The following is a 142,210-nucleotide window of genomic DNA, read 5'->3' on the forward strand; positions in this document are numbered from 1 at the left end:
CATGAACTGTACTGGAGCTCAAGAAGTTTGGATGCTCATTCCCATCTGCCACTAATCAGCTGAGCAACCTCAGCCATGTCTTCCTTCTTCACAAGTAGGACTAATTCCCATCACACTGAGTCTCATGCAACAAACTCCTGCTGCAGCCTGTGATACTGCTGCACCCATTAAAGGGAAAAATTGGACCTATCCCAGATGGCCAGAGGCTTGGCAAAGCAGTTGGTTTTGAACTATTCCACAGCCTATTTGATTCTACATTCTTGCTTAAGATCTTTTTGCAGATAAAGAAAAAAGTCCATTTCAGACCAAAAAAGCCTTTAAAAATTTCACAACATGTAATAAAAAGGTTTGCAATTGGTTTATTTGCTTAGTGATGAAACAACAGAGGATATAGCCACTGGAAGCATTTCAGCTAGGATCTGCTTTTTGATATCAGAGGAGATATGATAGCTGTTCAGATCTAGTAGGAGTCCCCGTGGACACTGTTTGAAGATCAAACATCTGTAATTTTCCCTCAGACAGGACATCCTGTCAACCACTGCAGGGACATGGTCACGCTAAAAAAAGTGCCAGATTTTCTGTTTGTCTGCAAGCACCAGAGAGGTTTTGAATCTTTGGCTGACCACAGAAACCCAAGAACAGTAAACTTCAGATAAGACTGATGCCAGGCAAAGGGCTGGTTGATGCACAACCCACACTCACTGACATATGAGGAACAAGGGGTTACTTAAGTGAAATGTCCTGACCAGGCACTGCCAGCACACAAACACCGGCTAAGGCTGACATCATCCAACCAAGATAACAGCTCAGGGACAGACCTCATCAAAGGTGGCCTCAGCCTCCAGCACCTCAGATGACACTTTGCAAGACTCTGACCCTCCACTTCATTATTTGTGAGGTCATCAGCTGAGAAATATTCCTGGCTTGGCCAAAGAGATCCCACAGCAGATCCCACAACAGATCCCACACCTGATCCCTTGGCCAAAGAGATCCCTGCTCTGGCGTTGGGAAGAGCCTTCAAATCAACTGTTAAGATGTTCAGAGACCTGAAAAACGAAGCTTTCCTATGCCTCTAGAAGAGGGCATAAAGGTACTTAAAATAGCAACTGTGTTCCCAGAACTAATTCATAAGATTTTAGATCCTGATGATATGCCAGCAATGAGCAGAAAAATGTCACATGGGAGGTCAGGCTGCCATGTCATCATCAGAAGAGAGACTTTCACAAGCCTTCATTACATGTAAGGCCATGGACAAGGGCATTGCTTTCCTCAACAGCAGGGGACTCTAAACTGTCAGAAACACAGGCTCTGGAGCCTCAGGGTTGCTTCAGGTTTCCAATATCACAGCCAAAATCTTGCCTTTACACTACCCAGAGCATACCTAATTACAGGAAAGTGACAGAAACAAGAGAGAAGTAAAAAAGATAAGTCTGTACTTGACAAAGTATGCTTTCCTCCCCAAGAGCAGGCCATGCACTGCTTTGCTCCCCATCTCCTACACAGTACAAGTTACAATAAGCAGTTTCCCTCTGCTTCCCCTTTTCTCTAGCAGCTGTTTTACCAGCCTTAAACAATGGCCTAAACCACAAGCAAAGTTTCTGAGGCTTAGTCTCTAAACCTGCACTACAGTTTTGCTGCAGCCCATCATTCCCCTAGCACATATCATCAACACCCTACATACTCAGATCCCCCAAATAACCTTTCAGAAGTTCTTGTCCCAGCAGGCTCCTTTTATAGGAAAGTCCCACTGTTCAGCTGCCCTCTACTCCCCATAAATCTCCTCACCTGGAAGGAGGAGCAGGTACAACTTTCCTTGGCAGAGAAGTTATTACTTTGTGCTAATTTCACTAAAAAGTCTCCAAAATGCATAGGCTGAAACCCTAACTATGCCTGAAAGAAATTTATACATACATTTGACTGAGCATAAGAGAATGATCCACCATCTTAGCCTTGCATAGAGGTCACCCAGACCAAGGTTTATATATACAGGTGATTTTGAAAATCCTGCCAAAGATACTGTGAGGAACACAGTTTTCAGAGGTCAGGGGCTCTGGTTTTTTTTTTTATTATTATTTGTTTTTGTTTTGGGTTTTTTGTGTGTGTTTTTTGGTTTTGGTTTTGTTTTTTTTTTTGTTTTGTTTTTTGTTTTTAGTTTTTTGGTTGTTTTGTTTGTTTGTTGTTTTTTCCAGAAAGCAGAGATTTAATGATCAGGGTTTTTTCCTTAGATGTTTTTGAGTTCTGCCCTTGGAAACTTGCTAGTAATTACTAGTTCTTTGGGAATTCTAGCTTCTGTCAAGATAAACCAGCAAAGTGGGAGGGAGAGCAACTACAAATTAGCATTTAGCTGATGGTACAAACAACATATTTGAGGTCACCTTCTCCCTGTCATTATAGGGCTTAGCACATTTTGAATGTGTGTGCTTTTACTCAGCACAGATGAAGACCCAACAGTATCTGCAGGTGGTCCAAACCAAAAGAGTCACTCAGTTCTTAATGAGAGGTTCCACATCTAGGACACGCTGGGGTTGAGGTCAAAAGAGGACATGGCAGTGGACACTGCAGAGGGCAGTGGACACTGCCATGTGTCCTTATTTGTTGGGACATCAAGGGCAGAAATCTCAGAAGACTGACTGTTTTTATTGGAGGACCTACAGTCTTCCTTGTGACACATAGGTCACTTGCTCCTTTGGTGTTTGGGTGGACATGACGAGATGCTGCTGAATTCTCCTCTGCTACATCATTAATGTAGCTGATTTGGGAGAGCAGGGGGAGAGACCCCCAGTTTGGTGGAAATACTGACAGAGTCCTGATATCCAGATCCTTCCTCTGAGAGGAGACTTTGCTACTGGAGTCAACTTAGCAAACAAGATGCCATTTGATTAGTTAGTTGTTTTCTGGCAGCAGGGCCAGAAACGATTGCAAACTGCACTGTCTTTGGCCAGACATTTGATAGATTGCCACATTATATATTTATTAAAGGAGTGAAGAAATACAAACTGGATAAAAATAGCAAGGCTTGGATTAGAAAGTGGTTGGCAAATGACTAACAGAGGTTCACTGTTGCTCCAGGATGCCTAGTGTTGCCAGAAAGATCCTGCACAGTGTGGATGTGGGTCTGCCAATATGGGGCAGAGAAGACATAAGACATAAATCTGGCCTGAAGAAGCAGTGAAAAACACCATGAGGTCAGACTGACAGATGTCTTGGTGAAGAGAAGTAGTATGCCAATGAAATAGGCTCTCTTTGGTAGAGGCTGCACACAGGTCTGCTCCTCGCAGCCCAGCAAAGCTGGAAGATGTACACTTGGAGGTGAGGTGCACAGTGGTGTCTGCTCTTCTGCCACCCAAGCTGGGAAGTTCACTCTCTTAGTGGCAGTCGAGCAGTATTAGTGGTCCTCATATTATTTGTGGTCAAAACCTCCTGTTTAAAATGTCCTTTTTAGAATTTTTAGTCAAAAGGGAGTTTTCGTTAAGAACTGATGCCTTCTACCTCCAGTGGTGTTTCCAGTGGATGGTTAAAAATGGAAAAGGAACTGGATTGTTGGAGGGTCCAGTCTCCTAAAGCCTTTGGCTTTTGCTCCCTCTTTGCCTGGGTCAAGAGGTAATGGAGGTACCAGTTGATTCTCTGGTGCCAGTGTGGTATCAGTCGAGCTCTTTAAGGAGTTGCTACTTGCAGAGCAACACTACAATTGCTAAAAATTTGCCCTTTGGGATCCCAGACCTGGAACTGACTTCTTTTTCCTACACAGAAGAAAGCTTCTATCAGGCTGTGGTGGTGGCACACACATCGTGTCTAAGGTGCAGTGCTGCCACTTGGAGGGCAGTCACCTCAGAACCCAGATGACCTTCAGTCATTCCAAAAACACAAAACGGTTTTATATACACACGCTTTCCTCCGTCACTTCTTGTCACACGTCTGATCTGGAGTCAGTATGGCAAAAGGATTGTTCAGGTAAACTATTTCATATGTAGACTCTGATGCTTCTATTAAGATAATGAGTGGAGGCTGCCATCAAGATCAAGGGCTCCATTGTTCTGGGTGCTGTACTGTATCTATACTACATTCTGTATCTGCACGCTAGGATACACCCACTGTCTCAGAAATCTTACAGTCTAAGTAGACACTTGAATGGGGAAGGAGACAGAGGCATGTGAAAGAGGAATAATTTATCCATGATCAAAGGCTAAACTGGAATGAGAAGAGCTGATGTCCTGGGTGGGATCTGTTATCTCCTCTTAGCATAACCACCTACCAATGACTGACACAGTCTGTAAATGCTCATAATAAAAAGCAGCCCAGAAACAAGCCACGCATAGTTTCTGAGGACATTCTGTGCTTTCTCTGGTTACAATTCATGGGCGGGTAAGGGTTGTTCAGAGCAGCTGCATGCAAGGCTTCAGACGTAGCAACAGCAAGTGGACCGTGGTTGTAAGAATGACTCCTGTCATATGCAATCATCTACCAGCACACCCTGTGGTGCTAATGAAAAAATCCCTTCACAGAGTGCACTGTGTGCATTATTAGATTAAGTAAGAGCTGAGGCAGCATCGCCATCCCTCAGTCGGACAGGGAACTGCAGGGACAATGGGTCAGAGGTTGGTGCCTGCACTACCACAGATTCCTCTTTGGTCACCCTGATGGCCTAAGATCTGACTCATGTTGCCATATTTCTGAAAAATGTGGAGAGGAAGGGTTGGACTCTGTCTCCAAACAGGTACTGCGACGTAATTGGACAACACAAAGCCTGGGAGTTAGCACATCTTTCACAGTGGCAATGGGTAAGGACAAAGCTATCCAAAGTACATCATTCCAGAAAATACCACCCAATTATGGATAAATATGAACATTAGATTCTTCTAATGTGGTGATGATTGGGTTTTTTTGCCCCCTTCTCTCCTGGTGCAGGAATACATGCTTTGTCCTCTAAACATAGGGCTCAATCCTACTTTGCATATGTTAATGTAAAACCAGTGCAAACTTTGCTATTGATTTTCATTCTGTCACCAGATGCAGGTCCCCATATAAACACCAGTGTTTGAGAAGAGATTAATTTATACAGGATCCTCTTTTGCTCCTGAGGTGGTTCCATTCCAGTGTATGCCATCTCAGTGCCCAGCAACCTCTGGCCAGAAACCAGAATGTTCTTGCACTTTATACTGTAGGGTACCCCCCTTCTCAGGGGTGATATATTGTATGGGTACTCTCAGCTCCCTCTTCCTCTCCCTAGTAGCAGGCTATTCTCTGGTCTGTTTTCAGCTCAGATGTACCATATGAGACAACATTTTGCTGCTTAGATCTGGGCAAGTCATTATCTGTGCCTTGCCTCAGTTACCAGCCTCTAGTCAACAGCTGACGCTCCGTAAGTGTACTGAGAGGTTGCAGTAGACCAAGCCCTGGGATGTTGCAGTGATGGAGGTGAGATAAGGAAGACTCTGTAAAGCATTCATACAAAGCAAACTTGACTGCTGTCAGTTATGGCAAATGAACGTAACTGGCCAGAACAAAGTTTGTCACCATACATTGACTCCCCTCAGCAGCACCTGACCAGCATGAAGCCATCTTTCTTACCTGTGAATCAGTGCTGGCACTCAGAAAAGGTTTTTTATTTCTAGCCACAATTCTCTTTCCTTCACTCTCTGGATCTGTTTTTTAAGACTCAGGGAAAATCTTGATTAGGACACAGGCCATGCTTTTAGCCTGTAACCAAAATATCTGGTCCATTTAGACTGGAAAACAAACATCTCCTTCAGAGAGTGTTATGCTTCAATAAAGAACCTCTTTGTGGTGGCCTTCATCAGTGATGAAACCTTGTCCTGGCTGGCAGTATGAAAGCCAAGGGGCTTGTCCCCAACAGGCCAACAAAAGTGATGCTTTATTATTTATGCTGGTTTCTTGGAACACTTATAAAAGAGGTCAGGGTTGGCCAACAACTGTGTGTCTGCAATATTTTTCCAGCAACCATCAATAAAATGCTTCATGCTTAAGATTTGACAGAAAGCTGGGTAGTGGCTCTGACAACAATGGCATTTACATGATAGATTTTGTGGTGCCAATTTATCTTGACCATCTTGGAGCTTTCTTCATCTTGGCCATCATTCAGCCTCCAAGCTCATCATCATCACCATTTATTGGGACTATCTGACTATTCTGGCAAAGGAGATGGTCCCACTCAGTGCATATGACACTGGGGAATGTTGGAGCTGGAGCCAGATCCTGCACCCTGGGTTTTATTGGGAAATGATTCAGGTTTCCTTACAGATCGCTGGGGGCCACCACACCCCATGGGCTGATCTGATGCTCACCACTAAAATGCAGCCACTCCCAAAGTGAAGAGTAGCAACAAGTATTACAGTGAAGGCCAAGAGAAGTTCTTGGCCAAGGACAGAGCAAAAAAGATCCAGTATTTTAATGTAGGAACACTGCACATCTGAGATCTCTCAGACAAACATCCAGGACCCACACTCAGCAAGTTTTAGTCAATGCAGGGAGGTTCTATGTGCCTGCTTGGCCTCACTACCTCCTGTAATTTCTGGCAAGCCTTTTGACAATTGGGTGTTCATTGGAAAACCCGGTTGTTCAGAACCCAAGACTGTGAGCTTGCCTTTTATGAGAGAGAACAGCATGTTCCCAGCCCTGCCATTTCCAGAGGAAACAAGCCCCAAGAGTACCTTAAAGGCTTGGACACAAATAGCTTGCGCTGTGTATTATTTTCAAGCCAGTCTCATGATTTTGCAGGTCTGACTCATTGCAGGTAAATGCAGAATGTTAGTCATGATAGCCATCTGTAGGCAAAGAGGAAGAGCCTCACTGGACTCAACGCAGAGCAGTTCTTATTGTAGGGCAAAGAGCTGAGACAGATTTGTGGGTCCCTGATCTTGGAGTCTGTCTGAGGATCTGTGAAAAAGTATGGATACAGACTGTGCACACTGCTGATGGCTTTACATCCATCTCCCTGCTGAGAGTTGACAAGCATCTGATCCTAAGGCCAGGTGCTGGTAGAAGCCTCATCAGCTGCATGGTAGCTGGTTTTGGGGAAGTGTGCACACGAGTGGCACTCTGCAGCAGAGAACCTACAGCAGGGTGCTGCTGTCCTCCGCCCGTGGGCACAGCCACCAGCAGCTCCACTGCTGTGAACACAGCCAGTCAGAATAATTTTTGGACTTTACCCATGCTGAGGCCTCAAGATACTTGGTCTTGAGAAGCAGGGAGAAGGAAAGGAGAATTTTTAAGCTTGGATCCCCTACAGATCCTGTTGTCTGTGCTGGACATGGCCATGTCCAGTACATAAGTATTTCACTGCACCCCTGCGATCCAAGGATGCTCTTCTGCAGCAGCACTGAGCCTCAGCCCGGCTGCAGGCCAAGCTGGGAGCACCATCTGCCGGCTTTGACACGGCAGACTGGCTCGTCAGAGGGACAATCACAGGGTAATGCAGGGCTCCGGGTGCCACTGCATGGTCATTGGACCGCATAGCAAATTAGAGATGAAAAAGATCACAGGGTTGCGTAAATCCCTCGGCTAAACCTCCTCCTGTCAGCCTCACAAAAGGGACTCCAAACCAGTTAGTCTCTCTGCACTAGAGCTGGGCAAACTGACTCGGGTGAAGGAGATGCATTTGTGAGTCGGCTGGAGCTATTTACAGCTCCTTCAGAGCTTGTGAACAATTTCAACTAAAGAAATTCAAAGCACGTCACTGGGAAGCCCTCTTAGTGCTTAATTCTTACAGTTTGAAATGCAGTTTTGTTTACAAATATTTCTGCTAATAATAATATTGAGGGGAGCGCTGGGAGCCTGAAAGGGAAACAAAATGTATGTCTCTGGTGCAACAGTGCAACATTTAAGCAGCTTCCGGGTAGATTTTTCTTGTGTTCCTCAGGTCTGCCAAAGACCCAAACTAGCAATTATTTACACCGCACTGCTTTACCTGCCTCATCCTCTGGTCCACAGAGCTCCACACAGCTCTTAAATCCATAGCCCTTCCCCCTTTTTTAAAAAAAGTTTTTGCCACGCCCCAAATATTCATGTGCAGTGGCCAAGGGCCAAGCACAGTTCCCTCTTGAGAGGTAGAGCCCTTGTGGGTGCTGAAGGGGGACTCCTTTTACAGAGCCACCTACACCGATGCCCGTGACACTTATACCCCTTGACTCTGATCTTGTCTGTGGTGGCCTGAGCAAAGCTCTTTGAAGGATGTTGTCCATGTCCAGGATGAGCAGTAGCACATGACCTGGGCTCCTGGTCCCCGTGCTGGGGAGTTCTGTGGGTGCCACTCCACATGGGAGTCAGGCTTTTCTGCAGGGTGCACGGGGACAGAAGCGAGGTATGGTTGGCAAGTGGCCAGGGTATGTTGCTAGACCTGGGAGCTCAGTACGGTCCCTTTCACCTCCAGGGGTTATCTCACCAACTGCCAGCCAGTCAGGAATGTGTTTTGACTTGCTCAGTCCTGCTCATCCTAATTACACCTTCCTGGAGTGCTATACATATATATACAAATATAATTTCCCTCCCACCGTCATTGTCCTTTTTCTCCAAGCTGATCCTGCTTGTCCTTTAATGGCAGACCACCTCCTCACTTTCCTCTGATTTTCATCCCCAGATATCCACCTCTCAGCACTCCTGTCCTTTTCCCTCTCACAGCTTTCAGTTGCCTGGTTTGTGGGTGCTGGACAAAGATGCCCTGGACCCATATTTGCTTTCCGAACTCTTAAAAGGAACACCTTTTTTTGGTCAACACAGCATGAGCCTGTGCAAGTCACTTCCACAGCAAGACCATTTCTCTAGTACTATAACTGAGAATATGTGATAAAGGAATCACTGTAGCCCATATTAAGGATTAATCAGAGCTTTTGAATTGTTCTAAGTTCACTTGTTCCAAGACACAGCCAACTTCTACCATGACTAAAGAGGATTTTTCCCTAAAGATCTTTGCCTTTCCCGTGAAACTGGCTGCCTTAAATATCAGACTAGTCAGATGGAGGCTGGGGCCAGCCTAGGATGCAGGATCTATCCCCAAACCACTGCCTAGCTCACTCCAAGCCTCAGTTTTACATGCTGTAAAATGAGAAAAGTGGGGGAGCTGTTTCACTAAGGCACTTAGAGAGCTAGAGGTGAAAAATGCTTTGTAGATGTTCATGCCTTGAACCCTGAACCAAACCTCTAAAGCCAGTGCAATATTTCTGACCCTTCTGATATGAAATAATTGTTTTGATTTCTTGTGCACACCTTCAGCTTTTCCTCTAGCAACTGAAGAACAGCCTAAACATCTGAACCTTCTGCCTTCCCCACAGCTGGGCAGAAGTCACTTTCTATGAGATGTGTGATGGATGTGTCCAGTCCCACAGTTCACTGCAGTGGACAAAGATCCTCTGAGCTGTCCCTGCATAAACTGTAAGGAGAACCTATGAATGTGAGGGTACATTCAATAATGGTAAAGCACAAGAAGACCTTGCAGGAGGCTGCTTAGTGTGCGTCACCCCTGCAGAGAGCAGCATTAGGGAACATAAGGATTACAAAATCAAGCTTACAAGCAAAGAGGTCACGCAGCCATTTGCATGTCCTGGTGTGTCAATACTGTCTTTACTGGTACAATCTCCGACTGATATAGCTAAGCACAAAGATAAACAGAGAGGCTTCTGGGCACATCAGCACCTTTCCTACCTTTTCAGAGACAAAATGCTAAAAACCCCTATGTTTGCTTTCATTGCATGTCAGTCGAACTCATGAACGCCTTTATTTGGCTTTGTTTCCGGAACCACTTGACTGTAGAAGCAGAATAGCAGAGCGCATGTTCAATGCAGGATTGCAAGCAACCCTTACACTTTTTTGGGGTGCTGTTGGATGTTTTGACAGGCTTTAGGCTCTATTGAAGCTGTATCTAGCTGGTGTAAAAGGCAAAGCTGCAATCAAGTCAGTTGAAATCTGCCTTCTGCACTGGAAGCTGGATCTTCCCAAGACTATTCCAGCTCTTTTGGGGTTGAATTCTGTGTGCTGCCTAGACAAGATTCATTCCTCTTCCTTTTGATTTCACACCTTTTACATATCTTTTAACATAGGTGACTTTGAATTCCTTCTTGACCTTTTTAATGGACATTTTGTTTCAAAAAATCTGTCCTTTGGGCACTTTGCATTGACACCACAAATCTTCTGAGATATCTGTGAGCCAGACTTGGAATTACTACTGCCACTTCTTAACCTCTTTTTTATATCTATCAGTTGTATTGGCACCAGGGTAGAAGGTAGCAAGAACATTAAAGGCCTTATTTTGTTTACTTTTTCTGTGATTACTTGTACAAGTTTTTTTAGGACAGTTCAGATTTTCTCTCTACTCTGGAAATTAAATGTAGACATATTATATTAAAATTGTAGTTTGTTATTTTTAGCAGGCTGGAAGCAATTAGCACAGGTGGTGGTAGGTTGTCTGTCTCCTGTTGTCCTCAAGCCCTGCCTGCTGTTCTGGGAGATGAGCAAATAGTCAAACACACATTACAGCACTTAGTGCAAAGGTCAGAAGAGATCTGTATAGGCCAGGAGGTCAGGTAGGGTAACGTACCAGTCCTCACCATAAAATGTATTTTAATGCTCTTCTGGGTCCATTTTAGTAAATTCACAGAGCTTTTGTCAGAAACAATAACAAAATTTGAAGAACATTATAAAACAATATTGCATACCATTTCTTTAGAGAGTGCTGCATATAGTCTTTTAAACAGCTTTTGAGAGCTGTAATTAAATGTTTTGAAACATGTTTGGGACGGTTTTGTTTCAGGCTTTGTCTCCCGCTTCTTTGGTTTGACAAACATGATTGTTTCCAGGAAAGTGACTGGTTGCATTTAATAGGAATTAGAAGTTGGCAGGGGAGGCTGCTATTTCCAAAGCTGCTGGTGCTTCTGTGAGCTTGGAAAAAGGCCTGGCTGTCTCTTGTAACAGTTAATAAAAAAAATGAATTCCACCTATTTATTTCAGATCACCTACAATTAATTTTTTCCTATTTTTTGCAATCTTCTTACTTCACTTGTCTCAGAGTAACAAAAACAGTCCACCCTAGTGAACCCAATGATGTCCTTCCTTTTCAGTTGGTCAAGACATGTCTGGACTGTTGCATGATTCCAAAATTCTGATGCTGCCAGACCTGAGAAATGTGAAAACTCAGATTCAAAGTCCTGAAACAAGCAGCAGGAGACTTATAAGAAACAACTGGAAATTCTTCTCCTTCCTACCGTTGGAAATAGATGCCAAGTGGAGTGTGGTGGCATCCCCTGCATCCCATCAGTACTGTCCCAGTGGGACTGAGCCCCTTGGCAGCCCCTCAGCTCCCCTGTGGCAGCATCAGCTTCTGCAGCTGCTCCCTTCACCAGGACAGCCTGGGAGGGAAAGCAGAGCCACTCCTTCTACTTGAATTAGACCACCAAAACCATTATACTCTGCTAAACATCACAGCATTGAAATTTTATTTCAATATAGTTAATAATAAAAATAATTTAAAAAAAATAAAGGGCATATGTCCTCCATCTTTCACTTTCTGGGGTTTTGTCTTCTACTAGATAAATTTTCAAGCTTTCTCTCGGCATACATAGCACCTTCAATCTTAAAACACCCGTGGCTCCAGGAGCTGCAGCTTTAATGAGTGCAAATACCATCAGCCTTGCTGTAATAGGACACAGCTGGGTGGCACAGCTGGCCCTGGGATCAATTTTTGGCAGCTGCATTTTCTCCTTTCCTAGGTACCCACAAACTGCCCAGCTGCTCCCTGGGCTGAGGTGCTGCCCTGCCTGGGTGGGCAGCACTACAGGCAAAGGCAGTGTTTTGCCAGCTGTGTTCTACGTGTTGTGCCCAGCTCATTCCTAGCCAAAGTTTCCTGACTTGGGCACATCTGAGCTTGCTGTGAAGTCCATCTGAGAGCAAACCTTAGCTGGGCATATTTGTTTCCCTGAAACTGTGTGTGACTTGGGAGGGATTTTCATGCTCAGCCACAGGGTCTCAGTCCTCTTCAAATTCTGCCTGAATCCAGCCCTTCTGCCTGGCAGCTGTGCTCCAGATGAAATGAATTTGACTGGTCTCAGACCATCTTTTAGCTGATCATGTCCACAGCATAAAATTTGGTTCAGCATTGTGGAGAAGATCCTCCTATGGCTTTGGGACACAGTGGTGCAGCTGATCAGGTTGATCTAGGGCTAGTCAAGGTGTCTGTGGTGGGTGGTGTGACAGTACTGGGATGTCACACATGGCCAGCAGGCACAGGTTAGATGCACTTCTAAGTAGTTCTAGCAGCTATTGGCTGCTAGACTGAGGGATAAGTGCTCAGGAAGAGACCACTAACCCTCCCATGGACTTTATAAGAAACCCCAAAAGTAAAAAATAAGGGGTAATGGGAAGGTTTAGTCAGAGGCCTTTCTCCTGGGGTGAGAACGGCATAATGCAAGCAAGAGGTGGGAAGAAGGAGCAGGTCACCAGGATGAAGGAGAAGCAGATGGAGGTAAGAACTGGCCCTGATCTCCCTTTAACTCCTTGGGGAGACTGAGGCAGAGACAAATGTTCATTTATCTGTGGCTCAAGCAGCAGACACAGACAGCCTGAACCCAAACCCCTATCCCAGAGCCCCCAGCGCACCCCAGGCTTGGCAGTGTCTCCAAGACAGGAGGAGGTGAGGGCACACCAAAATCAGCCCTTCCAGTTGCCTTTGCAGGGAATGGAGAGCCAGGACAGTGCTGGTGGAGATTGAATCTAGTGATTACTTTAGGGGATTTGCTGTCTCTTTCTTTATCCCTCTCTCTCTTTTTTTTCTTTTTTTTTTTTTTTCCTTTTTTTTTGTTTTCCCTTTTCCCTCCCTCTTATCCCTTTCGTGGTGCATTTGTCTTCGAGGAACCTGGGGTGTTCTTTTCATCAGCTCAATCTCTCTCTGGCACTTGAGTCCTGATTGGCTGAAGGACTTAGGGAAAAAAAAATCTTTAATTAAGTAGATAATCTCTTCTTAGGAAGTTCTGCGGCTCCATTTCACCAACCCCCTTTAGCTCTTACTTTAGGATTGGTTACCCTTTGCAGAAGTTGGGATTCAGGAGGCATACGCCTCTTCATCACACCAGGACTGCCGGGTGGAAAATAACTCCATCCCTTCCCTAACTTAGTTGTGCCTCTTTTCTTTTTTTCCTTCTCTGGTGGTGGTGGTATCCAAGTTGTGGGTTTTGGTTTTTTGTTGTTTTTTTTTTTTTTAGGATCTCCTTTTTCCCTCATTATTTGGATTTTATATTTCTCATGGACCCTTATCTGGCCATCTTCTTCCTCACTCCCTTCTTCCAATCCTGCTGTGCCTGGTGAGTATCGAGAGCATCTCAGTCTGTGTCCCAGGCAGGTGCTCTTCCCAGATACCCTAAGGAAATTCCTCTTCACCTTCCTAAATATCCCCTCCTTCCCATTTAGCTCAGTTCTGTCCTTAATGGAACCAGATATTTAACTAAGTCCCAACACACTCATTGGTAGAGTGTGAAGTCCCCCTTTTCCCCTGTGCCTCCCAAGAGTAACTGTGGGCCAGATCCTGAGCTGGGGTAAAATAGAGGAGAGCGGATGCTGAGGACCTAGCCCCTCACTTCCAACTGGGAAGTTAACCCAACAGAAGAGCAAAGGACTTGTTTTTCCAGAGGCTCACAGTCAACTTGTTTCTTGTCTTAATCAATCAAATGGGGCTTCTCTCACACTCCCTGAAGAAGAACGTCCCTGATTAAGAGCTCAGAGCCAGCAGGGGTGAGTTAGATCCACAGGATTGTCACTCTGCGTGAGTAGCCTGAGATCCAGGCTCCTTGGCAGACACAGGGTCAGAATTACATGTCTGAAATTCACGTATTAGGATTTCCTGGGGAGAAGTTTTTGGTACGGAGATTGCTACAGCTTGGTTTCCAACCACCTGAGTCCCGTCAGACCAGTTCCACTGTGCACAAATCTGTGGCCATCTCCTCTGGACTTGGTATGTCCTAAGGGCGGTTTTATATTTATTTCCAGAGAAGTTCTATAAGGATGAATAGAAAGAGACTATACTTGCATCAAGTCTCATATCATTCCTTGCAGAGTATACCAGTCCCATGTCCACCCAGGGCATGGGCTTCGTAGGTATTTTTTCCTATGTGATTTTTACTGAGAATCCAAACTTTATTATCAATTGTTGTGATGCCCTGGGGAATCTGCAAAATGGGTTATCTCTAATGGCAAAGAAAATCTTTTTCTATTGAATGACTAAAGTCCCCTGCCTTCCCCATAGCAGAATTCTAGGGTTATTACCATGGATGGACAAATCAAAATTATAGAAGGAGAAACTACAGAATAAATGGGAATTCATTCCTGCTATCTGAGAGTGAGATTTTCTACTTCCTTCATTAAAAGAATGTGCAACAATTTGTACATGTCTAAATACTATAAAGCAGCAAACTCAAGGTAAATCTGCCCTCTGAAACAAGGGGAATATACATGTTCTGCAGAAAGGCTAGGCGAGAGCTCATGCTGATTTTATTGTTATTTTTCTGCCCTACCTATGTATGTGTCTTGCTTTCCTCAATAAAAGCTGATTTAGAACATATTAAAGAAAAAAAATCAACATTTTGAAGAAACAGCTGCAAAGGAAAGAAATTTCAGTGCACAAAGTAGTCTTAAATATGGAAATCTGAGGCATTTTCAATCCAAAGTTGGATGTTTAAATTCCTTGTCTGCTTTTCAGAAGTTTTTATTTAAGAGAAAAGTTTATAGATCAAGTTAACCCTGCTTCTCTCTGCATATTGCTCATAGATCATGAGTTCCTGAGAGAAAGGAAAATTGCAACCTTTATTTCAAATTATCATTTTACAGACACTATCCCTTAACTATTGAGAAAAAAAAGCAAAATTTGTGGGAATGATAAAATAATTCTGCTTGAAATTTGTGCTGGTTTTCCTTATCTGATCCAACAGCTTAAAACACGAGTTAATTTTCTCCTGTGATTTAATGACAAGAATTGGGAGCAGGTGGGGGGGCAATATAGAACAACAGAAATTATTTTTTATATATATGTGGCCACTTCCCTTCTCTGAGCATGGATTAAATTCTACTATTTAACTGACCATCCAACCACTGTATTTCTAGATGATCGAAATGTCAGGGTTGCATTGAGGAACTAAAAACCCCCAAATAAAGATAACAAAATTAAGAGAAATGAAGAAAAAAAAAAAAGTAAAGTTCCAAATGTGATTGAGTTTCTGCCCAGTCTCCTATCCTGTGGGAATAATGTAACAAACTCTAATGCAGCAGTTTGTTTCTAAGTGTTTTTTTTGTACACTTCAGCTGTGGGACTTCCTCTAGTTTCCAGCCTCCCATGTTTTCTAAAAACCTTGGGGAGTTCATACATGAGCATGAAACTTAGATTCAAAGTGAAATTCTACCCATTTTCTGTATTTACAATAATGACAGTAAAGATCTAAACACAGCTTTATAATTTTCTAAAGAGCTGAACCAGCAGCACAGTAGCCTGAGTGGGTGATAAGGTATCAAACAAATATTTTAATGGGAGATTAGATAAAGCTCTTAGGGCATATTAGACTGAGGAGAGGAGTGCTGTCATTGGTTAAAGTTGTAACTGAGATGGAATTATCAGAGGCTTGTTATTATTTGATATGTGTAAAATATAGTGGGACAGCTGCTTGGCAGAGTTCTTTGCTTTCAGATTCAATAAAACCACGATAGAGAACTCCTGCTATAGATATTAATTGGCTTTGAGATAATTTCCTAATATTGGATGCAATGAAAATCTCTTGGTCCTAGATTTGCTTTTCACCTGGAAACAGAGAGTTGCAGTGAGGGAAGCAGTATACCCTGGCCAGGGCCCTGCACAGGCTGGGGAGGGGGCTGAGGAACTTGGTGGGTCTCCTCTCTCTACCTGCTGAGGTTTGATTCCGTGTGATACTGTCCTGGAGTTTGAAGATGGAGGGAAAGGGGTTTACGTAGCTAGAAACCTTGTGAGCTTTCTCAGAGAAGAGGAATGACTTCAAGTGTTTCTTTTCATATGTGTGATTTTAAGAAGTCACCAAAGTCTTGCAGATTGGGCTGGGTAACATCCACTGTGGATGCAGCTAGCTAATTATTTAGGATTACATTCTGCTTTCCTTTACAATGCTGTGTAAATTTAGTAGAAATAAATAAATATTTTTTGTAAAAAAATCACACTACAGAGAAAACAAATGAGAGATTCACTTTGTAGTGATTCCAGTTTGCAACACAGAGATGATTCTAGTGGCATGGTCAATATCGCACTTCATCTGTGAAACTTGTGGCTTAATTGCTCTGTATTGTCACTGGAGACTATACAGAATGGAATTAGCTAATTTTTCTTAGCTAAATCATAAGAGTAAAGATAAAGCACACAGATTCTGTCTCCATTATTATCTTTCCTTCCCTCTCAGCAGTAAATAAGAAAAATTTCAGCTAGCCTCCAGCCACAGGACAATCCCAGCTCCCTTCTCCTGAACTCTCTTGCAGCTGCAAGAGTTAAATGTTGGGGTGTCAAGTGCACCAAGTCCAAATGAATCCTTTACTTGTCTAAGCCCTACAAATCCGCCCAGCAGCATGCCTGCCTGTTGATCGGAGAGCGCAAGGGAAATGCCTTCTGTCTCTCTGACTGCTTAAAAATGTTTAGAATATCCTGCTGGGAAATTGCTACTGTATCATTTGCTCAGCTGCAGATGGTGAATTGGCATATCCTGAACTTGGCTTTTTTGTGAACTTGAGGTTTATCCTGGGAGGAACAGATCCTCTGCTTCAATGCAGTCATGTCAGTTGGCTCCTGATAACAGGCTGGTTTGCTGTAAACCCTGAATTTGTGGATTATTATCCTCCCCCTAAAGCCACCCTTGCAACTGCTCAGATGTTCCTAATCCAAGGTGACGCCAGCAAGGGTTTGAAGCAAATCCCTCTTGCACACAGTGTATTTGGGTTTTCCTACACACATAGGAAGCAATGCCGATGGGATGTATCTCTTGTTTTGGCCACAAAAGCAAGATAAGAAAGGACTTGCAATTTTCTAGTTCTTGCCTACAAAGGGGCATTTTACCAGAATTTTCTCACAGCTGCTACAAGGGGCTCAGATTCACACTGACACCATCCTGAGTGTGGTCCCCATAGTAAAGCACTTAAGGTCAAGGCAAAGGACAGGAGGGAAACCAGATGGAAAAATGACTTGTTCATGCTGCTACCCAGTTGCATTAGGATGGGGACCCATGGAGCTTGCACAGTCTGATTAGCCCCAGGTTCATGGCCCTGTGTGATTCAGGTCACCCGATGCTCTAATCACTCAGCTACAGATGCCGCCTCTCCAAGTCCCAGGAAATATTTAATTAGCTGTACAATGCAGAAGCAGCTTCCAAAGAAAAATTCCTCTGCAAAACAACCATCGACTTCGTGCTAAAGTACCCATGAGCTGGAGCACAGCCGGGTCTGATTCCCAAGCCTGGAACAAAGGGAAAGGATCTCCTGCTCTTGCACAGCCCACTCCCATTTTGAATCTTTCCCAAAGCAAGCTTTCATCATTATGGACACATTTTCACCAAAAACGCTGACAAAAAACAAACAACCAACCAAATTAAAAAAACACCAACAAACAAAAAAAACACAACAGAAAAAAAAAAACCAACCAACAAAAATAGTTAGACTTGCCAGAGTGAAGCATTGCAAACTCATTCTCTCAACTCTTTCTAAATTGTAACAGCAAAGATCAAGTTTCTTGTGATTTTGACCAAACTAAAGTAATGAGACCTCCTTCTCGTGGTGTACCTCGGAGACAATCTCTGTAAGGGCAGTTCTAGTGGAGGTAAAATGGACTCACTAACTCCAGGAGCAGTTTTCTGGGGCAGGGCAACATTCCCTCTCAATCTGTCATGTGACTGATGTCCGGGCACCAGTCCTGCCTCCCTGTTTGCCCCTGTGCCTATGGCAGGGCTGTGCTTGGTCCTGCAGCTTGGGACAGCAGTGCCTGCTTCAACCTGTGAATGCTTCCACACTGTCTCTGCTGCATTTGTAGCACAAAAGGAAGGTACCATTCTCCCCCTTACAGGAAGATACCTGTGGCTCATTTGAAGCAGAACATCACCTCGAGGAGAAGTTGAGAAGCCCAGTTTCTATCAGTGCATGCTCCATCATTTTCCCTGATCACTCACTCACCGCAAGGTCTCAATCCACTCATGCCACCTCTCTGGCCTCAGTGTCCTCCCCAGGGGATAACAGCACTCACCCATTTCTCTGGGGTGCCAGCAGGGGAGATGTTCCAGAGACAGTGATGAGAGTTATTTTGCAAAACTAGAGAGGCCAGAATTAGGTGTTTGTAGGAGAGATTTCTCTTTTCTCACTTCCTTTCTAACTAGGGATATTTGGAGTTGGCTCTTGGGCCTTTTCAAAGTGTTGATCCTTTCTGCCATGACATGGCTAAGCAGGATTGACCCAGACATTCTCCAGATGCCATATGGTGGTCACTGTACCACATGGAATCCTAATGCTGACTGACCATTTCAACTGGAAGTCTTTCCTGCTGGAAAAAGACTCAGACTGGACAGCACTGGTTCAGCAAGTTCCCAGGGACAGTGTTGGAGACCAGACACACTGCCTGGCCCTTGGAGATGATCCCTCCACACCTTCAGTGGGAACACTAGAAAGTTTAATTTTGGCTAAGCCCCCCCCCCATCCCAAACCCTCAGGGCTCCCTGCAGTGTCCAACAGGATGAGGAGGACACGTATATTTGTATTCAGCCATCACTATAACCTGATCCAGAGGAGAGTGTGGGCAGTCAGAGCTGTCACTGCAGGAGACAAGGGACTGTGATCTGGAGGGATGCAGCTGGGACACACTGCAAAGGAGCAGTGGTGTGACCTCCTCCTTCCCTCAGCATGGTCCAACAGGGAGAACGGTGCCGGCACTTGTTCCAGCTCCTGGGACTGGGGGACATGCTACTCTGAGTTAAGCTGAGCAGCAGTTCAGTGAGGTAAAAAGCAACGCTGGGGGAAAATAAAAATATTAAATAATGGGGGGATTGCTACAAAGGGTAGCTGAGCAGAGGAAAGCAAAAGGAGGGAGCAGTGAGAGGGCTGCAGCACAGTACAGCCTGGTTGAGGGGAGCAGGATGGGGGGAAGGAGATAGCACCATCCTGTCTCTCAGGGAGCAGCAAGGGGAGATGAAGCAAAGACCAAAGGTGCCTGCAGCCAGAAGACTTCAGGCAGACTTCGGGGGAGTGAGAGAAGAGCTCTGGGATGCCTGGCATTCCCCAGGCCCCTCCACCATCACCCCCTCCCTGCTGACACTGTCTCTGTCTTCCAGGTCAGTGAATAATTTCCTGATGACGGGCCCCAAGGTAAGAGAAATCCCTTTGATCTCTGTCCCTGATTCCACTAAACCCAGGGAGGGAGGGAGACAGAGAGACAGGGGCTCCCCTCCTTACCCCTTCTCTCCACCCAGCCTCGGCCAGAGCTCCTCTCACCCCTAGATTTCCAGCAACAAGGCAGAGAAAGGAAAGACTTGCTACAACTCCTTAAGCTACACCAACCCTAAGTAATACTGACCTGGGGTTCTTTTAAGCTAGTTGGGGCCAGTTTGTGGAGATTTATCTACTGACACCAGCTGAAGCTCTCAGCTGTCATCTATTGCTTCCTGATGATCAGGTTGGCATTAGGACCCACACTGATCCATCTGGAAAGTACTTTCTGTAGGTTCTGTAAAACATACTTCCTCAAGGAGCACCACTATAATTGACAGGACCTTATTCAATATTTTTGACCCCTTACATCCTTGCTCTCCTCTTTTAGAGGCTTTTTTTCCTAAACAGAACCAGTTGTAAAATTTACCCAGTTTTTGTTCTGACTCTTCTCCAGGAACACCTCCAGGTCCATCTAGCTCTTTCTATGACTCTCAGTGCACTGGTGGAGCAACCTTGCCCCAAAGCACTGACTGTCTCCTTAGGGCTGTGTTGAAGAAAGAGACAGGCTGAGGCAACCTGCTGGCCTGGAGCTTCCTGATCTCTGAGCAGAAGGTTTTGCCTCCTCTAATGCTGGAGAGATAAGGGGTTCCCCATGCCAGAGGTTGGCTGGCACAACTCCCAGTGTGGCTAACAGCCAGGAGCTCAGCCTTCTTCCCCTAGGAGGCTTAGGCTCCAACCCAGCACAGCAGGAAATACCTTTGCGGCTGCTGCTGGTGAGCTTCACTTCCCAGGGAAGCCAAGCCTGGGAGACCTCCTGAGCTCTGTGTGTCTCGTCTCTGTAAGATGGCATGCAGGTTATTTTCAGTTGAAAATACACATCGTCCCCGTGCTGACCCACTGCTCTTCTCCCAGGCCTATCTCATCTACTCCAGCAGCGTGGCAGCCGGGGCGCAGAGTGGCATCGAGGAGTGCAAGTTCCAGTTTGCCTGGGACCGCTGGAACTGCCCTGAGAGGGCATTGCAGCTCTCCAGCCACGGTGGGCTGCGCAGCGGTAAGGAAAGCATTGGATACCACTACTGGGACCCCCTTGCTACAGGTTAGAGCCCGTGGCCCCCTCCTCTCTTCCCAAGTGCCTCCTTTATTTCCCCATCCCCACCTGGGATGCACCTCTCCCAGGAATCCCTCAGAGGGATCTTTCCAGAAGACCCCTTCACCCATCAGCTCCCACACACACTGGGATCTAGCCTCAGCACAAGGCAGCCTCTCAATGCCAGCATCACCTCTGGACCTGCCAAACCCCAGCTTGCGCAGGACAACCTACACAATTGCCTTCCCACAAGGATGCACTGTCCTGACCTCCACATGGGCTGCTGGACATGCCATGCCTAGATGGTGTCCCAGGGTATCACAGGGAGGCTGAGAAGCAGCACAGGATAGTGGTGTGGCAAGCAGAGGGATATGGCTAAAGAGAGTAGGAAAGAGTTCATCAGTGGCTGTGCTCTGGCCAAGATACAGGAGAAAAGTCTTATCACAGCTTCCAGATATCAGCATCTCCCTGGGCAGAAATCTAGCATCCTTGACCTGGGCCATTGCAGGGCATGGGGCTGTGGTCATTGTCACTGTATCCCATTCCTTACCTGTTTGCAGGTCAAAGGAAATATTTCAGTGCATATCTGGCTCTCTAGATCCATGTATGATGCTGGGCTGAGCTCCTGTAGAGGCAGGACCTGGGTGTGGAGGGGAGCCTCAGGCCTCTGGTGGGACTGGCAGCAGGTAAGGGACCAGGGCCCCAGGCAGAGGTGGACAGAGGTTTCAAAGTGGGGCCTTGATGAGAGAATTGCAGCTCAAGTCCCACTCTGGGACCCAGGACAGATCCCTGAATCATTCTTGTCAAGTCTGTCTGCTCAGATCCACACCTTGCTGGTATTAAATGAAAGCCAAAGGCTTGGTGAAATCAGCTGATGATCCCCACACCGGTCCTGGTGGATAGGTATGGTCACTGCTCAGAGCCCTTCCAGCAGAAGGTAAGGCTTGAGAGGGCTGTGGGGAAGAAGCTCTTTGATCCTTGGAGAGGGCCCCTCCCCTCTGGTGTTAGTGAGAACTGGGGGACATTTGGCCATCTGTGCTATAATGCCATTGCTGAGCTCCCAAAGGACAGCCACGTGCTATCTCATCCACACCCTTTGAAATGGCATGAGTCAGCCTGGATCAAATTTGGGAGCTTCTGTCTTCATGCAGTTCAAGCCCAAACTAAGCTAATCTGACATGTAGGGCCCCATCTCCACCCCACAAAGCCCTCCCCACAGCAGATCTCTTCCAACGCACACTCCTGCATGGCAGGAGTAATTTCTAACAGTGGTCTTGCTGTGAAATCCATAGCACATCTACTGTCTTTGTGTTCCCACTTGACAGCAAACCGAGAAACCGCCTTTGTCCATGCCATCAGCTCTGCAGGTGTCATGTACACACTCACCCGGAACTGCAGCCTCGGGGATTTTGACAACTGTGGCTGTGACGACTCACGCAATGGACAACTGGGTAAGGAAAGATGAGCTGCTGCCCCTCACTCACGTCCCAGGGGGCAGGAGAAGCTCTTCTCTCCTCTGCTGAGGCATGCAGAAACACCTCCGCTTCCTGGTCCCCACACCTGGAAATAATGCCCAGAACAGAGCTTTGCCTGCTTAAAACCATAGTGATTCTGAGGAATTTGGAAGTAAGCAAACCAAAGTACCTCTGTGGAAGCTAATTGAGGCACCTCCAATTTACACCAGCTGAGGCTAAGCCCTTGATGCTTTCCATTCCTTTCTAAATGAGCAGGAAAGTAGAAGGGGTTGCAGTTTCCCTGGTTCAAATCAAGAACTCTATTCAAGCTGCTGGAAACAATGACAGTATCATATGGGCATAGGAGTGGATCTGATGTCATGCTTCTCAGTGGCAGTCTTGTTAGAGCAGTGCTGATCAGGGACCTCAGGGCTCCCAGACTCTGCAGGACCAGGGTGGCCCCAGAGCAGAATGACCAGGAGGGAAAGCAAGGTGGCACTCATAAGCCTCTAGAGCATTTCTCAGCATTGTAGGCACACAGGAGCACAACCAGGAGAACCACTGTGGCAGCACACAGCCTTCACACCATTCATGTCACAGTGGTACTCAGGTCCTCAGCCACTAAGCACCCCTGAATGTGGAACCCCTGGCTGTGCCGCTCTAGCTCTCCACTCAGCTTTCACAGAAAACACTGACATTTAGGTTTTTTGTTTTGAATGAAAAGAGGTCAAATTTCAAATTATCAAAATCTTTTAAAAGCCATGCCCTGCCCAGCCAGTCAGTATGTGCTAGTTTATGACAAACTCCTCTGGAGTACCCAGTAGTTAGTAATTCAGTTTACTGGCTAATACTTTTGAAAACAGTCACTGCTGCTTAGGTATCCAAGGTTTGGGAATGCCTACCTCTAGCAGAGAAAGACTTTTGGGCAATGACACACCAAATTTTATCTTCTCTGGAAAACCAAGGTAGTTATGCTACATTTCCTTTCCCACAAACATATCTGTTCTTCATGAAAATTTTCCATTGTGAATTAAAAGCTTGTAAGGCATAGGAAACTTTGGGGCTTGACCAAAAACAGTGTGATTCAATTCAGCCATTGCACTGAATCCAAGCTGGTGAAAGGTTTCCATTCTCCCTTCAGTCCCAGCTCTTGATTTGGACTTCATCATCCACTGCAATTACCTACCTCCCACGAGACACTCCTGCCTTTCCCTGGGAGAGGGGCTGCCCTGGGGAAGTCCGGGCAAGGGCCAGGCCTTTCAAGAGAGGCACAAGGCCATTAAACCACAACTCCCAAGATGTACTGCTAAGGCATGTTAGGGTCAGAATGTTCCAGATTTCAAATCTTCATAAATAACTTGGCATTTTTCTCTAGGAGTAAAAGAAGCAAACCGTGTGACGTTTTTCCAGTCAGCCGAGCTAAGTTACCAAGCTCCCACGCAGTTAGGGAAAGTACTCTCCACATATTTTTGTGCAGCTTCACAGTTTTGTACTGACTCCTTTGTTTCTTTATGATAACTGGAAAATTAGACCCTTCTAAGATGCCAAACATCATCCCAGAATTCTGGGTGTGCCAAAAAGAGGGCCTTCTCAATACATGTGTGCCAGGCTTAGGCTTTTTCAGACTGTTCCCTCTGACCAGGATGCCTCGACCAGTTTGCTAATCAAAGTTAGCAAGGTGCTGTCCCTGCGAGTCAGACTGAAGGAGCTCAAGTCAGGGTTTGAGAGAAGGTGATTAAAGACCCAAAGGCTTATCTGTATGGCTGCTAATGCATGATAATTGTCAGCTTCTGAATCCTGCTTTACAAAAAGCCTGGAAACCCCTGCATTTGTTGTACAAGACATACCCCTTCACTGCCTGCCTGAGCCACATGTTATGAGCTCCAGGGACAGGCATCTGGGAGTATCGTGAAGTCTGAATTTGCCCCACAGCCTCCACTCCCTCCCATCACTTCTGATACCCTAGAGCCAAAAGCGAGGCAGGCAAGGGACTGGTTCTCTGACAGCACACATCTCATCTCCTCTCTTAGGGGGGCAAGGCTGGCTGTGGGGAGGCTGCAGCGACAACGTGGGCTTTGGGGAAGCCATTTCCAAGCAGTTTGTGGATGCCCTGGAGACTGGACAAGATGCCAGAGCTGCTATGAACCTGCATAACAACGAGGCGGGTAGAAAGGTGAGCTCCTCTCTCCCTCCAGACCTGACAGTGCATACCAGATTGGCTCTGGCCATTCACCTTGAAGAATTACAGTTTGCTGTAGCTAAAAACATGTATCCAGAAGAAACAACTTCTGGGGGAATGGCAGCAGTACAATGTGATGTGTGGTGTTTGCTCTAAGGTAGCAAAGCTTTGTGATTACAGTGATAATGGTTTCCTGCAGTCCTCTTTCTCCAAGTTCAAGGAGGAGAGTACTGTGGAAAAGCAAATCTGTGAGCTTCAGGACTCTGGTGCAAAGAGGGTTGATGGCAAACTCCTCACAGGCCTGGAGCCATGATTCTGCATGCACTGCAGCAGAGAAACAACCCTCTGGGCTTTTCCTTGAATCCCCTCTCTCTGCTCACTCTGTAGGCAGTTAAAGGGACCATGAAGCGGACTTGCAAGTGCCATGGTGTGTCAGGGAGCTGCACCACCCAGACCTGCTGGCTGCAGTTGCCCGAGTTTCGGGAGGTGGGAACTTACCTCAAGGAGAGGTACCACAAAGCCCTGAAGGTGGACTTGCTGCAGGGGGCAGGGAACAGCGCTGCCAGCCGGGGTGCCATCGCTGAGACCTTCAGCTCCATCTCCAAGAAGGAACTGGTCCATTTAGAAGACTCTCCTGACTACTGTCTGGAGAACAAGACACTGGGGCTGCTGGGCACAGAGGGCAGGGAGTGCCTGAAGAGGGGCAAGGCGCTCAGCAAGTGGGAGAAGCGGAGCTGCCGGCGGCTGTGTGGGGACTGTGGGCTGGCAGTGGAGGAGAGGCGAGCCGAGATGGTGTCCAGCTGCAACTGCAAGTTCCACTGGTGCTGCGCCGTGCGATGCGAGCAGTGCCGCAAAAGGGTCACCAAGTACTTCTGTGTCCGCAAGGAGAAGCGGGAGCGGAGCGGAGGTGGCAGGGCCAGCCGCAAGCTCAAGAGAAAGCTCTGACTTGCTTCCATGGTCCTGCCTGCCCCTCTCCTCTCCTGCCCTACCCATCAGCCCCCGGCACCATTTCCGTTTGGCATAGTTTTGTCTCATTCCCATTGCTGCCTCACTGGGGATTGGGCAAGGAAAAAGAGCGTTGTATGAGTCCCCAGGTCTTGGCCACACAGGGCATTAGTGCAGTGGGTGATGACTTCTGGGGAGACCTTCAAGTGTTGAAAAAGCAAGGTGAGATTTGGTCCCTTCAACTCAAGAGTCACTATCCAGTGTTGCTAACCGGTTTTATCTCTGAAAACACAGGAGGTGCCTTGGTGGCTCCTCTGCTTTTGTTTGTTCCCAAACAACCGCCAACTCTGGGCTTTTGAGCAAGATCCACACTTAGGAAAGCACAAGGAAACTGAGATGACATCAACATAGTTGGGCAACTCAGAGCAGTAATCCCTAAATGAGAAGAGGCTTTTAGTACACTAAAAAAATAGAGGCACTAAAATAAAGTTGTTATTCCCTAAGCCCTACACCATGAGGGGAAAAGGCATGCAATTCCTTCCTGCAGAAAGCCAGCCTCCAGGAGACCCACTGCATCACTGTCCATCCTTTGACAGCTTTGGTCACCTCTCCAGTGCTTTACTTTGCATTTGAAATGGCAGCAGCAAGACTGAAGCTACTGCTTGACCTGCCCATTAAACAGCTGTCCAAAAAAGGGATCCCATCACTTGTTTTTTACATGCTTTCTCTGTGTCTTCCAAGCCTTCAGGTCTGGTCTCCCTTTTCACTCCAGCATTACTGCCAAAGCCCCTGACTGATGCCACAAAGATGCCCTCACACTTATTTCTGCTGTCCCTTTTTCCTCCCAAATCTCTCCTAGAGAGGAGCTGCCAGCTGAGCCCCTTCCCCACTTCCTGGTGTACTTGCCAAGTACTCCTACCCTGTCAGCTAACTAACTAAATACTTCCTCGTAGTCTGAGAAAATAATGTCAGTTACTATTTAATGGTGGTGTAAATAGGAAAGTGAAGCACTTTGAAGTTTAATTTATTGCACAGTTACTGTGATGTATACATAACAGTTTTTCTTCTACCGCTTATTGTATATATTCTATAGGCTAAGCAAGCAGCAGGAAGATTTGGTTGATGCATCTCTGTTCCCTTGCTGTGGCTGGGGTAGGGAGTTAAGAAGCTGCCAACTGCAGGACCTGGGGAATCTCACTGCACCATCACAGCCATCTTCCCTGGGGCTGTGATGTTATGTCTTCTTTGCTGCTTCAAGCGTCCTTTAGCCATATAAGCCAGCAGAGCTAAGTTACTGGCCATTAGACCTTGTAGCCAATATTTGTAAACCAATAGCCAATGCAATAAATCAGTAGCCAAGTGCTTGCAAAATGCTGTTGTGTCTAAGTAGTTGGGTGTTCTTTCTTCCCATTGCATCTGTGGGTGGTTGTAGTTTCAGTCCTGGAAAACTCCATCTGCATACCCATCTGTTGAGCCCAGGAAGACCTGACCAGTCCACTCCATGCAGCACAACCTTGGGTCCTACCAGGAGGGGAAAGGGTGTGCTCTCTTCTCAAAGTTTCTTGAGGGTGCATCCAACTGTAGTGCAGCTGCCAGGAGGAAATGGGACGGGGTGGGCAGGCAGGAGCCCAGTTGCCCACTTCATAGCTCATATATTAGAGACACTCAGTCTGTATGTGTCTCTGTTATCAAAATAGCCCCTTCGTTATCAAATGCTTTATCGGGAGTGGGAATTTAGACTTAGGGTCTCACCAGAGCAAGAGCATTCATGTCAAGCAAGAATTTGGCCCTTCAAAAATTGCAAGAAACAGTCTTGGCCCATTCTCAGGGAAAACTGAAACACTTCCACTTCACACACAAACCACCAGCTATTTCTGCAGAGGTTCTTATTAATACAGTGACCCAGCCCTAGGTCTCTCTTGCATCTCCGTCAGCAATTCCTCCATCTCCCCGTGGTGGAATTGCATCCTTGGGCAAGGGAGCAAAGAGGTGGCAAGAGTCTCTCACCCAGCAGGGAAAGCTCCAGCACCGGCTGGCTTGAGGACCATGGCAAGGCAGAGAGGACAATGACAAGCCAGAGGACAACTTCTACCCTCTTTTCCTTCTGTTCCTCCCTCCCCTCCATTCCACGGCCAGCTGGAAACACAGGAAAAGAAGATGTGGAAGCCGCTTCCCTTTTCCTCCCGCTCCTACCCTGTCGCTCCCCTGCTGACACTGCTGCCCCACACAGTTGTCCCTCGAGGGCCGTGGCACAGCCCAGGATGTGCCCGCTGGGCGCAGTGAGGGCTGTTGGCGAGGGCCCCGTGTGGGGCACCGCCAGTGCGAGCCCCATCCCCACACGCTGCTTCCGCTGGGGGAAAACGGCGACACCGCAGCTGCAAAATGTGCTGACCTCAGCAGCGGGTCCCCCCTCCCGGTGCAGGGAGCCCTCAGTGGTAAAGGCCCTGCTGCCATTGTGGGCAGGATTGGATGCTTCCATGTATTCATTTCGGTTTAATGAAGGCGCATTCCTCAGAGGAGAAATATTTACATTCAGCTTCCCAGGTGGTCACCTTCGCCCAGATGACACACAAACAGGCGGCCCCCCGCTCCCTTTTCCAATCCAAACCTCTTTAGAGGGCTCGGGAGGAGGGGAGAGAGGGGGGGGGCTGCTGGGGGAGCAGAATAGAGCAGGGAACAAAATGCTAATAAATCAGCCAGCCAGCCCTTTTCCCCTCCCCTCTGTGGAGTCAATGGAAAGTGTCATTTCACATGCTAATCCCCCTCCGATCTCTTTACAACACCTTTTCCGAAAAGTGTTTGGGAAAAGTCCTTGTGGCCCGTTTACAGCTCCCCGCCGCTTCAGATTCCTTCTTGTCTAAGGCCGCGGCCCCCGTGTGGGTCTCTCCCTCCAGCAGGGCTCCTTACAAAAAACATCTCAACAAAGACTTTGGAGTTCATCAGCCTCCCACTGAAATTCACAGCTGCTGAACAAACTAATCCCCTCTCTTGGCCTTTCTTCCTTTCAATGGGTTCTTGGCTTCAAAGACACTTTGGGAAAGGACTTTGTGGGGACTCACACTGCTCCCTCAATAGAAGTTAGTGCAAGCATTATCTTCAGAGCAAGTGGCTTTACAAACAAATACTGCCTAACAATCTCTGCCCCTCCAGCTCCCCCAAACACACACAAGCCTAGCCTGCAGACATGATGTTATCTGCGACAGGATTAGAGCTCTGTTCTCTGTGACCAGGGATTCTTTCCTACTGCCTCCCACCGACACCCCACCCCCCCACAAATTCTTTGCCAACCCAAATGCCTTCTCACCCAGCTGAAAATGGTTTCTCTAGTGCAGGGGTGCTGCGGTACCATGTACCCACATGGGAGGGGGCAATGCAGAGGGGCCACTGCCTACAGACCAAAAGCTGTTACCAGCCAGCAGAAATAGCGCTGTAATTAGGGGAGCACTTTCCAGAGGGGTTTGAAGGGTAACATACCACACCAGGGCCATAGAGACAGGGCTTCTGCCACAAGCCTGTCCAACACTTTCAAGTGGGTCACCTCACTTCCCCTGCCTGTTTTCCCTACCAAGAGCTTCAGCGATGGTGCTTGTAGTGGTAAACCTGAGCAAAAGTGAACAACAGTGGGACAAAGGGGCACGTGGGAAGAACTTGCAGCAAAGGCAGGATAAACAGCGAATCTCTGCACAAGTCTTGGGTAGCAGGAGCCGTGCATGCTGGAGGGAACTAAAATCAAATGCATCTGAGAAATACATGGAAAAATCCAGGCTTATTTCTCAGTGGTAGAAATGGCCTGAGTTAAAGAGAGCAAGGGGCTGGACTGCACAGGGTGCTATAACTGGATCGAGAAAGGCAGAATCTAAGAAATGCCAGGCTTGTTAAATGATCTCAGAAGGCTGGGATTTCCCTTATATACTCATTAAGCAAATGTATGCCACCTGGGCTACCTGTGTTATGACCCCTTCTGATGCTGCACAAGTGTAGCCTTTGAAAAAATCATCCTGCATCTCCCTGATGGGGGGCAGCTGTTAGGCTAGGCTGCTTGCTAACTGCTTCCAGAATAGGCTGCAAAAGCTCTTCAAGACTCCTTCACACTTGGCGTTGGCCTCTGCCAGCAGCAGAATTACAAAAGACTGGTTTTCCTTGGATGCTGTGTCCCTGACTCTCATAAATCCTGGTCCCTCCCCAGCAACAGCCCTTCAAATCTTTACCATTCAGTCTTTCTGAGCCTTTGCTTCCTCCCAAATCCTCCAACCTCAGGCCAGGTAATACAGTCCTGCATATTTCAGAGTTTCATGTGTGCTGTCTGGCAGGCCTGTATATATACTAGCTAGCTGACAGCAAAAAAAAAAAAAAAAAATTTGAGATTACATCAGAATTGCTTTCTTTTATCAGAAGCTAGTTTGATTCCCCTGACTTTATCTCAGTTCCGATGTATCTCTTCAGCCTTCTTACCTCCTTAAAAACTTAAATTAAATCAGCTAACAGATTTGTAAGTTATTAACAAATGTTAAGAACTGACAATTCAGTGGTGTAAATTTCTTCACAGGTCCAATACTCATCCTTGTTTAAGCTGCATGGCTTCAGTGGTGTAACATTTATTTCCAACAGGAGAAGATCTCATCAAGGGCTCTGTTTATTTACCGACATACTTCCAACTCTTGATGTCAACTACAAAATCCTCAACACTGCTGTGATTCCCCAAGAGAACATCAGCCAGTCTGGGGGCTTTCTTGTGTTTGATGCAGATGAACAGTCACGACTGAGGCAGGTGATCTGGAGAAGATCAGTTCTCTGACCTTGCAGTCTTAGGGAGCAGGTAAGGCCTGAGGTCTCACCACAACAGGATGGATGCTGCCCACATCAACAGAGCCCAGAATCTGGTTTGCCCCCACACAGTTCTCAACTACCCCTTCACCAAAGCTGAGAACTCAGCTCTCAGTGGGTGGCCATGCAGACCGAGGAAGTCCCCTGCAGCCAGAGGTGACAAGTCTAAGAAAAAAAGCATCACAAAACACAGCTTTTATTTCACTGTTCTGTAATCTCTCAGTGCATCAAACCGCAGCAATAGAAACAACACAGCAGCAACAAGGAGGCACTTTGACCTGGAAAGGAGAGAATGAGACACGTCCTCTTCCTCCTTTCTCTGATTCTCCTCCCTACTTAGAGTGGTAGAGTAGGCTGATTCATGTACTGATCCACAGGTCCATGATAGCATTATCACTCAAGCAGCAAGCAGAGGAAGCAGGGGCTGGCTGGATCCAAATGTTGGGAAGAAGCCTTGCTCCCAGCTAGGGCTCAACGATTATGCTGCCTGGTTAGTAAGAAGGAGGCTGAGAGAGAGGAAGGCAAGGAAGGAGGAAGAGAGGGAAATATACACACACAGAGATGTGCCCTGAAATCCCATCTTCCTTCCCAGACTTCTTCCTCAGGACAGATATGCTTCATTCATCTATTTTACCCCAGAGGAAATGCCACGGTGATGAAAAGTCTCAGCACAATCCATATCTTCAAGTCCTGCCAGCATCACCTCCTGCAGCATATTCCTACTACCACAGTGCCAAGGGGTCTTTGAGAACCACCTTTGCATGTATCTATTACTGAAGACAGAATGAATGTATCACACCTGAAACAATGAGCTGTCTCTCCCTGCTCAAGTCTGGGCTGGTCAGGGTGGCTCAAGGGAAAGCTTTATGAGACTTAAACAATCCCTGCTGCTCTTAAAGTCCCTAGGCCATCTGAAAAGCCTGAAGTAGGAAGCCTTTAGGTAACACCAGTGGGTAAAAGTCCAGCTGTGCTAACAGAAAAGAAGTGAAAAGGGCCAGGAGCCCCAAAACAGGATGTGACTGGTTCTGGGGAGAAGTGCACAGAGCAGTCCAACCTGCACACATTCCTGAATGGGAGAGTCCCAGAAATTGAAAGGGGGAATCATCCCTGGATCTGAAACATAATGGGCTTGAGCCTGCAGCTTATGGGGGAAAAAATATAATGGAGGGTGGACAGTGGGCAAACAGGAGGCTTGACTGAAAAAGAGAGGGCTGGGCAAAGAAAAGAGAGAACCAAAGCTGGCCAGAGCAAACTATTAGTTAGTCCCAGTTGTAGCAGGATATGGGTGCTGTGAAGTAAAAGGATGAATCAAGGATGAGAATGAAGAAAAAGAAGGAATGAGGAGAGATCTTTGCTGCAGCCCAACAGAGTGGGGACACCCCAGCTTAGGTCCCAAGGGAACCCAGCTATCACTCAGACAGGTTTACACTGCAGCAGGGAATAGAGCCTGAGGCTCTTCTGTGGTGGTGCTGCAGGTGCCAGCCCTGTTTGTCTCCTGAAAAAAAAAAGCAATGTCAGCCTGGGAGGGAAGGAGGTTCCACTTTGTGCCAATGATAGGAAAGAAGAAGGATCTCTCTGCAACCTGGACAGCCTGAAACTGAGATCCCTGGGCTTGAAAGCAGCCTCAGACTAGTAAGAAAGAAGAGAAAGAAAGAACAGTCTCCAGGAGTTGCAGGCACCAGTGGGCTGTCTGGAGAGTGGATGGGGCCAGGCGTGCCAGCCTAGAACAGTTACAGGCACTGGCACCGACCTGTTTCTCCAGAGTCAGAAGTAGAGTCCACAACCTGCACCACATCAATAGGTGAGGCAGTCCACCAGCTCTTGGTGTGTACTGTTCCAGCTGCTCCACTCTTTACACATTCAGCTTGCCTGCAATGGTCATGAGGACTTTCAGGATGGGCATAAAACCAGACACCTCACTGAAACTGCTGCTGCTCACCACTTGGGTGTGAACCAGGAGACCTTGTGGGTAGTTCTTAGCCTCAATGCATCGGGCAATTTCATGGAGACCCATGAGGATGGTTGGAGAAAGCTGTGGAAAGGGAGAAGAAATGAGTTTGCACGTTCAGCAGTGTAACACAGGCCTCTCTCCCTCCATACCCTTCCCTACTGTTCTCCACATCACCAAACAGCATCTACACAGTCAAGAACTGGCAGGAAGGATAGTCTGCTTCTTCCCTTGCTCTTCCAGACTACAATAACTACCAGCTGGCATGAGCAATTGGCATCAGCAGCTTCAGAGTTTTCTAAAACAGAGGTTACACTGTGTTCATATTTAACTACCCCCAATTGCTCCTTCCCATCTGGACTCTATGTGCCAGTACCCTTCTTGGGTGGTAAAAGCACTCTGCAAATACCTCCCCAGCTTTTCCTTACACTATGACTGGGCCAAAGTTAAGGAAGAAGACATATAAGGCTGGGTGAATCCATGGTCATTACAAGGTCTGGCACTCCCCTAGTTTTCCCAAGGGAATACATGCTGGTTACACTGGTACAGACACCAAGACCCACAACTCAGAGGCAAAGGTGGGATCAGGAACCCAGCTGGACCACAAGGAGTGGTGGCATTTACTTACTGCCTGCTCACGGAGTTTGTCATACAAACACTCCAGACGCTGCAGAGCATCCTCCAGCTTCCTTCGGGTTTTCTGAAGCGAAACAGGCATTACTAGCTCTGCCAGAGCTTCAAAGCCATCTCTCCAGAACCAAGGTGTTCTCACTCAGTGTCTCCCCTCCTCTGTTCTTTCCACAGCAACCTTACAATTCAGCTGCATCTCAGCCTCTGGCAGCCAGGGACTGTGATATAAGCCAGCCATGCCCTCTGTGCACGTGTACATGCACACATATAGGCACACATTTTCTGCCCAGGACAGGAAGTTGGATTGCCCCTTTTCCCAGCTCTGCAGGAACTATCTGCAGATCAAGCCAGTGAAACAATAAGCTGAATTAGCTGAGTAAATTCTTCTACTTTCCTTCAAAGAAAGAGCCAGGAGGACAGAACCATTGCTTCAGAAAGGCAATGAGAAACAGTGGATAAATGCTACAGAATTCATCTCAGTTCCCAAAGATGAACAAGCCTACAGGCCTAAAGGAAGGAGGCAGATGGAGATTAACTTGGTTATAGGGACAAGACTCTTCCTCTCTTTACCCAAACAAAAGACGGAAGCACCACTCAAACATGTATGAGGGAAAAAAGTCAAAAGACCAGAGAAGGGAGGACTTACTGGATCAGTGGCAACAGCAGAGCAGCGTTGCACCAACCCTTCAAATGTGGCCTTCAAAGCCTGGTGCTCAGGGGGCAGCTCCTTCTTCTCAACACTCTCCACAGGTAGCTGGTGATACTGACAGAGAGAAATGAACACAACAGAAGCATGAAAGGTTAGAGCAGGTAGATTCCCCTTCTGGAATTATACAACAGAAGGAATTTCACCTCTTCACAAACCCAGAGAATATATGGAAGCACAAGAGTTAGATTATCATCTTCAGACCGTAGTATAGCTTCAAGCCTCTGTGGATTTCCAACTCCCAGCAGGCTGACAGCCTGCCTGGCCTCCCTCCCTCTCTCATAGCCATACCCAGGTGTCATTTTTCTAACTTGGCAACTTCTCTAACATTCAGGCAGAGATGCCTTGTAAGGGCTAGGGAGCAACATAAGCCCTATGTAGCTGCCAAGTAATAAGAACCTCAAAAGCTGAATTGTTTTTCTACTTGACAAGGAGCTGGTGGCTGGAGAATGCCCCACTTTCCCTGGATACCTGCAGGTTGCCTTCCCTGGGTGCTCCTGGGGGTGACTGGCCAGATTCTTGCAACCTGGATAGCTGAGGGTGGATCGCCTGGGGCTCACCAGGCAGGCCCATTACTGGAGCTGTGATGGGGGCTGGAGGAGTAAATTTCTCAGGCAACTGTAAGCAAGAAGAAAGGGAAGGAAAAAAAAATCAAGAAAACCAAGTCCAGTGAAGAAAGGTTGGTTACAATCTCCACAGCCAAATTCAACTTCTTTTCTAACTTGAACAGTGTTCAGTTCTCAAGATGATGTGTAACACATCCCTGTTCTTTCAGCCCCCTGACTTAGAGAATAGGGCCCTTCCTCTTGCATCCGAGATGAACAGTCAAAGCGACAAGAAGAAAACTCCTCTGGAATTGTTCAATCAAACAGATCCGTTACCCCTGAAAGCACTGGTCCTCAGAAAGCTGCCTTGGCTCTGCAACGGCACGAGTCCTGAATGTAGAGATTAGCAGCAGTAAAGTGTCCAACTGAGCAAGTGTTGGGGAAAATCCCACGACATGGGGGGAGATTCCTCTTGCAAACACTTCATCCTGCCCCTGCTAAGCCAGAGAGTCATGACAGATTCACTCCAATGGGGCTAGATCAAAAGGAGATGGCTTTAACAAGAGGCTAATCCTGTTGTAGTGAGCACAGCCTGAAGCAGGTTCCCAGCTATGCTGCCAGAAAAAAGGGCGAGAAGTCTGTTCCAAGCTACAGAAGAGGAGTGGGGGCTGGGAATGGTGCCAAAGAAGCTTCTCACCACACCTGCCAGCAGGCAGCAGCAATAGAAACGGGGTACTGAGAGCATTTGTTGCAAAGGAGCTCAGCTCACAGGTCCTCCAGGGCAATCACAACAAGGCAGAGAGCTGTAAGACCAACACAGCAGGCAGCTCTCAGGTACAGTTGTCCCAGCTTCATTCAGCAGAAGTGCCCTATCAGTTGGTATCAGCATCTGAGGAAAAATCACTGTGGGTCTCACTATGCTGAGGGGAAATGCTGCCCCCAGCTGTCAGGTGTGAAGTGAGTGTGACCTCAGCTGCTATCAAAACAGTTGAGTAAGCAAGGGCATAAGATTAAATCTGTATTTCTAACAACAAACAACTGTAGACAGCACGGGAAGTACTGACAGAGGATGCAACATCAGAGCTGATAACCACGTTACAAAACAGCCACCCTGGAGAACAGCACGTGACTTCGGATGGCAAAGAGTCAAGATGACTTAAGACTCCAGTTCTAGCTATGCATGAAGTGCAGAACTAACCAGACCAACACACAGAGACCTGCGGAGTTTGTCAAGGAGCATTTATAGGAATGTATCTGTTACATGGCAGATACACTGGTGTACCTGACACATGGCAGATACATTGGCATATCTCTGGCTAAAAGAGAATGAACACACATTGTAGCTGAAAGCTTACCTTTTTCTTTTGAAGGCCTCCTCTTCCAGTAGAGGGATCACTCCAAGATTCCTGAGCTGTCAGAACAGAGAACAAAGGTCAGACTTTAAGAAGGTGGCCACAGCACAATTCATGGTTGCTTGCATGGTTTACAACTTCCTTCAGGAAAAGAGTCCTTGGCTCCAATTCCTCCCATCATTACACCTTTAGACTTTCAATCAAGGAATTTCAGACCCAGCTCACAGGCCCATGAACCAATCTTGCTTCCCTTTCTCTTTCTTAACTACATTCTTAGCATCTGAGAACATGCACAGCCTTCATGAGGTGATGTCTGATCAGACTGAACTGGCACACGCCCAGTCCCACACAGAAAACTTTTTTGCAACTACCTGAAGCCTTCCAGATTCTGCTCAAGCTGCAGAAGTCAGCCTCAGAGTCAGGCCTGAACCTTGGTCGGGACCTGCATGTGTGTTCAGAGGATTCCTGGAGTTCCCCAGATAATATAGCACTGTGGTACCATGCTACAGGTGATAGGGCTTCTCTCCACCACTCTCAGGAATGCCTCATGGTGGCAGCCCACAGCAACGCAGGCTGCTCTGATAAAGGGGGAAAGATCTGGGGTGGGTTGAAATTTTGCCCTTCCAAAATCCTCAGATCAGAACCAAAGCTTAGAAAAATTTGCTCATTGCCCAGCTACAAGGAAATAGACTTAACCAGTAAATGCTCTGGGAGCAGATGGGTGTCTCAGCAGATTCTTCTGTGGTACTTTGCCTCTAACCTCACTTCAGGTAATTAAAAATCCATCAGACAACATGACATGAAAAGACTTCCACATTTCATTCTGCAAAGGTCAAATTGCAACTACCTTGTCTGCTGCTGTCCTGTAAAGGTACCTGCATCTTTAGACAAAACCCCAGTATTAATAAACTCAAGCCCATGAGACAGGAATAATATGTGAGAAAACAGAATAATTCTAAGGGACAATATCAGAATTGCTGGAGCTCAGTGCCACACTTAATGAGCCACTGATCCTGAACTGAGCTTTAAAAATCACAGGGGAAAGATGCAAAAGGTGCTTCATTACTTTAATTACCTTTATTATTAAAATTCTGGCAGCCTCTTTTTGCCCTCCCTTTTCCCATGATTTCAAGACTTGCTCTCTGATGAGTTTGGATCAGTAGCCAACTTAATTAAGTTGGCACTTCTTTTTAGTTTGGGGATTCTGTGCCCTAGAACTCTGCTGGCCCCCACTGAGCCTGTGGCCCAGCAGCCCTTGGCACTATTCCAACCCAGTGGCACTCTGTATCCTCACAGGAAACAGCTATTTAAATTATAGTCTGTAAGCCAGGCACTTAATCATCAGCCATGAGACAACAGGACTCTGCTGCATTTTGCTGCGGTGAAATGCTATCTTGCCTATGCTACTTGTGAAATAGGATTTCTCACCATCCCTGAAAGACATGCTGCGTGGCAGCAATTTCCAGCAATGCTTGTCCTAGAAAAAACCAAGGCTGTCAAAAGCTGGAGTCAGGGATTATCCTCGCCAGAAAGGAGATGAGCCAACATGTTGCTGTACTTCACCCTGTCCCTGACACTCCCCAGGAGCGTGGGATTTCTGTAAGTGGAGATCTCTCTTCACTGCACTAGTAATAATGTTCATAGAGATCACAGACAGGAATTTCCAAAGTGAGCAATTTTGGCCAGTCAGATTGAGTGATTCTACAGTCCCTTTTCAGATTAAGAAAAGTACCAGTCAAAACCAGAACAATAATAGCAAGCAAGAAAGCATTGTCAAGGAAGCCAGTTTGCACTGCTGAACTGGGCATGCCATACATTTCCATTAAATCTGGGAGCAAGCACTGCCAAGGAGAAGGGAATTTTGCAGCAGTGAATTCCAAAAGGGTATCTTCAGCTTGAGGAAGTGCTTGAAATATTTGCCATGGAATCATCTGTCCTTGAATGAGTTAAAATTGAGGTATTTTGTTTCTCTGCTGAACAGACAACTCCCTTTCTAGAGTCTCACTCCACACAGACAGATTTGCTTGGTAGTGTTAGTGCCTATCAAGTACTTGGATCTCCTAAGTAAAGCTGAGAGTTTTGTGCCTGGCAGATGATCTCTGCGATGAGCACCAGTTGCTGTGCAGTGACAGGCCCCTAAGACACTGAGCCTTACCCCACTGACAATGTAGACTAGAAGATCACTACTCTTAACATCAGTGAATACCAAGGAGAGAAATAAGGACAAAGTCAGAAACCCACTACAGTCCAAATTCTCCCCAACAGATAAACTAAGATTCAAAGCCAAATGTCCTCCTTTAACTAAAGCCAAAAGAGCTTTCCAGTTCCCCTTGGAATAGAGCCCCCAGATTCTGCTTGACAAGCTCTATTCCATCACTGCTCCTGCTGGCATTCACCTCCTCCAAACCACATGGGGAAAGCACAAGTGCAAGTAAAGCCATGCACAAGGCTGAGAGTGTAATAGGGAGAAAGTGAGAGATGAGTTACAACTACTGGCCTGTTCCTTGCCTAGAGAACCAAGAAAGGAGAACTGGCTGCTTCCCCATCCTGCTGGCCCAGGAACTACTTGAAAAGACAGAGACTAAGAATGGCCTATTTCCTCTAGAACTGGAGGAAAGTAGAGAAGAAAGAAGATGGATACCCTGTTTTCTGTACCCAAACTCATGATTAAGAGCACGGAGCTTTCATTTCACTTCCAACATCCTCAGCTGTCACTTACTAGTCCTCAGAACAGGTATGTTCCCTACCCCAGCTGTAGTGGTCCCCAGGCATGCAAGGAAACAACAAATGGCAATAAGCATGCACGCATGCACACACATCAAAACGTGCACACACCCCCCTTGCCATGTTTCACTAGAAGCAGCAACACTGCCTCCCCCAAAGGTCTGGAGGCTTCTTTGGGTACTACCTGCATGATCCACGTGGGGATCTAGCCAAGGGAAGAAACCTGAAAATCAAGGCAGGGTGGAAAAATCATCATCACCAACAGCTTTTACTCAGTGAGTAATGTCTCTGGACTACTGTCCTAAATAGCTTTGCAGGAAGGAATTTGTCCAGCTGTAGTTCTGTCTTAAAAATGTAGTTGCCACAGGCTTCACACAGTGGGATTTGCTATCCTTGATTAAACACAGTTCAGCAAAGGATTCCAGGTGGAGGCAAACCTCAGCCTCAGTTCTTTCACTTTCAGAATATGCATGGCTTGCAGAAGCATCTGCTCAAAAATTTATGGATTGTCAGTGTTGTTGTTAGGGATCTCCACAGCCTGGCTAAACCTGTTCCCTGAGACAGCAAAGAATTAACAAACACCAGATGTGGTGATACTGTGGGAAATAGATAGAAGCAATGCCCATCAACTGGGAACTAGGCCCAACAACACCCCTTTTCTTCATAATGCTAGCAAAGACTTCACAGTACTTGCATGATGGGCTAGATTCAAACTACAGACCCAGAGGGGTCTAAAGCACTGCACAGAGGAATCCAGAAGTGATTCCCAGACAAGCACTTTACAACAACAGGAGAAAAATGGAAGAACCAGAGCACAGCAGACAGAGGAATTTAATCCTGAAGCTAAGCAAGGCGTATTTCATGGACAGACAAGCTGCTCTCCCAGCATTTCAAATGCACTTCTCGTCTAAGTTGCATAAGAAAGGGTGAGATCAGCATGCCTTGCACCACGCATTCCATGGGAACCTTCACCCCTTCTGTCAGAGCAAATGCCTTTGGAGTAGATGACTACTCAAGGTGCACTCAGGACGTGAAGAGACATCTTGCAAACACAACTTGGGAGACAGAACAACTGAACAGGTTGAATGAGACTGACATTATTGTTGTGTTTCACCACCACAGCAAGACTCAGGACCATGTGCCTGTAAGGTTTGCCTCAGCACAGCATCCAGCCTTTATGGTGACAGACCAGATCTCAGAAGATCCATGTCCATTCTGTACTTCAAACCCCACCTGGGCTTGTCCTGGACACACCAATCAAACACACTGTACTTACCTGTGGGAGGAGGAGGAGGAATGGCTGCCGGCAGGGGTTTAGTAGATGGAGCTCCAGGACCTCCCTGAGGGTAACCCATGTTCTGGGGGCTGTTGAAAGGTGCTGAAGAGAAACCTAGAGGAGATTGACTTGCCACAGGGAGAGGACAAGCTGCAGGAAGCTGAGATGATGGGACTGAAGCTGGAGTGAAGAGGGCAGGCCTGGGTGGTGGAACACCAGGAGATGTCATGGGCAAGGACTGTCCTGGCAGAGGAGGCTGGCTGGGAAAGGGAGCAGGACCAGCAGGTCTGACTCCCACTGGTCCAAATGCCTGAGACTGTGACACAGCTAGAGACAAGAAAGAGAGTGTATCAGCATCACTTGTTTCATGTGCCAACTACTCTTGGTGCTCTCTTCCATACTAATAAGTCTTCCCTTCTTCAAGCCATACCCTAGAATATTCGTGCCAGGTGTATCTCCCCACAACCCCGGTTACATCAATCAAACTGCCACTAAGTTAGCTGTGGCTTCTCCACCCCTACGTATGCTTAGTATCAGCAAATGTGCAGCAACAGTTACTAGAACTAGATGCGTCAGAAGCACTGAAAAGCCTCTCAGCTGACTTGTTCTTTGCCAGTACAATAGGCCTGTGACGAAGGAAGTAGAGCAGCCATCCATGTTGAAGACTTTAGTCTCAGAAAACTTGGGGAATGGACACAACTATCAGAAAATGCTCACCTGGCCCTGAGACAGTTGCTGGATTCAAGCCCAAGTTGTACTGTGGGTATGGGTGCCCTCTAGAATAGACACTTGTTTGTGGACCCGTGCTGGCCTGGGGAGGGGCAATGTGGTGAGGTGTCACAGACATGGCTGGCACTGGCTGAGGTGTGAAGAGGGAAGGCACTGAAGGCTGAGATGGTGCTGAAGGGGCAAATGATGACTGATAGTTGGGCTGCAATTAAAAAACAAAGAACTTGCAAATAGTCAACAGAGGCAAGTGCATACACACACAAGCAGATGTACTTTCTAGCCCTGTCACTTCTGAGGCAAGAGAAGGTGCTGCTGCTGCCAGTGCCCTGGATGAACAGGATCAAAGGCCTTTCCCACCACATAACTTGCTCAATAAGATGAGCACCCCACTCTTCAAAGTATTCTCTAGCTCTCAAAAGGATTAGCCCTCAGGAGTCCGTTCCCATAGAGTGACCTCCCAGAAGTACAACCAGAGGAAATAATGAAGTAACAATAATGAAGTAACAGAGGCCAGAAGCAAAACTTCCTGAATAATCTTCTTGTGCAGGAACTGAGATGAAGCCCTACTACACTAATTTTACTAAGACATGAGGGTAAGATGGACATAGGAGAGTGAACCACAGCCTCTTTACCCTCAGATTTGAGATCTCAGTGGATCACTACACTTGTAAAAGCCTCCTCCAGGGACTGCATGTAAAAAAGGGCTTTCTGAAAAGATGACAAACAGCCTACTTTTGGATTATCACAGCTTGTGTTTGTTCCAGTGAAGGACATCACTGACAAGTTCCTCAGTGTCTGCCATCTGTGTCATCTCCCATTACTTCATATGCCTTCCACAACCCAGCAGCCTTCCTCCTCCTCCCCAGGCCAGAAACACCTGAACTTAAGACCTACCTTCTCTGGATGTCTGGGACCTGTTTTGTGGGCTGCTCCTTCAAGGGCAGAAGCACCCTTGGCTGCTGGAGATGAGTGTTTGATGACCCCTACATTGACACGAGTGTAGGGAAAAGGGGGTGGCTGCTGATCACCCACATTCTCCCCTTGAGCATGATAAAGCCGGTCTCGGAGCTGTTCGATCAGGAGCTGAAACAAATGATGCTTTAGAAGAAGCACCTTGAGAGCCCCAGATGGGAAATGCTTGGGAGGCATTTAAAGCAGGCTCTGATCTAAAGCACTGTGAATCAACCTGCAAAACTGACCATTTCCCCAACAGCCACCATGAAAAAAACCCCAAAAATGGTAAATGACAATCTGGGAAATCACCTGCCATATTCCCAAGCAGATAAAGTCTCACTGATCCCCCAGTCTTTATAGTGTTCCCTCCCCACATTTGGGCACTAGAGAGATATGTTTCAAACTTCAAGGAGACCTCCCCTTCCTCTACCAGCTAGTTTCAGGAACAGAGGCAGTTTCCCCAGACAGCTGCTTCCCAGTGTTGTTCTCCATCAACCATTTTACAGTTCTATAGCTCCTTTCCTTTTCCCTGAATAGAAGGCACTACAAAGGCAAAGCAAATGAAGACAAAAGCCATATTCTGGAATGCCCCCACACACCTCTATTCTCAAGTTACCATAACTAAGGTGAAACCTTAAGTCCAGATATATGTCAACACCCAAGCTCTCTCTCATACAAAGTATCATTTTTTCCCATATACTACTCTTTTCCACAACAACCTGCTTCTCACTCACCTCTTTAGAAGTGCTGGGTAGGTAATTCATTGCAGCTGCCAAGCATCCTTGTGATGCCAGGAGATTGGCATATTGGGTGATTCGTTCCGCCAAGACAGGGCCTGGTGCTGGTCCTGCTGTGCCTCGGAGCATCTCAATGGACCTGCTCAGCACCATCACCTTCTCTATGAGATCCTGAATATGCCAGGGGGAGGGAAGAAAGAGAGCACTCAGAATGTGACTAGTTTTACTGGTCCATCTGATGCTGAGACAATACCAGATGGCTCTCCCCACTTTCAGCTGACATGGGGTCCAGTGTGAACAGAAGTTACTCCACTCTGTACCAAATACTGTCACTGATGATCATTTCCACAGGTACACTTGGAGAAACACAGGAACCAGGAAGCAAACACTGACACTGCTAATTTTACAGTAAGGGAAAAAAAGAAAATCAGAAGCCACAAGGACATTCCAATCAACTACAATCTTTTTGCTAGGAAGTTACTACTCACTCTAGGAGTGATAAGCTATCAGCTTGGAAGAGGAAGGATTAAAACCACACCAGGAGAAATCCATTAGAAAAAACTACTACTGCGGACAAATGGAGCAGAAGGTTTTTAGTTATACCAAACTCCTTCAACTCCTAGAAATTAACGTAACGTCTATAGCTGTAGAATTAAACATTCCCACTGGTAAGTGGGAGGAGGCCAGCTTCAAACATACTCAGGAGTGCTGAAGATGCCCTTTTTTGCTGTTACTTACTAATGGGATTGCGAAATCAGGGTACTCTATAGCAGAGGGCATTATGTGCAGATACATGAGTAGAAGACTTGTCTGGCTCATTCTGGTGTGTGACAGACATAAATGGAGTTAGTGATTTAGCCAGGACTCGTTTAAGTGTAACAGGTAGGTAATAACACTGACTTAAAAGCCCTGATTCATCTGCAAGATGTGACTTCCCATACATGACCATTCTACTTGCAGTGGGAATAGCGTAGTCTGGACTTAATTTTATTTTGCCAGAGGCTGTTCTGAAGGTACAGCCAGATAACTGGAGCATTAAGTTATACATGGTAATCACAGCAGATGTACTCCCAGGCTACTACCAGTAAGAAGATAGGTAGAGCTCAAACTTCCCTGACAAAAACAAAGCTCAGAGATGTCATCAGTATCTAAAGAGAGGTGGGTAGGCTATGACTCCGGTCTCTGGTTGGATTTATGTGCAATGTGGTCAGTACTGTCTAAACACACAAACCCTAAACATTTCAGAGTGCAAGCCTCCTTCTGATGTAAGCCTGTAATCCAGGCTAGAAGGGGATACTATGGTGAGCACAAACAGGTCTCCACTGTCTGCTGGAAGCCGGATGGGATAATGCAAACTGTTCAGGGCTACCAGAATGGCCTGAAGAGGAGTCAAATCAACATTACAGCATCTGTACCTGGAGGGCAAGTGGTGATGAAGTCTCATGGTTTTTTACCCAGCATTCCACCAACCTCTCCACATTGCCTGAGGAGATATAGCAGAGGCAGGCATCATTGGACAGGGCTCCATCTCCCTCCAACTCTAGGCGGGCACCCAGCATGTCTAGAACGAAAGAAGTGCAGCCAACATTTAACACGCTCCTTTTCTGAAGAGCTCATTAAACCCAATGCTAATGTCTCAGCAGTCTTACTTTGGTTTGGCATGAAAAGCTGTTGACAGCTTTGGATCTGCACCTAATTAGAATCATAGCATCATTTAAGTTGGAAAAGATCTTTAAGATCAAGTCTAACTATAAACCTTTCACTGCCAAGTCCCACTAAACCATGTTTCTAAGCGCCACATCTATATGTTTTTTAAATAACTTCAGGGATGGTGGCTCCACTGCTTCCATGGGCAGCCTACTCCAATGCTTGACAGTAGAGTGTAGAAGGTTTTCCTAATACCCAATTTAAGCATTCCCTGGTGCAACTTGAGACTAGTTTCTTCTTGTCCTGTCACTTGTTACTTGAGAGAAGTACCACCTCCTTTCAGGTAGTTGTAGAGAGCAGTAAGTATACCCTGAGCCTCCTTTTCTCCAGGCTAAACAATCCCATCTCCCTCAGCTGCTCCTCATAAGACTCGTGCTCCAGACCCTTCAATTATCCATTGCATAATTATTGGATAACACAGAGAAATGGGCATCCTGAGGGAATCTCAAAGCCAATTTGGTTGGGAAAAAAAAAAAAGTACTTTTTATACATCTGCCAATTTTTATATGTTTGACCAGATGATGGATTCACTGAAAAAATCCAACACTTTTTTTTCTTTTGTTTGTTTTTTCAAAAGAGGTGTGGGAATCTCTAGGCAATAGTAGGGTGCTCAAAGGGTAAACCTGTTTTAGATGAGTGAAGCCACCCACCTTCTACTGTCAAGGAAATACCTTTCTCCACAGAATAAAAGAATAAATATCACCTTATTCGCGTCTCAGCCTGTCCTTTTTTTTTTCCATGCTACTCCTAGAGGTGACAGGAACCTCTGCATACATAACTTTACACTATGATTCTCAGCTGCAGTGTGCATCTATCATTCTCCTAACTCAACAGTCCACAGTTATTAAATAAGTTCCAGATAGCTGTAAATGAGTTAAGCTTTCCTTCCTCAACTCTATCCACTTCTTTCTGTAAGCAGTCCGGAGGTGCCCTGCCAAAGGACATTGTATCAAACATAGTACACTGCATACCACAGAGCTGGGTATAGTCCTCATGCTTTGAGTACGTTAACAAGATGGCCAGTGCCTCCTTCCAGCTCTGCAGATCACATGTGCAAACAATATCTTGCCAGTTCTGCTGCACAATGGAGGAAAGCAGCTGTAAGGGAAGCAGAAGGCCTGTCAATCACTGAAGCCAAAGATAAGCTGACAGCCTAAGCAAGGGCACCCACAGCGACAGCTCACTTTCAAGCACGTTTCCTGCTGTGCAGCAACCACCTCACTGGACATCAATCTCAGCATCCCTATGTTAACAGCAATTGGAACCTGATGCCTCTCAGGAAAGCAAAAAAGCCCAACAAAGCACTTAAGAGAATATGGAAACAGCCATATTAGACAGGACTAGAGATCTAACACGAATCTTGTTTCAGAGCAGCTGGTATCAATGATTGGGAACACAGTGTTATGATATCCCAAACCCTGTTACACTTCCCCTTTTTAAATTAATAAGCTAGGAACTCCCTAGTTGAGCTGTAAAGGGGCAGTATACTCCCCAGGTTACAAGCATGAGGAGCTGAGACAGAAATCATTAGGGGAAAAAAAAAAAGAACAGAAAACAGAGATGTTCTATGTGGACAACATAAAACTGCCATAAAACTACCAAGATATTAAAGTAAATGCCATATCAAGAGGAGATGCACAGATTCTGCTGACATTCTACTTCCTGCCAAAGCATTTCCACATACAGTCAGAAAAACATTTGCAAGACAGTGCACCCTTTCCCCTGCTCAGTGTGCACACAAAACTTTCACTTACCAGGGAGAGATTTGTTTTCTGCTTAGCAAAGTAGCGCCTCTGGGTCTCCTTCAGGAGGTTCTCCCCACCAGCTATAGCTAAGATGATGGCGTCAGCAAAGCGCTCTGCTCGCATGCACAGCTCCACTGCACCCTCAAAATTCCCCAACAAAAGGGCTTGGCTGATGAGTCCATCTATATCTACAGAGGTGAGAAGCAGAGTCAACCCAAAGGGGCATCACCCAGATGCATTGATAATGCTTGTTTTAAAGAGAAGGCAGTAAAAAGCATATGCAAGCCCAGCTAAAAGAAAATTTAGAAATCCAAATCAGGTTTTGCACTTAAAAAACCCTAACACTGACTTGACTCTAAGTCTTCCATTATCTAGAAGATTCTCCTAAATTTTTAATCAGTCTCTAATCTGGGAAAAGTCTTTCTCTGCTCGATGCTGAGATATGCTGCATGACCCTTGGAGTGGTCACATATTTTAAAAGTATCCATCTGCTGGAGTGGACTACATTCTTTCTGGTCTCTCTACTTTTCTGATTTTCCCTCCTCTCCCCTCTTCCTAAGAGGACAGAAACACACTTCATGTAACATACCTTCTGTGACAGGAATCTCCAATGTGCTCATATTCTGTGGGATAAGGTTATCAAAAAAGGATGAAGAGGAGGAAACAGCAGCTACATCATTGCTGGAATTCATCAAAAGCTGTGCAAAGAGTGAAGAGGTTAATTATTCACTGAACACACAGATCCTACCCAAAACAGTTTAGTGGAGTATGGAGTGGGATGGGGCTGCTCTCCATTTGGTTGCACATGCTTATATAAATCTGATTTCCACTTGGAAACCCATCATGCCGCCTGTCACTGCTTTATCAACCTTTCACCAGGGCAGCAACAAGAGCAGTGCTGCTACTGACAAAGTTTAGGAGATTGGCAGTGCAAGACATGCTGGTCAGCATTCATCAGCTCAACTGTCAGCCCTTGAGTAAGGTGAACAATTTTGGATGGAACAGGGACAAGACCAACAAGAGAAATCTGTAACTAACACGTTGGATCACAGCCATGCCTCATGCCCTACTGAAATGCAGGACACAATTTGTACCCCTAGAATATCTCAGACAGTGTTTAAGGTTTGTGAAGAAGATTACTAATTTGAACATATAAGTTTTTAGAGGAGCAAAATTTACAGAGAACCAGACCTTGGAAGGCATCAGAAGATGGACATACCAAAATTATGTGAAAAGACATTCTAAAGGAGAGAGGTGAAGAAGAAAGAAATGCAAAAGAAATACCACAGCAGAAGCTTCATAGAGGAAATCCAGAACTGTAGCATGAAGTTAAGCTGGGGTGAGGCTAATTCTATCACTGAAGAAATCAACACTGGTGGAGCAGGCCTTCTTGCAGTGTTAACAGCCAGGAGTCCTTCTTCATCATTCACCCATTTGTTTTGAAGGCAGAAGGGACCATTATGATCATTTAGTCTGACCCTGTGAGGGTCTGACAGGCCTGTGAACTGCCCTCTGTAATGCTGGCATTGAGCCCAACAACTTGTGGTTGGAATTAAACCTTCCTGTTCATTCTGCCCTCCTGTGCTCTCCCAGGCTGGCAAGATGTACAGGACATACCTGATCTGGTTGTGCAGTGTTCGTATCATCTACCTCAGGAAGGGGCTGTTTATCTGGGATCCCATTACTCAAACATGAGGCAATCTAGAAAAGTAACAGACATGCACACAGTGAAGCCCCTATCATAGTAAACCCCTGTACAGCAAAGGTACCAAGGGACTGCCAAATCCCAGACACAATTCCCTCAGCTCTTCCACCCGTTTGAAAACTTCTACCTCACCCTGTTCCTGTCTGGCTGCCCATCAGAGGCTATTTATGCTTTTCAGTGCATTATCCCTCAGTGCTAAGCCAGACTGTCTCCACCTGTCACCTTCTTCCTGGCTGAGGAATCCTCTGAGATGCAGACAGCAGAATGCTCAAAGAAGCTCTCACAACTGCACTGTTTTTACGCACTTCCAAGAGCACCAACTGCAAGCAAAATAACTGGGCTCAAGACCCCCTTGGTTTGATTCAGTACAGCTACAATTACCCCTTACAGGTGCTCGCATTTGCTTTTTAATGGGATATACTTCAGGTGACTCCCAGCTGAAATTTCACACAATTTGGTCTTTTGTGTGCACTTGCTCAGTTCCAGTAGGGACCCTGCAATTTTTCTGCAGCAGCTTTAGTCCTGTAAAGGTTTTTCTCTATTGGAAAGACCCTTTACCTTTTTTTGCAGATCTTCTTTACTGTAGCCCAGCAGCTTGAGGAGTTTAGTCCTGGAATCCTGCTCCAAATTCACCTGAGTCCCAAAGAATATTAAAAAGACAAAAAATATGTTACAACTGAGGTACAACTGTATATAGGGATTATGACCGTGTATATATCTAGTGTACTTGGTCATTAATATCCTGGATGGTCTAGAATTGACAAGCTAATCTCTACATAGAGAGAATGGACTAATCTGAGACTCTTAGCTGGCTTCACAAGAATTAGTTAACTAATTGTTACAGAAGCCCTCTGCATGGGGATTTCAGATAGTCCCAAGGATTCCCTTTGGCTGCACACAGTCTAATTGACAGGTGCTATTTGTATGCTTTAAGACATGATTAACATTCTGCAAGGAGAGAATCTGTCTGTCTCAGTTAAGTCCCATGCTGTTCCTACTACAGAACTGATCAAACTATACATGGATAAGATACTTGTAAACAGTCCATTTCAGAAACTGTTCATGCAGAGGTAGAAATGGTCCTGCAGGACACTTCTGTGCAGAAGCCTGGTTTGTATTTCAAAACAATCAATCGTAATAGATCTTACATGTGCTAGAGTGGTCGCTCAGGACCAGCTGGACTATAAAAACTGACTAACACAACAGGTTGATGTATCTCATCCAATGCAACTCAAGACAACTGCAGCCATGGAGACCACTGTCACCACCTAGACTACCCCTGGCCATCCTATTCAAGACTCCCTGTGCAAATAAAATACTATGGAAAAGATACCAATATTTTGCCCTCCACACAATCTGCCTATGAGTGTCTGTAAACCACTGCCAAGACTAAGTGTTGTCTTTTTAGAACAGTGGCCACTCCTTATTACTGAAGTCTTTCAGATTACCAAATTGTCAATGAAACCATTGTTCCTATGTAGGGTTAGTCAGTCCTCATGCCACTGCAGCTCTCTCCCTTATTCTGGGGAATCTTACTGCCCATTTGGACTTTGCCTTGAGAAATAAGATAGAGCTCTGCAGGTAGCAGGCGAATATAGCTTTGCAGTGTGTTGAGGTAAGAAAATCCTGTTTGAGGAAGCCCAAACAAGTCCACTGAAAAAACCATACCTACTGAAAAACATGACAACCTCCAAGACCTTAGCTGCAAAAACTTATCTAAACTTATCTGCAGAAAAGTAACTACTCTACTCATTCAGTTCTATTTTTGAGAAATATAAAGGGCTAGAGAGGACCATAATGAGCACATTCTCCCCATGACAGAAAAAGAACTGACCTCTGTATTTCACCACAGCCATCCTACCTTCAAGAAGTTCCAAAGGTTCTCATCAAACGGCAGCTTGGCTGTCTGGATCTTGCCCTGGCAGTAATCAAGGAGGTTCCCTGACTGCAAGGCCATCTGCAGTTCTTTGGATCGGAGTAGGAATTCAGTTTCAGTAGTGACTTGACTGATGAACACCTGATAAGGGTAGGTCTGCTGCATTTGCTGTCCAGGAGCTTTGGTAAGACCAAAGGTAATCAGCTTTCCTCCAAACTAAGAAAGACAAAGGGAGACAAAACAAACATTTTTATAAACAGAGGTAAAAGCAACTCACTGAGCTCTTCATTTAGCAAGGCATTCTCAAGCTCAGCTGCAAACACAAGGAACTAAAGAGTTTAATATTTATAGATGGCAGGGACATTGAGGGAGTTCACATCACTTGTGCATATTCTATCAGGGCTAGCCAACTGCAAGTGCCAGAGAGGCACAGAGGAAAAAGTACCATTTGGAAGTGTTTGTTCTTTTGTGACATGGAGAGGCAGACTGCAATGACAGAAACTATCAGGTGAAGAGCAGGCACTAGACAGATAGAGAACAAGTCAAGCCACAAGCTAAAAGAACAACTCAGCCTTCCAATTTAGGAGCAAAGATGTATGGATAGAAAAAAGACAGAGGAGAATGGGAATGCATGTCAGCCTACAAGGACAGCTTTTATGACTCTTCCTTAGATTTATTAACTCCTATTTATAATCTCCCACTCTCTGCTATAGGACTCTTTTTTGTTGGAAATATATCTTAATGTTGAGTAGAAAATCTTCACTTCATGGGACACCACACCGCACCTTAAACAAGCATTACAACAACTAGCAACAGAAAGATAAAGGTTTCTCCAGTGAAAGGAAAGGACTGTGTCACAAGACATTTATTAAATTTTCAGCTAAAGATGCTCCAGTCACTTACTGCGAATGAAACCCCCACAGGTCTGCGAATCCATTTGGGTGGCTTTTTTAATGGTGGAATCAAGGTGGTCTGAGTTACTTGCTCTGGCACCTGCAGAGGAGGAAGGCTCTGTCCTGTGCCAAAGGGATCCAGGTTGTTGAAGGAGGAAGAGATCTAGAATCAGATGGAGATAGGAGCAAGATATAATTCAATTCCTCTCTGTATGGACAAAAAATGATTGCTTTGGAATTAGTTACTTTCCTCACTGATGAAGAACAAGGCTAGTACAGCACCTCTTCCTGGAATACTACCAAGCCCCTATGCAAGAGAAATTGTATTTCCAAACAGTTCCAGAAATCATTTCTCAAGAAAGTTTCACCTTGAGAGATTTTCAAGTACCTTTTCCTTAGCAAGATGCAAATTTCCTAACAAACAGTGTTTGGCCCAGCACCCAGCTCAAACACAGGAGTTACAAAATTACTTGTTTTATGCAAGACAGTAACAGCATATGGTCAAAAGTTATCCGATTTATTTCTTGTTTTGCTCACAAAGGAATTCCGACTGCCTTTCTGTTGCTGGAGTCTTTCAAATGGGTTAGTTTTAAGGAGTGTCTCAAGGTTTTATAGCTTAGAAGAGACTGATGAAATAAACTTTCTTGTCTAGACAAGAGAGTGTGTCAAAAGTTGCCCCTGATCCCGATTTCTGATGTTGAGGGAGTCACTAAGCATACATACAATGCTGTTGACAAGCATTTTTCATTTTTAACATTGTTTGCATAGATTTATTGGTAGATAACCCTAGAGATAACCCTGTTCAAGTTTGACTGGACCATAGAGAATGGCTCCAAAATTCAGCTAACCAGCACACTCAAAAGGAAGCAACATAAGGTTGATCAAGGTAAGGTTGCTGAACAAAAAATCATAGGCAGTGTTTTGTCTTTCTTGAGGGAAAACCAATTCCAAAGAAAGAACACTTCACAGAATCACAGAATGTGCTAAGTTGGAAGGGACCCACAAGGATCACTGAGTCCAGCTCCTGGCCCTGCACAGGACCATCCCCAAGAGTCACACCATATGCCTAAGAGTATCATCCAAATGCTTCTTGAGCTCTGTCAGGCTTGGTGCTGTCACCTAGTCTTTGGGGAGCCTGTTCCAGCACCCAGCCACCTTTTAGGTGAAGAACCTTCTTCTGATATCCAACCTAAATCTCCCCTGACACAACTTCAGGCCCTTCCCTCAGGTTCTGTCACTGGTCACCACAGAGAAAAGATCGGTGCCCATCCCTCCTCTTCCTCTCACAAGGAAGTTGTAGACTGCAATGAGGTCTTTTTCTTGAGGAACAGCTGATATCTAAGAGATCAAACACCCTAAACCTTAAAAAAATAAATATACACAACCAGGGTATCAGTATCATCAACCACCAGGTCTGTAACAGAGCTTCTGTCCTGATACTGTCGAATTCATAAGGGAGAGACCTCTTGGCCACAAACTCCCTGCCACCATAACTGTCATTATCTCCTTCTGCTTGTGTTCTTACTTGTTATTCTATTTATCTAGGAATTATTCTACACTACTGTTCTCCAGTTTTGAACAGTGGAAGTGTAGCGCATGAACATGAAGAATGCACAGAAAGAAAATTCTCCATGGGTTAAATAAATCCTTAATCTCCCACAGCTGCTGCTTGATAAAGTATTTTCTGCCTCTTGCAAATCCTATGAAACTGAACTCAGTCAGCTGTAAATGACTATATAAATAACACTTAAGCCGGCTCATACGTATTCTCTTAAAACCTGTATTGTAAGGCATTTGTTGGCTGGGGTAGAGGGAGGGAATTAAAAGACTAGACACCAGATTAGAACTAAAATTTTAGACAGTAGTGACATTTAATCTGTTCAGAGTTTGCCCATCTATTCATTGGCTAAATAATGGGTTTCAGTATCAAAAATATTAACATACGCCAAGTTATAGTCAACAGACTTGAGGAAAATTGCTAATAGTGGTTTATAAGCTACTTTATGAAATTATCTTCTAAACTAAGAATAACATATCCTATTATTTAGTATAAATGTATTTAATTTTAACCTAATGACAAGACAAGCTTGTTAATCTTACATGTATGCTGCTTCATTTTTAGTCTAGTAGTAATAACCATAAGATACATCTGACCTCAAAACTCCACTTGATTTTGGTTCTCTTTACACACTTGGTCAAGAGGCAGTAGCTTCTGATTCCCACACCACACAGCCACATGTCCTGGTGCATGGGACAGACTGTATTGCTTAAAAATCCTACTGTTACATATGTGCGCTTGTACCACTGAGCAGTCAGGTGAGAAACTGCCAATCTGTCAAGTGTAACACATTCGTAGGACTTTACCTTGTCAGCCTGTGTCTTCTGCTGAGCTTCCAAGTTCCCACCCATAACAGAATAAATGTTGATCCACCCATCAAATGTGGCAGCAGAGAAGACTGAAGGATTCCTAGGACACCACTGGACATCAAAGCACCACTGACTCCGAATAGGCAACTCATAAACCACCTATCACAGAGAGAGAAAAGACAGAAGCATAACACAAATAGTCCCCTGCCTTCCCCAAATTACTTGCCCACAGCAAGTGTGTTACACTTTATTTACATATCACCATTGTATACAAATCTTATTTTTACTTCTTGAAGGATGCATTTGCAACTAAGTTATAGCACATTGAGTCCAAAGAGCAGAAGGCCACAAAAAGCTCCTAAATCCAAAAGCAACAAGTCACTTTTGCCCTACTTTTTAAGTACTACTGTATCAGACTACAACAGCATTGTCACATATGATGTTAACCAAGGGGGAGAAACCAGAAAACAACATAAGAGAAACAGAAGTCAAGAGGCAAGAAGGTGTCATGAGCAAGAGCTTATAAGCAGAAAGACTAGGCTAACAAATGTGACAAGGAAAGTAGAGAGCCTACAGAAAAAAAAAAAAAAGACAGCAGGAAGAGAGGACTGTAATAGCTGCACATCAATTATGAAGGTCATTGCAGCCAACAAGTTTATGGTCCAGCACTCAAAAATGCAAAGTTCAATTCATGGCCCAGCCACAGACTTCCTGCCTGATGTTGGGCAACTCACTAACACAACCTTGACTTTGAACCTCCAGTTTGTAAAATGAAGAGATTTCCTTTATGCTTTATAGAAACAAAGCACAGACAATCACAGCTTCATTTTCTGTGGGAACACGATCTGTGTTTTCTGTTTCCAGGTATAAGCAAACTAATATAATTTGCTTATATTAAAATCTAGATTGCTAAATTTAAAAACAAACAAACCGCCACAAAATCTAAAACCCAAACATATCCCAAAACCAAAGAAACCAACCCTTTCCCCACACTTACCAGATCAGCCATTCTGTATAACTGTACTATCCCTACTACTGCAAATCTTCCCAACTTTTGTAGCATCTAGAAATTTTGGTACCAAGTCAAGAAGAGCCTCCTAACAATATATATGCACAAAAGTCTAACTTGAATTTGGACCCTGCAAATCTACAGCAGCATGCGTAAAGACAAGTCAGCTGCACTAAAACTGTTTGTGTTTTTTCTTCTGATTTTTCTACCAAAAGACAGTGAAAATAATTTTGTAAAAATTAGACATCAGGAATGTTTCAGAGTCTCATTCTCTTCTAACCATTAGAGTTCTGCACAAAGTGAGCATCAAATCCCATTAAACTACAACAGCAACATTTCATGTATTTTAGGAAAATTGATTAACTTTTTTCCATGCTTCCCAGGCAAAAGTGGTCAGCTAAGTGAAACTGTCCCATGAAATGAGTCTAGCCTGGGGCTCCCAGATGGACTTTGTTCAGTATTGTTAGAGCACTTTCCCTACGCTATCATCAAGATCAGCTGAATAAATTTTGTTCAAAGTTCAAAATTCAGTTTTATCCAGAAATTCAGCACTGAATGAATAAGAGTGCATAAAACATTACACAGTCCTATTTTAGTTCAGTTGATGCCTAAATATTCCATGGTAGATGGTAATTCTCAGATATGTGACTAGATAACCATACATGTGAAGCATGAATAAAGTTTACACACATTATTTAACTATATTATTCCCCTCTCAATGACCCTAAAAAATGCTCTTTGTTCTCTTTCAAATTTCCTCCATAAAAACCTTACTACCCTAGGTGAAGGAGGAAGAGGAAACACATGGAAACAGAGAACACTAATGTGTGAGTATAGCAAGACTAATCATAATTAGTTGAAATTAAGTTCTAGCTAAAGTTTTCTTCTGTTTGTGATCCCTGGACACAGATATATCAGGGAAAATCTCAGCCTGCCGGTTTTTTTTCAGTCTGGATATGGACAACACTCTCATTTACTTCAGACAGGAAGAGTGCAAAAGAAATACCTGAAAAAATTATATTAGTACTCCACAGGGATACAGGGAAGGGACACACACATGGCATAGCACACAACTCCATAAGGCAGACACTGTGTCCTTATAGCTGTGGTTACATACCTCCCCCATACTTGGGTTCCAGCACAAGATCCGGTTGTCTTTGGCACTACTCAACAGCAGTTCGGGGTCAGCCTGGCACCAAGAGACAGACAGAACTCCCCTAAAATAGATCAGAAAGAAATGAGACATATTTCCTATCCAGTCCACTCCACCACCCACTCAGTGAGAGAGCACCATGCACCAGCACTTAGGCTCAGAAATGCTAGTTCTCACCTCTGCCTTCAACCAGATTCATCTGTGAAATAAAGCAGGCCCAGCAGAAAATCATAGTTCTCCTAAGCCCAGTGTCTCAGATGTCTCCTTTTAGAAGATGGAGATCCTTGAGAAAGGCAACACAACATGCAAGCCCTCACCTCGTGTGCCCTTCCAGCTGGCTCAGAGGAGAGGTAGCAAAACGCAAGTCCCATATTTGGATCACTGGCAAGCGGTCATCCTCTGAGGAAAGGACTAGCTGGGTTGCAATTTCTGGATGCCAGGCCATTCCTGAGCAATGCATCTAGGGACAAAAATAGCATAGGCTGAAAATTCAGCAAAGCAAACTGGCAGTAGCACAAATGGCCCAGAGCCATGGCATTCTGTACTGAAATCGCCTAGAATGCTTGACATAAAGCAAGTCTAGCAATGTCTTGCTCTGGGCACCTTCTATACACAGTAAAAAAAACCCACTGCCATACAGAAGTTGAAGTTCAAAGATGACTTAGGAAGACAGTTGGGATTAAAACACAGGAGGCTCCTTATAAATGAGCTGTGAAGACAGAAACTGAACGCTGCAGTGCCTGAATTGTAGGAACAATAAGGAGGCTTTTTCTCCATTTCATTAGAGGAAAAAAAAAGAGAGGTGCTTTGATGCTACAACTCCAAGAGAACTAGTCCCAACATCTCATACAATAAAAACACTTGTTCCCAAGAATCTGTGACATTGCTTTGTAGTCACATGTGGCATGTTTTAAGCTAGTTAGAATCACAGCCTTTTCTACACTTACTCTGTTGCTGTGGTCACTGACTTTGATGATAGGCTCATTCTTCCGGAGGTCCCACACTACAGCCTTGCCGCTGGGGTGAGCAGAGGATAGGATATGCTGCACCTGCCGATTCCAGGACACCACACTGATGTCTTCATGAGGCTGCCAAGATAGGAAAGGCCACACACTCATTATTCCCAAGTTGAGGGAACACCAATCACAGCATTCTGTCACCAGCTTAACTAAGGGATTTGGGATTTGATGATACATAGATTCCTCTCTTCAGTTGCTGATCAACTCACTGGAAATACCAACAGCACTGACCAGAAAGACTAGGAAAGTCCTTACTCAGATAGTACAGTGGACAGCAAAATTCTATGGGGGAATGTCAACTGGAAGAGCACCTTTGCATTTTGGGAGCAGGTACTGGATTCTGCATTGGCTAAAAGTGTTATAAATCACTCCAGAAAGAACTGCAGCTGAGGGAACACAGATGCTTCCACCCTGACTTCTAAGATGAACTTAAATGGAAAGATGACCTTGTGCAACACTTCAGGAGTGCAGTGAGATGGAAAATGATGAAGTATTCAAGGTAATTGTTGCTATTGTATCTACTACAATGCAGGAGGTAGGCAAGGAAAGAAACATGAGATTTACTAGAGGAAAAACCTGGACTGCTTTTAGGCAAGTTTACTATGATTTTTCTACTTTCAGGAGTTGATTGCCCTGAACAACATAATCAACATCAGAAGATCAGAAGCTTCTTCCTCTTCAAACTCAGGAAACATTATCTGGGAGCAATAGCCAAGATGCATTTAATGGTTCACTGGCTCTGCTAGGAATATGACTTTCATGAGATATGAAAAGCCTCAGCTGAAGCCTGAAATAAATTCATTCCTCAGAGAAGGTCCAATAAACCTTCTTAATCCATCACACATGCCCCAGCTGGATCACAAGATAAACTGGTCAGTTACTTCATTCAAATCCATAAAGAGTTTACCCATCCATGTAAAGTGTATCCTTCCAGAGCTTGGCAGCCTACCTCCCCTCCCTTTACAACACTTTTTCTGCCCCCCAGAATGAAGCCACTCACTTCTCATTCATCTTTCTCCTGACAGACTTCAAAGTCATTTACAGACTGACTAGGCTAGGATGTCTCCACACACATCTTTTTGTCTTGCCTACTGAGATATAAAACTGCAGGGATATTGCCCAGAGGAAAACTCATTTACCTGTGACTTAGTCCCTGGAGTCATAGGCACACTGAAATTATTCAAGTCCCAGATGAAAATTTCAGAATCATTTGCTCCAGAAGCCAAGAGATTACTCTGTAGAAAAAAAAGAGGAAAAGTTCAGCTGAGTTTCCTGATCACAGAGAAAGAGTACCCAGTCCTTAAAAATAAATGGAAGCAAAAATCCCAAGATCTTCCAAAGTCAGACAAGAGCTACATTTCAGAGCAACTGGTAAGCAGAAAGATACTAACTGGATTATCAACCAAGCACATCTCTGGCCTCTGTGCCTTCCGGTGTGCCATGGTACAGACCCTTTAAAATTTGTCTATTTTGTGCAGGTGGCTGCTCCTACTTCTGATGACACTCTGCCAGAGGCCTGGAAGCCACTCTCTCAGTCCAGCTGAGCCTTTGCCCTGCATCCTGTCACCAAGGACATTTCTTCTGAGGAGATGCAGGTTTCCACAACTGACTGCAGATAATTTTCAACTTGCCTTTGTGCAACCAGGAGAACAATGTTCTGTTCACTCCTCCTTTATGCTGCAGTCCCTTGAAGTGTGAACAAAGCCCCACTGAATTAAACACCAACCGAGCAAATAAAATAAAGAAGTTTTAATTTCAAATGGACAACAGTTTACCATGTAACAATATTACAAGACATGTTTTTATAGAGAGGTAAGAGACTTGATCAAAGTCACAGGGTAATTCAGTGACAAAGCTGTGAACAGAACCCAAATACGAGTCTCAAACTAAGCTTGTGTCACATGCCTCTTCAGTTAAAAATTGTTCCTTCACTTTATATATCTCTATTCATAAAGGAAAAGCATATTTTCTAACATGAAGGTTAGCTTTCCTTCAGTTACAGGTACCTTGATGTTACACACACCTGAAAAGGGTTGAAGTCAAGAGCTCGAACAGGACCTGAATGCTTCTCTGTCTGCCCAATCACAGGCTCGCCCTTCGAAGTCAAGATGCGGTGCACACTGTACATTGTCAGTACACCATTGTCCCCTCCACCAATCACCACTCCAGAGGACTCTGAAGACCCATTTCCAAAGTTCCCCCAGATCAGCTTATGAAACCTAAAAAAAGAAGAAAATAAAGCTGGCAATGGCCGCAATGTCTGGTGGAATTCAAGATACCCTCTGCATTACCAAAAACCACATTGATGGTTTGACCTATCAAACATATCTATCAGTCTGCACCTTAAACAATCCCCTTTTAAGAGGACTTGGGCTCTTGCATGCAAAAAAAGAAATAAGTTTCCTTCCAAAGACTTTTAAGGGGAACTTAAAAAGGAAGAGCTTGTGGTTTTGTTTTGTTTGTTTTAAACTTTTAGGATCTTACATAGGATTTAGTGGGTGAAATCCTCTAGCCTACATTATATAGAAAAATAGATTAGAGGACTATGTGCATTCATTCCCAGAGCTGTTATCTGGAAAATATATGTTTACCCCATTTAAAATCTGCTAGTTAGAACAAGGCTATGTTTTACACTGGGTGTAAATGTCACCCACTGATCAACCTAAGAAATCATCTTTTTTTAAAAAGCTAGAAGGTAAATTTTGCTCTAACTCTAGGCTCTTTAGTGCAAATTGTTAGTCACAGCAAATAATGTCTCTGCTCACTGACTGACTACCATATAAGTAATTTCAGATTTCTCTAATGGTCCAATTGCCCTACTTTTATACCCAACATGATCTGTGTCAATAAAAATGTTCCATTTTTGAAGACAGAGGTCAACTGATTCAAAAGATCACTTTACACGCTAACATTATCTCCTCCTCTCCTTTCTTATACCAGAAAACCATTTTCAGTTTTACTGACTGATACATCAGTATGAGCCTCCAGTACCTGTTTGAGGCAGGAAGTGTTCCTTTCTGCTTCATGTCCAGGGAGGGATCCCTGAAGTCAACCTCAAATATTTCCAAGGTGGCATTTGTACTGAAGGATGCATCCAGTTGCTGGGCAGATGTTCCTAGCAGAAGTACAAGGGCAACACAAGTGGGCACTTTTATCAAAAGCACAAGATACAAAAAGAACAAGGCACTGAAAACCTATTCTTCCTAGTCAACACAACCTTATTCTTGGTGCCTGTTCAAAGAGAGGACATGTCTGAACACCTCAGAAAAAACAAGAATCGACAATTCTGACAAAGGCCTTGAAAGAAATTAGAAAGACATTCTTTAAGAAATTCTGGGCACCAAGGTCACTGTTGCACAGATAACTTTCTCTTCTGGGATAGATATAACTCACATACCCTCCTCCTTGCAACCATGGTTTCTGACATTAGGTTCTTCTCTAAAATACAAATGCAGTCGCATCATGAAATCCAGTTGCAATTATGATCCCAAATACTTTTGTGTACAGCTCCTCAACCATGGCCATGTGTCTTAATTAGACCTTCTGAACCCACTCGGTAGGTAAAGTTCTTCAACCCTAACCCACTAAACGTGGCTCAATGACCCACAGACAGCTAGCAGTCACACAATGATTGACTTCCTTCCTTCTCCCCAGCTTACAGAATAAAAGCTAAAAATTGATTTCACATTGCCTAGTGGGACACTGCCAGGCAAACAGTCCCCCAATTACCACAGGCTGTGGCATTGAAAGTGCCCAAGGGACTATTAAAAAGCAGTACAAATTATGAAACTACATGGTTTCTGATCTAAAGAAGACTGAAGCCAAGACCTTCAGTTCAACCAAAACTCTGGCCTTGTTATGGAAACACAAAATAGACTATCCACCCCAAAAATTATAATGTTGTTTCTAAGGCAACGGTTGACATTTTGTCACTTTGACAGTCATCCATGGGAAAAAAAGTCAAAACAACTGTGCAGTGCTGCACAACCCAGGCAGGAAACAGAGCTGACAAGCTGGGCAGACAACGGTGGTGAGGTGACTGTGGCTATACACCAGGTGCCCACCAAAGCTGCTCTATCACTCACCTACTCAGCTGGACAGGGAAGGAGAAATATAATGAAAGGCTCATGAGTGGAAATAAAGACAAAGAGAGATCACTCATCAGTTACTACCATGGGCAAAACATTCTCAACTTAGGAAAATGAGTTTAATTTTAATTACCAATCAAATTCAGAGTAGCATAATGACAAAATTAAAACTAAATATGAAACCACCTTTCCCTCTACCCCTCCCTTCTTCCAGGGCTTAACTTTACTCATGAATTATCTACCTCCTCCCTCCCCCACCAGTGCAGGGGGAACAAGGGTTACAGTCAGTTCATCATGCATTGTTTCAGCTGCTCCTCTTCCTCAGTGGGAGGACTCTTCACACTCTTCCCTTGCTCCAGTGTGGGGCCTCTCCCATGGGAGACAGTTCTCTACAAACTTCTCCAATGCAAATCCTTCCTACAGGCTGAAGTTCTTCACAAACTGCTCCAGCATGGGTCCCTCCCATGGGCTGCAGTCCAGGAACAGACTGCTCCAGCCTCAGTCACCCACGAGGTCAGAAGTCCTGCCAGAAAACCAGTTCCAGCATGGGCTCCTCTCTCCATGGGGTCGCAGGTCCTACCAGGAGCCTGCTCCAGCGTGGGCTTCCCACAGGGCCACAGCATCCTTTGGGCATCCACCTGCTCCAGCATGGAGTCCTCTGTGTATTCCAGGTGGGTATCTGTTCCACTATGGACCTCCATGGGCTGTGGGGGGGGATAGCCTGCCTTACCATGGTCTTCACCTCAGGCTGCAGGGGAATCTCTGCTCTGGCACCTGAAGCACCTCCTGCACGGACCCTGGTGACTTTAGAATTGTTTCTCTCACATATTCTCAATCCTCTCTTTGGCTTCAGTTATGCAGGGCTTTTCCCCCCCCACTTCTTAAATATGCTATTCCAGAGGCATTACCACTGCTGCTGATGGGCTCAGCCTTGGGCAGCGGTGGGTCCATCTTGGCTCCAGTGGACACAGTGGGAGCTTCCAGCAGCTTCGTACAGAAGCCAACCCTGCTACCAAAACCTTACCACACAAAAACAGTAAAACCACCCAAGTTGCCAGCTCCACACAGACAATAAACTTGCCTGCTGTCAACTCAGTGAACGGGATGACTTTCTGCTTCAGGAAATAAAATTATTATAACAATTGTGAATAATTAGTAAAAATCAACAAAACAAAATGTAAGGTTTTGCAAAAGTACTGAAAATTGAATGTTAACTAAAACAGGCAACTTTAGAGAGAAGAGGTTTCTATTATTTAATTTTCAAGTCACATGATAATGACTGAAGACAGACAAGTAAAATTGAGCTTACATGAACATTACTTGAATTAACTTTTTTCCCCCCACAGACATAGCAAGTATGTAACTTTATTTTGTTTTTCAATAGCAAGCAGGTGTTTGAGTCCATATAGACTTAATCAGAAACTAGATCCAAAAAGTCATGTATTCAACCTTTAAAGAAATCACTGGCCTTTAAAAATGTCAATGTTGGGCATAAAAGTAATCCTCTACCAGTTACTTTAAAAAGACATAAAGGCTGTAATGTTTTCAGTATATTGCTTTTAAGTTTTCCAGACACTATTAAGGTGGAAACTATTGAAAGTTAAAGCCTACATAAAATTAAATTAAATTAAACTCTACATAAAATCTCTTTGCGATTTATACTTTATTATTCACAAACTGTGAAGAACTTTACCTGTTGCTAGATAAATGGGGTGGTTGTTTGCTGGACTCCACGCCTGCACAGCTGTTCGCTCGATTTCTTTTAGCTTCATTTTCTAGGCTCTGAAAGAAATTTCACACAGCGATTAGAATAGACAGATAGAGTCGACAAGAAAATAATCACACTAGAAACAAAATATTCCCCTTATCAAGATACCATGAGAACAAATTGTTCTCAAAGAGTGAAGTTACTTGCTACTTCCTGAGGTAGTGAATACAGTTTTACTGTAATGAATAGGGATATTTCAGACTTCATTAAAAAAGACTCCCCCCAATCCCAACTATTTGGCCCTAGATTTTCTTTCACATATAGGTCTCTTTTTCATATGTCCTAATTACAGAGAGGGATCTAAAGGGGACCTAAATTAAACAACATACTCAAGTCTTCAGTCCCAGCTGGTTTAAACCAGCTGCAGAAATTAATTTACACAAATGTATTTTGCTCTAGTACTAGTTGCTCTCTCTGAACAAGCAGATGTCAGTATATACATAAGCAAAAAGGGAGCAGAAGGAATCTCAGGGCAGGCTAAATTCCAAGCAGAAAAATGACGTGGCAACATAAAACAAAGTACAATGTTATCGTGTGCCAATTCAGTTAATGTACTTTGTTCTTGCTCCTATGAAAAGCAAAAGTTAAAAATCACTTGACTTTCTCTTTGAGTCTCTTTGAGCAAATGGTAGAAGGTGAGAAGAAGTAATCCACAAGTAACTACTGGTTTCAATCTCGGCACTGACAATTCTCTTTATTTACTCAGGATTGAACAACTGACACCTGCAAAACGGGAGCAAAACTTCCCCACGTCCCTGGAGAGGGATTAGTTGGGCAATAATGTAGCAGGGTAATTGAAACTCAAACATCAACAGCAGGTAGCCAGGAGGCTGTGAAACTGAATATAAATACAAATTACTGTCCTGCACAGGGTCCCATTCTGGCCAAGGAGAAAGCACCCAGCACCTCTCCATGGCTGATGGAGAGAAAGAGGCTTCTAAGCATCATAATTGATGTGTGGACATAGCATTCACAGACTAGCAGGGCCACTCTCATGAGCAGTTCCTAAACCTTTCAGGCTTGGCTGCATTGCAGCCTTATAGCTTTAGCTAATCAGAACTGTTAACTATGCACTCAGATGGTATCATGATGAATAAACTGAAACTATCAGCAGGCAGCACAGTAAAACCCTCTGTATCCAGTCAGCTTGCTGTGATTAACTTCTGGTTACTCGACACTGTTTGTGTAAACCACAATCTGTATCATATGGCTTTCTGTTCAGCTGCAGGGCTACAAGTGTCAGTGCTTCAGAATTTGGCTTTACTCAGGCCAGAGTACAAGTATTTATTCACAACTCAGTTCATAAATGTATCTTGCTGTGGGCTTGCCAGCTCACTCTCTGGCCAAAAAAGGAAAAAACAAAACAGAAAAACAACCCAGTTTTGAAAAGCCTTCCATCACCTTGTGGCCTATATGAAGCTATGGCCTCCTGAGGTCCACACAAGGGGAAATCTAGTCAGCATTACTTTGTGGGCTTGGACCTCCTAGCTAACAACTCTACACCCTTTTTAGGGTTTCTTCTCCACCACCAGTCAGAAGTTAAGGACATCCTCTCTCTCCCCCATGCACTTTCAGGATACGGTGCTTGACTAGAATCTATTTAATGTTTTTCAGCATTAGTCTGCAGCAGTATCCCCCAAAGCTCAAACTGCCTACTGCTATTCTCACATTAACCTTATCCCAACTTAGCTAAGGCCCAAAGGAATCTGAACAGACCTCTTGTACAATTACAGAAGTGCAACTATTTCGTCATGCACCCTAGGAATAGAGGTGGAAAGGTCATGTCCTCATCACCATAACAGATCTCTAAAAGTTACTTTCCTGTCTTCCAGTGCATATTTTGTGTGGAACTCCTTAGGGGTCTACCACATTCCCTACACCAAGATGTTCCAGTGCCTACTGATTTGTGCAGGGACACTGTCCAGGTCTCCTCCCTTCATCAGCAGAGGGGAATGAAAATATCCCCAGGAGAAGTCAGGTGAATCTGCTAAAAACAGCCTATTGCACAAGGCTCTACCTGACTCCCCAGACATGGGCAGGCAGGACAGGTGGTACATTCCTTACCAGTCCCTTTCTTGCCCCTTCCTCCTCCAGTTATAATCCATCAGTTGTAGGAGCTGACTACATCCAGGCCTCACTGTTTCTTGGCTTTTGAGAGGGCAACTTCCCTGTAAACATTAATAGACAATGGCCAAGAGACCTCTTCCCTCTAGGAAATTAACTGGTAAGGAAACAATGAAGAGTGTAACTATCAGAAACTTGGGTGAACGGTAGGAGCTCCCACTCCTTACCTCTGTGCTGGACTGACTGCATGGCTGGCATAATTTGCATTTAAGGTGCAAACAAAGAAAAGGTGCCAAAATTGTGCAGAACAGTATGGATCAACTGTTTGGCTTTTCTTGTCAATAGAATGTTTTGCATAAGAAAGTCAACACTGCTGTTCTCTTTTCACCAATTTAAGTCAGGACAGAATGTGAAGGTAAAGTGTCTTGGTCACGGTAACAAACCTAGATGCAGGAAAGCAAACAAGACAGACACCATTTAGAGTGGCTCAATGTCAACAGAACAACCAGAAGTTCTGGATCACAGGTACACTGTGTCCATGGTCCTGAAGGCAAACCAGCAGTGGTTCCAACAGACTTGAGAAGGCCCACAGAAGATGTGTAAGAAGCCAAAAGATCACAGGATCACACCATCTCTTAAGAACCTCCCATCAGTTCAGTTCCACTGCAACTGAGGCTCTACAGAGGTGCAGCAACACCTCATCCTAAATGGAGTGGGCTCTGAGTTTGGAAAGGAAAAAAATGCCTGATTTGAGTCTTACTCTTAGAGAACTGATACTCTTAAGAGAACTGATCCTTCTATACACTGTGCACATCTGTATCTAGGACAGGACTCACGATCCTTAAAGCAGGAAAAAGCCCTTCTTTAGCAAACTCTTGTCGCTGCCTGAGAAAAATTCACCAGTATTGAACGCTTCCACATTAGAATTTTTGGGGAGAGGTTGCCACCTGCTGTCATCTCTCAATATAGCCTCTAAGACTTCTGAGAAAGCTCATGCTTTTCTCAGGACATCGAATTAATTAATCATGACAATTCCTCACACTCCTTCTACAGACATATATCTGATTACAGATCTAATGTATTAAGGAATCTCAGCCCCAAAGGGAGTTAAAGGACAGAAGCATCATTTCCCCACAGCCTTCCCAAGCTGTGGCTTTCTTACACAGTGGTCTTAAAGTATCTGCAAAGAAAAACCTGACAGATCAGAGCACTCCTCACCAGAGAAACAAACGGTGAAAATTAAAAACACACAATCTCAAATCACAATGACCATGCAAATAATGCTGACAGAGACAAAAATTCCTCACCTGTGTTAAACTGAAATACTCGTAGGTTTACAGTACATTGTAAAAGACCATGGTTGTTGTTTTATGAGCTAATTGACCCTCAAAGCTGTCATGATAATTATCCCTGGTGTCACTCCAGTGAGGTCTTCTCTCTCTTGCACCACCCAAACACTGTCAATCAGAAATCTCCTCCCACTGATTTTCCCAATCCTCCTCGTGCCACTGGACACACAACCATTCCTCTCTGAACAGTTCCTGCTGATACTGGACTTCCAGCACTGGACACAAAGGAGCTGATAAGCTGATCTCCCCCACTTAGTTAGAAGTGAAACTTGGGCAGAACAAAAAAGACTTGTCCAAGGTCACCCGGGGGACAAGCAGACACCCTAAGACCTCAAAAAGGCACCTCAGCCATGACACAATCGTTAAGACACAAAGTGCGCCTATAGTTTCCACATCCCAGCATCAACTTAAAATCTCTGTACTGCCCCTTCCCTTTGCACTACTCTGACACTCTCCTTTCACAGCTCCCCAAAACCCTATGGCCAGGTTGTTCTCATACGTGCTTATTATAAACCCCGATTACAGGGACACTAATCTCAGCTAATCACTGGTGTGTGCAAGGTGGAGTTGTTGCAGGGCAGGGCTCAGCACATTCCTCCATGACAGCTCCCGTGGTATATAAAGAAACTTCTCATGCTCTGCGCACTTTGAGAAGCTGTTGCCCATGGCACGGCACTGCTCAGACGGCAGTGCGCGCACGTCCCAAGGCAGCTCGTCCGAGCCTTACACAGTGGGACGGTGAATACGAGCGAAGGTCTAGGAGGAAAGCATTGCCCTCGGACACCCACTGTCACACACAGGCTCTGGGCTACGCCAGAGGCCTCTCCGCGGCCCAGGTCACTCAGCGGAGCTCCCCGGCCGCTCAAAAACGGGATCCGGGGCTCCCGAGGCAAGGACGGGGCCACGGGCCCTGGGGACGGAGTCATGACAGCGACAGCGGGGAGGGGCGGGCGGGGCAGCACAGCAGCCCTGGGCTGGGGGGACCGGGGGCGCGGAAGGGCAGGGCAGGGGCGGTCCCTGGGCCGGGGCGGTGTGTGAGGGCGCCGGGCCGGCGGCGGGGAGGGGGCGGGCGGCCCTTACCGCTCCTGCCGTCCCTCCGCGCCGCTCGCTGCCCAGCCCGGCGTCCGACGGTGGCCGCGGGGAGCCCGCCCGGCCGCGCCTGCGCCGCCCCGCCCCGGAACCCCGCCCCGCCATCCCCGCAGCAGCGCCCGCCGCTCCGGCCCCGTCCGCCCCGCACGGCCGGGTCACGCCGCTCAAGGCCACCAGAGCTGCAGCCGGCTCTACTGCCCCTGCAGTCGCCCCGCTCAGGACTTTGCCTCAGCTACAGATTTAATCAGTCCTAGGAGAGGGTGCATAAGGGAAAGGAATATATTTTTCTAAAAGTGTTTTAATTACCAGGAAAAAAATGCAGAAGGCCCCAGACCTCCTTCCCTCATCTCTCTCCTGGTTTTGAGAAAATTGCCTATGTTACAAAGCCCATTTTTGACGACTTCTGAGATATATTATCTGCCCAACCCATTATGCCTTCCCCATGAAGAAAACCATAATGAAGTTACCAGTTAGAACAAACTGGAAGTCCCCCAATGAGGCAGCAGCAGGCAGCACTGGTACACTGTGCCATGAACTGGATGGGCCTCAATCTGCCTCGCTGCAAGTGCTACACACACCAAGGCTCCTATTACTGCTCCGATCATCTTCATTTCACTTGAAGACTCCTTGCAACTCTCATAACACTGTATAAAGTGCTGTCACATAACTGCTGTGGAATGGTAATTCTTGCTCGAGTATCCCTAAGAGGTGTGTTACCCCATACAACAGATTTCAGTTTTAAGGTGCCCATAGCTCAAAAAACACTTCAAAAACCCTTCTGGGGTAAAATATCATTGACCATAATTTAAAAGAAAGCATTTCTGTAACTAGAAGAGGTGACAGCTTACAAAAGCCCTGAGAAATGCTGATTGCTCAGCATCTCCAAAGGAGTTATGAATATTTATATGTAAATAAAACTATGTCCTAGCATTCAATCCCATAAATCCCTTGACCATATATCCTTATAGAAACCTCTACACAAAGATCCTAGAATCCCTTAGAATTTGGGGTTAAAAAATCTTTACAGACTGAAAAATCATAAATTGCTGTCTTTATATACCTGCTGCTCTGCTGAAAGCAGAACACAGCATCCAGTTTATAGGAAGCACTCAGAGCAGCCCAAGCCCTCGGCCTTTCTGATCACCCACTGCTACAGCGGGATCTAAGGCATAGCACAGGGGAGTTAAAAGAACATTCACTGTAAATTAGTACTGAAGGTACCATCTTCTCCTCCAGTAACAAGGAGGAAAAAAAAAAAATCCGTTAAAGGAAGAGTGGAGCTGAACAAATCTAGGAGCTTAATACAATGGTATTCATACCTTTCCCAAGAAAACTGCCACTGAAGCCACAGGAGGCCCCAAACCAGTGGTTTGCAGCAAGACAGGCAGACTTCATGGGACAGATGTAACTCCAGCCCAGGTGGATGAGCTCAGGCCATAGAGGAGCAACTTGGGCACCTGTGTGTTTGAACCAAAGCCCAGGGGCAGCAGAACATGTGTGGCCAAAGCTGAACTTGCTCATTAGCCCCTTCATGCCACTGCCGTCCACACAGCTCTGCTATCAGCTTCAAGCTACTCGCTGCAAAGCTCTGTGCCTCACCAGTGCTTCCTACTGGTCGTACAAACTTCACTTGAGAGGGCACCTAGACCAGGAAGAGATCAAAGTCAAAAGGGCAGACAGTTATTCACACAGTGTAAGACTCCCAAGGACTGGTAGTTGCCAGTCTGGTTCTGTCTGTCATTTCACAGTATTTGGTGACACTCCAGTTCAAGCAGCACCTGCAGTAAACCACTTGGCAACAGGTAGTATTTCATAAACAGGCAGAGCTGAAAAATGTTTGTGCACAAGGTACTTAAATGAGCAGCAGCCCTAGGACTGCACTCAGAACTTTGCCCCACAGATACTATCCTCATTTAGAAAAATGGCAAAATTTCATCAGCTATAATTCAGCCTTCTCAAACCAACAGAAGACAACTAACACAATAGGTGTCAATTGATGTATTTCACTGCAGTTAGTGGTTGAACATTGCAGAACGAGTGTTAACATATGCCACAGTGAACACTAGCAAAGATTCCATCCCTAGCAGAGCTGACAGGACTCATTGCACTTGAACAACTTTCAAATTTCATAGTGTACGACCGCTGGTGGCTCTTTATTGGGGTCTCCTCCTCTCTCCAGATACAGGTCATTGAAGGGATATTGCTTCGGTCCCTACAAAGAGAGATAAAGAGTGGCAAATTCACCACATTCACCAAGCAAATTAGGAGGTACAAGGCAAATGTCTCATCCCATCCCACCCCCACTCAAATCAAGGCTTGCCATTTACAACTTGAATTTCTGTTTCTTAAGTGCTTCAACCAGAATATTAGAGCATGAGGAAAGTAAATTCAGAAATGGGAGTTCTTTGTATAAACCCATGTCCTTGAGTAGAAACATCAAGGTAGTATTGCATTTAATCAACAGTTCATCTCACAGCATGAGGGCAATATATTGCAAAAGCTGTTTGTGTATTCAGATACATTTTTCAAGGCTGCATTTTCCAAACGATACAAATCATGAGATATAACTAAAAAAAAAGGGCAAGAGAAGAGAGCATCTCACTTAAGCAGATGCACACAGGAAAGGAGAATACCTAGACCAAAGAAAAGATACTGTGAGAAGCATAGCTTAAAATTAATTCCCTCTGAAGAGGACCTGCTCACTATGAAACAGAATCTGTAAGATGAACCAAGCCAGCCAAGAGAACCACTCAGGTTAGATGAGGCTACAGAACATCCCTTGGCCCAGCCCCTGACAGCAGTAGGGTTTTGCATTCACATCCACCACTGAGCTTCAGACAAACCACTTCTCTGGGCACTGGCAGTGACAAGAAACACAGCTACTTTTCCTCCCTCTACCCTTGGGTTTCACTCACCACAGGCCTGTAAGATGGATAGATCTCTCCAATGCCAAACATGATCAGCATGGTACTCAAAAAGATAAGGAAGTGTTTGCGCATGGTATGCCAGGGAACTACTGTGGGGGATGTATCTACCCGGTTCCGAATGTACATGTCAAAGTCCCAGTGCATCTGAAAAACAAAGGAGAACCACTGCACATTTACCAACAGTGGCCAAGATGCTTTTCTTAAGGGAAGTAGTTCATTACAGCATTCACAAAACTGCCAGAAGCTGCTTCTTCTCTACCTCGAAAGTGGAGATAAAACCTCACAGGAGGTAAGTGATTCACCTACAGTCACAACAAATTGTTGCTTACAGCAAAACTCAAAATAGTCCAAATTTCATCCCATGCTTATACCAGGCAACATGCTTAATTACAGGATAGCAGCAGCTTTTATTTCTACAAGTAATCATTCCACCTCAGCTTTGCTCCCCAGCACCACTGGAAAAACATGGCAGAAATCAAAACCATAATTTACAGAAGCCCAGTGACATATCCAAACAGAAGTAGCAGTGTTATTTCAAACAAAGAAGCAACTACCTGACCCTTGGAAGGAAGCTGGTTCCTCCAATTAGGTAGAGCACCTGCAGCTGTTACTCCAGGAAAACTGGTAACAAGTTAGGCTGTAACAAGCTAATGCCCTTCCTGATGGAAGCAGAAGAACGTTTAAGCTTCTGCCTTCAAGTATACCTAGGAAAGTGCCAAGCATGTTCTGCCTATAGTCTCCTTTCCCATTAATGAATGCAGAGAATGTATTAATTTACAGCTCAAGTACTGCCTCCAGATTCCCAGCCTTACCTCCCATAGAGCCATTTGCTACCAAACCCAGAGAGCCAGACTGAGCAGAAATCAAAGTTGCCTAAACAGAGGCATCTGCTGAGAGCTGGAATGCACCAGTGTATTTCTCCTGGCTCCCCACTGCTAACCTCACGTGCAAGGGCTCGTATACAAGCCTTCCTATAGCAAGCACTACAACAACACAGAATCAACACAGGGTTTTTTTCCCATATGCTTTTACAGTCATTACAACATGCACTTTGCCACAGTACTCATGTCGAAATGCTCTGGCATGTTCATACTATGATACACTGTGAACATGTACTTACATAAACTCTGCTTTTAATAAAGAGATCTCAAGTCAATTACCAAGCTCAGTAATCCCAGTCAGGTTGCAGTCATTCACAAAAAGAACATGCACTAAGAGAAGAATTACTCCTGACAAGGAATTTGAGAAACTTAGATTCTGAATGTTAATATAAGGTGCTTTATTCATATTTGTCTTAAGGACATCTTGCAAACTTTCTTTAGAGAGAACATTCTTATTTGTATTCTACCTCAAAACATCCCTGGAGTAATAAAACAGCAATACAGCTACTTCCACTGTACTAAAAGGACTTTATTCAAATGATGGATTCTTTGCTAAACAATTCTGAACCAGGCTCTTGTACTGAGTCAGATCAGGCAAATAAAATGGATGAGACTTTCTTATTCCTACAGTGAAAGTTAAGTTTGTAAAGTCTCCCTCCTCATAAGCTGTTAACTGTCCTCAGCACTTCCAAATTATTTACCCTGATGGCCACAGCCTAAGCTTCCCTCGAACTGACTGTCCCTGCCTGCACAGGCAACACACACCTGCACTGGTGATGCAATTACACAGAGTTCAACTGAAAACATTAACAACATGTGCATGTATTAACAGCTGCATTAGTGAGCGACTTGAGACATGCTACTAGCGTTCCTACCGGCTCTCCCCAGTTATGCCTCATGTCTGGCTGGTCCCACTGGTACCAGGGGTCTCTCTCATGATGAGACTTATTAGGGAGCATGGGATAGTCACCATACCTGTGAGAAACAAACAAAACAGCAAACATACAAGAAATCTGTACTAATTTAGATACATTTTGTAGGAAACACTATAGGATAGGCCTATAGAAACAGAATAATTAAATATGACTTTGTTTTAATAGCTTTTATGTATAAACATTTTTAAAATGCATTAAAGCAACTAGCACAACAATCATCACTTTGATACCAGTCACTGGAACAAATGGCATTCCTCAAAGTGGCCTTTTTGGGCTATACTAGGTGAAATTGCAAGCTTGACTGAAATATGGAATGCTGGTTGTTTTGGCACATGTCAAAGTATTCCTGACATTTAAACCTCTGAAATCTTTATTCTAGAGATGGGTTAGCCCTGCACTACAACAACACATGAAGTCTCTCGTACTTTATTCACACAGGCCTCCAACTCATTCCATTTGTTCCCTTTCTGAAACACTGTTGTGTCTTCAAAGCTCTAAGCTCACAGCACGGGCAGGCATTCACCAGGGACTACCAGCCTGCAGCACCTCCGCGCAAAGCCGGGAGGGCCACCCCGCTCACCCGAAGCCGTCGTCGGGGTAGGGCTGATAGTCCTCCACCCGCATGTTGTACTTCTTCGCGGCGGCTGCCCGCTCCTCCGGGGTGCGCGGGTACGGCCCGGGCAGCATGTCCTTGGACATCTCCGAGGCTGCGGGAGAGGAACGCGGCAGGGTGGGCGCGGGCCCCGCCGGCGGCCGCCGCCAGCCCGGGGAGGTCGCACCGCCCTCCCGCCCCGGACCCGCAGACACCGGCCCCGCCGCCCCAGAGGCACGGCCCAGCCGCCGGCCGAGAGCCCTCGCCCCCGCCTCCCCTCTCACCGGCCCGCGCCCCCGGCGGCGCCGCCACAGCGGCCCGGGCCGCCCTGAGCGCCGCGGCCGCCCGGGCACTGAGGACACCGCGCAGCGCGCCCGCCATCACCGCCGCAGCGCGCAGGCGCGGCCGCTGCGCCTCAGGGACTGAGGGGCGGGGGGAGCCAGCGGGGCGGGGCCAACACGGAGGGGCGGAGCCACTGTGATGGGCGGAGCTTGTTTGTGGGCGGGGCCGCCCCGCCCCGCCTTGGCCGCGGCTCCCAATGCCCGTCCGGGGCGTTAATTAATCAGCCGCTGTTATTATGATATTGACGCAAGCGCTAATGGACGGAAAGGGCATTGGTGCGATATTTCGCCTTCCTGCCGTCGTCTGAAGCGGAGTAATGGGGATTTATGACAGGCACTGCGTTCCAGACGCGGGGCAGCCTCCTGTGGAGCAGCCGGGTCGATGCTCGATGGGATCGATGCCGTGGCTGGTGGCGTTATGTGAATTGCCTTTTTTGTATCGGTATCAATGTTATTAAAGTTAATATCCAAATGTAATCGCCTTATCTCCATGGAGCCTGGAAAAGGCAGACAGCTGAAATGGCACGTTAATTTAGCAAGGAGATTCCTCAAACGTAAGCAATGTATTATTGTAAATAAAATCAATATGAACATAAAAGGATTTTGTAGTTTACTTCATTATGTAAACTCTTTGGTAGTTGAACTCATTTTCCTTCAGTTATTCACATCAGCCATAATGGGTAATGTCTCTATAACGATTTACATTATAAACCTTTGCAGCTCAAAAACTACCACAGACAATTTGTCACTAAAGCCATTCCTTCTAATAACACCATTAATTGTAAACCTTCTAACTGAATGAAGATAGTGATGAACCACAAAAATATACTTGAGATACAGCATGCCTTAAGGTGGGGCCTCCTGTTCTAGTTGCCTACTAGAACAGGATCCTTTCCCTTATTCCCAAGAAAGGCCTAGTCATTTCATTTTGGGAACGGTATCTTAATTCAGCCAACTCCCTTGCAACCAAGTATGCAGTGAAGTTACTCAGCTGGTTATCCAATAAAGTCTTTAACCCAGAGCCCCACCCTCCAGTGCAGATGCTGCTGCTGTTTCCTGTAGAGCAGCATTCGGTGCCAGTCCCGGTCCTGCAGCACTTGGCACTCTGGGGACAAGAGTGTGGGGACAGTGCTGGAAGTAGGGACTTTCGCTTCTCTTCGACCTGGGCTCAGGCCTCTCTGCAGGCTTGGATTGTGGTTTGCTGCCTCTCACATCAGCTCTTCACCGCTGGGTATTTATTTTCTGACTTACGTTTGAGTTTTCCACAGACATGGTTCACGTTTCCAAAGCACTCTAATATGTTTGCAAATACATTATAAAAAATTTTTGTTAACCCGTACAGCAGAAGTGCTTTAGACTTAGAGGGTGAAGGGACATTCATTTTCCTAGAAACCAAGCATATTAATAAATTTTGGAAGGACAGAGGGAAATCAACTGCATCATTCTCATGAAGGCAAAGTTCTAGGCAGCCACAACAACAAATCCCAGCTTCTGTAAGATGAAAAGCACTGACTGACATGGACTGAAATTTTCCCAAGAGCTGATGCCTAATGTCGCACGTATTCTTGGGAAAGTGTAATCATCGTTCTTGCTGTTCGCAGATTAAAAGCCAAATGTAGACTTTCTCTCACATGATAAACGTTCAATAAGAAAATAGCAGCTCCAGCCCCAGTCACACAGCTCATGAAATCTTCCTAAAACAATGTAGTCACCACTGGAAGTTGGATGTTGGTTGCACTGGGCAGTGTTACGTATATTTTTTGGCAGTACGTGTTAATTAAACTTCTCGTTTTGAGGCGCAGAACTCCGCCCTGCAATTCCCGCAGGCAGGCAGAGGAAGCGGGCAGTGCGCTGTTTCCATCGGGGAAATAGAAATGCCCAAGGAGCAGCGATCCCGCCCAGCCCGCAGCCTTTGAGGGGAAGGGTCTGCCGGCTGAAGGCATGCGGGGCCCGGCACCGAGGCTTCCCAGACGATCCCCTCTGTTTTTCGCGGTGGGTCTTTTCCCGCCTGTGCTCGCGGCCCCCAAAGATACCCAAAATCCTTGGGAAGTGCCGGGACGCGGAGAGCAGCGGAGCCGCCCCCGACCTCCCCGCGCGGGGGCGCTGACGCCGCAGCCGCCGCCGCTCCGTCCCGCGCTCTCGATGGTGCTCCCCCGTTCCCCCGCTTCCGGCGTTGCCATGGGCGCGCAGCTTCCGCTTCCGGCTGGCTGCTCCGGGCTGTCCGGCGGAGGCGGCGATGGCGGCGGCCTCGTCCTCCTCCTCCTCGTCCTCCTCCTCCTCTGCGTCCTCTTCTTCCCCCCCCTCGTCCTCCTCCTCCTCCTCCTCCTCGGCGGCAGCAGCCACGAGCTGCCGGGAGTGCCCGGCGGTGGCGACAGGGCCTGGCTGGAGCGACTCGCAGTTCCGCCGCTACTCGTTCGAGACGCGGCCCATCCCGCGGCTGAGCCACAGCGACCCCCGCGCCGAGGAGCTCATCGAGAACGAGGTGCGGGGAGCCCTGGCCCTGTCCCCCCGGCGTACCGCGCGGGGGTCGCCGCCGCTGTCCCGCTCCGCTTTGCCGTAGCGGGTGTTTTCCTTCGGCGCTGAGTTGTGACATTTGCAGGAAACGTTTGCTTTAAGCGCTTTGTTTTCGGGATGGAAGCTGTGGGAACATTGTGTAAAACCACGGGCACGTGTTGGTTGTTTTCTGAGTGCGGGTGGCAGCTCTGATGTCGGTCCGGGACCAGCTCAGTCTCGCGTTGGTGAGATCCCGGCTGGATGTTCAAGGGAGCTCTGCAAGAAGGGATGTTGGGCACGCACGGCTTGGGAACACGGCGCTGCCGTTCCTTGCTGATAGATGACGAGATGAGTGGTGTCCTTTGTCTTCCTTTTGTCATGGAGGGTGTTTTTGCTGTAGAGGAGATGGGGTAGTGTCAGTTTTTTGATGACTGAAGGTTGTTTGTGTCTGAGACAAGTGCTGTTTGTGTTTCTGGATGCAAAGGTATGTGTTTGTAAAGACCTTCTCACCGCTGAGGCTGGAAGGGACCAGACAGAGTCCACTGTGTCTCCTGGCTACGTGGCAGGACCAGGCAGGCCTAAAAGTGTTCCCAGCTCGTGTTTGTGTAACCTCTGTGATAGGGATTAGCTCAGTAGGTAGTGGAATCTGTCCCATTGCTACCAGGAGCTCACTGTAATTCCAGGCCACCATTTTCTTAAAACTTCCTATCGTGCCTTGCTTGTTTTTCTCCCCAGGACAAGGGATCTGATTGCTCCACGTGCCTTTTCCAGTTCCCCCTTTTCAAAGAGAGTTTGTGTGGGTGCAGTAATGAACATGACTGTTCTCAAGTTCAAGAGGTCCTTGAATCAATAAACTTCCTATTTCTCTCCAGGAGCCCGTGGTGCTGACAGACACGAATCTGGTTTATCCTGCTCTGAAATGGGACCTGGACTACCTCCAGGAAAACATTGGCAGTGGGGACTTCTCAGTGTACAGTGCCAGCACACACAAGTTTCTGTACTACGATGAGAAGAAGATGGCCAATTTTAAGAACTTCAAACCCAAGTCGAGCAGGGAAGAGATGAAGTTTGCTGAGTTTGTGGACAGACTCAAGGAAATACAACAAAAAGGGAGTTCTGAGAGGTAAGTGATACATGGAGTGTGGAGGTTTGTCCATTTCTTCAGGTCTAAGTAGGGGTAAGTTGCTCTTCAGTGAGTGTTGATGATTAAATCCTCTCAAACTTTTTAAGCTTTTTGTTTGTTTTTAATAGTCCTGCTTTACCTGCAGGGCTGTTGGTTGACGGCAGCCTTGTTACCTGATTAAAAAAGTCATACCTCTCGCTGGCTGTGGGAGTTTATTTTTTTCTTCTCTGTCCAGGGCAGGATTTGAATAGAGAAGGAATTAAGCTGCAGGTTTCTTTTGGCAGACTCTTGTATTGATAGAGGAGCTTAGTAATCTGATAAAAAGGTACAGGCTACGGCACTCAGGCTTTTCCACAGAATCCCACAGCAGTTGGTGCTAACCTGCTTTGGAAAACCTGAGGCAAAGTTGTGTTGTGTTGTGTATTTTTTGGTGGTGATGCCATGTACCATTAACAGAGTTGTAAGTTACTGAGAGGAGCTTCATGTGGATATTGAGTGTAACTATCAGCAGCTGTACTTAAACCTTTAGTTAAACCTTTGTCAGTCACCAGCCCTCTAAAAGGACTTAGGGATGCTTAATTGTGTCTTAATTGGAAGCAATACTGCGTCCATGTCCACTTGTCATCTCTGCCTTTCTCTTCTCTCTCAGCTTTGGGTGTGCTTTTTCCAAGAGAGAAGGCAGTCCTTGTGCTTAAAAATACATATTTCTTCCAGCACTGCGGACAGCAGTCTGCAGTACTGTCATTGTTGGTATGTTTGTGTCTAAATGTAAGTGTGGCTTTAAAGTAACTTGATGCTGAAAGGTGCAGGCTTTCCTGAGCCCTTTTTTGCCCTTATCTACTTCTACTAGAAGAGGAAACTGATACTGTGGGTGAGTTAGAGAGGTGGCATTTGCCTAGGGATTAGTCACGAGCATATCTGATATTTGATAATGGCCAGTCTGTTTAGAGTTTCCTCCTCCTGCACTGCGAGAGGGTTGCTCTTGATTAAAATTACCTTTTCCCCTTGGTTGTTCAAGCAGAACTGAGTTCTGTTCTCTTCTGTACCAGGAAATCTTTTAACAAAGTTTGGGGACTTTTTGAAACTGTTTCCTTCCACAGTTGTTTATGGTGTGTAGTGATAGAACAGAATCTCTAGGAATTATGTCTTTGTTTTGAAATCTTTCTGAAGAGACAAGGTACATCCATGACAAAGCTTAATACTTGATTTCGGCTAAAATTTCTCTAAATTACAGGTTATATCTGCAGCAAACCCTGAACGACACAGTTGGAAGGAAGATTGTGGTGGATTTCCTTGGCTTCAACTGGAACTGGATTAACAAGCAGCAAGGGAAACGTGGCTGGGGCCAACTGACTTCTAACTTGCTTCTTATTGGCATGGAAGGTAAACAGCTTCCTCAGACTGGAGGAGAAGGGGAGAAGATTTGGTCAGCAGTTCTGTATTTAGGTTCCAGAAGGTTTTTCAAATGGATTTCCCTTTAGTTTCTGGATGTTCCTTCAGAGAGGGCAGTTTAAATCTTTGGGTTGTGAGGGGACTCTATAACAACTTGGGTTATAAAGAGGAAACAACAAAAGGAATAGCCTGTATTTCCCCAGGGATGTACTATGAATGCCTGGATGTAATCTGCTTATGGAAAGGCTCTGGGTGATGCTGGTAGGACTGTGTTTCCAGTAACTGCTAATCATATTCTGGGACCTGTGTACTGTTTGCATGCTTCAAAACATACAGATTTAAAAAGCTCAGAGTCTGCAGATTCAGAATGCAAAAGGGTTTGCAAGCTGAGCAGAGTTAATCTTCTGGGCTTTTCTTAGTGTGTCCAATGTCTGCCCAGGAGGAAATTTTATTATTTTGTGAAGCCTTTTCTCTTATTTGAGCTGGGAGGAGAAGTTCTCTTTTGATTAAGATCTGAATTTTTTCTTGGAAGCTTGTTAGTGAGCACTGGGGAACTTGAAGATGGGTAAATTCTAAAAATATCTGAATAGAATAGAATTCCAAATCTGTATGGAGCCTGACTCATGGGCAGGTGCCTTAGAAGACAGAGGTGCTACTACACTGTTGTCAAGGAGAACATTCTTTCAGAAAATAATCTCAGTATTTGGGCAAGGAATGCACACAGCTTTGTGAAGTGGGATGGCCTATAATTAATGTTGCCATCACATCCAATTACAATGTTCAATAACACAACTTAGATGTTTTTCCCCTTTGCAACAAATCATACTCAACTTACAATAGTTTATCCTTGCCACTTGTTTTACTAGCTGAGAGAAGAGAACTTCACGTAAAAGCACTGCACCAGCACTTCCATACAGCACTTACTTCCTAAATCAGGCTATGCACAAGAACCAAGGAATTGTCTTGAACCAGCGTGTGCTAGAAAAGGGAATGTCTTTACAGGAGCATGTGACTGTATGATCTATTTAATGAAGCTATAGGGTTAAGTGTTATCTTAGTTCTTACAGGCCAAGAGAGTAATATCTGAGTGGCAAATAGCTGAAAAACAGTTGTGAGGGGTACAAAATGCCCCACTGTATTTAAAGATTTGATTAAATTTACGATTTAGTGGTGACAGTCAAGCACAGTTAATCAGACTGAGGGGGTGCTATTGGAGCCCCAGTGACAGAGATTTGTTTACTTGTTTTCTTAAAAAACTACCAAGACTTCTTTAAAATCAGACTGTTAAACTGCTTTTCTCTAGACTAATAACTTTTGAAAGTCCATTCCACAACTTGTCATTTAAACAGTGTTTTATGAAAAAGCTTCCCATCAACATTCACCATCTGCTGTTCATTGAAACAAGCTGGAAACCCAAATCCTGTAGAGCATAAGTTGCTGAGTATGGATTTAGAATGGAAATTAAGTGGAGTAGCAACTGCTCAATAAAGGTTGACTGATATAGTGATCAGTTTGTAACATTCCTGTAGTCATTTTCCTTGTTCAGTTTTCTGAATATGTGGGAGTGTATTTTCTGTCTTTAGCAAGGAATATAACATGCTTCTCTCTCTTTCATACCTGTACATGAGAGTGTCTTGATTATCATCTTTTCTCTCTGTGTAGGGAATGTGACACCAGCTCATTATGATGAGCAGCAGAACTTCTTTGCTCAGATTAAGGGTTACAAGAGGTGTATCCTGTTCCCTCCTGATCAGTTTGAATGCCTCTACCCTTATCCTGTGCACCATCCGTGCGACAGACAGAGCCAGGTGAGAGTAGCAGATTTGTTCTCTGCTCCATGCCAGAAAAGGGCAGTTGTAAAGATTCTAGGTGGGAGGAAGCTGCACTGGAGTTAAAGCTGCAACCCACTTGCTGAGCTTTTGCAAAACCTGTGTTCAGATCTGTTAACTGGTGAATACACTGAGAACAGATGGAAGGACAAGTAGTGTCCCTGTTTGTGTCTGGTCCTGACTTGCAAGTGCTAGGGCCATAAATATCTTCTTACTGATAGCACAACTGGGCTGCAGTTGCCACCTTCTCTGCTCTGTTTCATTGATCACTTGGTCAAACACAGGTTTGCTGGCAGCCAAATTGCAGGACTCCTACCTCACAGTGAAGTTAAGATACAAATAGGAATGTAAAAGCCACTTAAAGAAGATCAGGGTGATTTGACACTGACAGCCTGTCACTGCAGGAAGTTCTTCTGAGTTTCTTAATGTTTTCTTCTGTTAGGTGGACTTTGACAATCCTGACTATGAGAAGTTTCCAAACTTCCGGAACGTGGTTGGCTACGAGACGGTGGTGGGTCCGGGGGATGTGCTGTACATACCCATGTACTGGTAAGAAGGATGGCAGGACTGCACAGTGACCAAAACACAGAGGTTTAAAAGTTTTTCCACTTCAAGTGTTGTGTTGACTCTTGAGTATTTTGTTTTGACTTCTCCAGCAGCTGTGGTATTTTCTGTGATATCTTGGGCCAATCCGCTTCTAATTCTTGTCTGTTGGATGGGAGTAGTAATTCTCCTGACACCGTGTTATTGTACATCTACTCCACTATTGTGTGTGAGAAAAGGGTCTATATTTAAATAAGGAGAGCTTTCCAGAAGTTCTGGGGTTTTGATGCTGGAGGTATAGGGCAAGGCTTGTCTAGTGCTGTCTCAAGTCATCCACCCAAGGTATTTCACTGTAAGCTACAGCGATAGTTTCTTTTCTTTTTTTGTGTGATTTCCATGCAGGTGGCACCACATTGAGTCTCTCCTGAATGGGGGGATTACCATCACTGTGAACTTCTGGTACAAGGTGAGTATAAGCCACTTCCTGCACAGCTTGGATAACTCCATCCCAGAGGATTTTTTAGGTAGAGATGTATTGGCATGCATTATCAATATGAGAACTTCACGGCACCAAGTCCTTTGCTTTAAAGTTGAAAGCTCCTTTTTTGAGTTGTGTGTGAAGAACTGGTTGAATAGGAAAAGGTGTAATAATCTGCCAATTCAGGAAGCATGCAAATGAGCTCTTTTTGATATTTCAGGGCGCCCCAACCCCAAAGAGAATTGAGTATCCATTAAAGGCTCATCAGAAAGTGGCCATAATGAGGAACATTGAGAAGATGCTGGGAGAAGCCTTAGGAAATCCACAAGAGGTATGAAAAAGAACCATGTGGTCACTGCTGTTAAAATTGTTAAGGCTTAATGCAAAACTCAAGATGTCAAGCTACTTGACACTGCAGGTGTCAGAATGAAGGTAGGAGAAAGCAGGATTGTTCTTTTGCTGTGAATGGTTTTCCTGAAGTCTTCAGAAGGTCCTTTGCTTACAAAAAGGCAAGCTATTGAAATTATAATTCTGGAAAGGACCACTACAACCAATGAAGGAGTTGTTCTTGTATGTGGGGAAGAATTTGTGTACTGCCAGGAAAGTGTTGTTTCTGAACTCTCCTTAGCCTTCTGTGCAACATCAATAATACCCAATATTTGCCAAAAAAACCCACAAACACCTGTTTTACCTGTTGAATCCAAATCTCTTAAATATAGAAATCTCCCCTATTAAGTCACATGCTTCCTCTTTAACCCATGTCATGCTCATCTGTGAATTGTTCGCAATTTTAACCAATGGGTATATAAAAAAACCCAGATTGAAGTATTTAGAGTATGACTTTGAAGGTCTGTTGATCTGAAAATGGAAATACAGGATGTGGATAGAAATGTTTCGTGGTCTGTAACCCTTACCACTGTGCAGGAGCTCCTTTAGCCTCTCCCCTCAGATTATTTTACTGCCACTGCATGCAGAACTTCCCTCCATGATCAGGCAGTGCAAGACATGGGAGTGGTCTTGACTGAAAACAAAACCTTAGCAAAATCATCAGTCCTAGCCCCCCTTTGAAGTGACCCCAAGGACCAGAGAGGATCCAGTGAGTAAGAATGTTCCTTCTCTGCCCTGCAAAAAGAGACTGATGACTATTGGCTCCTTTTAATAGCATCTACTGAGAAATCACAAATCTAGGTTGGGAAGTGAAAATGTTTCAAACGTGTTTCCACCCTGGATGGAATGTTTTGGTGACAACTGAAGTTGGGCATTGACAGAGAATCCTGCAATTTTGGTAGAGTATTTAAGAATGTTCTCATGGGTACCCCAGTGTTTTATCTAGAAAATACTTCCAAAGTGATTTGGCATCCCTTGGGTTCTGCAACTGCCATTTCTGTGTAACTGTCCTGGCTAATGACCTGTTTTTGCTTTGAACAGGTGGGTCCCTTGTTGAATATGATGATTAAGGGACGGTATGACTAATGCCTGGCTGCCCGGGTGACTGATGTTGGAGCTGCTTTGTTCACGAGCCATGGAAGATTCTGAGCGCTAGTATTGCACGCAGCACTTAACAGACTGATGGGTTTCCTGGCCTATCCCGGCCCCACTACAATAAAGGGGGCTACTGGAACTGCAAAACCATTAGTACCCCATTCATCCTCCACTCTCATCTAACTGAACCTCCCAGGAAAGAGTCTGCACTTATTGGAAGCTGGATTCATGCTCACTAACTTGTTTTTTTTTTTCTCCCTCTGCCCTGTTTGCCACAACAAGGAGCATGGCTTCTGGCACTTGGATGTGTTACTTCAGGATTTTCAGGCATTTGAAGAAGAGCTTGGAGGATAACCAGGAGTGATATTCTTTCCTCAGCCTCAGGGAGTTTGGACCTCCTGGCTGGGTTTATGTGTTGGTGCCTGCAGTGGATATAAGGTGGGAAGTGATAGGTTTCGCAGTCCTCTGTTTTTAGAGGACTTGTCCATGCTCGACTCTGGCACCTTTTTGTATAATGGAAACTAACCTGTAAGATGGCCTGCGTGTGTTGAGCAACTGGACAAATGATTCAGTTTCTTCAACCTAAGACATCTATGCTTTGGATGTAGTACAGGGTAGAGATCAGAATCAATTTATCTAGTGTGTGAGCACCAAATCCTCTGCTCTCCAAATAACATCTGTCTTCCATGAGTAGAAAAATCTCCCTTCTTACAGCTTTCTCTGGGGAGTGAAGGCTTCTCTCCTGCTCTTCTGAGGCTGCAGTGTGGTTAAAAGGAGATGTAGCATTATGAAGGGAGATGCATAAATGCCAGGGCACTCTCCAAGTCTTGAATGATTAAGGCACATTTTTAAATTAAATTCCCCAGGGGTGCCAAGCTCGACTGTCAAAACACAGTGTCAGATAGGTACAGAGCTTCACTTCTCCCCTCCAGGGGTGCTGGCTCCTCGGACTAAAACAGGAAAGTGCCCTTTTTACCGAAACTGCAAGAACTCAAGTGTGTGTGGCTGCGCACAGGTGTGCGTGTTTGTGTGATGTTGTGTGGCTCCTGTCCATCAGTTAAATCCATGCCAGTGTGTGGTTCCCTTCCCTGTACAGTCATGTGACAGAGTTCAGGGCTTTCTGTTTAAATGTGATTAAGTTTATCTTGATCTCTCTGTGTTCCGGGACTTGACATGGCAGGTTGGGAAGTGACAAGACCAGGGCACACGAACCACGATAAGAGTCCTCAGTAATTACCCTGGAAAATAATTTTGCTTTCCTCCTCTCCTTCCATGCAGAAACCTTTGGCTCATATGGAGACTGGCTTTTTATTCCCTGAGGTGTGCTGCACTGCTGTCCCTGGTTTGGGGGAGTGGTGCAAAGGTCTTGTATGTTTAATGCGGTTGTAATGGAGCTAGAGGTGGGTGAAACTGTTTCATAGCCCATATATCTCATCCCAAAAAAATAGTAGAGAATTTGTTCTGTTGAGACTTCCCAGTGTTTCCCCTGTTGTTCTTCTGGGCTTGTTCTGACTTGGGATTCTGATAAAAGTGTTGAGAACAGGCTGCTCAAGAAGTGCTCCATCTTTGGCTTCAGGTCCCATCTTTTGCTGGGACAGTTCAAGCACCACTTGCAGTGGGCTTTTTTTTCATAAAGATGGAAGGCTTCTCAAACAGGAGGTCCTGGGGAAAGTTTTCTGGCTGCTTTACTGGTCACAACAAATGAAGTGTAATTGGCAGCTACAGGGTCCTTGTTCAAGAAATGTATCTGTGTGACTGAGTATTCTGACTGCCGTGTTGCAGACTCTCCAGAGCTGTGATCAGATCCAGACGAAGGTCACTCAGCTGGATACTTATCAACGCTTGGCCTTTGGGTAAGTGGGAAGAACGCTGACTGGCCAAAAGCAAGGTCTTCCCAGGAATCTTGGTCACATGCCCTTGGTTGAAAGATGCTCAAACTAAATCCCATCTCTTTGCTATTTATTCAGCACATGGTAGTTCTCAGTACTGCTTAGACACCATCAACTCTTGAAGCTCAGGGTGGGAGTTCATATCCCATGTGGAGAGAGAATGGTACTTGCAGAACTTTTAGGATCCTTTTTTTTTTTATTTGCCAAAGGTCTAACTTTTAAAGTGTCTGAACAGGTTTTTGCTGCACTTGACTTTGTGAAAGCTCATTTACAATGCACTGATGGACTGACTCCCCCCCTTCCCTTTTCACCTTGTGCTTTCAATGCCCCTTGCCATGGTATTGGGAAGCTTTGTGTTCTCTGCTAGGGGTGTGTGTGCAGGGGGTGGGGTGTGACAAACACACGGTACCTTCTGAAGTGTAGTTCTTAAATACAACCAATGTTGAACAACAGAACTGTGTGGTTTTTATTTTGTGTGTGGCTGTATAGAAGAGCTGTATAAGGACCTGTGTGTATAAAGCTACCTTCAGTCTTTCTAACAGTTCCAGTTGTCGTCTTTACTGGTGAAAGCTGCTGGTCTCCACAACTACCTTCGAAACATTATTGTGTGTCTTCACAACTTTCTCCATACCTACTTAGTCCGTAAGTGTGAAAGGAAAGTGGGAATAAGATGGTATCCTTGAGTCCCATTAACAAGTGTTGGTGGGGAGGAAAAAATTCTCTTCCCTGCTAACCTGAGTGGTGTCACTATGCTCTGGTCACTGAAGAAGTGATGGAGCAAACTACAAAGTGAGGTCTAATGAACTCTTGTCAAGGAGATTTGGAGGGAAGCTTCCTCTCTTAGCAGCCTTGGGTGGTGAAGTCCTCTCTACCTAATAAAGACACAGGTTATTTTATGGTAATGTTATCTGTACAGCAATCTTGACGACTAACCATTGGTGAAATGTTGGCTAAATCTGATCGAGTGTCTAGCATAGTAAAACGTACAAGAGTTGAATAGACAGGAGAGATATTGGGGGTGGTGGAGGGAGAGAGAGACACATGTCTGAGCCTGGGCTACCCCAATTGGCATTCTCTCCTCATGCTCTTGGAGGACAAGGTAAATGTGAAGGGAGTAGGAAAGACAAGTGCATAAAGTCTTCTGTGACCATGGGTGTTCACTCTTCCTTGTTCACCTGCTGGATCATCATCTCTGAACACACTTGCTTCTGTTCCACTGAACTTAGTGGTCTGCTATCGTGACTGATCCTGTAGCCTTCCTGTTGTGCACTTGCCTCTTGGGTAGCATACACAGCTGGCACCACAAAGCTGAGAAGTGTCTCAGGTTGTACAGAAGAGAAATGGGGATGAGAACTCTGTCATTTGAAAAATCAGTCTCCCAAGATTTCTCACTTGTACTTTTAGTGGGTTTTTTTTCTTTTTCTTTTAGTATCTTAAGTTCCTTAGTACTTTTCTTCTTTTATTTTTTTTCTCCCCATTTCCCTCTTCCTTGAAAAGTGAGATTTTTCTAAGGAGAAGTCCCTTAATCCTTGTAAATCATGGCTGCAGGATCTTTACTGTGGAAAGGGAAGCTCATGGGCTTTTAGACTGATGCACTGGTTCACCTCCTTGGTGATTAGGGTCATACTCAGCTCAGGGAAATTTGGAGTCGTTAATCAAGTCCAAGGTGAAACCAACAGGTCAGAATCAGGCCAGGGCTGAGGAGGTATGAGACACAGCTGCAGTGCAGGGGCAGTCTAACACAGCTGGGGCTGAAGTGGGACACCTTCAGTGTCAAAGCAGTTCTTGAAAGGAGGGGCAAGCCTGTGCCGAGACTGCTGCTGCTTTTGTTTGCAACAGTTCCTACCAGTGAGCAAGCTGACCTTGAACACAGCCAACTGCTTTAAAGTCCTAGAATGGGGGTAGTGCACTCAGGGGCTCTGCAATCTCCTGGGAGGTGTCTGTTGATGCATGGTCCCAGCCCTGGAAGCAGAGCAGCAACTGCAGTAGAGAGTACTGCCTTTGCAGGTGTGTTTTTACAAAGAAGTTTTCTCTAAGCCTCCCTTCTGCCACGTGTGTGCAAGGAGCTTCCTTGCACTCTGGTTTATGGCCTTCATCTTCTGTATCCTGTTATGGACCAGAAAGCACCTCTCCCATTAATGTCCTGCAAAGTCCTGAAGCCACCGTCTTCCCTGCATTGGTGCTGCCTAGAAGGAGAGGAAAAGATTCCGTTAGTGTGACAAACACATGCAAAGTAAGTTCTAATTACTGCCTCGCAAAGTCAAATATTTGTTGCAAGCAGAGGACTAATTGTGGGGGGAGGGAGCGGAAGTCGAGGCTCTTGAAGTGTAAGTGGAACAGATGCCTGGACGCCTTGGGGAAACGCAGCTTTCCTCTACAAATCAGAGCTTTAAATTACAAGGCTTTTACCAACGAGAACAGTTGTGGGAAGTCGTCTGCTCTCATTTGCGTAATGGCTTCTGTCACTGGTGATTAGACACAGGATGAAGGAAAAGAAATTTGACAATTAGGAATGAGCGATCATTAATCAGAATCTTTGTTAGAAGGAGAAAAGGGGGGGAGAATATCCCACAAACAACGGAGGCAGCCACTAGAGCCACAGTGAAGTCCACAAGATGCATAACTGAGTGTTGTTGCTCCACAGAGCCCCCTCCACCTAGGTACAGAGCAGCAGTGAGGGCCTTGGCTGGGTTGGAAAGCTGGTGGAGAAAGGCAGCTAGGCAAAGTTCTTCCAGTCCTGGTCAGTGATTCTCAGCTATCTGCTTAATAAGGGAGAGATATCTGGGAGTCCTGTCCTTGCCCCATTGACACCTTGCACTTCTGTCAGTGTCTGGCCACAAACTGCCAGCAAAACCCACAGAAACAACTTCTTAAACTTTCAGTCTCCTTTCTCCATACCTCACATGCAGCCTTGTGGTGTCTGGTGTGGAAGACAGCAGGCAGGGGCCTTGACTGGCATGCAGAAAGCTTAGGATGAGCAATGTGAAAGCAGTTCTAGGCTCTTTTCCTGATAATGTCATTTCCTACAAGAGCAAGGAGGAACCTGATGGACTGCATAACAGGTAAAGAAAAGAAGGCAGTGGTGACTTCTCTGTGTCTGTCATTTGCTGGCTTAGCTCATCATCCAATCATACAAAATCCAGTATATGCATTTGTTTGGGGTCTGTGGGTTTTGATCAAATTATTGATACACCTGAAGTCTATGTTACCTCCTTTTTCTACATCTGTCATTTAAAGTCTTGTCAGATTAAACATTTTACTATAGTTTACATGAAGAACTATTGCCTCTGATTAAATCAACAGCTATAACTTGGGAGGGGTTATGACAGACCATTTGTGGGGCATATAATGTTGGTTGGTTCATCTGAAGACTTAAGCTTCAGATTCATTGATTTCAGTGGCAATTCCTGGCTTTGCAAGGCTGGGTCATTCACGTGAGGTGAAGATCTCCATCAGGGTGATAATTCTTTCTGTGACTGGAAATCAAAGCAGATACTTACAAAGGGAAGAGCTGAAGCCATGTTGCCTCATTCCCAGCTGACTCTGAGCTCAGACAAATGGTAGCAACGTGGCTTTTCAGCTTCTTTCTGTGGCTACTGTTCACCACAGGAACTCAAAATGAAAGAGAAAACAGTGTTAAATCATCCGGACAGGATCTAGCAGGACTTTTTGTCCAGATCTTACCATGACAGAAGGAGAATCACTAGTCACGTTGCTTGGATTGGGGAGATCTGTCGGGTAGTGAATTTCATCCCCTCTTATGCAGGTGAGAGAAGGGCTGCTTCTCATTCACAGCAACGTGGTAAATGCGTGTTTACATTTTGAAGAGTGCACCTCATGCTTTTTGTGTATAAGGTAGGTTGTGATGTAGTGGGGTTGCTGTCAGAATTCACCTCACAAATTTGCAGTAAACCCTGAGCAATCCCAGACTTTGACACAACAGGGCATTGCCCTTACTGTAGGAAATGTCACTGTACTGGATGGCAGGAGCACAAGTGTGACTTTCATCTCAGTTTCAGTTGTGGGGTTTTTTTCCCTGAATAGTCAGGAGTTGCTATTGAATGCCTTGACAGGGAGGACCTTTGGATGTGATCTGAAACCTCTTGGGAAGCCAGGAAGGGAGGAGAGCGTATGCTGTCCTGTGTGTAGGTAATCTGTGTTACAAGATCTGCTGCATGCTCTGTGCTCCCTGAGCTGCTTAAGCACCACTGGCCTCATGCAGTGAGCTGTGTGAGGGCTCGAGCTGAGCTGAAAGCAGCTAAAGGGGTGAGGTCAAATCATTTGCTTCTATAAAAGGACAGTTCCTGTGCCCACAGAGAGGGCACATGGGGTTATAATAACATCCAAGGGGGTAGTTTCTGTGGAAGAGATTAGTACCACAAGCAATGGGCTGATTCTTCTCCAAGTTCCCCTGCCAGGACCTCTGATATTGAGAAGCTACTCCCAACCATCTGTGTTTCACTGGGGTAAAATTCTCTTGGCAGCAAAGAATTACTGGTGCTGGTGGATAGTTGGGTCAAATGCCATGCACTACAGGCTGTGGAACTGGAGGCAAGGCCTTGCTTGGTGTTTGAGGTAATAAGCTTCTGGTCTGTAAGCTCATGGGAACTGCAGAGATTTGTAGAGCTGAGGAGTCACAGGGCATGTTGTTTGGGCTGTCAGGTCTGACACTACTCTGGTGGGGCAGACCTTAGTGCTCTTTGAGCCTGTGTTTAGGAGTGGTGCAGACCTGGGGTGTGACTCTCCAAGTGGAGTATGGGGCTCTGAAGGACCCATTCATCTGCCACTAGTTCACTCCAAGCACAGCCTGGGGCCTCTTGCTTCCAATTCCTCCCTAGCACAGAGGCAATCCTGTGTCTCCTGCTTTTGCTGTTTGTTTATAGCTCTCCCCGTCCCATCTGTCTTTCTCTCCTCCTTCCTCCCCTTCCTTTTCCCTCCCTCTCCCTCCTCCCCCTCTTTCCCTGAAAGCGATTAATCATTTTGACAGGCTCAGCGATGGCCTTTATTTCCTTGAGGCAGCCAAGAAATGTCTGTGAGCACCTTCTCTGACACCCCTCGTGTTCTCTCGCCAATCAGATCAGCTACTTTCCTTGGAATGACACCACCAGAAATGGGGGGGTGAGGGGGAGTCGGGGAAAACTCCAGCGGAGTCAGTTGGGAAATGGGCAGTGGGGCAGGATCCAGTTGGGGTGCCATGTGGGCCCCCATTAGCTGTGATGAATATGTCATTTCACTATAGCTTGAGTGTGTCATACTTCGCTCCCTCTGTCTCCCCAGGCTCCCCTTCAAATCTTGGTTTCAGTGCAAAGGCAGTTGAGAAGAAATCAGGCTGCTTAGGAAAATATCAGCCTCCAACAGAGTGGCTGGAGGGAAAAACTGTCGGAGAAGAAAGAAGAGCAGGCTGGGATCATCAAGGGAAAAAGAATGGGGATGATTTTGCAGACGGATGTGGAAGTCTTCCTAGGAAAATCCCTTTTGTCTTATGCAGGAAGAAAGTTGCTTCTGAGTCTCTGTCATGCTTCATCTGGACTTGTCATGTTGTCATGAGGATGCCTTCCATTCACCTGCAGCCTGGGAAGCTCTCAGGCCACAGTACTTGCTATTGCAAATGCCCCACTATCTAACTAGAATGAAAATGGGATAGATCAGGGAGCATGATGTCCCCAAAAGGATTTTATCATCTGCTGTAATCAAGCTTCACAGCACTCACTGTCTCCTCATCATGGAACAAAGGAATGCTGTACTTACAGAGTTATACGTTTTCTCCTTATGTATAAAAGCCAGTATTGTCCACAATGGGATAGAAGGGTCCAGGAATAACCTTTCTGTTTAGGGTCTCTGGGGATGACTAGAGACCCTTTCTGCAGAACAGTGGATTATAACTAATATTTTAGAGAAGTGGAGGAAACAGTGAAGGAGAGAAGTTGTAGGAGATGCACTAGAAGTCAGATGAAATGTGATATAAAGACCTTGGATAAGGTGGTTGTGTATCATAAGGCAGGAGACTGGAAATAGGGACCTAAAGGATCTTCTCTAATCTCATGTATTAAACAAGTTAATAAGCCCTGAGTTTAGTCCAGAAGAGAATGAATAGGCTCATCATGGATGAAAGGCCCTAGAGTGCTCCAACTCTTCATGTAGACCGAAGAGCATGGCAGATGGAATGAGCTGTGCTTTGAAGTTGCCACCTCTTGAGATGGGATGAGGCAGCATCCCAAAGCTAAATCCCAAAGCTCAATGCAGCTTTACCTCTGGGAGGAGCAGTCAGGCAGGTGGTAGTTTCCAGCTGACTCTGGGAGGCTCACACCCTCCTATGAAACATCACCACTCGCTACCTGCCATGTGAGCTTGAGTTCTTGCCCTATGTGAAAGGCATGAGAGTTTTAGCAGCAAGCTGAATGGGTTTGGTGAAGGTGCTAAGGAAAAACCACAATCTCACTCCTACACCTCCCTGTTGTTTGTCTTGTCCTCAAAAAGGTTGCCCTTCAGGTACAGACCTAAAAGCTGAAGTAGCCTAAGTTCCAAGGGAGGGCAATGAAGTCATCTGCAACAAGCAGCTTTGTCCCTTGAGGGCTGACTGCATCAGACGTCTGGAAGTTAGGAAGTCTCAAACAAAGGAGTTAACAGGCACTTTCCAGCAGGCAGTGTGTGCTCCCTCTGACAGACATACTGCCCCATGTCTTGGGAATGACCTCTGCCAAGGTCACTGTTGGGTTTCTCTCAACCAGCCTTTCTCTCAAGGAAATATTGATTTTGTGCTGGTGGTGCTAATCAGTGTTGTTGAAGAGAGGCTATAAATGCTTGGCAGAACAGTGGTGGCCCTTCTTGGCAGCTAGGCTCAGTGATCTGGCTCGTTTTCTGCAGACTTGTGCTTGTGAGTACAGGGTGAGGAACAGTGGCTTTGGGCTCCCTGACTAGGGATCACTAACAGCTTTAGTGCCTCTTCTCCAGTGTGGGGTCATTATGTTTGCTCCTATGTGTTTGGTCAAGGATGGAAAATGTTCATTAGCAGAAAATGGCCTGTCCCTGGACAGTTTACATCCAGTAAGAGGTAGTAACATTTTTTTCTTGGATATAACATAGGAAACAAACATGGCAAAACTTATCTCAGGGCTGGGAGTTTTCAGAGAGAATGTATGAAGTTCAACCAGTGCAATTAATGCTGGCTATCCTAAAAGCCTGTTTAAATCATCAACAAACAGTGAAATCTAAATGTTTAAGGGTTCCTGCCTGTTGTGAGCACTCAAGGCTTTGAATCACGTAGCACTGCAATGACAAAATTTGCGTCTTTGCTCTCCCAAGCCAAACTCAGTGCTGTCGGCTTTCCTTTTCTCTTTATAAGGCCAAACCATAGAAAGAGGAGCCTGAGGGTGAGTAGCAGTGGGTTCTCACTGTGAGAAGGTAAGGTTCAGATTATTCCATGTCTCTATGTAGAATCCTTTGTGGCAGGATGTTGTAGGCTACTTTTTTTGGTCTTCAGGGTTATGAAGAGCTTCCTCACCAAACTAGCACCATGTCTGTCAGCAGTCAGTAATGTGGGCTCAGGTAGATGGTAATGGACTGGGAGCTCCCGATCATTACACAGCAGATGCTTGTCACTTCCCCACAGTGAGTGTCCATACCTCGCAGTGGGGAGGATGGGACATCACAGGGCAAGGACTGCAGAACCAAAGCTGCATTGCCCCATCAGCAGAGTGCTGAGGATTGGCTCACTGCTGCAGTTGCAACTGAGCTGGTGTTCTCTGCTCGATGCTGTGCTGAACTGGTGAAAAAGATGAGCTCACATGGGGATGCCAGTGTTGCTGTGTAGACCATGTTGCCTGTCCACTCCTGGAAGGCTGCAGCCTGGTTGCACCAGCACTGTTGTGGCCCTGAGCCAGCTGGAGTTAAGGGGACCCCTGTCCCTGGGCAGAGGCTGACCTGGCCATGTACTGTGATGAGGTGACAAGGTGACTTGCCTAGTTGCAAATGGGAAGTTGTTGCAATCAGGAGCTGCAATCCCTCACAACGGACAAGCTGCACTATGTCCAGTTAGTTGAAGGCTGAACAAGAACTTGCCTCCACTTTTGGGGATTCAGGATCTAATTTCAGAACTGGTCTCTGCTTTTGCTTCCCTGTGGATTTTTTCCAGGTTCAGGTGCTAAGCATCCTTATAGAGACCTGGATCATCCTCTGTCTCCTGGAAAATCTGATATCTCCTTGGATATTGGCAAGCATCTCCATGTTGTGCAGCTGTTCCAGACATATGAACAGCACCTGGTGCTTAATCGGAAAGCTGGAGCATGAACTTAACTTTGCACATTTCTTTAGATGACTGAGGTGTTTGTGTCCTTGGAGACTTCAAAACTGGAGGCTAAGTCAGTTGATTTTAGGAATCTCACATTTTGAAGTGCCCATCCAGTGGAGACATTTGTGCCTGGGCTCTGTCTGTCTGGGCTGCTCTGAACATTATGGATGTGTTGCTGCTGTCTTTGCAGAGTGGATGAAAGTGTTTGTGGTAAAATGTAATCAAGTGGAAAATTGCAGTGCATATAAACACATATGGCACTCAATGACTGGGCATTAGGCACAGTGACTGCAGGCAAAAAAAAAATTATCTGTAAACGTTTCACAGCAAGTTTCGAAATCTTAAAGAACAATAAGATATTAGCAATTTAATGGGGTGATTCAGCGAGGCAGCGATCCTTGGGTTGGGAGAACGAGGATGCATGCAGCTGCAGTGACAGGAGTGGCTGGGATTACTCAGCCAAGCTCAACAAGCTCTGTCTCCCAGCACAAGACAGCTGCCAAAGGTTTCCTCCACATGGCAATGTGGCTGTGCTTGGAGAGGAGAGAGCCAGGAGGTGGCCCATGAACCTTACCAGTGCCACCTTCCAGCCTCCTCCAAGAGCCTGCTGTTTACAGCAGCATTTGGAAGAGGTTGTGTGTGGTCAATGAGGCAGAACTGATGGGCTAGGTGGATCAGGCCTGGCTCAGGTTGGGAGCTGTGGAGGCACTGCAGGTCAGTGGCTGGCTTGGCCTCCCAGAAAGGGAGAGCTGGGTCTTGTTCATCTCCTGTGCCTTCAGGCTCCATCTGCTTATGCTGCCCAGGATAGCATCTTTCCAGATACTGCAGAGCAAACAGCAGTCCAAATCCTTCCTCAGGGCAACTATTTTATACCTTGCCAAGGAGCCCTGTCATCTGCTGGAACTGCTCTTGGATCTTTCACATCTGACACCATGGGACTCTGCCTCAGCTAGTGGTCTGTCTTCAAACCTCTCCGTTTGATCCCACTACTTACAGGTGACAAGCTAGCATGTGAAAGTGGTTTTTTTTTTGAGTGACAGAAGTACCAGAAAGGTTATTTTCTTCTCTTGCTGTATGCTGACTCCCTTTTTTCTGACAAGAAAGAGGGTTACCTGTGAGTGAGGGGAGGAGAGCACTTTGACAGTGTCACCTGGCTGTACCTTTCCCAAGGGACAGAAGAAAGTAGCTTGAATACTAGGAGAAATATAGCTTTGATGGCTCTCTGACTGCCCTGAGGTCCTGGATCAGGAAGACAAACTTGCTCAGCAGTTAATGGGGGAATAGTTTCTGAAGGAGTAAAGAGGGCACACAAATGGGAAAACCAAGAATATTGGCAGCTTGGTCCAGCAAAGCCTTGCTGATTCCAATCCTCTCTGGGGGGAAATCTTCTCAAACTAACCTGTAAGTAAGATATGTCCAAAGGAAATAAAAATAGACAATTCCAGTGTTTCTGGACCATAAGTGACTGCTTGCCTGGAATGTCAGGAACACAGTGGGGCCCTAAGCCCATGTGAGTAGAGCAGTAGGTTCTCTTCAGCGCTGCACAGGATCTTTAATTTTCACAGTGGTTCATACACAACCAAGAGAACATGCCTTTTCTTGGTTTTGATCCTGGAAACTGAGACCCAAGTATCTGGATCATTAACAAAGTGTAACTTTGAGATTACAGGCAAGCATGTGATATGTCTTTGGCTTCATCTAGCAAACAGCCTAGGGCTGGACTTTGGTAAGATAGCATACCTGCCACACTTGTGTATTCAACTCTGAATAAAATCGGTGAGAATTGTGGTGGGATAAGATTTTAATGATTTGTTATTAAATAATGTTTATTTTCAGTACATTTTTGTCCATTTAAGAAATTCCTAATTTTAATCTTATCTCCTTAAATGTAATATATTAGAAAGATTGCATTTCTTGTCTTTTGTCACCTGCTGGTTTAGGCCTCATGCTGTTTACCTCTATAAGCATTTTTGCTTTTTCTGATACATGAGTACCAAGTCATTGTCCAACTAGAAAATCAAGCTGATGAGGCATGCCTAATGCTATTGAGTACAGATGCCTTCACCTACAGAATTCCCCTGTCTTTTTAACCATCAGATGAAGTCAGCCCTCCAAGGATTGTCCAGAAAACTTACAAAGTATTCTGCTGCGGTCAAATTCAAACATGAAGTTCTTCTCAACATTTATCCCTTTTAAATTGCTCTGCATTTGCTTAGACTAGCTCCCTGCCTGTTTCACTCTCTGCTTTATTAGCTATGGACTGTAGCTTGTTGTCTGTTTCATATTTTCTCTCTTTAGTGCTGCTGCAGCACTAAACCCAGTGGGTTTGAACCTCCCTTCCTCAGATGAAAAAAGGACTAATCCCTGTCCTTTGCCTGCTTGATCTCATCAGTTTGCACACAGATCTGGAGGCAGAGGTCTCCTAGACCATGTACATATGGTCCCCAGAGCAACAAAGCCTTGACCTACCTACCTCAGCTTTCTGCTGAGAATGCCAACTCTTACCTCCTGCCAGCTGAGAGAGAGGATCATGTCTGCAGGGATTTGGGTGGTGATGTAATGCCCAATTTCCACAGGGAAGTGCAGGACTATAGAACAGTAAGGTTTCCTCTTTCTGGGTACATTGGTATCATCAGTCCCTGCTACTATTTGCCCTCTTCTTTGTCCATCCATAAATCCTCTTGCGAACCTTGCATGCGTGGTTCATCATCAGAACCTATGGACCGCTCAGAGCTCTTCACTGTGATTTACGTTTGCTTCAGGTTCCCTGGATTTCAAACACATCAGAAATAATTTCATCCATCCTGCCCTAGAACTGGAGTCAGATCAGGCAGGAAGCCTCTGGGTGAAGTGAGCAGAGCTTTGGTCCAGGGTTGAGGGGATTCAAGTGCAAAAGGAAGTAGAAGTGTGATGGCTGGATTTTCTTGGAAGTATTTATTGTCATGTGTTTGCCTGAGGCATGCATTGGTCTAGCTAGAGGTCTGGAGTGTCTGGCATTGGAGGGGTCTTCTGCATGAGTTCTCAGTCATGGCACTGCCCTTCAGCATGAGCAAATGAACAATGGGCTGAGGTAGGACCCTGCACTCATGAGCTTATGTGTGCCAGTTGCCTTAGGAATTTGCTGGGAAAATGTGGGCTTAGTTGGGAGAGCCTTTTGCTGAGCTGCTTACAAGGATGAGGTACTTCTGAGGAAGACTAAAAGAGAGGGGGCTTAATGGTTTCCAATGGACAACTGGTATCTGCTCCTGGGCCTGAAGTGCAACTAGGTCCTACCTGTATTGGCAGCTGCTTCTGTGCCCAGGGATGACAATACACTTGCAGACACCCTAGTGTAGGTTCTTTAGAGGATGACACATGGGTCTTCCTTCTGGTTTATGACCAGAGGGGAGGAGAAAGTTCATGAACTATTGTGTGAGAGGCTTTGTAATTAGCTGGTGAACCAGAAGATTGTTCTCTTTGAGTAGGTACAGTTGCTTCCACTGCTCCCTCAGCACCCTCCTGAGACAGGCAACTGATGGTGGTGTTCTTCATGGAGGTCAAGACCAGAAATATGCTCCTCTTGCTTGCTTTAGGAGGTGGCTTGATGCTCAGATAGGCAAACTAGAAATGGTAGGGTTGATACAGTGCATGTGCTGGCTGTTGCTCTGACAGATTATGAAGCCACCTGAGTCACTGTCCCATTGTCCCCCCCCCCATGGAGGCTATGGTACTCGAGGCAGGTCTGCCTGTCACACCTGAAAGAGCTGTACAGCTTGAGCACAACCAGGGAGAGAATTTAAGCTGAGAAGCAGCTGTTCAGTCACTTGGTGTAAGCCTGTGTGTAACTGAGGGAATTCTCCTGGCTTCTTTTGTCTAAACCACTCCTTCCCAAAGGGCCTCCTGTCAGGGTTTGAAGGCACTGGGACAGAAAATCTACTGCTGCTCTGAAGAATTTGCTCCAGAGGTGAAAGGCTCCCATCACTTCTTATAAAACCCATCACTGAATCTCATTTTTGACTGAAATTTGTCTAGGTTTTCTGCAGGTTCTTTTCTTTCTCTGTCAGTGTCAGGAACCTGTATGGAAAGGGGCACACTGCCCTGGTCCCCAGTGCTCAAGTTGCATTTGACCTCTGGGTGCTGCTTCAACTGTTGTGCTGATTTTTGGTTTATTTGGCCTGTAGCTGCCCTTATTGAACAGCAGCCAGACCTCACTGGTTGGCCTGGCCCATCGTGCAGGAGGATTTGCCATCAGGCTGGCTTCTGCTTTTATCCACGCCTGCAGCCTCTGGTGATACGATGACAACCTGCCTTTCCCAAAGTGACTCTCCAGCTCTGTGAGGGTCACTCTGCTCCTCAGGAGCAGCTGTGATGAGCTCTCTCTTGGTGCAGTGGCCAAGGCTTTGCTGTCACCTCTGGCAGTTGCTGTACAGCTGTCAGACTCTCTCGTTTCTTCCCCAGCAGGGCAGAGCTGCTGTGAGTGCCTGCTGATGCTGGGATTGCCTCTTGCATCCAAGAGACTGGATTTTTGTTGCTGGTTTATTAGATGTTGCCCTGGAAAGGCTCTGTCAAATACTGGTCTTATACCCAAGGCACAACCAGACAATCACTGCCCAGCACTGTCCAGGCACTGGACAAGCTTATCTGCCTGATGCTGAACATGTCTGCAGGTGTTCATGCACACTGGCACAATAGAAGAGCAGAGGCGGGTGGGCAAATTCCCGTGTTATGGCCCTGTATGATGGTTACAGTGAATCGTGGTGGCTGTGGTGGTATATGAAAGCCCCAGGATCTGGCAGTGGCAGTGCTTTCCAACTGCTTAAAGGCAGCCAAATAATCAGTTAGTGAGCAAATAGCCATCCTGTGGGTCTGAGGACGAGAGCTCAGACCCAAAGGGGCCGAGTTTTGAAGTGTCTGGACTGTGCTCAGGTTTGGGGACAACGGTGTTGACGAAGCTGTCTGAGGTAAGTGGAGGGTGAGAGCAATGAAAAGCCCTCCTCATAGGAAGGCAGACAGACAAACCCACCTCTCTCCCCTGTAAGAAAGAGGGCGAGGGAAGGGATTGGGGCCGGCAGGGTTGTGTGGCAGTGACGTGGGGAGGTGTAGGCGTGGGCACAGCCGCAGGTGACCCACCGGGGAGGGTGCTGGCAGTCCCGTCCCAGAGCTGCCGTGTGCTGCTGCGGGATGGCCACGGAGTGGAGCCCGCGCTCCGTGCAGAGGTCCACGGGGCTGCCACGGGGGACGGGGCTGCTGCAACCCTGCAGGGGGGATGCTCTCAGCATGCGGAGGGGCCCAAACCACTGCAGGTGTTACAAGCTGAGCTATCAGGAGGGTCTAAATCCTAATTCTGAACTGTCCCTTAGAATCATCTTTCCCGTGAAAATCCCTCCCCTGGCACAGAGCCCTGATGTGTCAGATACACCCAGCACAAATTTGAATTCAATTTCAGCCTCAGTTTAGAAGCCATCTGCTAGACCTGGATTGGGTTTGCCTCTGCTAGGCCATACACAGAGGTGCTAGGGATATATGTGAGACCAGGTATCCACACCTGAACACGGGCATTGCAGGAAGGATGCTGTCTGCTCTGCTAGATGTGTACAATTACAAGCATATGGTGCAAGTCATATTTTCATTGTGCCACATATGTTGTCATATACCAACACAAACCTGCTGAGGTCTGTGTGCCCTCTAGTCACACTGCTGGGAGATCTTGTATGTGAGAATGCTAATGTTGGACACTTACACTGCCCTTACTGGTTTTTTTCCCCCGCTACCATAAAACAAAAGAAAAATTCTGCCCTGCTTAATCTGCTTCTCTAGCAGATAAATCAAGTCCAGGCCTGTTTTTCATGGCTTACATTGTTTTGATTCTTTGCATCGCTGGCTGCTTTTCCACCTTTCGCTGAACTAGAAGTAGCACTGGGGTGTACCTCACCTCAGCTTGGAAGACACTTCCAGGACCTTGCTATACTCACAGCTGTCCATCAAACAGCCCCAGAAGCCCATGGATACACTGAGCTCAGCTGTGATGTCTGCCTGTCCAGAGGAAAGGAGGAGGGACAAATGATCTGTGATGCCCCTTCCAAAGTGGAGGTGATGCTCTCACTCCTGTGAGCACTCTCTAGTGCAGTGGTTCTTGTCCTGTGCCCTCTTTTACACCTGGCTCTGGGGGACCGGGTCCTGGACCCCTCTGAGTGCTCGCCGCCCCATTTACCCCGGTCCAGACCCTAAGCAGCGAGCTGCCTGCCTTTCTCGCCTTGCTCTTCCTCCCGGCAGGAGAGGGAACAACCTGTGCCTCGGATGTCCCCAGGGCAGGCTGCGGGCGCGGGAGCCGCGGGGCCAGTGCGGGGTGAGGGGCTGCAATGTGCGCGCTGGACCCACGAGGGCAGCAGAACACTGCGGGAGGAGAGCGCTCAGCCCGAAGTGGCCGCGGGCTGGTGACAAAAGGGACCCCGACTCGGAGGTCTTCGCAGGCTGGGTGGGTCCGGGGCTGCTGCGTGGGAGGCTCAGAAGATGCTGCGGGGAAGGTCAGGCACACTGCCTGCCTCGGGATCGAAGGACACATCTCCCCTCAAGGGGACCCTTGGGACCAGGGCTACCCCCGGGCTTGCCCTTGGTCTGTATCGCAGGGCTGAGACTTCGGGTGGTAGGAATGTGGCTGTACCCCAGGCCCAGATGTCAAGGGAATGGATCTAGAAAACTTCATCACACTGCCACTGCTGTGCTTTTGCCCTGGTGCCTGTAGGAACTTCTGGGTCTGCCTAATGCTTGGCCATGAGCTCCATCACAGAACAGGTTTGTCCTGAGAAACACATTGACAGGGAGTCTGTCTGGGTGGTTTCTCTGCACCTGCATGCCAGGGCCCTGTACATGGCTCCCACAATGCTCATCAAGCATCACTTATGTTTCTCATGGCTCAGAGAGGCTTGACTGCCCTTTTCAGTGCACTGAAGGTGGAGAGCACCCTGACTCTGGCCAGGTGGTGTGGTAGGTGGCCGAGCTTATGCTTTCCTCCTCTCTCAGCAGCAGCAAAGCCCCTCAGGTGGAAACAAGAGGGAGTCAAGGATCTGTTGAACTCACCAGTGGAGCCAAATGCTGTGGTTCCCAATGCTCCTGAGACTTGGGGATGCCATCAGCTAAGACAAGCTCTAACCTGGGCTGCAAATGCAAAGCCCCAAAAGAAGCAAAGCACTGCTGTGAAGACCTCATACCTTTTCCCCTCCTAGTCATGTACCTACCACCACAACCAAGCCATACGGTGGCTGCAGCAACTGACTCAAGAGACCCAGACAGCACAGCCAGCCACTGCCATCCCAGACCTCTGCTAACCAGGTCTGTGCTCCTAGCCCTTCTCTGTAGCCCCCTCCCTTTCCTTCCTTTCCAATCCTCTTGTACTGTTTTCTTGGCAAGGGTGCTGGCTCTCAGCCTCTGCACCTCATGTGCCCTATTGATAGCTGGTAATTTATGTAAATCTCCTAATATATGGATTCTGGGATCAGGACAGAGGGTTTGTGTGTGAGATGAGATTAATATGTTTGCAGATTCTCTCTGCAAAGAGAATGAGAGAGGCAGGCAGGGCTGGGACGTTTGCCCTAGGTCTCTATTAGTACCTCTGCGTGCACCCACCATGCCTGGTCTCTGCCTCCCCACACCTAGCAGTGTAGGGCACTCCCTGCTTTGGCCACCCCAGTCACCCACAGCCAGCCTTGTGGTCTGGTTGCCCCAGAGAGAGCCCATTTCTCCCATTTCTGGGAGCCCACAATAAGCTTGGCAGCAGTTTCCATCTCTGTCTGCTCCACTGAAGTTTCAGTATCTCCGGAAGGTGGCCAGGCTGAGCTGTGACAGAGGCTGCCGCTGCTGCAGGATTGTGTGCCCCCCTGAAAGTGCTGGAAAGCTGTGCCTCAGCTTTATTCTCCCTGTGACAGTCTGGGACAAGGGAGGCAGCTTGTAATCACTGGCCCCATGGTGTAGTTGGGGCTCAGCTTCTCCTGGTCCAGGCTGAAATCAGGAATGGGTGGTGTAAGGAGTAGGGCACAGGGGGACCAGCATGCCAGCAGGGTGGCAGAGCACAGCGCCCTGGGCAGGGGGAAGATGGTGAGCCCAGCACCTGGCTTGATGCCCACACACTGGGCTGATGTGGTGGGCTGAGGGTGAAGGATGGGCAGGGGGCTGCCACGTGCCCCTGTGCTGTTCCCCCTGAGGACTGCAGTCTCTTGGGGGAGAGGTGCTACACCTACACCCAGCCCTGTTCAGGGCTGTCTGCCTTATCTGTGCACATGTCGTGGCCTGGCAACAGCACTTGGCTGCCTGGGCTCGGTGTGGTGCCACGTCCATGGGGCAGATAGGAAGGTAGAGCCCACTGAGGCACAGTGGGGGCTGAGAGGAGTTGGGGACCTGGGGAGCGGGGAGGCGGCAGGGAAGGAATCCACCCTCTGATTCAGATGTTCCTGAGGAGTTCCCGTTCTACACCTGACATTTAGAAACCAAGAATCCTGCTGATGGATTGGATTTGATGTGGTGGAGTATATTTCACACTATGTCATTTATCCTGGTGCTGCCTCATGTGAAATGTCAGCTGTCCAAGAGCTTTTCTGATCGCTCTTTGAAGTAGTGGCTTCTGATAAACTTAGGAGAAGGGTGCTTTTATCCATCCAGGTCAGGAACCAGAAGTGGCAACAACTTTTCTCCTCTCTGTGCATGGTCCCTTGGTAGGACCTGCCAGCTCGACCTGACGTACTGAGGGTCACAGTGGGGGTCCTGCTGCCCTTCCTACCCTTGGTGTACCCCTGCTCCTGTTTGGGCCATACAAATCCCTTTTCCTCACCCCATCTCTCTCTGATAGCACCATGTCTCACAGCACCAGGACTCCCTGCCTATGTCTGGATTTGCTCCCAATACTCTTTTTAGCCTTTGGAGGAATATTTTTAACTCTCCTGGGGTTGCTGCTGTTGACAATGGAAATCTATTGTGTTTTATGTGCCTGGAAAATGAATTTCCATGTCAGAAGAGGAGAGCAATTACCACAAGCAAGAGAGATCAAATTGGGTCTTTAAAAAGAAAATAAAGTTCAGATCTTATCTGATTAATGAGATTTCTTCCAAACCTTAACAAATCTTAATTACAGTGACTCTGCTGGAAGGGATGAGGTAAAGCTAGGATTGGGGGCTATCTAAACAGAACCGCTCTCTTCCGAGCTAGAGTACATCCCTGCATGAAAGCAGCAGGGATGGCCATTGAGTGCAGAAAGCTGCTCAGCTGGAAATCAGCAAGGCAGGATTCTCCATGGAGCCTGAGCAGCTCTTTCCCTAAAGGCTCACAGCACCGGGGGAGAGCCCCACCAGCTCCGACCAGGAGTTAGCCCGCTGCTTTGCTCTGTCCCGGATCCTGGCATCCTTTTTGCTTTGGATCCCTCTTTACATATAAAAATGTTTCACTTTTTTTTTTCTATATTAAGAATATTTATTCAATTGTCAAGGATTTTTATTCTCCCTTTCCTGATTTTTCAAAATAAACCTCCTGCTTAAAAATAAGCTGAGGGGTGCTAAGTTGTTTATTCAGTTTAAGCTCACAAAACGTTTTCCAGAGATTTGACTCGATTGCCTGTGTAACACAGGCCAGAGATTGTCCCCATTACCCCTTTATTGAGCACAATAACTTTCTTCTTGAAAGAATACAAGCCTTGAGCCGAAGATTTTCAGAAAGGGAAACTCCAGTGCTTCCCGTAACAGCTTGCTCTGATGGTTAATCACCCTGACTTCCTTGGACAAAATAAAACAAAATTTAAAAAGGTCCATTTTTAATTGAGACTTGTCTGGCTTCGGCACTTTTGCATTGGCTTTTGTTACGGCTTTCTCTGGCAGATTAAAGTTTTTTAGTCCCTGGTATTTCTTCTCTACGAAGAAATTTATATGTGGGGAACAAGTCACCTCTTGATCTCTTTAATAATCTAAATAAATTGCTCCCTTCAAATCCTTGGTGTAGCATATTTTCCCCCAGTTTTGCATAATGTTTGGGGTTCTTCAAACCTGTCACCAGGAAACAAGCTGAGACAGAAAGAGGAGGACACAGAAATGAGACCAAAATAGTGGTAAATCGAGCACCCAAACCCTCCCTCCCTTTTGTCTGTACAAATATATTGTTTATCTTCCCATTGTCTTTAGAACAAATATGGGAAAATATCACTCATCTAAAAGATGTTTTTCCAATCTCTGTAATTTTGGACTAATTACTAACAGCTATTGCCAGAGATGGAATCGGCTGTCGGCATTTGCGTGAGGGGTAAACCGACAGCAGATCTGTGTATTTTACCACACACAGATTTTTCAGGGTATCGGCAGGAATTACAGGATGGGTTGTGGAGTGTCCGAGCATCCCCTCTCTGCGCTCCACCACAGAGCCCGGCTGAGGCAGGGGGGTGAACGGGCCCGAAGGGAGTTTGTTCTCCGGTCGGCACCAGGAATGAGGCAGCCTGAGAAGCTGAAGCCCTGCGAGAGAGCCAGACACAGCAGGATCTGAAAAGGAGGAAAGTAAGGCAGGTACCAATGATGCACATGTATCCTCTAAAAACTTTCTGCTGTTGGACTCCTAGGATCTGTACCTAGTGTGTTAAACTGCTAGGCACAAATTTTGCTTGTGTCCCTGATCTATTCAAGATTTATCCTCTCTTCTCAGTCCTGCAAAGTTTCAAAATGTGTGAATAATTTAAATTATTTTTGCCTCATTTCCACTGTCTGATAAGATTCTCATCTGCCTGTCTTGTTTGCCTGATTTATGAAGGTTTGGGTTTTTGAGGCATTTTTTGTTTTTACTTAGGGAGACAATTTTTTTCTCATGATAAATTTTGCTTTTACTGCCAGCTTTCTCCTCAAGACCCTGATTTGGTGAAGCCCCTCTAAAGTTTTCCCCATTTCAGGCATGTGCTTAAATCTTGTCAGAAGAAATAGTCTTGGGCATGAAATTAAAATTATATATTTTCCTGAATCAAGAGTCAAATCTTCAGCACAAATCCAGACTTGCCCTACTCCTATCTGTGATTTTTTGCAAACTTTAATTTCTTTCAGTGGGAGAGGAACAGCCACAAATTCTTTTAGAGATAATTGTTGTTTTCCTTCCATTTCTGTGCACTTTGCAATGAAAGCTTTTTGCATTTTAAAAACCGACGTCTCCCCTAGTATTAACAACTTTAACTGTTCAAAAACCAAAGAGCAAGCCCTCAAACCAGCAAGATTATAAAAATAACATAGCTGAGATTCTTGTACTGGCCTTCTGTAATAAGGGGATGCGTGCATCACATTTTCAAGCCATTCTTTGCATTGTCCAAGGTTAGAAAGTTACTTTTTAATTGAAGGCTGAATTCCTGATCCTAATATGTGCTCTTTTTCTTCCCATGCCTCCCTCTTCCCCAAACTCTGCACATTTTTTTAGCTGGAAGGATCTAATTTCTGTCTGTGAGACTGCTCTCCCAAGGCAGTGCCATTGGGTTAGGAGCAGGCAACTGGGCACTGAGGTTCACCAAGCCAGTGTGCATCTATAAGCAGAGCCTGGCTTGACCGTGCCGACTCTTCAAAAATCATGGGTTTGATCCCCATTCACCTTTCACACTTGCAAAACTGGCTTAAAAATCACCATGTTAAAAAAAAAAAAAAAAAAAAAAGGGAATTAGCAAGTGACTTCTTTTCTGATGCCATTGTATTGTGGAACAGCAGGCCGGCTTTCAAGCTTTTTGCTGCATCCACAACAAATAGTTATTTCTTAAGAAAAAGGATTAAAAAAGTCTGCTCAGAGCTTTGCATATAATCCTATGACTCCAGGACCCAAGGCTTTGAGTAATATCAAAATCGAAATAAATTCTCCCTGTGAGAATCATAAGAATCTGCCAAATTAGTTCACAGGGGTAAACAAACAGCCAAATATTAGTATTCCACACTAAGAGCTAAATCCTATAAGTGGGGCCAGGGTTGCACATGGATTATCCTTTTATAGTTCAGGCATGGATTTACCAAGGGGATTATAGGCCTTCCCCTCCCCACCCTCCCTTCCTCCCCTCCATCCCTGGTGCTGCCCAGTGCTGCACACTATCACTGCACCGTACAGTTCCTCCCACTGGCCCAACACCCTTCCCTGGGCGAAGGGGTGCATCTGCCCCCTTGCTCCTCCACCCAAGCACCCTCGGAGCAAGAACAAATAGTCACCACCTTGCTCAAGATGACAAAAGCAGGACCAGGAGTGATGCGGAAGTCAGTCGGTTCCAGGTCCTGAATGGGTGCAGCATCCCTGGGGGATGGGGGATTAGTCCCCAGATGTCCCAACCTCCTTTCTTCCTGTCACTACTTTGCCTTGCCCAATGCCATCTCCTGAACAGGGATAATGACAATTCAAGCTGACACCCTGTTTCAGTTTTCCTTTCCTACTGGTCTGATAGTGCAGTCCTGATGGCTTGTCACTCTTAATATCCTGCACACTTCCACTGAGTCCCTCAGAGCATCAGAAGGCTTTGATTGTGCCCAGGGTAGTTTGCATGATGCTGAGGTGCCATGTACTTACAGATTTGATGAACTTATTCCCTCCTTGACTCTCTTCCCCTACTGCATGCACATATATATCTGCATGTGCGTACACACATTTCGTTATTAAGATAAACACAGGTATTTTTAACTAGAATTTTGCTGCTCTTTTTAGGCAAAAACAATTCTGCAACATCACTTGCTCTGATAATTTTATTTGTGGATTTTATAAATTATTACTGTTACATAAAAGTGTCCAGTGTTTTACAAGACATAAAATACAGATAATCTCTGTCATGAAGAGTGCAAAATCTAAACAAAATAGACAAAGTACACAGGGCTCCCTGAGAAGCACAGAGGAGTAAAGATTAGTCTCATTTCGTTTTTATAAATATATTGCTAACATTATTGGACAAGAAATAGACATTTTTTCTTCTTCTTCCCCTTCCATCCTCCCATTTATTAATGCTTCCCTCTCATTCAAACAATAGAATTATGATGCAACATGAAATAAAGCCTGGTTTAGGCTGCTGGCCCCGATTCAACAGCCCTGAATCCCATCCTTGCTCCCTGGTGCTCACGTGCTTAAGATTTCTCTGGATTGGTGCCTTAGATCATGCAGCCTATTGACAGCTGCCCTTTCGCTTACAAATGAAACCGACCCTAAATCAATAAGAAAAAAAGCGTTATTCTCCTCACCTGTTTAATGCCACGGCTGTGTGTTGCTGTAAGATTTGTAAACAAGCTGATGTCTAAAGGGGAAGCTGTAAGACAAAGAACACCTTCCCTAGGAAAGGGAGTGGATATTCTGTGTTTACATAAAAATCATCTTCTGGGGTTTTTGTCGGTGGGCTCCAGAAATTTGCTGGGTGGACTGACAAGCAGGGGCTATTGTCTGGTGTACTTCTACCTGATGTGCAGCCCCAGCTCTTTAAATGGGCACTCACAGCTTGACCACAATTTTCATCAAGGCACATTTTGGGAAGAATCTGCATTTGGGTAATGAGCATTTATGAAATCACTTTTATGATTTTTTAATTTTTTTTCCTCCTTCCTCCACACCCACACTTACCTCTCCTCCTAATGATTTTAAGGATTTGAGGGTTGTAAGTACAATAGAATTCTGTGATTCAGAGGAAATCATTTGCACAGTCCTGCACAAAGGCAGTGGAATAGGTGTTAAAGTCAATGCCCAAAAAAATCAGCTGCAGGTCCCTGGAGTGGAAGAACTGTCTGGCTGCAGGGGGCTCACCTGGCTCTTGGCTGACAGATTTAATAGCCTTTTCTTGCTATGTGACCCAGGTCCGACGTCACTGGATGTGTTCTATGGCTCAGATTCCTAGCTGGAAGATAGAGATGCCTTATGAGGTTAGGGAAGTTCATGTACACAGAAGAAATACAACTAGCAGTTGAGATGTTTTGCACATGTTTCTCATCTTAGCATCCTTAATTGCTCAGACTTCATTGTCTTCATCTTCCTGGATACAGAATCTGGAGGGACCTCTCCCCAGGGCATCAGTTATAGAGGTTTGGAGAAGAGAGCTGGCTGGGGAAGGTGCTAGGAGAGCCCCCACGGGCATCCTTAAGTGGGAGGAGGACACTTCAGGAGGGTACACCGGAAAATACAGAGATGAAGGCAGGATGTTCCCATTTGAACTCCCCCAGCATGACACAAGGAGGCTATGGTGCTGGCTGGGGAGGTGTGAATGCTGGCCATAGCTGTGGCTCTGCAGTGGCCTTGGACGAGTCACTTACCCCTCTCTGTGCCCTCTTTCCCTTTTGGTGCCTGCCCTGTTGGTCAGCATTTTGAGGCAAGTCCCCTCCTTTGGCCATCCACAGTGCTTGATTGCTTCTGAAACAACTCCAAGCACATCTGCAGCCCAGGGTCCCCTCCCTCCTCCTCCAGCCTGAGTGGCAGTGGGTCACATTGCTGGCATGCCATGGCCGTGATTCAAACCCTACGGATGACCCACATTTGCTTCTGCACCCAAGTTGTGTCCTGCATCAGACCAGTCACTTTGGCAGGGGGTTCTGGTGACTGCCCCAGAGAATTAGATCTCAGACCCTGCTGCTCTGATGCTGAAACAGGACCTTCTCCCTGGGGGTATCTACACTGTCATGGCTAACCCAGCTAGCCGCCTGTTGTTTTTGCCCATGCACAGTTTCATTCCCAGCACATTCTTCTTCTGAAACTGATACATCAGTTTTAATTAGTTAGGTTTTCTCTTTCTATCTAGAGGAGCCTCCTGCCTTCAAAGACCAACTTTCAAACATTAACTCTTCTAAATGTTTCCCCACCACATGTGAATCCCTCCCCATCCTGCCTTGTAAATCATGTCCAGTTCTTTACTTTTAGAAGACAGGTCTTTAGTGTGATAAATTCAGGTTAGTGTCTCCTTAAGTGTATGTATGTGTGTATATATCTCTGTGTGTGTAAAGAGGGAAGAAAATAAAGTTGTATCAAGCAATAAATTACTGTTCCAGTATCATAAATTGCCATGGAAAAGTTTCATTTTTTGACTTTTCTTTCAACTAAATGAGATAATTAATGTAAGAGAAAAAAAATGGGGGAGACCTTATTCCTCCCTGGAGCCCTTTGCCTTGATGTTTGGCTATGAAACTCCAAGGTTGCAGTGGGGTGGAGATCTCAGTTCTGGAGTGGGGGGAAACAGCAAAGGAGATGGAAATCTGGGAGGGTGGGGGTCATGGGGACGGGCGAGTGTTTTCATTTTGCCAGGGCCGTGGGAGGGACTCTAATGCAGGCTGTGACCCTATTTAATAAAATGCCTAGGAAAGCAAGGGGCCAGGAGGGGGGGCGAGAGGGAGACACAGTGGCTGGGGCTGGCAGGAGACTGTCATGAGATGAAAGTGTCCCTTCGTCCATTCCTTTCCTCCCTCTCTGCTGTCAGCACTTTTTAATGTCAAACAGTGTGAGTGGTCGATGGGGCTAGCTTCTGTCTCCTCATATGTACTTTTTTTTCACTTTCCCCAGAACTTCAGCCAGATGAATTCACTGCTTGGGATCAACTAGAGAGCGGTGCGGGTGGCCCTGCAGGCGTCCTTTTCACTAGGACCTTGAGCTGAACTTTTTTCAAGTCTTTCTCTGAGGCAAAAGCTTGTCAGGGAATGTCTCCTTTCTGCCCTGCCACCCTCAAGTCCTAGACCACCCTGCGTGTAAAGCTGATCTTACAAAGCTTCCACTGAGACCAGCGTGGGCATCACACAGTGAATACTGTCCACAGGATAATCCAGTCCCTGCATACTGCACTGAAATTTAGGGAACTTGGGTGTCTCTGTGGTCCCTGCCACCAGTCTACTGGGAGACACTGGGTCATCCATCATGCAGTGCCTCAGTTTCCCTTCCTTTAAAATGGGGGTAATCATGATTACCTCGTTTGTGATGAGTTCGAAGATGTATGAAAAATGCAAGGTAAAAAACGGTTGCTTTTATCAGGTGTGGTAATCTGAAGGTGTACTATACAGCTCAAAAATGCCCTGTAATGAGGTGGCTGGCCTGCTGGGACTATGGCCACAGTGTTAGGTGACCCTGGTGCAGCAATCATAAATGATTGCCACAGTCACTGCACATGTGACATCAAGCTCTGCACATCTCTGCTCTGGATGTGGAACTCACTTGGCAAGGTGAGCGAGCGACTGTGGGAGTGGGTTCAATTTTGATTGCCCCATGGTATTTCAGAAGGCCCAGAGATATGAGCCCTCATGGGTGAAGAAAATTCATCTTTCCATTGGAGCTGGGCCACAAGACCACTGAGAAAAGTGATTTCTGCAGTTTTGCTGATGGGAGATACCTGATTAAAGTGTGGCAAACTGATTGCTTATGTTCATGAGCCTGAGCTGTGCTATGTTCTGCAGCAGCAGGTGAGGGTACATTTTGACACTGATGAAATGAAACCATCACCTTTTTGTCAGTTTAAGCTCAGGTAACCCAGCATAGACAATTGCACTGTCTGTCATTTCTCCCTTTCCTTGCCATAATGTTTAACCTACCTGTCAATGTCAACCATACCTGACACAGGGACAGAGCCCACCAAACTGTTCTGTGCCTGCAAAATGTGTTTCACGATGGGGTAAAGAAGGGATGTTCCTATTGGTGCCAGCAACAGGACTACTCTGATGGCCAGCCATCCCTCCATGCCCAGCGGTCAAACAGCACATGGCTTGGAGCCAGTGACAGCACGTAAGCTGAGTGTCCTTCTGGGGCAATGGGAGGCACTGGAGGAAAAGTTGTCCACTGAGTTACTGTAGTGGTTATGGAAGGAGGGAAAGGAATCAGAACACAAAGCTATCCAAAAACCAGATTCAGTCCTGTCAATCCCAAGACTTGCTTTGAATTCTCTTTTTTCTATCTATGAAAAATCCTCCATCTCCTCTCTGGCCTGGCCATGGGGTTGCTTGAATGAGACAATATAAAGCTATAAATCATTTTCTAACTGGAAAGGCGCAGATAGGAGGGGAGGGGGTTGGCTGGGCACCTCTTTTGGGGTGGCCAGAAGTCCAGGTGAGCATGGATGGAAGCTCTGACACCTTGGCCATGCCATGCTGGTGTGGGGCACAGGGGGAGGGAATGGTACCCGTCTTTCAGGAGTGTGATGTGCGAGGGGCAGGGGGAGCTGGGCTGCCTCTCTGCAGCCGGTGGGCACTGCTGTGCTGTTTCACAGTGGTGTATGTTTGGTGAGGAGCTTTGGCTGTCTTAAGCACCTTTCGAATACATTGGGCACAGCTCATTGAATCCTCTAACAATCCGACTCCTGCCTCCTCTCCCCCCCTCTTCCCAAGAGCCAGTGTCTTTTCTCCAGAAACAGCAACAATGCCTGTACCCTACACTCCCGTGGGCTCTCTCCCTATCCCTCCCATCCAGCGACTGTCTCCCCTTGCTGCCCCATCTCACAGAGCCTCCTCTGAAAAGAGGATTTTGTTGCTGGCAAAAGGTTCCTTGCTGGTGAGGATTTTCCAGAACTCAGCAATTCCCAGGCCCTACTCCTGCATGGAGAGAGCTACTTAATGAGCCATTAACCAGAGGAAGGGGAACTCTCTGGTGGCTGCAAGCAACAATAACAACAAAACAACCCAAAAACAACAAAGCATACCCAAGAAAAATGCACCAAACATCAGGAAGAGTTTCAGGGAAAGGAGAAGGAAAAAAACAAAAGCAAATCCAGAGAGATGTAATTGTAAAACCTTGGCTAAAAGGCAAAGCCTTGGTAAAGTAATTGCCTTCTCCGGTGAAGAGGAGAGAGTTTGGACTTGACTCATACAGCCTCAATAGCTACTCTTCCCCCTGCCCTCTCCAGTCCTGTCCCAAAATTCCCACTTCAGACTGGACACACTGCAGAAGGACAGTGAAGGATGGTGCCTTAGGACCCCAGCATGTGCACCCAGGACAATGGCCCAGCTCTAGGAAAAGTAAGAGGATACGTAGGAAGGTCAAGGAAGAAGCAGATACAGGCCCAGGAATGTGGGTAGTCAGGGAGAGAGTCCTCTCCGGAGAACGCATGGATACGTTAGAGCTTGGGGAGTGAGAAGCTGGGGAACAGGGGTGCTGATTATGTGCAGATGGCAGCTATGCAGAGAGGTAATGAAGTGCAGGGGTTTGAAAATGAAGCAATGCAGGAGCAGACTTGGTACTTGCAATAGCCACAATGTCCCTGAGCCGGCTCGTGTCAATGGCTTGTAAATCTTCAATGGCCTACCCATTGAGATGAGCTGTGCACCCAATACAATAAAGCTCTTTGGGCAGGGAATGAGCACTCACTCAGCAATTACACCTGTGTTGCTGAGCTGAGGCACTTGTCTCAGTGTGCTGGGGAGAAGCTCTTTTGCAATACAATTGTAGAGTGCCTTGCCCAGGAGATCCCCTGAGCGCCTGCAACCTCCAGCACTGCTGCAACACAAACAATGCAAATCATTCTTTCCAGAACTGCATCCACAGTTTCACTGTTCTCATTGCAAATTTGCTTGCTTTGCTCTCCAACTAAATACTTTGCACCTGGAAACATGCACTTGAATGCCATTTTGCTGGTGCTTGCTGGTTGGAAATCAATATTAATTTACTTGTGCGTGTAAATACAGAAATGTATTTATAAGTTTCAGATCAGTTGCAAACACATGCAAATTCTGTACATAAATTCTCACTCATTTATGTAATCTGTTCAGTGATATCATTAAAGAGAGCACATCTACTGCCTGACTAGAGTCAGCTAGTGAGATCAGCTGTGACTATTCACGTACCACACTCCCTTGCCCATGCAGCTCCCAGCAGTGGGTGATGCTCTGGCTCCAGATATCTTTTGCTATTTTTCTGTGATGTGCTATTATTTTTTTCAAGGGGTTTGTTGATTTGGGGTTTTTTGTGTGTCTTTTGAGCACAAGTAGGTTTGAGTTATTCTGTGGTTTGTGGCATAGAGAGAGAATTGTGGTTTCTTTTGGACTAAACACCTGCTGCAAAGTGATTGCAAATGCACTGGCTGTGATTGCATAGCTTGTCTCCTCCAGTCTTGTGTCTCTCCAGCTACAGATCATGAGAAGAGTAGAAATTATTTACAATTCTACAAAAAAGAAACATGGTCAAGCAAGACATCATTAAAATACACTCTTAACAAGACATGGTGTGTGTATTTCTCAGAGTTGTCATTTGAGAACTGCCCACTAAATTACTGCTCAGAGAAGTAACTCTGAGTGAAAGAAAAAATCGTCTGGTTAAACATATTGTATGTCAGTGCTGAGAAAATCATTAACATATATATGCTGTAGAGAAGAGAATGCACCACCTAAAGTCTATCAATAAAGATATACCACATTTTTATGATGCTGGAATTAAAGAGACCTGATAGAAAAATACCACACTCATTTTATTAAAAAATATGATCTTGTCAAAGCTGTTTCCTTTCCAGGATAAATGAAACTCAGCCATATCAATATTACTGATTTTAAATTGTCATTTTTAAGCTCAATGCTTTATTACTTGTAATTATTTCATAATTCCAGAAGATGTGAATTGCTCAAACTCCCGATTTCTTGGTAAGCCATTTTAACTATTGAAAATACTACAAAAATAATCCTGAAAAAAGGCACTGAATTTTATGGGCACAACAATATATTCCAAAATATTGCCACTTTTCACACCAAAATGTTTCTGAAAAAGGCTTTCAATTCAATGAATAGGCCTGAATTGAAAGTTGTAAAATTAAGATTCTTCCTTGTATGTACCTAAGGTGGAAGAAAGTGTGTACTCTGTTGAATTATTTGATAGGTAATATATGGTTATAGCAGTGTTCTACCCCAAGGCAGAATTAATGCTAAACATTCCCTTTTGGCATTTTATTTCCTGTTGCATAGGAGTTGGCATTGCATGAATGTAAATTTTTGCATTTTCCTACACTATTTTTAAAAAGGAAAAATTAAACAAAGAAGAATAGGAGCAAAAAAAAACTCAAGAGAACATGCATGCTGATGGTGTTTGATTGCAAAAAAAACCAAAAGAGATTCAAGTCAGCCTTTCATAGGTCTAGATACTCAAGCATGTACCTATGGTAAGATATTCTGGGTGATTACTTAGCCCAAGGAGAGGTACCAACCCACCCTGCTTACATAAAGCTGGAGTTCTTTCTGCTTACCATGGTAGCTTCAAGATTGAGTTCTCAATAATGTATCCCTATATAGGGTATATTGGTATTAAAATAACTGTCTTGCAGATATGTTTTATTGTTCAGTGGATACACAAGATCTTTGTTGCGTACATGCTGGCTCAGTTTTTCTGAGCTGAGGACATGAATCATCCTCCAAACTGCCACCAGTGATGAGAACTGGGTGGCTATTTGATTTGGATGTCTCAGCTGATGAGAGTAGATTGCACTGGAAAATGTTGTTGCAGAAGCACACACGCATTGCATGCATGCAGGTGTTGCATGCTGTTCCGTAGGTTTGGTCTGGAGTCAGAGGGAACCCAGCCCTGGACAGGATGGTGGAGAGGTGTGGGCAATGTTTGTTTGCCTGCACTTTGCACTGAGGCTGCAGAGCTCCTGCCTGCGGAAGGGATGTGTGTCGGTTACACTCCGTACTCACGCGCTTGTTAGTGGGTAATCTGATGGTGCACATTCGCTGTGGCTTGTGCAACTGAATGACTGCACACCGGGGGCTGGGTATTAATTACACGCTTGAGAGATGTGTGTCTGTGAGTGTAGCCGTGGTCCCGGGGAAGACCCTGAGCTTGTCGCGCACGCCTTGTGCTTGTGCAGCTGCGGCACAAGGTGTGGAGCCACGACCCGCTACCTGCACCCTTGATGGGTTTCACTGACCTCGACAGACAGCTCCGGCGTGGGGTGGTGCCACAGGGTGTGCAGGTAGGGTGGGTTTGCTGCCCACTGGGTGGGTTTTATAGACTCTCCGTGTACCTTCCTGAGCACAGCCCTGAGACTACAGCCAGCCGCTGAACTCCGGTGGTAACAAACAGCCCCATTAATGCAGTGTCACAGATTTCATTAGGGCGTCAGTCCCAACCAACATGGCCATAAATCAGGGAGATGGTACAAGGGCTTGCAGGCCCTGGTTTCAAGGGCCACATAGCCAGAGACTCATAACACTCAAGAGGAAATGATCATGAATATTATTTAAAAAAATCAGAAATGTATATTAGAAAATCTCTGAGCTTATCAGATGGAGTGAGGTTGGGTAATAGCTGTTATTTATACTGCTTGTGCAGAGTGATAAAGTGGTGCTTTATGACCTGTGGTTTATCACTTAGAATAAGAGTCATGTGACTCCATTAAGGATCCTTCTGTAGAAATGAAAAAGGGTAAATTAATGTGGTTTTTTTATTGTTAAATATTTGCACTCTCCTAAACCCAGTTTTTATTTTCTCTACTTAAGAAGTAGCATATAAGCACAAATAAGTTTAAGTTTTGATTGATGGAGAGGTGGGGTGAAAACTCCCTTTATGTCAAAGGCTCTCTGGAGTGAGCCAGCCTCCCACCCACTAATGTCTATCAGCGGGGCTGGGTTCAGAGAGGAGGGAAAGGCAACACAGTCAGCACTGTTACACCCAAAAAGTCTCTCCCCTTGGCCTCTCCAACTCATCATCTGCTGTAGAAACACACTGTAGTCCTGCTGCCGCCTCAGCCTCACTGCTGCTCTGGGAAGGGAGAAGGGGATCTGTGGAGACCAGGGGTGGAAGCAACCCTGGGCAGACTGAGCAAAGAGATGGCTGAGATGAGACATTCCCAGGAGAGGACAGGGGCTTCCTGAGCAAAGAGAAATTGGACTCCTCAACGATGTCTGGAAGTGAACACTAGAAACTGTCCTTACAGACATCCATATGGGCCCTGCCACAGCAATGAGCTCCATGGGAAGCCATGGACAATCTGCCAGGACAACACAGTCACTGGAACCTGACCAGGAGAGCAAAATCACAACAGTATTATTTAAGAGGCTATACAACTGCTGTGGGCATATGCCCCACAAGACCTGTGAGCTGCAGCTGTTGGGAAGGCAGTGATCACACTGTGGCACAGGGCACAGGAAAGCAAAAGGTGACCAGCAAGCTCCAAGGAGCTGCTGGGATGCCAGTGGAGTCACACCCAAACCTTCACTAGGGCTCATGATTTAGTCTGAGATGCTTAGAGACGGAGTTTTGAGAGAGAGCCAAGACTGAGCTGCTCAGGAGTAAAACAGGATGGCAGGTAGATGCAGCCAAGGGTTTGCTGAGGGACAGTGATGCTTCTCTGTCACCTCTGGTGACTCCTGTGTTCTCAGTTCTGCACCACCTGCATGGTGCCTCAGGGCAACTGAAAGGTCTGTCAGCTTCCTACAGGACTCCTTTAGGAAGGTGATAAGTGTGGGTCAGCAGAGCAGTGGAAGTAGTGTTGGATTATTAACAGTACCTTTACAACCCCAGCTGTACAAGGAGATCAGAGCACACTGTGTAGCTAATTACGGGACTCTGCAGGGGAAAAAAAAAAAGACCACAACAAAAAAGCCCCAGGGAGGCAGGATCCCAAAGTTTGGTTTCATCTGTATGTGATTCAGTTTTCCTGCTTATATAGTGGGGTTTACCATATTCACCTTCATCAGAACATACATGGAAAGGATAATTTAAAAAATATCTGTAGAGATAAAAAGACTGCAAGTTTGAAAAAATTTTCTCAAATTTTCTCTCTCAGAATATGAATCTTTTTCTGTTTTGAAGAATAAAAGTATTTTTGACTTCTCAGAACTTGAGAAAAAAGGTTTCAGTAAAATTAAAAAAAAAAAACTATGAGAAAATTGTCAGCACACTTTTGCCGTCTCTCTTCCCGTTGATTTTGAAAGAATAAGTTTGAATTCTTGATTCTTTTTTTAAAATCCAAGTCTGTAAGAGCACATGCAGAAAGGGACCTGCCTGGAATTGTGAGAGGGGTGGCGGATCAAGTATCACAGGCACACAGAGTAATCTCCACCATTCCCAGGAAGCACACTGAGGTGGGGTTTTTATTTGGTGGTCTTCAGAAAGGCAACTTCACTCCTCCTCTTCCCTGCACACCTCCAGCTGAGGGATTTCTGCCCCCATACTGTGTGCGTGGTTCCATCCGCAGTGTTTGTACACTGGCAGGACCTACACAGTGGCAGTGTGGTGCCCACAGCACTGCATGAGCCCCCAACACAGGGAGTCCTTCCCTGGCCAGACCCCAGGGCCCAGTTCATGCCAGGCATTGGCTGGTACTGCAAAAGCCACTGCCACAAAACAAAAGAAGAGAGGGGGAAAACAGTGACAGCCCAATGTCTAGCTCTCACAGCATATTGCCTGTGTGTTCCTCATAGTCATTTCCCATCATGGCTACATGCTAATTGTCTCTAGGGGAAGTGAGGAGAAGGCTTATTAATCTGTTCATTCAGGAAGGGTTGTAAATCACTGTGTGTTTCCAGCGATAAAATTGGCTAAATAAATTAAAACAAGCACTAATGACCCAAACAGAGCTCTGATGTAGTGGGAGTGGGCTGGGGCACATAGCTGTGTTTGGGTATAGGGTACATCTCTGTCATACACTTACTTCTGAGAGCACCCTTGGATATCTCCAGCCATGGTCCTTTCACCCTGGCCAGTTCGTGACCAGTACTGCAAGCTGTTCTCTCCCTTCTGTTGCAGTGATGGCCTTAGCCTTTCAGCTCAGTTGTTCTACTCCCTTTGCTTTTCAGTCCAAGAGAGTTTAGAGTTAATTCATCCTTGTTCTCTGTAACTTCTCAACAAACCAACTGAACTTTTCTTTAACGCAGATATGCTGAACAGCTTCAAAGCCAAGAGAGGTGTATATCCATTAACAACTGCACAGCTGTCCTTTTAGATACTAGTATAAAAAGTACATTCTGAAAGATTTCATGCAGTAAATGGAAAGCCAGGTTTGCAAACAGCCTTTCTGGTGATGAACAACCAGGGTGGAAAAGACACCCTGTTGTTGTTCTTCAACAACCTCTTTCATCTGGGAGGCCTGCAAAATCCTTCAGTGATGATTCATCAATTGCCACTGAAATGTCTGATCTATCTCTCTAGAGAAGATGTTAGTACTAGACAGTTCTATGTTTTCTATGCAGGAAATGTTCCTACAAGAAATCTTATGAGAATATCCTCCAACATTTTCTGGGATGATTAAATACCACTCTGTTTTGCCTCACCATCCAGCTTCAGCCTCTGGATATTAACCAGAAATGATTCATTTTATACCCACTAATATAAGAGCTGCTTCTCAAACCAGGAGCGGTCTGCTATTGCTTAGGATTGCTCACCTGTTTGTGGATGTACCTTACTGCCTTCCTGGGAGAGCATAAGGAAAAAGACTCAAAAGAGAGCATAAGGAAAAGGCTTTCCTTGGTATGATCTTCACAGAGGATGCACTGAATCAGTGTATCCCTTAGCCCCTGTAAGGGCACCAACCTTCTGCTTTTTTCCCAGATGTGGATCTCTGGGCCTTCCCTTGCCAGCAAAGGCTGAAGGAGTGTTTCTGCTGCAGTTGGCCACCACTGCTGGGATGTGCACAAATGACAACAGCAGAACTGTGCTAAGGTGAAGACCAGGAGGCACTGCCATGTGAAGTCAGGGCTGTGAGCAGAGGCTCTGGCTTCAAAGTGAACTCCCTAGGTTCCAGAGTTTTCTGTTCCTAGGATCAGTTCTCACAACCCCCTCCTCATTTCCTGATGGCTGGATTTGATCCTTCTAGATGTCACAGATGGAAAGTCAATACACTGGACACAAGGGTAGCAGTGCCTGGGCTCCCTTGTTTGCCTGGCCAGAACCACAAATTTCTCCAAGATCTGAGTTCAGCAGCATAACTAGGCATCGATTAAAACCACTTTCAAGGAGCTCATATGTGCCTCTATTTATCACACAGGAGGTGAGAGCACCAGCTGCCCACCAGCCTCAAGCTGGACTCAGGTAGCACCTCCAAATTATCCTAATTTATCTCATATCAGTTTCCTGAGTCCTGTGGGCCCAAACTCTGGTTTGTATTTTTATTTTATAAACATAAGAACTGCTAAGAAAAGTGTTTTCAAAGTGGTCAAAACAATCAATTATGCCTTTCTTTCAGTTATGCTTTCTGTGCAAAGCATACAAACAGATGCCACCAACCCAACCAAGCTCAGCAGTCTGAAAAGCTTTTATTCCACCCAGTATTATCACTGCACCAGCCCATGGCAGACACCAGCTCAGTCTCTTGGACCTTACTAGTGCTCTTTTCTGTGTTTCCATACAGCAGACTGGCTCACAATTTGTTCTTGAAAACACAAAACTTTTTGTGAACAATTGCCCCCTTTGGAAGTTTTTTTCATATCCTTAACTCAAAATATTTTGGTTTTTTTCATTCAATGTATTTATCTTTACAATTTTTGCCTACTTGACATTCTTGCCCCTTTTCCTGATTCCGATCAAAACCAGTAGTGCTGAAGGATGGTAAAGAGAAATAGAAAAAAAAATCCAATCAGAAATTCAGGAAAAAAAAAAATCAACAAGGAGAGCTTTGAGTGTTCTGTTTTGCTCAGAAAATTGTCGATTCCCTTTGCCTCAAGTGCTGGACCTGATTCTTCTCCGGCAGAGTGCAGCCAAGAATTACAAAGCGAGTCAACAGACAGTGGAACTGAGTTCATCTGAAAAGTAGCCAGAAAAAGCTCAGTCTGTGTTCGAGATGCCCATTTTTAGAAGGAAATTTACTTAGGCAGAGGAATACCAGCATATTCAGGATGAGTGGCTCTGTGTGTGTGTTTTGGATCTTAGCACAAGGAAGGGATGTCTTGCCACCCCCAGGGGTCGGGAATAGTGCATGCATGGGGAGGACCTATTATATTATTTTTCTTCCACCTTAATGAACTCCTCTCATGTCCACCTCTGATCAGTGGAGTATGACAGAGGGTGATTGAAGGCCAGTCTCCCAGGAAATGAAGTTTGTTCACACAGCCCAAGTATGCTGGCCCTACTGCTGCCTGCCTCTGATTTATAGGACCAAAAATTCCTTCCTCTGGTAACAATAACGCTCTTAAACTCCAGACCCCTCTCCCTCACAGAACCTCCAGACAGGGCAGCCTGAGCCCAGGAAAGACGGGAGGCACCCAGCAAATATATCCATCAACACAACTCAGGTTTCAAAGGAATATGAGACCCCACAGGGTTAGGCTCACAAAGGCAGGGAGTGGAGGAGTGCGGCCACCACCCTGCAGCACCTCCTCTTGGGAAGGGGCAGCAACAGGAATGACTATGCCACGGACAGGGGCAGGAGCCACAGCATCTCCAATGAGCCAGATGACTCAAGCCCAGGGTAGTGTTTTCAGGGGAAATTTGGGCCCTCTGGCTGCTGTTCCTTTATTCTGAGCCTGGGAACAAGTCTGTTCTGAGGTCTCCTAACATCAGAACTTTCTTCCTGCAATGTCTCCTCTGGGATGGGGCTGTTGGCTAGGGTGCACTCCAAATGCTTCATCTCTCTTTCATGTCGTAGTGGGTTTTGAGAGGAGATATCCTGTGAGTTCCATGTGTTTTGTAACTCTTAAAGAGAGGAGCAGATGGCTGTGACTGCTGGTTCTGCAGCACCATGGCTCCCCTGTGGCACTGGGTTCCTGCTGAGCGAGGGCATCACAGGAAAGGGCCACACTACATCTAAGGAAGCATCCTCTCCCATTAGAGCATGATGGGGCCCTGGCATGCACAGTGCCAAGGGAGCATGGCATGCTGGATGGGGCTGGAGGTTTCGTCCATGCAGTCCAATGGGGCTGGTTGGTGGCACATGCCTGGCCATGCACTGCCTAAGAGACAGAACCATCTCCCAGCCAGGGAGCCTGTAAGTAATTAAACAGTAGGAATGATCTGGGGGCACATTGTTTCCTGCTTTGTTTTATTTAGTAACATAGACAGGGAGATATACTGGGGCTATGAGGGCAGCCTCTAAGCTGGCAAGACCCATGCACACACACAAAACCACACTTTTTGGAGTTGGGGTCACATGTTTGAGCTTAACGTTAGAGTTTTGTGCAGAGGAGATAAAAAGAGCTTGAGCCCTTTTGCAACAGGACAGTTGTGGCTGCCAAACTGCAAGGCAAGTCTTGGAAAGAAACAAGTTCATTCTGTAACTCTTTTTCTTATCATTTACTTATTAACAGCTCTCTTTGGCTCTCACCTGAAGCTGCTGACCTGTTCCTCCTAGACAGAGCAATTAAGAGGGAGACAATGATCTGCAGAGGGCAAGGAGCAGCCTGTGCTGGGGAGGGGGCGGAGGCAGGGAAGGGCTATGGGAGGCCGAAGGTCACAGAGGAAAGAGCTATTTATGGCCCTACGAGGGAGGATTCAGTAAAGGGCCATCTAGCTTGACTTGACTTCCTCTTGACCTATCACTTCTGGGAGATACTGGTGTAGCTCCCTGCCCCCAAGGGCTTCCAGTGTCCCCAGTGTCTGGGTACAGGGATAAACTGGAGAAGGTGGTAGTGGGCAGAGGAGAACATGGTGGACCATGTATCAGCTCCATTAAACTCATGAGATGGTATTTTAGGTGTGAAGGAAGAGGTCTTGCCAATGTCCTGTAGTCTTCTTCACTGCTAGCCCCTGTAACTGCTTCTGGAAACAGAGACGGGAAAGCTCTTTGCTCTGCCTGTTGGGAAGGCTCCATTTCCCCTCCGACTCTTTGCTGTGGTTATTTCAACAGAAGGTCTGTGGGACAGTAACTCTGTGTTCATGCCGGTAGCTAGCACAGAGGGCTCTGATCTCTATCTCACAGTCTGTGCGCTAAACACAGTGCAAGTAATTGCTTGACAAACAGAGAGAGCAAGTCTGGCTCCTACAGGTGTATCTGACCTCCACATCTGGGCCAGTCCCTTGACGTCCTGCTACAAACACTGTTTTGAAACATACCCCTTGTAAATTGTGAGCCTTTACATATTTGTGTCCCTCAGACCATCTTCCCTTCTTTGCTGGAACGTGTTAAGACTGCTCACAACTGTTGGGGGGATTCCCAGGCAGCACCTCGGCAAGAAATTAGCTTTGTGGTGCAACTGAGTGACGAGATACAAGAAGAACCCTTCCTCTAAATAACTGCCTCTAGAGAGAAGGGTTAAAGGCGTGAGATTATGTTAGATAACCATGTTAAATTGCATCTAAAAAGGAAGTTGGTAATTCCTAATATATTTTTGATGAAACATGACCTTTTTCAAAATGAAGAGCATTTTTATGGAGCAATCCTATGAGATGCCAAATGTTTTGGCCCTGATCTAGCTAGATATTTAACCACGCACTTCATTTCTTAAGCTGCTCGTGTGCATAAATATTTTGTTGGCTCAAGTCCAGAGCTCTCAGCATTCTGTGTGGTGTCAAAGGACCAGGTCTGCATTTGCAGCAGCACTGCTGAACTCAGGCTATAATAATTTCAATCATCACACAGAAAGTATTTTCAGTTAGTGTACTACCCAACAAAAAACTTAAATTTCCTTGGGATTTCTCTCTTTGATGTGTGTTTTCTGATTGGTGTTCTAGCAGACAGGTTTGCTAGTCAGAGTATTTGTGGAACAAGGCACTTGTAAGTAAAATTTAGCGGGAGCTAATGGAATATTATTTTGTACTAAAAATTCCAGGATTGTCACCTAAGACATGACTTCAAAAGTGACTGAAGACCCATGGGGAAAGAAATGGAGTGTGTGACCATTCCATCCAGTCAAAGCTGACCAAGACAGTTGGAATCATTCACAGAAATTATTTAGAAAATAATTTCAAACAACAGATGGGGAGGAATTATCACCTGATGGCAGACAACCGGTGAGCAGAAACTAAGATCTTGAGCAAAGCAGTTCTCTGCAGATGGCTGGGTTCAATAAGAAAGACTAAAAAAATGAACCTGACCATTAACAAAAAGTGAAGCGGACGAGTGAGTTTCACTGGTCCCACTGAAGGGAGTACAAAAAACAAGGCACAAACAGCTGTAGGTGGGAAAAGGTGAGTCTGATTTCTAATCTTGTGTGTTGTAATTATGGTGTTAAATGTGCAAGTGCAAAGTGAATGGATGAGATGGCATAACTGGAAAGAATTTGTGGAAGAGAGCTGAGCAGAAACAGACTCAGTCAAAGCCAAAAAGGATACATGCCAACGTTGTTTCTCTTGGCATAGGTCAAAAAGCAGACTGTGTGACAAGAGAGAAATTGGAGAAGACTGAGATAATGCCCAATTAGATCATGCAGTTCACCTCCCTGGGGCCTGTGACAGACCGGTAAGGAATTTTTTTTTTTTTTTTTGCTGAGGAGGGAAAAAGAAGTTGTCAGAAATTTGAATGTTTTTTTCATCCCTTCTCCCAAAAACTTAACTCAAACCAAAACCTCACTTAAAAATGTCATTTCAAGCTTAATATGTTCACTCCCCTCTTGCTGTCTTACAAGAAAAAAGTTCAAATACGTACTGTGAAAATGCTCAGTAAGTCCAAGCTTTAATTTCCTGCTACAAAAAATTTTGGGAAGACCTAATAATGCCTTTTGTTATTGCTGAAATCCTTCTTGGTCACCTGTAATCCTGAGCCCCATTGCATCATAGCATCCCAGGTGTGTTGTTAGAGATGTTCCTGACAGTGCACAGCCAGAGCAGAGCCTGACTCACCTGTGCCTGGGTTAGCCCAAGATGGGATGAGCCACTCACCCCACAAAAATTAGTTGCTTTGTTGTTGTGGCTCCTTTTCATACATGTTATGACTGCCAGAAACTCTTGCAGCTCCAGAGGGAGGCTGACCACCTCCATAGTAATTCTCACATGAAATGTGAGCCTGCCTCTATTTTGAGAAGATTTTGAGGAATCATTAACATTCTCCTGAGCCCAGAAGTCATGACACTTAAGTTACCTCTAACTGAGAGCCTGACTGGCTGTCCTATATTTGGCAAGAGACTTCTGTATGTTGGCAGCTGGAGGGATGGGAGCACGTATCTGAGCACGTGCTGAATTTAATCTGTGGTGAGGCTGTACTGGGAACTGGTATCAGGACCATGAACAAAACTGTGATTCCCCAAGCCCTGTATTGTACCACGATATCTGCTCAGGCTCTTCTGGCACCCCTGTAGCCTTTTTCCTCAGTGCAGTCTTCTATAGCTTTAAATAGTGAATATTCCCAGTGAGTTTCACTGCCAGGAATTTTCTCCCTTGATTTTATTCTGCTTCATTTTTATCTCCTTATTTTTGCAGAGAAGTCCTTGCTGTTATCCTACCATCCTACCTAACTCTGATTTTGTTATTATCTTCCACCTAAACTTATCATGTTTATCTCCACCTCTAGCAATGTTTTTAACACACCTGGGACTGTAGTTCTGCACTGTGATGTGCTGGTGGGGATGTAAATCCAGCTTACCAGACAGTAACAATCAGAATTATCATTTATTTTGGAAAACATGACTATGAAGTATTTTCTTGGCATTACCATACTTCCTTATTGCCATGTGTAATAGGCTGAGTTGAAGACACCTGCTTCAGGGAGTGACTGGCGAGTACATAAGTGGATCTTCCCTCAGAAGAGGAGTGGTCCTTCTCTTCATTACACTCTATTAATGGGCTAATGAGTACTGGTACCAGTAGCAGTATCTACAGTCAGACTGGCGGATTTGAACCTGAGCTGGTCAGACTTCAGATAGCACATGCAGCTGGAGAGAAAATACTGGGGTTTGTGACTGCATCTTCCAACAGAAGAAAGCAGAAGAGAGAGGAGCAAAATCATGGCATCATTACATGTTTGTTAGGAGGTGGTTGCAGCTGACTTATCTCTGGCTCATCCCATCAGCTAAGTGTTGAGAAGAACTCCCAGGTGTGGGAACAGCCACCCTCTGGGATGAAGATCTCAGTCCCTCCTGCGTGAGTGGTACCAGAGGGGTGGATGGCAGAGGAGGCTGCTCTGACATTTCCTCTCCTCCCTCTCTGAGGAGGAACCTTGTCCTTGCAAGGCTGTCAATAGCCAGCTCAGCCCTGTGTGACCAACTACAACTGCCGCTCCTGTGTCCTTTCCCCCCAGGTGCTGCGTTCATTAGCTGTGAGGCCTTAGTTTTATGGGAACCCTCCCACCCAGCTTCCTCCTGGCTTAATGACAGGCCCATTAAAGAGAAGCCAATAAAGCCACAGTGCAAGAACAGCGCGAGGGACGGCTTCCTGCCTGTCTTCTTCATGCGTGAGCCAGGTCTGAGGGCAGGAGGAGGCAAAGACACTCCTGAGTTATGTAGAGGTGACCCCTGAGAGTGGGCAGAGGCCACAGCTTGCAGGACAGCTTTCACACTCCACTTTGGGGCTCTCTTGCGTAAACTTTTCCCAGTGTGGGATTGAGGGTTTTTTTGTGGTTTTTTTTTTTTCATCTCTGAGGAGGGAGGAACAAGGTCTTTTAATGAGGGGAGGATTAACAGGCCATAAGACTCTGCCCTGAAAGAGCCAGTCTGTCTGTGGGGCCGCTCAGCAGGACGTAGGGTAATTGGATTGGATCCCGAAGAGCACCTTGAATCAGTTCTGAGGAGGCCGCAGTGGGTTGCTCCGAAGGGGGCTGGGGGCCAGGGAGGAGGGGAGCGTGTGGCTCTTTAGAGAAGCCAGAGCCAAGATGGGGGATCAGCCAGCTCATTAAGGGATTAGAGTGTTTGTTCTTCTCAAGACTTTTGTTGCTAAAACACTTTGCGCAGCATTTTCTGGAGCCTGGGGAGCTTAAACAGCTTGTCAGAGCCCTGCTCCTGTCCCCACACAGAAGCAGAGACACTCTTTCCTCTGGCCTTCCTGCCAATGCCTACGGCAGCTATTGCTAGTGACAGCTCCCCTCTCCCAGCCCTTCCCATCTCTAGTCAGTGTGCTTCTGTCTCCTCTAGGTTTTGAGGTAAATGGGAAGGATAATAAAGAGCATGAAGCAAAAGAAGCACATCAGGAGAGAGTCCTTTGGAAGTGAGGGACACTCTAACTTGAGCTTTTTCCTTAGTATTTGTTACATTGACAATGAAGGACTTTGCATGTTCTGTGGTGCTCTTTTCAGCCTTTTACCTCTCCATGGGCTGTGTTCTTGGTCTCCAGCACTTGAGGCAGCAAGTTTGGGACACAAACTACTTTAATTTGTGTATCTGGCCTTCATATAAATGCTGTGGCTAGAAATTATTGCAAAGACTAATGTGCCTAACAGCATCACCTGAAAATGGGCTGTCTGTTGAGATGCAGTGCCATAACAGGCTGGACAGGGAAGGAATGGTGCAGTGAGACCTTGCCTGAGAACACAGCTTGCCAGGAAGCTTGGTTCTCTTCTGGACCAGGGACAGAAACTAAAAGCTCTAAAGTCCAAATCAAGAAGCACTCAGATAGCAGTGTGGACTGTTAGGAGAAGACGTCAAAGAGATATGTGGATAAAGCTCAGTTATCATCAATTAATCCACTCTCATGGCCCACACAGAGACTTCTCATCCAAATAGCCTTCACCTGAGCTGTCCTGAGGCATAAACCCTGTCCTGGCTAGCCAGAGGTGAAAATCCCAATTCATTGGCAGGACAAATGCCAGCGGCAGTGTTGGAGGGACTATGTATTACTGGGGATAATTCAGAGTTTTAGCTTTGGGGTGAGTTTGGCCTCCACCTTCAGAGAAGTCTGGAGGCTGGGCAAGTGGGGTTCAATCTTTTGTGTGGAACAGCAAATGGAAGGGAGTTCAATAGGACCTCTTCAGCTCCCAGTCTAAATTGCAATCCCACCTCCTGTCTCTGCTGAGCATGAATTTCAGCTGGGGAAGGAGGGAGGGTGAAGAAGGAGACAGACAGGCATGCAGGGGAGGGGTGGGGGGGAAGAGAGTTACAGGGAAAATAAATGAGACTCCCCTATAATTAATTGTTTGAAGGGAGTGCCCCACTCAGCTGTGAATTCTGAAATGATTATTGGATTTGCAGGCAGACGGGGAACAGAACGGGTCGGGTGCACGATTAATATCTTATTGATAGCGGATTAAGAGAGCGAGATCAAATCTTTAAATGAGTGGAGATGCAGTTTATCAATTTGTCACAAAAAATGTAGCAATCAGAAGCGGAGAACATCGGGGCAGCTTATGGATCGATTCATGTCAGTGCCTCACAGTGCAGCTCCACAAGGAGACTGGCTTCCCCCCAGGTGCCCAAGAGCTGGAGGAGATCAGCTTTGTTCCAGCCATGCTGAGAAGGGTAGGCCCAAAGACAGGCAGGCCTCCAGGTGCAGGGGCACCACCAGGAGAGCTGCAGGCAGGTGATGTCATGCTCCATGGATGCTACATAGCAGTAGGAGGCATGAGGTGCAAGAAAAGCAATGGTGCCTGGGGAGCACTGGCTTCCTGAAATTGGTACAGCAGGATATCAGAAGGCTCAGCCCACAGTATGACAGTAGATGAGCTTGCAACCAGCCAGAGCTCACCAGGCTTCAAGGCAATGTGTGGAACCTGATAAATAAACTTTTCAAACCACTTCAGGTGCAGCTGAACAATACTAGTGTTAGTATTAGCTCATGTGCTATTGGGCCATATGGTGCAAATTGGTGGGTGCTGCTGGTCTTACTGGCTGTGGGCTTCCCATCCTGTTGGAGACCTAATGTGTTTTTAACATTGAGATGTTCTTCTAAATTCTGTTCACAGCTCTGCTGTCTCAATTCTACCGATGAGTGCTTTCCTCTAAGCAGTCTGGCATTGATGGGTGTTTGTGTTTTAGTAGTCCAGTTTGTTGACCAACTCCTCAGCCTTGATCTGCCAGTATTCGTGGTTTATGCGTGGAAGGTATTTGCAGCTATTGAAAGCATCTCCATAGCCAGGCAAAAAGGCAGGAACTCTGCCAAAAATACCCAGCTTTGGAAAGTCCTTTCTGCATCTTGAGGTAGTTCTGTGATATGAAACACCTTCTTCCAGCTCTAAAGAGTATATTGATTACTTAGGGTCTTCTCAAAAAGACTAATCTCTGAGTTGAAAATCTAGAATTCTCAATTAGAAAATAAAAATCACTTCTAGTCCACATGGCCTTAAGCTTTTCAAAAATAACCCCAAAGGCTAAAAGCAGAAGACAAAGGAAGAAGATCCCAGAGTTAGATGGGTGGTACTATTTGTTTTTATTAAATCAAACTTTTGATTTGTATCCTCCCATTTAGATTTTTGTTGTGAATGTTTGCTTTTAGCAAACAGGGAAAACAAACCCAAGGCAAATGTTTAATGTGTACCTCTTTCAGAGCAAGCACTGTAAGCAGCTGTGATGTCTCTGCAGCAGAGCCTGGCACCAGACTTCAGTCACCAGTTGGACTCCAGCATTTTTTATTTTTTATTGCTAACGTAAAACTTCCTGCTATTCCAACAGATGGGGGATGGCCTGTAGAAGCCAGCAGCCTCCTTGGTGGGCTGTGAAGTCAACAGGAGTCTCTGATAGCAATTTCCCTTCTCTTAAGGCCTTGCTAGAGCTGTTTCAGTCCCTTGGGCCTTTGCAAAAGATGTTGTGCACCTGGGTGAAGCGTGTGATAGTGGAACGGCTGTACTTGAAGGCAGCCTCTCATGACGACACTGCTGGCTTTGAAGGCAATTACATTCTCACCAGGGTTGTTGGGTTTTCACGTGAGGCCTCCTGGCTCCTTGCAGTTATTCTCAGGGTCCTGGGGTGTGATACAGGCCTCTAGGGCTCAGGGGGGTACAGGTGAGAAAGCAGCCCCAGCTGGAAGCCCTTGCCCCTGGAAGCTTGATAGCGAAGCTGAGAGGGAGGGAGGAAAATCAAAGATGAATTGGTTAATCCATGGCCTTGGTTTACTGCCTGCTGTTTACTCCCCTATACTATGTGGCTTTTTCCTTACCAGCATGAGAGCCTGTGAGGGACTTTGACTTCTGCCAGGTTTTTGGAGTGCTTGGAGAGCCAGGGAGGGGCACCACACTGCTGTGAGGGCTGTGAGCACCACGAAGGAGGGTCTGGGAGCTGATGAATCCTTGAGCTTGATAACATATCCAGCTAAATCAAGTTGCGTGGTTTGTTCTTTGTTGGCATCAGGACAAAAGGCTGTATGTCAGCCTGGTTTAACTTGTATGTGTTGGATGAGTGAGTGAGACCAGTGCATGCTCACTGCAAGGATGTAAGGTCTTGAGGTCTGCTAGGGTGCATATTGCAAAGTGAAAGGAAAGAGAAAGCATCACAGAGAGGTGTAGGTGTGCACCAAGATGCCCTCTTTTGAGGCTGGTTAATGATGGAGACCATGAGGTGGAGACAGCTGTTGGCCATCACCTTTGTGTCTGTGTGGGGAGGGCTGGGGAGGAATTCGTGACCAAAACCACATGCCTTGGTCTTCATGTGTGACCTTCCCTGCCTCTTTCACCGATCCCACCACTGTCCCTGAGGTCTCATATAGCTCCCTTTAACCTTTTCTCTCTCCTAGACAAGCAAAGCCTGGTGCATCTCAGCTGTCTTGCTCTTTAGATGGAGAAGACCACTTGGCTCTGCTGCAGCCACTTTAACCTAGGGATTCCTATATGACCCGAAGGAAATGGTAGTCTTCTTCCCTCTTTTTATAGAACTTGCTTTTGTACATGTAATAGAGTAGCCTCTGCTAAGGCTTAAATCTGATGTTGTTCAAGTCCAGGGGAAAGAGGGCTAAGCTAGGGCAGACTCTTCCCTTTGCTAGCAGTAGCTTCCTAAAGTGTGGCTGCTGTATTAGGGCTCTTGTAGCCATGAGCTTCCTTGTGATGAGTATCCCCAAGTGGAAGCATGTGGGGCATCACAGCCATGGATGCCTCACAATGGAACCTTGGGAAGTCTGTAGACAGCAAAGCATGTGTGGCACAGTAAAAAAAAAAAAAAAAAAAAAAAGGGAATTAGGGAATTTGCAGCTAGAAAGGGTCAGAGGAGGAAGGAGACAGTGCCAAAGATGGGCTGAATGTGTGGGAAGGCAAAGACAACAGATAGGGAGGGGGCCCTTGAGATGACACTTCGGCTGCTCTTTCTGTCCACTATTGTGTAAACATGTTGAAAGCGATGGAGAGCCTTTGTTTTCGAAAGAGTCCTGAATTAATTGTGATGTACAGGCTGCCCTTCAACAAGCTCTGGGCCTCTTATTCACTTCTCCCCTCAACATTTCATAGCATCGCCTTGACAGCCCTCTCCACCTCCAGGGCCAGCACCGTCCCCGAGCCCCGCCGCTCCAGGGGTGCCCGACCAGAGGGGGTGCCACGGCGATGGCACTCCCACCCAGCCCAGGCTTTGCTCCACCACGTCGCATCCGAGGCCTCGGGGCGGACCGGGGCGCGGCGCCGCTGCCCGACGGCCCTCGTGGCTGTCATATGAGCGGCGTGGCCTTTCCCAGCACCGGGATCGGGGGGCTAATTAGCGCATTCAGGGGCGCTGCTGGAGTGGAAAGGCGCTCGTCTGTCGGCGGGGGCCGGCAGGTGACCTGGGGCGCTGGCGCTCCCCTTCTCCTCCTCCCGGGCCACCGGCCGGGCCTCCCCTCGCCGTGCGGGCCGCAGCGGCCGGGTCAGGTGCGCTGCGGCCGGGGCGCTGCGCTGCGCCGGCGGGCGAGGGGCGCCGCGGGGCCCTCTGCTGCTCTCCTTTCAGTGCCGGCCGGTTCTGCTCCACAGACCCTCCCTTTGTCAGCCCTCTGAATGGAGCCCTGCCTGCCCGCGGCCCCGCTTCTAATTAGGGCTTCCGCTGCCCCGCCGCCGCCCGGCCCCGGCTGCCGCTCCCCCCGCCGCTTCTAAACCCGCGGGCAGCGCTCAGCGCTCGCTGTCCCTCGCCCTGGCCGCCGGCCGGGCCGGGAGGTAGGCGAGGGGAAGCCAGCCGGAGCGCCGGCGGCCCGGCACGTCCGGATCCCCGCTGCACGGGCCGTCCCGTCGCTGTCGCCCGGGGCGAGGCGGGCACAGACCTCCGGCCGCCTGGATCGGGGCTCCTCCAGGGAACCCCTGGGGCACCTCTCCCGGGTGCCCCGGGCTCTGGGCCGGTTAGATTTGGAGTTAGCCCATGAAACGTCGCCGAGATGTGGTTTTCTATTTTTGTAAAATCTGAATCATACCTCTCGTGCCAGGAAGTTCCTGGGGAAGTCCCTGCTGGAAAACATGGTTTCACATTTGTGAGGCAAATGCAAGGAAGCCCTGTGTTGTTATGGTTTCTGTCTTTACTTTGGACTGCATTCTGGTACTTGATGGCAATTCTGGAGTTGATGGGCAGCCAGGACTTTCACAGTTACAGCCTCCAGACTTTTTTAGACCTCACACGTTTTTTACCTGTAAGTCAAAGATTTGCATCTTTTTCTACACAAAACACATTTTTATGTCCCACAAAGATGAATCTTCAAGAGACTTGAATGTGTATAACTAGTCTCTTATGGGCAACAGTGATTCTATGTTTACACAGATAAACTCTGGGAAGAAAAACAGCTCCAGGCAGGATTTACAGATCCTTTCCTGACTGGATCACATGTTGTTGGCTTTTCCTTGGGATACTTGATCCAGAAGCCTCCCCTTGGCTTTTCCTTGTCACTTTTGACATTCAGGCTCTAACTTCCTTCAGGGGTAACCTTTCATTTGGGCGACATGCAATTGTCCCCTCAGAAGCAGCAGCTCGTGCCTCAATAACAGGGAGCTCTGTTGCACCTTGTCCCTGTGCTGTCCCTGTGAAAGGGGCCACTGAACCTCATGGCTCTGGAGTGTGATGCCTTTCACGGACCCTGTGGTCTGCATACCCTGCCATAGGTGGGCAGAGAGCAGCTCGGATGTGGAGTTCTCACACCAACTGCTGCCCCATCTGCTGCTGGATGGGTTTCTGGGTGACCGTGGAGAGTCTGAGGGGAAGAAACCTCTCGAGAGTGAGAGGGGATTAGGGCATGGAGAGAAGTTCCTCTTTGTGTCACAATTCCCCCTCTCCTTTCCTCTATCAGCAGCTCTTGGGAGGTGGGAGTCCCAGCTCAGCCATCCAGCATGAGTGCTGGGTCTGTGGCTCCAGCTGCAGGAGCCCCCCCAACCATCTCCCCCCCGGCACGCGGCAGCCCAAGACCACCATGGTGCCAGCAGCACTTGGTCAGAAAAGTGCGGCTGCTTCCCAGGCTGCTGATACCTGGGCAGCCAAGCCCTGCTGTGGCCAGCCCAGCGCCAGCTGGGTTTGCGCCATGGCGGTGGGACCCGGCAGCCGTGAGCTGAGCAGATGCTGAGGTGTGGGCCAGGATGGGTGGTACAGTTTGGATGTTTCTACCTCATCTGATACAATCAGCATTGCTGTGCACATGTGAGGAAAGTTGTTCGATAGGAATGACCCATGATGCTGGGTTAATTCTGTTTACAAAAGAATAAATATTATAGCGGTGTCTTATAAAAGAGAATCAATAGCTTCCCTTTGCTGGGTGATCCCTTCATGTCTTCGAAAATCGATTCCCCCCCCATTCCCCTCCTTCTCGCTGCACAGCTATCTGTTTTTCGGGGTGACGGGGGGGTCAGGCGATTATTGAAGTATATGTGAATTTACAATATTAACGACTCACGACGGTGTGTCCGCAGGTTCACGGTGAATTAATTATCTGTTTAAGAAGCCATGAAGAAATCAATCAATGAAAATTTCTCACTCTTTTGAGAGTGAGGGAGCTTGTCAATTTTTTTTTTTTTTAACATGCACCACATTTAAAGGAGCAGTACATCTTTTCTTTTTTTTTTTTTTTTTCATCAAAAGAGGGGCAGGAGGAAACTGGTTTGGGGCTGCAGGAGGCCTGTTTAGTTTTGTGCAGCACCAGTCTCCTCAGAGGGCAGAAGGTACTAAGGGTGCATCCCAAGGTGGTTTTGTCCTAGCGTTAAGCCAGTGGTGGCCTTCTCTGGGAGGAAAGGCATGGTGTTATGTACCATGTCCTAGCAGACACTGTTTTGCTGGGTAGAGAGGTCTGTCACAGACATGACCTCCTCCCAGTTCACTGGCCCAGCTGCCCCTCTCCTGGAGACCCATCTGCCATTGCTGTGCTGGCAGAGGATAACACGTGGCTGTGCATCAGCTGCTTCAGCCTGGGGGGACTAGGACATGCTCCCATAAGACAGGGAGTAATAAACAAAGATGAGCAGCTCAAAGCAGCGATATCCCAAGTCACTTCAAGATGTGCTGGAAGAAGTTTGGCAGAATGCTTCATATCTCAGCCTTCATCATTGATTGCCATGCCAAAATTTCGGATAGGCACTGGTGAGAGAGCAGCCATGAGGCACAGGCTTTGCAGCAAATAGCCCAAAACTGCTTGTCTCTCCACCTGCTGCTGAAGCTATAACCAAAGGAAGGACCCTTTGTTCATACAGACCTGATCACTAGTTGTACCACATCTCCAGGGGTCTTGGAATCATCCAAGGCATTCAGGAGGAAAACATCCTGTGTTGGATGATGGCAATATGTAGTATTAACAGTGTCTATCAGAGGTCCTTATGTCACCTTGATGACATTTCTCTATTTGGATGGATTTTGATGACATTTGAATACAGGATGTGAGCATTTTCCCTGCATTTCATGCTTTGGCAGGCAAAACCACATCCCTAATCCCCAAACAGGCAGCAAGGAATGGACTTGAATAGCAGAGAGAAAGCTACAGTATTTGTGGGGGGGGGGGGGGACAGAGGAAAAAGTATGGGGGTGGTAGGCAGCTGAAGATCTTCACAATAAGACTGGAGGAAGGGAGGGAGCAGGGACAAACTACTGAGTCTGCTTCTGCCCTCACAAGCCCAGGCAGACATGGCCTCTTCCCAACCCCATAATCCTACTGGCCCATGCCTAGAGGAGTCCCCGCCAGACACACCCATCGCTGTAACCAGAACGGAGAGAAGAGCCCATATTGACACAGGAGCATCTGTGTCAGTAATTGTCATGCAGCCTTGCAAATTGCTTCAATGTGCCATCCCCTTCAGCCACACATCTCGGCAGTGGCAACAGGCCGGGGGGTGAAGCTGTGTTGCTGCCAGAGAGACAGGAAGAGTCCTGGACCTGGAAGGGGTCAGGACCTGCAGGGACCTGCTGGGTCCTAGCCCAGGTCCCTGTGTCTTGACATAGTCTCGCCTGATGGCCACTTGGCAGCTTCTCTGGCTGCAGTGCTGTTTTACTCAGCTCCATCAACTTCCATGCAATATTCTCTATTCAGACCACAATGAGAGAGGGGGAAAAATGCTTGTCAGCCTTTAGTCTGCTGTTTACATCAACCAAAGGAAGTTTGAGAGAGGATCACACTGTCCATCTCTCCCAGCTCTTACTTGGCTGTTGGGAACAGGGGATCCTCACCCATTTACTCCAGGTTTTCTTCTGTCCATATATGTAAGCTGCTTTCTGAGTCTAGACAAAGCCAAAGCAGAAACAAAAGGTGAGGTTTTCCTAAAAAATTAGATACCCAGTTTGAGGCTGCATAAACCACAGTTTTCAAGATGATGTCATAAATTGGAGCCATTGAGTGCCTTTTGAAGTCTCCAGGTTGACCAGAGGTGACTGTTTTCATTTCCATCTGTTCTTTTTGAGTAATATCTAGTTCTGTATTTCTGTGCTTTTTAATGGCAGTGCAGTTCCAGCAGAGAACATTGAATTTGCCTACTCAGATCCAGGCATACAATTTTGACAAAAGACTGGAGGCTTGATCATGATTCTGAGATAAGTAAGGTCTCTAGAATTTGGTTTAGTGAAGGACACCCCTTAAAAGATGCAATTATTTGTACAAGCTCGTGATTAAAGCCAGCTTCCTGATCTGTTGCCACTGGACACATGCTTTTTCACCGAATTGGTGTACTGCCCCTCTTATGCCCTAGCCTCTTCAGTGATGAGAGAGCCAATCAACAATTTAAAAACCAAACCAAACAATAAAACACCCTCAAGCCCAAGCATAGTAGTTCAATTCAATAGTAATGATTTTACCAGCACTCCTTTGATGGCTATGGATATTACCTATATATTGGAAAATATCTCTGAGGTGAAGAGCCCATGGTCTGTCTTTCAGAGGAGAAGGTATTATTGGTTGGAGTTGTTCCCATGGCATGATGTCTAATGTAGGGCTAGAAGATCTCCTGGGCTTTCCCAGTACAGAATAGTTTGGGGTGCAGTTATTGTTGAGATAGGGGAAATGGGTGGAGCCATCCCTTGTGGAGCCTATGGAGAGTTAAGAAGCAGAGTGCTAATGCCTTGCTTTCCCCTTTGTTTGGGTCAGCCCTGGTCCAGTGCTTTGATTTCCTGCAAGTATGTCTCTAGCCCTGGCACGATCAGCATGGTGATTTCAGGTGCCTGAGTCTCTCCAGTTAGATATTATGTCCCAGTTGCCAAATGGATGCAAGTGAAGGGGTACATGGATTTCAACTTGGTTGACTACTGAGACCAATATACTTCATTTCTCTGCAGATTTCCCAAGGAACCATACCATAGCTTGCTAATAGGGCAGTTATGTTCCATGTTAGAGGTGTCTGCATTAGAGAGGCAGATGAAATGACTTCTTAAATACAGGAAATTCTAGGTGCTTTCCGGGATCTACACATGCAAATCAACTATGTAAGATAGCCTTGTTACACTCTTGGAAGATGACTGATTCTGATGGTGCTGTACTATGAAAAGCAAATGGATATCACGTGCACAAGGGGTGGCATCCCTGTGAGAGGTAGGCAATGTGTCAGATGAACCACACTTTACCTAGTAAAAACACTTTAGGTTTACTAGGAGGGAAAGCTCCAGCTGCCCTTTAGCCACATTCCTAGAGGATCAGAAATGCCACAGGAGCAGTCAATGGAAAGCCAAGCACCACGGCTAGAGCATTGATTCAGAAGACCTGAATCAAAGGAGGAACATCATGGTTCAAAATAGGCCCTCGGTGTTTCATATTACTGGACAATAATATTATGCAAAAGAGATGAAGAAGCTAAGAGGATTAGATGCTAATACACTGCTTGGAAATATAAGCAACTGTTCTCATGGAATATATTTATGACCCTCACATTGCAACTACTGCCAGAGAGAGGACCTAACAGGGTAGCTGGGGAGTTCATAAACCTGTCCACTGTGTGAATATCTTGCATACAGCAGATGTGCATTTTGAGGCCTACAATGGTCTTGTGTTACAGGAAAGAAGTTTTTCTGCAAATGCTTCAGAGCCTAAAGAGTTTCCAAATGGAACATCTCTTCTTGAGGTCTGACATCTGTCACTTCCTTTTCTGCTAAAGACAAACTTCCACGTGTTCAACTCCTAGAGTCCAGGTAATAGCTATGAGGTTCCAGTCAAGATAATATCCATCATTTATTCTATTCAGATACAAGCCCATATGGGGGCATGTCTGTCCTGCAGAAGAGCCCATCCAGAGGTCTGCAAGGAGAGAAGTTCAGCATGTGCCAGCTTTCTGTGCTGGGGTGTATTCTTCCAGAGTTATGCCTGAATAAATAAGCCATGCCTCTTGCATCCAGCCAACTCCGACCTCTCTTGTATACTGCCATGCTTCAGAGCTCAGTTCTTAGTGTACCTGCCAGCACAGGCACACCCAGAGAGAGACAGTGCCTTCTGTCAAATGCTGATGCTCAGTAGAGAGAGTTGGCCAAGGACACACAGGAAAGAAGAGTGAGGGCTTGAACCTGGATCCCAACCAAGCACACTCTGCTTATGACTGAAAGCTTCAACAACAACAACAACAACAAAAAAGGTTGTTTTTTCAACCAGGGAAAGCTCTGTCACTGCACACTTGCCATGGCCTTTCTGGCCTGTTGGAAGAGGATGTTCTGCCAGTGAGCCAGCCTGACTCCTTCAGTTCTGCATGAGGCAGGGAAGGAAAGTCCACTTTGACCTCTGAGCTGGTCCTCTGCAGCAGATGCAGTCTCAGCTATACTGGCTGATTCTTTCCTGGGAACTCTTCCAGACCCATACCTAGAGGGGAAGTTTCCAGAAGAGAACTTCCAACTGTTCAGCTGGCGGTAAGAACTTGGCCTCTGATATGAACGAAGGCACTGGGAATGGGGGCATGCTACATATCCCCAGTGGATTACTTACACTCTATATGTTTGGATCTCAGATTGCTCCTACAGCAGCTGGCATTCCTACCAGAAAGAATCTGTATTTTTGTCTCTTCTATTCCTTTTTAAAGCTTAATTCTCAAGGGTTGGGTTCCTTTTTGGGCTATGAGTCAGAGTGAAAATCAACTGCAAGAAAGATCTTACAGAATCACATCAGAGTGATGAAGATCAAGATCATTAAGCCAGAGGAAGTTAATTTACAGCTTACAAGTTACTTAATGTGGCTTAAGGAAACCAACTGAAGCCCAAGGCTTCCTCCTTGATAATTTGCTTTTTGAGTCCACTGTGTCCATCACCAACTGTCACCTGGCTGCATGTCCCCTTCCCCACACCTCACCATGGTAATATGACAGGAAATCTTCAAGATATCTACTACACAGACTTTACCACTATTCAGCTTTTCAAATGTTTTTTTTCTCAAGGCAGTGATGTGATGGTGGCAGAAGAGGCATCAGCTATAGTGTCTTGCAATGAGAACGGGCTGTGGTGCTGAAAAGGATGGGTTTCGGATGTCTGCATGGAGCGTAGGTGCCCCTGTATGCCTTTTGCCCTGCTACAGAGTGCCCCAGCCTCCTTCTCGTCACTGCTTGTGAATCTAAGTGTAGCCCTGCAGCTTAGAGACGTATCTGAGTGGCTGCACAAAGGGTGAAGGGATAACAGAATTCAGGCCCAGCTGCTGTGAGATGCAAGGAAGTTTGCACCTGCAGGAGTGGCCTGCTCAGAGTGTGAGATACCACAGCCTGTGGTGTCTTTGCAAAGAAAAGTTGCATCTTTGTAATAAAACAAGTGCTATTGCTGATCACTGGGAAAAAATTGAATAGGTTTGGCTTCCTAAGCATTGCTGCAGGAGCATCCTCAATGGGAAAGCTGCAGTGTCCATGACCAGGAAAAGGACAATTTTCTTTCCCCCAGCGCACCTGAGGTTCCCATCATTGATCAGTCTGCCAGTAGTGCTTGGCAGAGAAGCCTTTGCAGCTTCCTGCTGTCCAGGTGTCTAGAGCTGGAGAATCAGGGGCTGAGTCCCACACTGTCACTCCCTGTGGGGCTTTGGGAAACCTGTGTGAGTGTACGAGTGAGGCACATGTGTCCCAGGAAGGGGTGTTGTGTACACACTTCTCCATTCATAGTGGCTTACCTCAAGTGCCCCCCTCCCTCTCCAAAGCATCCCTGACACTCTAGGTGAATATTTGAAAGACAGGATCGGGGCTTTGGTTCGAGAGCCTCTTTGTACAGTGCTAACTGGTTTCAGGGCTGTAATTATCTCTCCAAGAGAAGCTGTAAATTGGATTAAGGCACTGAGTTGCAGCTGAGTGAGCTCCCTCCATTGCCCCACCTGGTGGGCTGCTGAGCGATAACAAAAAATGCCGAGAAATCGGATTTGGATTCTGCTTCACACTCATGGCTTCCTTCTGGAAAAAATGAAATTTTTCCGGCAGAAAGGGCTGGCATGGGTTTGCTGGCAGTATCAGTCCTGGGTTCGTATCATCTGCTGGCACTCTTCCGGAAACGCGATCTCCTCCGTTATCAGAGAGAAATAAATAAATAAACAGCAGGAGATGTTTTGGCAAGGAAGGAGGAATCGCACCAAGAGGCGTGCACATACACGCGCACACACACACTCACCTCGGCACCGTGTCTTCACAGCCCGAGCTGTCTGTCGCGAGCAAAGGTGGCAGTACAAGCACAGGGAGATGGATTTTAATTTTTTTTCTTGTATGAAAGAAGAGCCCATTTTTAGCAGCTTATGTTGAAGGTGTAGAGTACTTGGGTCTTGTATTGCTCATGGTGTAAATCACCACCCCTCTTCCACAGGGGCTCTTACAGGATCTCTCCCCATGCTCTCTAATGAAGTGCTGTTCCTTCCCCATGGGTGCTTTTAAACCTATATAGGAGGGACCAAAACTTATATGGAGAGGCAATACAAGTTCCATGGCTGATTTCAGCATCTTGTCCAGGAAAGACTAACATCAGGCTTGTGGAACTTGATCCTCCCCTTTGGAGAAGCTTCGTATCTGGAATGCTTTTTAGACACAGTGTTGTGTATTCCCCTTTGGAGACACAGGAGCATTGCACTGCAGGTACCGTTGAGGCAGGGGTCAGTAGGAAACCCAACAGGAATGGGCAGTAGCAATGAAGGCCCTTGAATGAAACCATCAGGTTACACTCTTAAGTTTGTGGGACCCATGCAAAGCAACAAGGCTGATTACTCCATTTCCAGATGAAGTTTATGATGGAACATTTCTATCCATGGAAGAACCAGATTAACCTGGGTTTGGATGCAGTCTAAGGATGTTTGGATGCAGCCTTTTCTATACAAGTAGACATTCCAGGACCATCTTTTCAGGTGAGGCCAATCAGTAATTTTTCTGTAATCAGATTTATTCTGGCTCTTAGATCTATCAAATGTAGTTTACGTCTGCCTGCAGTCTCTTGCACTCTGCCATCTGCAGGGTTTCCTGTGGCTGCTGGGCAGCTACAACCAACGAGCAGTTTCCCATCCCTCCTGGCCACAGGGGACAGTGGGAAAGGCCTCCCTTCATATCTGTGGTGCTGTCACCGGTCACTCATTGCATCTCAGGAGTGAGGTGGCTGCCTCTGCCCATCAGCTGCTCCTGCCAGCTGGCAAGGAAGCAGCACTGTCAGGGACTGCAAGGGCTACCCCAGGCTGCATGGCTGCTGAGGGAGGAGGGGTGCCTCTGGCAGGAGACATGCTCCAAAAGACCTGAAGAGTAGTGACAAGCCAGGGGAAAAGTGAGCACTCAGTCAACTGGCACCTCCCATGAACTATGAGACCAATAATCCCCCACACGGCTCCTCTGTGTCAGCCAAACCATTCAAATGCAATGGAGATGTTCTCCAAACTGCCTCCTAATATAGCTTCTAACCCTCGTGTCTCCAAGACATCCAGGTCTCAGTTGAGTCCCTGTAATTCCTCTTATCCTGCAGTCTGAGGACAGCCTCTGCACTGTCTACATGGGCTGATGCAGCCTGGTGAGGGTAGCCCTGGCCCCAAGACCAAAGGGTGCTCTGCCAAGCAAAGCCACCCTGGACCTGCCCAGAGGCCTCCTGCAGCCTTCCTCCTCATCACAGCTGGCTCTTGCCTTACATTCCTTTCCTCTAGCCCTGATCTCACGCTACAATGCAGCACCTCGGCACCATGCCTAGAACAGCCTGGTGGTCTCTCTTCTCTGTCCTCAACCACCAAGAAACCTATTCCTCTGCTGAGTTCTTGGGAAGCAAGAGAAATGTCCAAGGGCTCAGCACTCACAACTGAGTTCAACTCAGATGTATGCCCTGAAAATAGAAAGGCCACATCCCTCATCAGGACCCACATCTCCATGGGATACATATTGCCACACTTTCAAAATATCCTAGCAACTGCCATATATCCTACAAATTACCCCTAAATCACGGTGGTGTAGTGAGCAATTTCCTACTGGAAATTCTGCCTTCCTTTGGGTGCCGTCTAATGCTGATCTTTATGCTTCTGTCAGCTTAACTTATTATTTGGTATTCAATTTGGCAGTAAAATTTTTATATACCAGGCACTGTGTATTACAGATACACAGAGAGATACGTGTTTATGTGTGTGTGTTCCTGTAAATTATAAGAATTTTGTTATTTTGTTCATCAGGCTTCGCTCAATTTTTCACAACTATAAAGCTTTTGTAAATCCTAACGTGGGGACAACAAATACATCTTTAGTGATAATGTTTTGGTTTCTTTTGCATTTAAATATCGAAAGACACTAGTAGGAGAGCTGCATGTTTAACTCCAACCTTCCAAAGAAGGACTGAAGATTTGTAAATTATCTTTTTTTTTCATTTGTCATGGACTCAACCATTCCTGAACAGAGAAGGATTTAAGCATGTGCTAGGAGTTCAACACACATTTAAGTGCTGGGTACTTAATGAGGAATTTTAATTACTGAGTGTCACTAGTAAGTAAGATGTTCAATTTCTCCCCAGGAGTGACTGTAGTTCAGTGATGAGATTTAGGTCCTTTAATGCATTTCACCAACCTCTACTAGAGTCCCTAAGCTCATGAAGTTTGCATGGCTGTACTGATGATCCCTTCTTGATGACTCTCCCTAGGAGACTGTTACATATCCTCTACATAGTTTTTGAAATTTTCTTGATTTTTTACCTAGAATGTCTTTGCAAACATTTTCCCTCACCATATGGGTCTGTGTGTCTTTCATTCCTTTTACTGTGTGTTTTATTGTCCTTGCCATTTTAGAAGCAGGAACGTGATTTATAGATGAAACTAATGAGCAAATCACCTGATGGTGAACTGATCCTGGATGTTGCAGTACTTTATACCTGATGGCGGTGCAAACAGACCACAGACATCTGAACTGTTCCAGATTGCTAGTCCTCCAAATGATATGGCCTTGAGCTCAGGACAGCTAAGGCTCTTGCTCCTGCATTTTTCTTTCTGTAGCATAGAGGCCTGTATGGTTCTGATAACATCTTATTTTCTGCTCATCAGGCTGCAATTGGGTTTGTGACTACAATTAAAAAGCATCAAGCCAAATCCCTCTGCAGTTTAACAACCCTGAAGTAAATGGAGTTGCTCCAATGATGAATTTGGCCTGAAAGCTTCTAGTCTGGTTTTAGTTGGCTGCCCACAAGCCCTGACCAAAGACATGTCTTGGGTGGATTTATATTTATGGATTTATATTCTTCAGAATAAGGAGAGAGCCAAGGAGTTAGATGCCTTTCACATCCAGTGTTGTCATTAAAGGATGCAGAATCTTCTTACAAATGGAAACAGGTATCTTCTGTCATTCTAGTAGGTGGTTTAGGGCACAGCAGCTAGGATGCCTCAATTTGTACCAGTGCCTAACAGGATGACTTTGGTAGAGCCTTTTAATCTCTTTCCTTGACTCCAGCTGCTACTTCTCTGACCTATGTTGTATGTTCTTAAAGCACAGCTTCCTTTTTATTCCCCAGACAGCTGTAAAGAGCCAAGTGTAAACCTCCAAGGGTTTCTGTTAGAGCTGTACAGGTAGTCTATGCACCCAAAAGCTTGTAAGTTAAATAGCCAGGAGGGACAAGTGTGGGGAGTGAATAAGCCAGCAGTCCAGCTTTTGGATGGAATATTACACATTTCCCAGAGTATATTCTGTCTTCCTGCAGTTTCAGACTCTCTGGTTCTTCTTACCTACATAGTAGATTTCTCTCAAACACCAATTCTTCTCTTTGCTAAAATTTAATGTCCTTTTTTTTCCTCCCCAACAAAATCCAGGCTTATTCCTGATCTTAAAACAATCAAACAGGAAAAGCTGAATTTTTGAGCTGGAAGGAAAATGAGTCCTGTCACTACTCAGAGATATGCACCATTCTTCTCTTGCCCCTGCTTGGCATTGCAGAGCTGGAGGTTGGGCTCAGGACTCATCCAATCCTCACTGGACTCTGCAGGGAGACAGGACTGTCCTTTAGTGAGAGATGTGGGCATGGATTCCAAGATGCAGTCATCCTGCAAGTGTGAGTTCTGGGAATTTCTAGAGACAAGGAAAGGCTGACACAAATGTGGGGGCTGAAGGGATGTGGAAGGGAAGGGAGAGAAACGGTGGATGGGCAGGATTCCCATTTCAGCTTTATCTGTATAAGAAATTTTAACTGTAGCAGCAGGGTAAACACAGTACATTTCCCTCTAGCATTTGCACTGATATAAATGGCTTTTTACCAGTTTAACTTTATTCTCTTGTAGGCATGAAATTAAGCTACACAGGTATTAGGTACACATATACCAGTATAACTGTGCTTACAGTCTGAGGGGTTTATACTGATTTAGCCACAGGGGTCTTTAAGCAGATTAAAGAAGTTAAGAGATGGTATTTAAACCTTGCTAGTAATGTACATCAATTCCTAGCTGCAATCTTTCTTTTATTCATGTACACATTTTCTGTACTGATGTATATACATGCACATGAGCTTTTTCATCCAAACCATGCTAATTGTCCTCTTTCTTTTTCCCGTTTTGTTCTTTTAACCAACAATTGAAAACCGTGTGCAGTCTGGAGTTTAATTTTGTTCTTCCCTTCCTCATAATTTGAAGTTGCTTTTCTAGCTTCAGAGAAGTATTGGGATGACAGGAGGAAGGAAAATAAAGATTTGCTATTGCTCTGCCTTTTCAAACTCCTTCAATTTCAGACTAATTGCCATGTAACTAAAAGAAATAAGGAAAGTTGAAAAGTAAGCAACCAATTGAAATGAGACAGCATTTACTGCAACACAGTCAGCACCAAGTGTGAATCAGGGAAAAAATCTACTGCCTTCTCATCAGCCCCAATTTGGGATTATTTTTTTTTAATATTTCAATTTCCCGAACTTAAAAAAAAATAAATTAAAAAAGCAGAATTTTAATTAAAAAAGAAGGGAAAATTGAGGAAAACAAGGAAATAAGGATGGGTGGAGAAAAGCATAGTTTGAGAGTAAGAGGGATATGTGGAATGAGGGAGCCAGGAGTGGAAAAGTAGGGGTTTGCGTGAAAACACAGTTGAGGTGTAAGGGAAAAGCTTGTGTAGCCCATTTCCACCTGCACCCCAAGCACAGTGTTTTAAAAAAGATTTAGAGCAGCTCATGACAATTTGTGCTTCTGTGCATGCATAAGGCAGTAGCTCAGATTGGCTACTAGCTCAAACCTTCTCCTTCAGCCAGTGGTTTAATTCTGACTGAGGCTGAAGCATCAAGTATACAGCATTGGTTGTAGCCAATAAAGCCCTGCCAGCCATATTGACTAGCAAACACTAGACATGGCCATGAAAAATATGATAAAAACCTTACTATCTTGTGACAGTGCTGTTGAAATTATTGTTTCCTTATTAAAGTCCCACTGCCATCCCCACCCATCTTCCTCACAGAAGAAAAAAGAAACAAAAAAGAAAACAAAACAGTAAAATTTTGAGGGATTAGTAATTCACAGGAGAAAGCGCCAATTTTATGAAAGATACCAACAATTTAAATAAACCTATTTGATTTCCTGTGCAAATCTCATTAAATGCAGAATGGATGGAACCATGTAGAAAGGCTGAGAGCTGGATGTTCAAGGACTGTGGAAAGCAGACTTGAATAGAGCATAGATGTGTGGGGCAGACAGATAGGTGTGTGATACATGTGGAGGGCTGGCTGAACATGGAGGTGACAGAAATCTGCACTTGTGTGACTGGGCTCACAGGCAGGAAGAATGCTTTAGAAGTTCAGAAAACCTCTGGTATAACTCTCTTCTTCCATCACCTTTCAGGGGGCTCTGGGTAAGTCGCTCTTTCATGTGTGGCAGACAGTCTCAGTGGAAACCATGAGGAGTTAATCCTTCAGAGACTAAGAGATGCTCATATTCTGAAGTAATAGGGCTCAGACAAGCACCTCAGAGAGGATAGAGACATGGTCTGTGGCCAGGACACACTTGAAAATCTTTGCGGTGACATGAGTTCCCCTCCTAGTCTGCTACCTCACTCCTGGTGATCCTTATCAGAGCCAAGTTCTAAACCAGCTCCTCCAGTGTGCTGGAGTGTCATCATGATTTACAAGCTTTGGACCTGCTATGGCCCTTATTACTTCAGTAAAGATGGTTTAAAACACTATCTAGGGCAGTTGGTCAAATGCTGATAATTCAGAATCCAAAGAGAACATCTATGAACTGCTGTATCTGGATGGAGTCCCAAGATAAGCTTTGCACACCTATGTCAGGGTGAACATGTCTCTGCAGAAAACCAGTGGGATGAACAGCAAACCATCTGCACATTCACTCACTAAGGGCTGAAATGATGCTAGGAGAATTTAGCATGTCTTCAGTCTACAGAGATTGATAAACATTTTCAATTCCAGTCTACTGGCAAAATGCAGGTTTAGCTTTATCTCTCAGTGGCATCTGGACTATGAGTAGAGCCATAAAAACAGGGCATTTGAATGATCTTGCAAGAACATCCTGCTGATTCAGCAAAGCTCCCAAGAATTTTTCTCAAGTGACACCACTCCCAGTTGGAGCATATTTACATTATTGTGGAAAAACTTCTGCTCGTGTTAATCACCATGGTTGATTCTGAGGCAAGGTTGCATGAAGCCTTTTAGATAATGCTGCAGTAAGTGTGTCATATACACATAAAGACAGATTAGATCAAAACCTACTGGTGGTAGTCATGGCTCACACCCACTGAATTTAGCGTAACTATTCTCAATGAGGTTTTTTGGTCTGGTGAATCTGTCTGGCACCATTTGTCTTGGCTCTTTGGTAGCTAAATGGGAAATGGAGAACCTCTTATCACCAGGGACTTCCAGTTGAAATGTCCAGCATGTGCAGTGGTCATCTGTGGGCTATGAGAGAACAGGGTTTGCATACAGGAGAGATGTTCGTTCGAAGCCTCCAGTTATGTCCTGTTCACACATACCCTGACTGTCTCTTTCTATCTCTGTCAGCCTACATGAAGACACTGACTTCCAGGCCCAGTCTGAACACATGTGCCCCCCTTTGGATCTTATTTCCTTCCCCTTTCTTTTCTTCGTGGGTTCTGCCGAACTCCCTCCCCAGTCCTGGATCCAAAAGCATAATGGCTTTATGTAGCTTGTAAAATTCTATTATCTCTGTATTCAAAACTCAACAACTGGGAAATGGCTGTAATAAGCGTGTTATTAAGCGTGTAAATACACTTTAACTTCAGACCTCTAAAGGAAGTCTCTTGCTGTCTTCCTTGCTGTTTCCCTTCCATGTTTTTGCCACGTGTTTGGATTTCATGGATATACCTGCTTTTCCCCCTCTATCTGACTGGTGCGC

General features: G+C 46.0%; 4 protein-coding genes across 8 annotated transcripts; 2 read left to right on the forward strand and 2 right to left on the reverse strand.

Moving 5' to 3' along the window:
* Window positions 1-19,290: 19,290 nt before the first annotated feature.
* Window positions 19,291-25,069, forward strand: WNT8B (Wnt family member 8B). Its single transcript, XM_050340848.1, has 5 exons — window positions 19,291-19,341; window positions 20,317-20,455; window positions 21,817-21,942; window positions 23,976-24,118; window positions 24,512-25,069. Exons 1-5 carry the CDS (start codon window positions 19,327-19,329, stop codon window positions 25,067-25,069), a joined length of 981 nt encoding a protein of 326 aa, XP_050196805.1. The 5' UTR covers window positions 19,291-19,326.
* Window positions 25,070-29,684: 4,615 nt separating this feature from the next.
* On the reverse strand, window positions 29,685-67,160 carry SEC31B (SEC31 homolog B, COPII coat complex component). Of its 5 annotated transcripts, none has more exons than XM_050305703.1 (27): window positions 66,646-67,160; window positions 60,750-60,838; window positions 57,960-58,083; window positions 56,992-57,187; window positions 56,108-56,203; window positions 54,897-55,037; window positions 54,267-54,409; window positions 53,914-54,013; window positions 51,785-51,946; window positions 49,431-49,583; window positions 48,513-48,743; window positions 47,210-47,284; window positions 46,564-46,647; window positions 45,536-45,644; window positions 44,956-45,134; window positions 44,173-44,299; window positions 42,910-43,055; window positions 41,492-41,665; window positions 40,698-40,886; window positions 39,792-40,005; window positions 39,075-39,401; window positions 37,983-38,021; window positions 35,078-35,133; window positions 33,649-33,795; window positions 33,118-33,234; window positions 32,470-32,541; window positions 29,685-31,925 (listed from the first exon to the last, which is right to left on the reverse strand). In XM_050305703.1, the coding sequence occupies exons 2-27, from the start codon at window positions 60,826-60,828 to the stop codon at window positions 31,746-31,748; spliced, it is 3,660 nt and encodes a 1,219-aa protein (XP_050161660.1). In that variant the 5' UTR covers window positions 60,829-60,838; window positions 66,646-67,160; the 3' UTR covers window positions 29,685-31,745. The 5 variants fall into 5 exon arrangements, with proteins under 5 accessions (XP_050161660.1, XP_050161659.1, XP_050161662.1 ...); XM_050305702.1 differs by lacking the exon at window positions 66,646-67,160 and adding an exon at window positions 65,318-65,383; XM_050305705.1 differs by lacking the exon at window positions 66,646-67,160 and adding an exon at window positions 64,196-64,979.
* Window positions 67,161-67,309: 149 nt separating this feature from the next.
* NDUFB8 (NADH:ubiquinone oxidoreductase subunit B8) lies at window positions 67,310-71,082 on the reverse strand. Its single transcript, XM_050305752.1, has 5 exons — window positions 70,946-71,082; window positions 70,650-70,776; window positions 70,010-70,109; window positions 68,242-68,397; window positions 67,310-67,538 (listed from the first exon to the last, which is right to left on the reverse strand). Exons 1-5 carry the CDS (start codon window positions 71,040-71,042, stop codon window positions 67,446-67,448), a joined length of 573 nt encoding a protein of 190 aa, XP_050161709.1. The 5' UTR covers window positions 71,043-71,082; the 3' UTR covers window positions 67,310-67,445.
* A 2,141-nt stretch (window positions 71,083-73,223) lies between these two features.
* Window positions 73,224-82,772, forward strand: HIF1AN (hypoxia inducible factor 1 subunit alpha inhibitor). Its single transcript, XM_050305740.1, has 8 exons — window positions 73,224-73,484; window positions 74,368-74,618; window positions 75,853-76,001; window positions 77,673-77,818; window positions 78,282-78,388; window positions 78,785-78,848; window positions 79,081-79,191; window positions 80,289-82,772. Exons 1-8 carry the CDS (start codon window positions 73,239-73,241, stop codon window positions 80,331-80,333), a joined length of 1,119 nt encoding a protein of 372 aa, XP_050161697.1. The 5' UTR covers window positions 73,224-73,238; the 3' UTR covers window positions 80,334-82,772.
* The last annotated feature ends 59,438 nt before the right edge of the window (window positions 82,773-142,210 follow it).

The sequence above is a fragment of the Myiozetetes cayanensis genome, unplaced genomic scaffold, assembly GCF_022539395.1.
Source record: "Myiozetetes cayanensis isolate MyiCay16 unplaced genomic scaffold, myiCay2020 scf10, whole genome shotgun sequence".
NCBI classification, from domain to species: domain Eukaryota; kingdom Metazoa; phylum Chordata; class Aves; order Passeriformes; family Tyrannidae; genus Myiozetetes; species Myiozetetes cayanensis.

Coding starts and splice junctions, on each gene's coding strand:
- HIF1AN (XM_050305740.1), top strand. CDS start 73,239: ATGGCGGCGGCCTCGTCCTCCTCCTCCTCGTCCTCCTCCTCCTCTGCG. Junction 76,002..77,672: donor GCTTCTTATTGGCATGGAAG/GTAAACAGCTTC, acceptor CTCTCTGTGTAG/GGAATGTGACACCAGCTCAT. Junction 78,849..79,080: donor CTGTGAACTTCTGGTACAAG/GTGAGTATAAGC, acceptor TTGATATTTCAG/GGCGCCCCAACCCCAAAGAG.
- NDUFB8 (XM_050305752.1), bottom strand. CDS start 71,042: ATGGCGGGCGCGCTGCGCGGTGTCCTCAGTGCCCGGGCGGCCGCGGCG. Junction 70,777..70,945: donor GCCGCCGGGGGCGCGGGCCG/GTGAGAGGGGAG, acceptor CCTCTCCCGCAG/CCTCGGAGATGTCCAAGGAC. Junction 68,398..70,009: donor GGCATAACTGGGGAGAGCCG/GTAGGAACGCTA, acceptor TTTGTTTTTCAG/ATGCACTGGGACTTTGACAT.
- WNT8B (XM_050340848.1), top strand. Junction 20,456..21,816: donor CCACGGTGGGCTGCGCAGCG/GTAAGGAAAGCA, acceptor CCCACTTGACAG/CAAACCGAGAAACCGCCTTT. Junction 24,119..24,511: donor ACAACGAGGCGGGTAGAAAG/GTGAGCTCCTCT, acceptor CTCACTCTGTAG/GCAGTTAAAGGGACCATGAA.
- SEC31B (XM_050305703.1), bottom strand. CDS start 60,828: ATGAAGCTAAAAGAAATCGAGCGAACAGCTGTGCAGGCGTGGAGTCCA. Junction 46,648..47,209: donor AAGAAGATCTGCAAAAAAAG/GTAAAGGGTCTT, acceptor TTACTTTTCTAG/ATTGCCTCATGTTTGAGTAA. Junction 43,056..44,172: donor GGACTATACCCAGCTCTGTG/GTATGCAGTGTA, acceptor CTTTCGTTCTAG/ACATGCTGGGTGCCCGCCTA.